The 143,389-nt window shown below is 45.1% G+C and overlaps 2 protein-coding genes across 7 annotated transcripts; both read left to right on the top strand.

Annotated features, from left to right (window-relative positions):
* The first annotated feature begins 21,962 nt into the window (after positions 1-21,962).
* On the top strand, positions 21,963-35,494 carry C4H1orf53 (chromosome 4 C1orf53 homolog). Its single transcript, XM_053247781.1, has 3 exons — positions 21,963-22,368; positions 31,445-31,546; positions 34,866-35,494. The coding sequence occupies exons 1-3, from the start codon at positions 22,051-22,053 to the stop codon at positions 34,935-34,937; spliced, it is 492 nt and encodes a 163-aa protein (XP_053103756.1). The 5' UTR covers positions 21,963-22,050; the 3' UTR covers positions 34,938-35,494.
* A 9,130-nt stretch (positions 35,495-44,624) lies between these two features.
* LHX9 (LIM homeobox 9) lies at positions 44,625-92,210 on the top strand. Of its 6 annotated transcripts, XM_053247779.1 has the most exons (7): positions 44,625-44,904; positions 45,152-45,303; positions 54,203-54,544; positions 57,670-57,872; positions 61,796-62,184; positions 81,852-82,054; positions 84,349-89,715. In XM_053247779.1, exons 3-7 carry the CDS (start codon positions 54,371-54,373, stop codon positions 84,604-84,606), a joined length of 1,227 nt encoding a protein of 408 aa, XP_053103754.1. In that variant the 5' UTR covers positions 44,625-44,904; positions 45,152-45,303; positions 54,203-54,370; the 3' UTR covers positions 84,607-89,715. The 6 variants fall into 6 exon arrangements, with proteins under 6 accessions (XP_053103754.1, XP_053103755.1, XP_053103749.1 ...); XM_053247780.1 differs by lacking the exon at positions 45,152-45,303; XM_053247774.1 differs by lacking the exons at positions 44,625-44,904; positions 45,152-45,303 and adding an exon at positions 49,836-50,539 and having other exon boundaries at positions 61,799-62,184.
* The last annotated feature ends 51,179 nt before the right edge of the window (positions 92,211-143,389 follow it).

The following is a 143,389-nucleotide window of genomic DNA, read 5'->3' as shown; positions in this document are numbered from 1 at the left end:
CGCCGCCACCTCGGCCGGCTTCCCCCGCCGCCTCCTCCCCCCGCCCGGCTTCGGCGGCGCAGCCAGGCCGCGGCCATGGCTCCGCCGCTGCCTCAGCCGCACCACGTCCTCTGGCCAAGGCGGCGGCTTCGCTGCTGCCTTGGCCAGTGTCCCCCGCTGCCACTTACCCGGCGTCTTCGGGGCGGCCGCTTATGGCTGCCCAAGATGGCCGCCGGGTCCTGTTGTTCGTGCCTCCCTTGCTCTGTTATGGGCATGTGCTCCGCGCATGCCCAGAACAGGCGAGGCACGAACTCACGCTTGGTGTCCGTCCACGGACGGACACCAAGCGTTTTATTAGAGAGGATTGCAGTCCTAGTGATTTCATTATTTCTCTCATTCTCAGTACTAACTGATGGGGGACGATCTATATTCATATATACCTAAAAGTATTAACATAAGCAAATGAGTAATGGTCTCTTCTGTTCTATCCTAAATCCACCTATATTAATCACTTAGCTCTCTTATATATTAATCATACTCTCTCTTACTATATTAGAACAACAGATGTAGGATCAAAACTCCACGTATGTACACATTCAGAAGCAGATTATTAGCCACTTGGGCTAGACACACACATAAGCTTGTCAGATGAATCTGATTACATTGCAACCTTTAGTTCAACTAAGGGCACATATCAACCCACTCAATGAGATATTTAATATGTAGCAGTTTATATTTGAATAATGGACCCCATTCACACTTGGGTTGGGTTTGCAAACATTTGGGTACTTCGTACAGAGTAGGGGTGTGCGAGCCAGTGTGCAAGTTTGAACCGGGCTTGGTTCAAACCAAACTGGTTCGGAACTCTACTGGTAAAGGGAAATCCGGTCAAAACCAAACCAGGCTGAGTCGGTTCAAATCCGATCCAGATTTGAACCGAACCAGCAAATCCAGTTTTGTGCACATCCCTAGTACTGAGTGCCTCTGAGCATATGTGAAACTTCTCTCCTTCATGAAAGCAGGGGTGTCCCTTTCATGCAGCATGGTGAGGAACTTGCCTCAGACAGCAGATTATTGGAGGGCCAGCAGGGCAGCAAGATGCCTCCCACTGTTGCCATTGGAGCAGCTCTTTGGGACCCATCTGACCCTTGCAGGATTTGCAAGGAGCTCCTCTCCTCACACTCTTTGCAAAGCTTGCAGGAAGCATGAGAAGAGGAGAGAAGGCTGCTAGCCCTCCCTTCTCCCTCCCCCCTATGCACTTTCAAAACTTGCAAGGGTCAGTTTTGAAAGGGGGGAATGCCTCCACCAGGGGCATGGGGCAAGGCAGCATATTGCGCCTCACCTCAGGTGCCACTAATATCTTGGGCCCTGTACAGGAAATGAAGGCTTCCTCATTGTCCTCACCTGAGCAGGTATTCCATGATTTACCCTCAGCCTGCTTGCTTAGAGCAGTAGCAGCCGATGAGCACTGAACTCCTTGTGATGAAAAGGAGAGGGTCTTGTACACAACTTTGGACAGGTGGCTTGACTGCTTAGCAGCTAGGAGATCCACACACATGTGATCTCACTGAATGCATCATGCAAATGCCATCTCCAGGGTCCTCTTATTAAGGAGAAGAGCTCCATGTGACTAAACAATGTGCATGTGCCAGCTTTCACAGTGCCAGCTTTTGACACATGAGCAATAAGGAGGAACACTAACAGATGAGGAGATCTGGTCTCATGGTAGCAAGCATGACTTGTCCCCTTTGCTAAGCAGGGTCTGCTCTGGTTGCATCTGAATGGGAGACTACAGGTGAATGAACACTGCAAGTAGGTACTCCCCTTAGGGGGTGGGGCCACTCTAGGAAGAGCATCTGCCTGCTTGTCTGCAGAAGGTTCCAAGTTCCCTCCCTCCCATCTCCAAGATAGGGCTGAGAGAGACTCCTGCCTGTAACCTTGGAGAAGCTGCTGAGAGTCTGTGTAGGCAATACTGAGCTAGATGGAGCAATGGTCTGACTCAGTATATGGCAGCTTTCTGTGTTCCTAATAGCCCGAACACTACTGCTGGCTGGGGTTCCTCCCCCACCCCTGGCTTTCCTCTAATTCAGTTGAATGTCCAAGAGGATAAGTTGGTTCACATGAAGAGCTACTTGGTTACTTCATATCTGGCTTAATAAACTCAGTGCATTTTCCTTCTACCGCTTTCATTGAGGATGGCCTCAGGTATTACTTCAGTGGGTTAGTTGTCACCAGGAAGCCAAACTATGTGAGCGCCTCCCTGCATGTGGTTAGCTACAGGAAACTGATAAAGTTTCCTTGGTGTGGTCAGAACCAAAATAGAGTGTGTGATCCACTGTCTCCTAGCAGCAGCCAACTACTAAGAAGTGGTCATATTTTGGTTTCTCAGAAATGACTATGCCACTGAAGCAGCATCTCCTGCAGATCTCACAGAGAAAATAAAGTGAGGATAGAAAGTGCAATTACCTGTACTGAAGAAGCAAACCCCTGTCCTTTGAAAGGAGTGTCAGCACAACCTGGCCACAACCATCAGCCAGAAAATGAAAATGTGCTAGAAGCCTGCTGCTCCATCCCTGCCTGAAAGAGCTCTGCATGGCAGAGGGCCAAACTAGGGGGCCTTCTAGAGGCAATTAACTGTACCATGTAGGAAGGCTGTATGCAAGTTCTAAGTGAGAGCTTACTCACCCTCCACACTCTCCTGCAGACGTCTGTCCTGTTTCCCAGTGGGATCTTCTCAGCTGTGCTCAGACGCCAAGAAGGGACCTCATGCAATATTCACAGTGCACTGCCATCTGCCTGCCAGCTCTTGCTTCCAAAGAATAATCTAAGTTTTTTCATTATGACTTTTCTGGTTAATGGGGGAAAGATCTACCTGAAGCTGTGGTGCTCCGTGATGTTCTGCAACTACTAGTGGAAGATCTGCTCACGGACATGTACAACAATACATGTTGCTCCAAGATTCTGCAATAAGTATTCTGCAGCTGTCTTCTGCTAGTGCAAGGATTAGTTACAAACAGATGTGCCTTTCTTTGGGAAACATCCTTACGTTGCGTCCTTTAGCTAGCACAGCATTATGCTACCACTACACTCGTTTGGAACATAAGCAGAATTCATCTGCACAATATCTTTGGAACGCACTCCCTGCTGAAATAAGAGCATCTCCTTCTACGTTTGCTTTTAGGAGGACCCTGAAGACACATCTGTTTCCCCAGGCATTCAACTGAGATTGTATTTTAAAATTTTAATGTGTTTTTAATGTGTTTTTATCTATAATTTTTATCTTTTTATGAATTTTAAATGTGTTATATTGTATGTTTTAATTCTGTAAACCACCTAGAGATTTTTATACTAGGCGGTATATAAATTCAATCAATCAATCAATCAATCATCAGTCAATCAATCAAATCTATGTGCAAGCGCAAGGTCCGTCCACAAGCACACCATTATGTAGAATGACCATACCCAAACTAGGCCCTCCTATAACTGCTTTTTCAAAATACAGGTGACAGGAAACTCTAAGCACAACATTCCTCCAAAGCATCTGGTTTGGCCCTGATAGTTGCCCTATAACTGTTGAAGCCCACCTCACTTCCCGGAAGAGCAGCCTGGCACTGCAAGGAAATGCCTGCTATCAACTCATCTCTTCTTTCTGGCTTGTTTCATACTGATCTCCCTCCTCTACCTTTCCCCTCCACAACCCTTTCTTTATGTGCTGGGTGGTTATTTTTCGTGTAAGCCTAAGGGGTAGGGCCTGTGTCTTTATTTCGATTTATGTATGACATCTAGTTTACATAAGAGTGTGTATGTGTGTGTGTCTGTGTGTAAGTAAATAAGTAAGGTTATTTATGGTCCATGACCAAATTGGAACACAGAAAAAGTTAAAATTCTAATAAAAATGTTAAATACAGAGTAACCTTATAAAACATCCTCTCTAATAAAACGCTTGGTGTCCGTCCGTGGACGGACACCAAGCGTGCGTTCGTGCCTCCCTGGCCTGTTCTGGGCATGCGCGAAGCGAAGCGCATGCCCAGAACAGAGCCAGGGAGACACGACCACCAGCACCCGGCGGCCATCTTGGGCAGCCAGAAGCGGCCGCCCCGAAGACGCCGGGTAAGCGGCGGCGGGGGACACTGGCCCAGGCAGCGTTGAAGCCGCCGCCTTGGCCAGAGGACGCGGCGCGGCTGAGGCGGCGGCGGAGCCATGGCCGAGGCCTGGCCACGCCACCAAAGCCTGGTGGGGGGAGGAGGCGGCGGGGGAAGCCACCCGAGGTGGTGGCGGAGCCGCCTCTGAGGCCTGGCGCCGCCGCCAAAGCCGGGTGGCTGAGAGACCGTAGGGCCATTGCCCGGCCAGAATGTAAGGCGGGGGCGGGGGCGGGGGTGGCCCGGACCGGACCGGACCGGCAGCGTGGCCATGGAGGCGGTGGCGAGGGGAAGACTGGGCCCGGGCCCACTTTCGTCAAGTGAGTGAAGTTGCCGGGTGGGTGGGTGGTGGGTGGAGCGCAAGAGACTTCTGGGCAGGGGGGAGGGCAAGAGGGAGTGGGGGAGGGCAAGAGGGAGTGGGGCAAGCTGGAGTGGGAGAGGGGGAGGAACAAGGAAACAACAACAACAAAAAGGTACTAGCGCCCGTTATTTTAACGGGCTTAAAAATACTAGTTATAATATAAAAGGGGGGGGGATAGGCACATAAATATACATATAAAATAAATGTTTAAAAACTAATTTGTTCATTCCTTATCTTTATAGCCGCTACACAAAATCTTGCCGTGGACCCAGTGATTGCCTTATACTGATCTGACAAAAAATAGGCAACATAATACTCATCAGAATGACCCGGATATTTTCTAAGATGAGGCTCAATCCAGTTGGAGCAAATAGATTTGTAGAAAGGACAATAGAGGAAAACATGAGCGATTGTCTCAGCCACTCCTGCGCCACAAGGGCATAGGTGATTCCTTCAGGGAATTCTCTTATATCTTCTCTCCAAAACCGCAGAGGGCAGAACATTAAACCAAGCTTGCGAAAAAGCTCTCCTCTGACTTAGGACCGACAACAACATAAGATAAGCTGCCAGCATAAGGTAATTAAAAAATTTATCACAGTTAGTTCCAAGGGAGGCCGCACTTAGGTCCCTTTGTTTCTCTAGGTCCAAAATCCTCTGTTTCGAGATCTTTTTAGTTACATCAGGACCCAGGGGACATAAAACGGATCTGAAAAGCCACAGTTGCCCAAGATGGCCTGGACATTCTTGGTCCAAGATGACTTAAATTCATCTTTTAAAACCCATGGGACAAGGCCTAAGCCATGAATATGGATTTTGAGCCAATAATTAATCGTACATAGCCAAGCCAGGGCCACAATCCTAATTAGTCCTGCTTCCAAACATAGGGCCGCATTCGAGAAACAGAGCGGGAGCAGGAAAATGTGTGTGTGTGTGTGTGTGTGTGTGTGAGAGAGAGAGAGAGAGAGAGAGAGACTGTTTCTCTGACAGATAAACAGATGCTCCAAGGCTAGCCAGAGCAGAGATCCAGACACTACAGCTTAACACATGCACATAACAAGTTGGAATCCCATTGTTACTGCATAATGTTACTCTGCAGAGCACATTTCTAGGGATTTTCAATCAGACAGCAATGTCCTGGGCAAATATGTCCAATTAACTAGAATCTGACATTGGAACCCTGAACATGAGATGACATACGTCAACTTAGTCGGGAACAAGGGCCAAATGAAGAGGCAAGAAATCTGAATTGCAGTGAGGAAAATACATGAGACCTGGGATGGGAGACAAAGCACCAAACACTAGATATGAGAAGCAAAGATACTTTTTGGATGGTATGGTGCCAGGTTACTAGACATCAGCATATACAGATAAAATCTGCTTCCTTTCAGAGTATAATAACAGGCATGTTTTGAAGGAGAGGAGAGCTGGTCTTGTGGTAGCAAGCATGACTTGTCCCCTTAGCTAAGCAGGATCTGTCCTGGTTGCATATGAATGGGAGACTTGATGTGTGAGCACTGTAAGATATTCCCCTTAGGGGATGGAGCCGCTCTGGGAAGAATTTCTGCAACCTTGGAGAAGCCACTGCCAGTCTGTCTAGACCAGGGATTCTCAACGTTGGGTCCTCAGATGTTATTGGACTTATTGTCCAATATTATTGTTATTGGGGATTATTAACTCCCATAATCCCCAACAAAAGGCCACTGGGGACAATAACATCTGGGGACCCAACGTTGAGAATCCCTAGTCTAGACAATACTGAGCTAGCTGGACCTGACTCAGTATATGGCAGCTTCCTGTGTTCCTATGAAAGACCCAGAGGCATCACTACAATTGAACAAGGGAGAACAAATGTCCTTGGGTCCCTGAGGGAAGGGGGTTGGCAGCTGGGTGACAGCTTGCTCTTTGCTTTCCCCCTTGCACATCTATGAAGAAGGTGGTGGGGGAGCAGGGGCCTCTCTTCACTTGTCTCAGGGCCCACTCCAACTTTGATATCCCTTTGGGACCCAAAAACTGCAACATGCTGAATATACACTTTTATCTCTCTGCATCTCACCAGTTTCCTCCACAGAAGTATCACTTGCAGCCTGTGCCCGCTGAGTAAATTTGCTAGGATGCATCTCTGCAACTATGTATAGATATGCAAATGTGTCCTCTTACATTTTCCGGCATAAATCATACATGAAATTTGAGTGGCACATGTAGCTGAATGCAGCATTCAATCTCCAGGTGGACAAGATAGAATCAGGATGGACAGAGCTATGGAATAATAGCTCTTTGGACTCTATGGACTTACTTTCTTATTTATTTAATCTCTATGTAAACCACTTTGGAAACTTTTGTTGAAAAGCAGTATATAAATTGTTGTTGTTGTTGTTACTTTCTCCATGACAACAATGAGGGCTACAGTACTGATTGGTCAAATGGGAGAGGCATCCAAACAGATCTTAGCAGATGCAGATTCAAGATTTACTCTCCTGTTGTAAAAATAGATACAGTTGTATATTCCCCACTGTCCCACAAGCAGTGAGACATTTCAGAGACAGTACTACTTGGGATTTGGCTTCCTTTGGAGGAGAAATCACCCGTGGCTTTAGCTATCTTTAGAATATTTGGTTTATTTACAGATATACACCTCAGCATCCGATAGAGGCAAGCAGCATCTTCACTCGTCCCCTACAAGGCAGCAACAGATCAATTCCAATCCCAGGGCCAACCCCAGTATGTGCCAAATGTCAACAAGCCCCTTGCCTAGTTCCACATGGTTCCTTTCTGCACCAAATGCCTTCCCCTTAACTAGCACAGAGAGACCAGTTTTCCTGAGGTCACGGACTGCATGCATAGAGGAGGGAACTTTTTAACCAAGGATTTCCTGGTTGAAGGCTCAGACCCTTAGTCAGTATGTGACACCAGAATTCAAATCCTTTGTGATTGAGTCCGCTGATTTCAGATGAACTTCCTAGTAATAAACTGATCTTGTGGTAGCAAGCATGATTTGTCCCTTTAGTTAAGCAGGGTCTGCCCTGGTTGTGTATGAATGGGAGACTAGAAGTGTGAGCACTGTAAGATATTCCCCTTAGGGGATGGAGCTGCTCTGGAAAGAGCAGAAGGTTTCAAGTCCCCTCCCTGGCATCTCCAAGACAGGGCTGAGAGAGATTCCTGCCTGCAACTTTGGAGAAGCCACTGCCAGTCTGTGTAGACAATACTGAGCTAGATAGACCAATGGTCTGACTCAGTATACGGCAGCTTCCTGTGTTCCTAAGAATGACAGTATTTGCAGAGAAGAAAATACTTTTGCATGAGAAAGGTATTTGTTATTAATGGAGAGTGACTCCTGTAGACCCGGATGAGCAAAAAAGAAATCCATCAGTTTCTGTCAAGTAAGTACTCCTTCATTGTAAACATATAGATGATGATCTACAGAAGAGACGTATGCAGGTGAAAGCTGTGCATGCTTGCTGTTTTGGCTTTTTGAAAAAATCACAGCATTTTACACCACCACCAAAAAAGCAAGCTACTTTTAAACTGGCAGCTTGTCTCTTCAGCAGTGGAGTGGGATCCTAGTTGTAGTATCCAATTCTGCTTTGCTGCTACCGTATCTCAGAGCAGGGACAGCCCCATAAGGACGCTACCAACTGCAAACCACGCACTCATCTCAACCAGTCCGTGGATCAGGCTGCAAATCAAATGGTTATAGAAATATTTTATATATGTATCTCGAAAATGTTTTAAAGATTAAGAAATACGAAGAGGACAAAAAGGCCATTGAATAACAAAGTCAGGAAGGTGATTAGTGATTAAGGAAGTATGCCACAAATACTGCATGACTATTTTCATTTTTAATAAAATGGGTGATACTGAAAAAAGGCAGTGGTGAAAAAGGATCTATAGGGTTGGTGGAGTTGCATGTGCTTATGGGCATATGTGCACCCAATTTCGGTTTCAGTTACAAAATGTGGTGGGAAGAACAGGAAATGAGAATGACACTTGTTCTCTGTGATGTATTGCAAGGCCCAATACTCATGCATCTTCATTAGAGGCAGATGTGCAAGCTATCCCCTGATTGGGAGAACACACCTCTTTCTCACCATGGGAGGAGGTACTCACTTCCCAATCCCGACATTACAAAAAAACACAGAGAACAGGAAGACCAAGTGACTAATGTGTCTTGTATTTCCCATAGGCTGTAATGTCTGGAACCCCCAACCAGGGTCAATGCTCTTAATTAATGCAGGTATAGGGTAGGCAGATAATCTCTCTTCAAATATATTAATAGAACTGAAACAAATTAGCAGCCCCCCTGGCAAAGATTTTTAATGAATCAATAAGTTTGCAGAGAGGGATTATCTGGCAACTGGAGAATAGAACAGTCAATATTTGTTGTTGTTAAAAAACAACAACAATGTTCTTTGCAAAGATTGCATATAGGATGTAAGTCTACATGAGCTCACTAAAATAATATTTTGATAAACTATTCAAATCTGACATCTTTCCTAGTAAAAATAGTTGTTTCAGGTCAAGACGAATACAGTAAATCTAGTCAATTTGTATTTTAGTAATATATTGCTACAATACAGATAATATGAAATTATTATTTAAATGGTTCTATTTGGATTGTGTTACGTATTCTAGGAGAGGTATAGAACTAGTTAAAGAGCAGAAGACAAGGTTTACAACCTTGATAAGGCTGCTTAAATCTCATTGACTATATTGGGATTTAAGCAGCCTAGCTGTGTACAAGTTTACAGCCAAAGCATTTTGCTAAAAGGCAAACTTTCAAACTGGCGAGAAGTAACCAATGGAGTTCCCTGGGGATCAACTATGGGCTGATTTCATTCAATATTTCATTCCTTACCAGGGGGAAGGAAATAAGAGTGTATTGATGAGGTTTTGTTTATGACATCAAGCCAGAAGGCATTGTGAATGCAGGAGAAAAATGACTTCAAGAACTGAAATAATAGGAACAGAATTAATTCTATAGTCAAAAGGGCCAGACAAACATATTTTTGTGTGCACTGAGGAACTGTAATCTGGAAATGACAGAAGAGGAAAGAGATCCGAAGAGACTAGTCTTATTTTAAGTGTATTTTATGGAAGCCGGGGATTCCATAAGAGTGCAGGAAAGTGGAAGAATGTTGTTCTGCATGTAGAATACAGCCTTATAAGAATCTCAGCAGTCATTTAAAAAAACAGCTTTCTTGTCCTTATGGTTGTGATGAAAGATTTAAAACTAATGGTTTAGTTTTAAATCTTTCATCCAATCATACGTACTAGAAAGTTGATTTTTAAAAATGAGAGTTGAGATTCTTATAAGGCTGTATTCTACATACAGAAGTCAGGGGAAATTGTCAGATCTGATTGCCAGGGGCAACCAGCAGTTGTAGAATAAAGTATGCAAAATAACACAAATTGCAAAATAAATGTGCATAGTGTGTCTCTTATTCAGCATTACAGTATGTCATTTGCAAGATTAATTTATTATTTATTTTAGTTATTTAAAATATTTACATCCCACCCCTCCAGCACACTGCTGCTCGGGCAACTTACCATAAAAGAGTAAAAACATAATATCTAGAATAAAACAATAAAAGACAATAACAACATAATAAAATGAAAGATCATGCAAGACAGCAGCAAATATAAATGCACAAGATAAAACCATCATTTAAAAACCAAAGACCCAATTACATATCGTTTTTAAAAGCTTCTTTTAAAAGATTGATACAGGTCAAAAATCTGGGTTTACATTAGGGTAAAATCTGGATTATTTATTTCCTGCCATATATACAGCCCTGACTGAGCTGCACATGTGATCTACTTGCATAGGAATCCAGGTCATTGGTCACCACTTCAAACTTGACTGCGCAACAGCCCCTCTGTTCATAGCGAGCCATTCATGTGAAGTGACTGCCACATACAGCATCAGCTGTGGGGGAGATGGGGCATATACTACATGCAGGTTCTGCATACACAAACACTTCACATCAACAGCTCACCACATGTTGGAAACAGTGGTGTAGGGCTGCAGGGACAGACAGGGATGCAATCCCAGTATTTCTCCCCACCACCACCACCACCTGGTTCCCAACAGGGCCACAAAGCCCTTTGCTTCTGAATGGAAATAATATGCAGCTCTTGCTATTCCAACACTTGGTTACACAGCTGAACATCGGTTAGGGATGTGCAATTCAATTTGCCTGCAAAACGATTCACAGTGAATTGGGGCGATTTGTGGATTTGATTTCAAATAAAATTGCCCCTTAAAAGAAGGGGCTGATTCATCCACCAATCAAATCTCCCCCAATTACTCACAAATCAATTCACGGGATTCACATTGCGGGCACCATTTTGTCTCCATGTTTTTCCAATTGCTGATTGGTTTTTTGGCACTGGCTTCTGAATGGCTTGAGATTTCTTTGCTTCATGGTTGGTTTGTTGTCTTTCAAATCAAGTGTTGACAATGGGAACTGTGTCCCATTTGCAGGGGGGAAGGGAGGGGGGAGGACAAAGGAGGGATTTTCGAGATGTATTTAAGGGGCTGCATGGAGGCAGAGAGAGCCATTGCTTCTGTGCCTCAGGAGAGGAGAGAAGGGATGAGATACACAGAGAGATTGCAGCAGTACTGTGAGGAAAGTAGAGATTGTGGTCTGGGCTTGCCTGGCCTGCCTGCCTGGCCCAGCAGTGAGTGTAGAGAGACCGAAAGTGCCTGCTCTGTCTTTCTAATTTTTTTTTAACCTTAAATGCAGTACCAACAACTGCTTTTCTTTCTTTTTTAATTGTACCAGCAGCACCAGTGGCTTAACTGGGTCCTGCTTGGAATATTTATTTTTAATTATATTAATTATTATTTATTTACACAGTCAGACAGGTGTTATTGACTGGTTTGTTTTATCCAGACATCGAGTCCTTCCCAAGGACCTGGGATCGGATGGCTGAATTTTATTGTCAATGTTGTTGCTGTTGTTATAGATATCATTGCAGAATATAGGCTGTTCCCAGTAAAGCTGCTTTTTGTAATTGGCTGATGGTGATTTCTGTGGCCCCTAAGGAGTTGAGGTGCTCTTCAAGGTCTTTTGGAACTGCACCCAGGGCGCCAATGACCACTGGGATTATTTTGGTCTTTTTCTGCCACAGCCTTTCCATTTCAATTTGTAGCTCTTTGTATTTGGTGATTTTTTCTATTTCTTTTTCTTCTATTCTGCTATCCCCTGGTATTGCTATGCCGATTATTTATTATTATTATTATTATTATTATTATTATTATTATTATTATTGCTTGTAGCCAGCCCCAGCCCCAGTGGCTTATACTGGGGTGCTGTGTGTGCTGCTTCCCAACCAGAAGCATCAGTGGCGGGCCGCAGCGGCCCCGCTCACCCTGCCCCCCGCGTCTGACATCAGACGCAGGGGGCATGGTCTGGCTCCCGAATGGAGCCCTGCAGCTGCGTTCAGGGGTGTGTGTTAGGGGCCGGCACTGCGTTCGCAGCACCGGCCATTTAACTCCCAAAGGGTCCACACGGCCCCTTTGGGAGTTAGATTTGGGCTGGCGCTGCATTCGCAGCACAACCAGGAGTGGCTCTTCCCTGCCTAAAGGTGAGTGGGTGCCTCACCTTTTAAATTTATTCATAAATTAATTATGAATAGTTATATATTATAAATTAATAAATTATTTATTCATAAATGCTTTTTAATTTTCAGATGACATTTAGGGTTGTGAAATCCAAAACAGATTGTGAGGAACTCCAAAAGGATCTCTCCAAACTGGATGAATGGCCAACAAAATGGCAAATGTGGTTCAGTTTAAGTAAGTGTAAAGTGATGCACATTGGAGCAAAAAAACCCCAATGTGCATCACTGGGCATTCGCAGCGCTGGCCATTTAACTCCCGAAGGGGCTGAGCCTGTGTGGCCCCTTCAGGAGCTAGTCTGGGGCTGGCACTGCGTTCGCAGCGCAGCCAAGAGCAGCTGTTCCCTGCCTTAAAGCAGGGAAGAACCGCTTCTGGCCGTGCCATGAATGCAGCGGCCATTTAACTACCGAATGGGGAGTTTAAATCCCGAACGGGACCATTTAACTCCTGAAATTTCACTCGGGAGCTAAACCAGCACCCCTGATGCTGATATCAGACGCAGGGGGTGGGAGGTGTCAGGGCCACGAGATGAGGCCCCTGATTGGGCGCAGCCCAGGTTCTTTGAACCCGTTGGCCCAATGGTGGCTCCACCTCTGGTCTTCTCCACACACCCCATCAGGGGTATGGCTTAAATTGTTTAAAACCCAAGATGTCTGGGAGGGTGTGAAGGACAGCCAGGAGCATATATGCACATTCAGCATATGTGCAAGTTGAGATTTTCTAAGGAAGTCTAACATGGACACTATGGACTTCAGAAGAGGAACCTTCTCAAAAATGAGGAGTTTGGGAAAAGTAACTCATCCCTACCAGAAGACTGAAAAGTAATGTTAACACCGATTTTCAAAAAGGGATCCAGGGGGGATCTAGGTAATTACAGGCCAGTTAGGTTAATGTATGTTCTGGATAAAATGATAGAAAGTGTACTGTTAAACATACAGAAGAACATGCCTTGCTGAAGGAGAATCAGCATGGATTCTGAAAAGGTTCATATGTGGATTGGTTAAAGGACAGGAAACAGAGGGTAGGAATCAGTGGACAGTTTTTAAATGAAGGGAAGTAAGAAGTAGGGTCCCCCAGGGATATGTACTAGGACCAGTGCTTTTTAATTATTCATAAATTATCTAGAAGTTGGGGTAAGCAGCAAGGTGGCCAAATTTTTCAGATGACACTAAACTCCAGCAGGGCTGTTCTTATTCTCTAATTTTAGGGAGGGAGGGAGGGAGGAAGGAAGGAGCTACTGAGATTCTCAGGAAGCTAAGCTGTGCATCTGCCACCACATTCTGCCATTTTTCTGTGCTCCCTTTAGAATCAAAATACACCCAGCCCAGAATATCTAGTCTTAAAATAACTCCAGAGCGTTACAGCCTGATCTATAACCAGGAAATCTGAAAACTTTCAGTTTGTTTTAAGGGGGAAACAAAAGCTTTCACTCCTAGAAGAGATGGGAATGGGTAGCATGCAAGCCTACAGCTCCATTAAGCTCATTCACATAGCACTAAGCCATGGTTGCAGCTGAACTGGGCTGATAACTGCAACTATCATGATACTTTAGCTGTGTGAAATGGCTATTAGAAATCAATTGTCTGGGCCAGATATTTTTATCGCATAAAAGTGTTCTGATAGTATGAAGTAAGCGTAATATGAAAGAAGCTTAGTGTCCCATGACTGCTATCTCAGCTGAGCTCCACCTGGACAGGAGAGCTGGTCTTGTGGTAGCAAGCATGACTTGTCCCCTTAGCTAAGCAGGGTCTGCCCTGGTTGCATTTGAACAGGAGAGTACATGTGAGCACTGTAAGATATTCCCTTTAGGAGATGGGGCCACTCTGGGAAGAGCATCTAGGTTCCAAGTTCCCTCCCTGGCAACTCCAAGATAGGACTGAGAGAGATTCCTGCCTGCAACCTTGGAGAAGCTGCTGCCAGTCTGTGTAGACAATACTGAGTAGATGGACCTATGGTCTGACTCGGTATATGACAGCTTCCTATGTTCCTATGATCATGAGACAATTAAAATTGAGATGATGTGAAGTGCCTCTCAGACTCATAGAAGTATTACAGTACTAAATCATTAAACCTACCATCCACAACTGCAAGCCTCCCCTTTCCCCACTTCTTCTTTACATTCCAGTCTTTGTGAAAATATACTGAATTCTGCCAATCTCCAATTACAAACACTAGAATAAACCTGGGAATAAACCTGGATGGCCCAGGGTATTGGCAGCTTGACACAGAAAAGTTTAGCTCTTGACAGTGTGGGAGATAGATAGATAGATAGATAGATAGATAGATAGATAGATAGATAGATAGATAGATAGATATGATAATTGGGCTATCCCAATTAATTGGAAGGGGTGACTGTTTACAAGATACTTGCTCTTGCGTTCTCTGCCTCCCAACCCAAATCCATTAATGATTCTGTGAAGAAAGCTTTTACAGCATAATAGATTTTTCTAACAGGAAGCATAATGGGGATACACCTATCATCAACTTGTGGGTTAGGATATAAGCTTTCCTTGGGAATTAGAAATGTAAAAGAAAGAAGGCATAGAAATGTGGTACTTGCATGCTAGAGCGGATTGGAAATAAATATGATCATTTTGAGGGTAATATCACATATATCTGACTCTAGTCAGCACACCCTGCTCACAGCTCCCCCTCTGTGATTAGCAGAATGGAGCTGCCTTTTAATGAGGTTCACAGGCTACAACAACAAATTCATAGGATCTCCCCAGGGATCATTTGCAATCTGATTAGGTTTCCAAAAACAGCTCCCATTTCTTAATCTCCTTTCTGGAGTGGGGGAAATTCATTTGGGTGCCAATGTTTCCAGCTTTTTTGTGCTTGTGATGGGAGAGGCTGTATGTCCCCATCTGTTAGTTGCGGGGGATGGGGAAGATACTTTGATTACATATCTTTCTCTGCTGGAGAATTCTAAGCATGGAAATCTAGTTGTTATTCTCAAAACTGATTTGTGTTGGTTCTACAGGACTCAGTATAGTGGACCGGGTTAGAGAGAGAGAGGCAGTGTGGTGCAGCGGAGGACCTGGACCAGGAAAACTAAGGTTCAGCCATGATGTTCATTAGATGACCTTAGGCCTCCCCCCCCCCTTACCCCAGCTTAACCTGCCTCACAGCTTAACCTGCCTCATAGGATTGAGGATCAACTGGCCTAATCCTCATATATGGCACACTGAGCTCCTTAGAGGAAGGATGTGATTGATAATGAGGAATGGGATTGCTTTGAGAAGCCAACTCATCCAGATATTTGCCAGGGCCCCAGAACCTGCAAAGAGTCCAGTGCCCCAACAGCACTGCCGTTCTTAATTTCTTCAGAACACTAAGAATGTCAAAAGAAGTATGCCCTTTTAATTGCCATGGCTTCCTCCAAAGAATCCTGAAAACAATTAGTTTTGTGGTGTGCTGAGAATTCTCCCCCAGAGCTACAATTCAAGAAAAGAGGGCATGATTAAAACTGGTGGTCTATTAACATTGGTAGTGTAGTTGGGCCCTTATATGTAGATGAACTGTTCAAATGCCACAAGTATAAATGCTGCAGCAGATTAACAAAATCTGGGCACAACAAACTAGAAGGGAAAGGCACACTTGCCAAACCTCACAAGTAGATCTATTTGGTTTTTATATAAAGCTGTAGAAGTCCATGTGATCTGTTTTATCTCTCAAAGTGCCACTAGCAAATACCAACCAAGAAGCTATTTTCATTTAGCCTCTAAGCTTTACAATTCCCAGACCTTCATGTGAATGTGCTTTGCATCTTAGAGAGCAAATTGTGACAGAGCTCATTAGAACAGCCGTTCAAGAAAGAAAAGTATTCTTCTCATTGCCAGAAAGATTAAACTTCTCACCTGCTATGGGACACGCACAGCAGGATACACAACTCCACATCATCATGCTCTCATTGATGATGGGTCTCCATTGTGAAGTGAAGCACAATTTGAAGAATAGTGATTGTATTATCTTTCATAAGAACTGGGGAAAGAATAGCTTAAATAAGAAAAGGTGCCACCTATTGTCAAACCCAGCTTTGGTAAAAATGTTCCGTCTAGAACAAACCCAATTGCTCAGACCAACAAGCAAGTCTGACCCAAAAATCAGAGGCAAGATTCCTCTAGTTGCACGGGAGCAACAGCAAGATTGAGGGCATGCCCTCACCTTTCGCCTGTGGGCTTCTCAGAGGCATCTGCTGGGCCACTGTGTGAAACAGGATGCTGGACTAGATAGGCCTTGGACCTGATCCAGCAAGGCTGTTCTTATGAAATCTTTACAGGGGTCAGGGAGTTACACCTGACCTGCTTTGGGCAATTGGTGCAAAGTGACTTTCTTGGCTCAGCTCCTGAGGTGTCTATCCTTCTTCAGTAAGAGCTGAGCAGTGGTGCATAGGCTAAATATTCTCCAGTCTGGTCACTCTGCATATTTCTTGGGACCTTCAATCTAAAGTAAACATGCTTTCTAGGCATTCTGCAGATCAAAGAGCAGAATTTTTATTTCTGGACTAAATCTATAGACTATAGACTAAATCTTTTATTTCTGGACTAAATCTTGTGGGGGCAGAGACCTCTCTGAGGGGAACAAGAATGCTTCTATGAGAAATGGAAAGGCCTACAAAGGGGAGAGATGGGATGGGGCACCAATAATAGTCATGGCAAGGGCTAACTAGGTTTCCCACTTAACCAGAGTCTGTAGTAGGGTTGCCAATGCCAACTGACCAGGAAAACAACAAGAAACCCTGCTAACTTGGCAAAGAGGCACCTTTTAACCTGGTGATTCTCTTTATTTAGCAGGGGGAGAGCAACTGGCCATATCCACCCTCAGCACAGTACCTCCAGTGACTGTTGCTGGTGTCTATCTCATGTTTCTTTTAGATTGTGAGCCCTTTGGGGACAGGGATCCATCTTATTTATTTATTATTTCTCTGTGTAAACCACCCTGAGCCATTTTTGGAAGGGCGGTATAGAAATCAAGTAAATAAATAATAAAAGAAAACACATTTGACTGTTTCATCTATTCTTGTGTTTTAACAGCTGCACATCAACTGGCGAAGATAAACATTATCTACCGATACTGCCTCAACATCAAGCTGATGGTATAGGCACAGCTACAGTGGGCTGCTGGAAGTTGGTATCCCTCATTTGAAGCTGGTTAGGAACTGTCGTTGGGCAGAAGACCTGCCTAGTGTTCTGCAACTATTGTTGGTGCAATATTTGAGCATGAACATTGTGAAGCTGCTGTATACAGAGTCAGACTATGAGCAGTGGCACACCTAGGTAGTTTGGGTGCCTGGACCGCCCCCGCCATGAGGCCCCCCCCCACCGCTGGGAGCCCCTCCCCACCACTGTCGTGAGCTGCTGCAGCGAGCCCTGTTTGCCATTGCCATGAGGTTGAATCACCAATCTTGCCAGTAATTCCAGCCACTATGTACGCGACTGAGGGGTGGGGGTGGCATCCCCCCCCGGTGGCAGCAGACAAGGCGGGAGCAGCTGCTGGGCCTGGCGATTCAGCCCAGCGGCCCTTGAGAACTGCAAGGTGCACCTGCGCAGTTTGAATAGAACTGTGCAGAAACACTGGAGCACCTCGTTCTCAAGGGCCGCTGGACCAAACAGCCAGGCTCAGTGGCCGCTCCTGCTCTGCCCACCTCCGCAGCCACAGGGAGGGATGCCTGCTTGTCTCACCCACCCACCCCTGCACACATGGCGGCTAGAATTACTGGCAAGATCGGCAGTGGTGGCAGCTACGAGGCAGCTATGAGACTGGTGGCCCCTATTCAATCTGCATTTGTTTGTTTTATTTGGTATTCATGATGTCCAAATTCAAAGAATGGCCAAAGCTATCCATATCTGACACTACCAAATTAAAAATAAATAAGGATATTGTAGACTCACTGCAACATACCCACCAGCTGTAGTTCTGTCATCTGCCAGGTTTACAGAAAAATTGCAGATCATATTAACAACTGACGGCTAAACTCTGCACATCATGATCTGTATTTTTGATGTGGCTTTTGAGGATAAACCCATTGTTCCATTCTCAATTGACATGTCAGAATCCAGAGAAATTTGTTCCAATTATTTCTGTTTTCTTCTAAAAAAACAAACCCTGCTGTATATCAGAACACAGTGGATTGTCTGTGTCTGCAAGTATCAGTTTCAAATTCAAGTGTGAATGATCCCCAATCCCAAAGGACTCAAGTTATAGACATGAACATTAGCTTTTCAGCTAGCAAAATTCACTTTTTCTCTGAAATTTAAATTTCATAACAAAAGTAGACTTTTGCAGTAGCCCAAGTTACAGCAGTATTTGAAAACCTGCAAATTGTCTACTTCCTCTTTGCAAGCTCAGCTCTAAGAGACCAACCATGCAACTTTATTTGAATAAGTTATAGAAATCTGTACAATACAAAGCACCCTTATATGGTACCATGTCAGGCCTTTCGTTCATGCAAACGAGTAAGCAGGCCCTCATGGTCCTTCAGATACACAGGTCCCATATTGCTGGGCTTTAAATGTAACAACCAGAACCGTGAACTGAGCTCAGAAATGAATAGGCAGCCAGTGCAGATCACATCATATTACATTATTAATATTTTATACAATCTATATATCACTTTACAACAAAGTTGGCAAAGCAGTTTACACAGCAAAAAGAATGAGAAGATGGTTCCCTATCTCAAAAGGGTGTACAATCCTGGCATGTAGTAGCAAGCATGAATTGTCCCTTTTGCTAAGCAGGGTCCACCCTGATTTGCATTTGAATGGGAGACTACATGCTTTAGCCTGTAAGATATTCCCCTTAGGGGATGGGGCTGCTCTGGGAAGAGCATATGCATGCTTACATGCAGAAGGGTTCCAAATTGCCTTCCTGGGTTCTCCAAGATAGGGCTGAGAAAGACTCCTGCCTGCAACCTTGGAGAAGCCGCTGCCAGTCTGTGTAGACAATACTGAGCTAGGTGGACCAATAGGAGAAGGCAACTTCCTATGTTCCTAAACTAAAAAGAATCCCAAGGCAAACACCAGCAACAGTTGCTAGGAGAGACATCATGCTGAGTTAAATAGGGACAGTTGTTCTCCCCTTATTAAATATAAGAAAGCCACCACTTCAGAAAGCAACCCTTTGCCCAGTTAGCAGTATTGCAGCATAATGCTCCCAACAGCAGTCTCAGTCAACCATCAGGCTGCCAGCTGAAGTTTCCAAACCTTTCAAGGGCAACCCCTCAGAAAGTGTGTTATAATATAATCCAGTGAGGAGGTGGCTACAGCATGGCTAACTGTGGCCAAGTCAAGCCTCAGTCAGGCCAAAGCTGGCACACCCGTGGAAGCTGATGAAAGGCATTCCTTGCCACTGTTTCAAAAAGAAGTGTTTCCAAAAGGAGCCTGATCCTTCAGGGGGAGTGCCAGACCATCCAGAAAAGGATGCAAGCTCATTTAGAGACTGGCAGAGTCCCCAACCAACAGTACCACCATCTTATCCGGATGACGTTTCAATTTCAGTCCTTTATTAATTTGTTGCCTTTGTTGTTTATATATTCCTGCATAGAGTGGCATTAATGTACACTATAGTTTACAGAGTTTCATGGGCAAGTGTGTTAGAGGTTGTTGATTTTTACCCACAATAGGTAAAACAGCAGAGCACTAAGGAATGAGCACACACTCCAGTTACAGAGTAGGTAGCAGAGGATGGTTTGGATATTGCAGCTATTTAGAGAAAACACATGGAGATCCTTGTGTGACTAAACACTAAACATTTATTGGTTAAATACACTTAGACAGGAAAGACCTATATCTAATCTAAAGGACTACATAGTGGATAGGTAAGGAGAGAGAGAGAGATGTTTCCATCTGCTCTCTAGGAGGAAAAGGAAGGATTGTGACTCAGCACAGGAAGTGCTGCAGAGTCAGTTCAGGGGTCATAGAGTAGGGACAGATAGGGAGACACTGACTCACTGTCTCTACTCCCAATGCCCCCAGTGGTCATTAGGATAGTTGGTGCAAAAGGTCGATGCACTGGAAGTTCATCTCCAACAAAGAGGACAGGCTCCAGTCTCAAAGGAATTTACAGTCCAAATTGCCAGATGATGAGAAAAATAATAATGCTATTTTTAAGAGCCCTCGCTCAAGTCCAACGCTACTGGTGAAGCTGAGGAGGAGATGGTTGACTTTCTACATTGGGGAATAGCTGTGCTGGGAGCGGGATGGGGGACAGTCCTCCTTGTCACTTGGTTTTGTTTTTTGTTGATTAAATCGTTGATCAAATTGTACATTTATTAAATCAATGTACATTAAGCCCATCTCGCGACAGTGAGCATGAATTGTTCACTTTGCTAAGCAGGGTTCACCTTGGTTTGCATTTGTATGGGTGACTCTTTGCCTGCCTGCTGCAAGATATTTACCTTAGGGGAGAGGGCCATCGTCTGAGTGCTTTGCAGGCAGAAAGTCCCAGGTTCAGTCCCTGGCATCTCTAGATAGGACTGGGTAAGGCTTCTGCCTGAAACCTTGGAGAGCTGCTGCGAGTCAGAGTAGACAATACTGAACTAGATGGAACCAGTGGCGGCGGGAGGCTGGCAGCGGCCCGGGTTCTGCTGCTGCCACAGCCCCTTGGCCCCGCCCCCACATCTGACATCAGATGTGGGGGTTGGCTAGCCATGCCCCCCACGTCTGACGTCAGATGCGGGGGCATGGTCTCCCTCCCACATCAATGAAGATGTGGGGGCGTTATTTCATTCCCATATGGGGCCATGGGGCCCTGTTTGGGAGGGATATTGGCCCCGCTGCATTGGCAGCAAGGCCAGAAGCAGCTCTCCCTACCTTTAAACGGCAGGAAGAGTCACTCTGGCCACGCTGCCAACGCAGCGCGGGCCAATTTTGGTCCCAAACGGGGCTGCGCAGCGCCATTTGGGAGCAAAATAATGCCCCCCACGTCTGACAGTGTCTGGGGCCGCAAGGTCCTTTGAACCCGTTTGCCCAATAGTGGCTCTGCCCCTGGATGGAACAATGGTCTGACTTGGGATAAGGCAGCTTCCTATGTTCCTGTATTCCAGTACTAGAAAGGGAGAGCAAAATGCACTCCCAAAAGCTAAAGGTAAAGATGTTTCACAGCCATGGGGGTCTTCACCAAGGGTTTTTTCAGTAGTTAAAAAAAGTTATATGAGTGCACTCAAAGAGTCATGCAACTGGGAGCTCTCAGCTTTGAAATGACTTGAGCCAGGAAAAAGGTTTTTTAAAATTATTAAACAGTTAAAAGAGAGTTTAAAACAGTGCAGGCACAAAGTGACAAAAATTTTACTCAGCAGTGATTCACTAGTTAGTTGACCAACAAAGTAGAAAAAAATCAATTTTTTTTAAAAAAATAATAATTTTATATTTAAATTGGGGTGTTTTTTTTTTAAAAAAAATGCAAATGTGTTCAAATTATTTCTTAAAACAGAATCCATTATTCTTTTTTCCTGAACACTGAACTGAGGCTTGCTTTTCTCTGTAAAGCAAAAAAAACACCATGGGGTGCAGTAAACATTTGACAGCTTAAGTCAAGCTTTATAAACATAATACAGTAGGTCATTAGTTGTATTCGTCTAGCCAAACAACATGGGACATTTACTTTCATATTTTTTGCTAAGAGTGGAAATCTGAGGTTTGTATCTCAGAGCTTTATTTTCAGGAGATAATACGCCGCTCAGGGTTGTTTGGAAGAACGAACAATTCTCAAAGCTGGGAGCCTTTCCTCCTAAATCCTGCTGGATCCCTGCTTGCAGCAGGAGAGAAAAAGTTGTGCACGTATTAGCCAACTAAACGACTGTCCAAACAAACGACAGCCTCAAAAGACCCTGAAGCAGCTGAGGGCACCCAGCAGCACTTCGTAGGTCGGCCCAGAGAGAGTGGGCGGGGTCTCACCCGACTCTGGTGAGGGAGGGTTGGCAGCACGCAGCCCGGAAGGGACACTTCCTCATGTTGGCAGCGTCCTTGGCGCGCTGCTGCAATGCGATACCCACCCCGACTTGGGCTTGCCTCAGCACGTGCCAGCATATGAGGAGACCTGTGAGTCACAACTCCGAGCAGGACGAAGGAAGCGGCGGCGGCGGCGGCGGCGGCGGCAGCAGCAGCAGCAGCAGCAGCAGCAGCAGCCCCGAGGTGAAAACGGCTGCAGGTAGACTCCCGGCTGCAAGTCAGCCCGGCGGCCCACAGGTTGCGAAGGAGCGTATAAGCAGTAAAGGGTTAACAGCGACCGAGAAGAGGATCGTGGAGCTCCACCAAGAGGCATGCGCAGTGAGTTGGTTTCTTTCTCCTGGCCTGGGCTGGCGTTATTGGTGCAACAGTGTTTCAGCTCCGGACAGTGTTGCAATCGTTCAAAGACGGAAGGCTTGCACGTTCTTTGCTTGGTGCACGTGAAAGGTTTTTCTGTTTTCCTTTTTCGGGCAGAAGTTCTGAGCCTAAGGCAAGTGCTCAAACCTGACAGCCAGAACAAGTGAAAGGAAGGCTTCCTTTCATTAGGGAGACGTCTGTGGTTATAAAAGATTTCTGTTATGAGACACCTCTAAAGGCACAGAAGAACCTTGTTTTATTTAATTTAGTTTTCTGTTTTTATACTGTCTTTTATAAGGCATCCCAAAGCGGTTTACAAAAGTTAAAATACAATAAAGCACCATAAAAATCACATTTAAAAACTTGAAATCAACTAAACAGTAAAAAAAAAAAAGTCTGAACAAATAAAAAGGCATTTAGTTGTTTTTTTAAAAGCAGCCACAGATGTCAAATCAAAGAGCGGACATTCACAGGGAGAGCATTCCAGAGCCTGGGGCCAACAACAGAGAAGGCCCTGCCCCGCATGTACGGCAATTTACAATTTATCATCTGTACCTTTGTATTTTAATTATGCATCTTTTAAATTCTATTGTAAACCACTTTGAGATAATTTTAATGAAAAGGTATATAAACTGAACAATAAAAATAAATTCTACCCTCTCTCAGTGTCAGTATATGGGTTACCTTGTTGGGCAGGCAGAAACCTCTGATTACCTTCTTGGGCGGGCAGAACCCTTAGGAGCAGGCAGACCTTCAGGTATCCAAGGCCAAAACCATTAAGGGCTTTAAAGGTAATAACCAGCACCTTGAATTGGACCTGGAAACAAATTGGCAGCCATTGCAGCTCTTTCAAAATAGGTGTAATATGCTCCAAGTGAGCAGTTCCAGAGAGAACCTTGGCAGCTGTATTCTGCACCAACTGAAGTTTCTGAAAATTCTTTAAGGGCAGCCCATATAAAGTGCATTGCAGTAATCCAGCCATGACATGACTAAGGCATGGGTAACCATGGCCAGATCTGCCTTCTCTAGAAAGGGTTGCAGCTGGTGCACTAGCCGAAGCTGTGCAAAGGCACTCCTGGCCACCACCTCCACCTGAGCATCCAACAGCAGAGCTAGGTCTAGCAACACCCCCAAGCTGCACACTTGCTCTTTCAAGTGCAGTACAACCTCACCCAGAGCTGGTTGAATCACCCTATCCCAACTGGCTTTTCTGCTGATGAGCAGCACTTCAATGTTGTCTGGATTTAATGTCAGTTTGCCAGCTTACACCTAGCCCATCACCACTTCCAGCCCCCATTTCAGCTCATCCACTGCTTTCCTAGGATCTGATGTCAGGGAAAGGACTGTAACCACCCCAATATATCCCCCTCCCTGATCCCTATACCTGAGAGGAAAGATACCATGATAGATGGTACCAAATGTTGCTGAATGGTCCAGCAGAACCAACAGTGACACACTCCCCCTGTCTAGTTCCTGGTGTAGGTCATCCACCAGGGTGACCAAGTCAGTTTCAGTCCCAAACCCAGTGCAAAAGCCAGATTGAAAAGTGTCTAGATAATCTGTCATCCAAGACCCTTTGCAGCTGCAGAGACACTACCTACCTGTTCCTTCCCTGGCAAATTTTACTAGCCATGAATGGCAAGCATCCAGAGCACATGATGTTGCCCGTATACTGCCAAGAAAAACCATCAGATCAGATGGTTGCAGAGGAATGTTTCCTGGAATCCAAATCGGAATGGATGCAAGCAACTTTATCTGTGAAGTGACAAACTAACTGGTCACAGCAGGCTGCTGATAGTTCTTTCCTCCATCACACTGGGGCCTGTGTGAAGCTGTTATTTTGCCACACAAAACAGCTGTGTTGGCCTACACTAGGCAGACACAATGGAGGTGGAGAGAAAAACATTTCTTTGCCACCGCCACAGAGCAGTACCTAAAATGAGCTCTAGCCTGTGTTCAGTCAGATTCATTATGGGTCTTCCTCCAGCATCGTTCTAGCCATTATCTGAGTTGTTTCATTACCCTAAGCTCCAAGGAGAACCAAGGAGTGGAATGGGCGCTGTCAAGCCGGAGATGGCACTTTGGAACTACCATGCCAATAGCCCAGGCTGTATCCACATTCCAGAGATTCACCAGGGCCTTGACAGAGCTACCAGTTCTGAACATTGGAAACTCCCCAAGAGTTGTCTGGAAACCGAGTGGATCCATAAGCCTTTGGGGTCAGAGTCCATTCTAATTGGTCCATCACCCCTGCAGAGGTTGGTCAAAGCAGTCAAACTAAACTCTACCAGATGATGATCTGTCCATGACAAAGGAGGTCTATCAAACTCCCCAACCTGCAGATTATCCTGGTTGGCAAAAAAACAAACTATAAAAACCCATATAAGCATCATTCGCTTGATAAAGGGAATGGCCAGTCCTTAATTTAAAGTCTCTTAATACTAAATACATCTCCAAAGTAAAATCAAACTAACAGAAGAGATGAAAAACTCCATGGGGTACCAATTCAATATTGAACTTAAAACATTAATATGCTCTTAAAGTGTTAGAATAGATAATGCAAAATGTGTATAATATGCATGGAATAAATATTATTTTTCTGATTTGCTTAAGCGGGGGGGGGAACTTCTGTAGAGGCATAGGACGAACCACTAACTCACTTTCTTACATGATACTTGGTGGTGGTAACCAGCAGGTACACAGACCATTCCCCTCCTTGGCTGCCTCTGAGTGGTGGCTTCGGGAGATAGCTTTGCACACACACACTGCCGGTTTGGCTAGCCTCTAGTAAAGTAAAGAGTTGGTGTCAACTCCTGGCAACCACAGGGCCTGTGATTGTCTTCGGTGGAATACAGAAGGGGTGTACCATTAGCAGAATACGAAATTGCAGTGTTGTAATTTCAATCATCTGTTGATCACCCTGATAGTGGGTTCATTGGCTGTCCTCTGGGGTTTGTACACTTGGCTTCTCAAACATCTGGTTTGAACATGTGCAGGAGTTCAGATAAGAAAAGCAATTGGAACAGCTCCCATTGTTCACAAAATGCAGTTTCTGCAAACTGCTGACAAGAAAGATGGAGGAACTGTGAGAGATGAGATAAAGAGAGAAGGAAACCATGTTAGTCCACGATTCTGAAGAATTATTTCAAGACATGAAATAATTCAAAGATGTGGAAACAAACAAAGATGTGGATGTAGGACGAAGAAACTATTAAAGAAATGGACTCACATCCTGTGCATTGAAATGTGGGTGGTACAGATCCTCCCGGACTACTGTGCATATCTAAAGCACAGCCCCGTGGTGTTGCAGGACAGAGCTAGTGCGCTACTACTTAAAAGCTGCACAATTGCAGTTGTGCAGTGCTATGGAAAAAAATGGACATTGCACCATGCCAGTGCAGTTGTGCAATTTTAAGTAGTAGTGCACCAGCCTTGTCCCACAATGCCACAGGTGTTTTACACACGTGCAGCGTGGGAGGGTCTGTACCACTTATGTTTTGCTGCACAGTATGTCAGTCAAGTTCTTTTTTTTAAAGTATGTGTCTACAGATTAGAGCTTTAACTTGAAAACAAAGTTCCAGATAGGCAGGGTACAGACCCTGGAAAGAAGCGCCCCGCTTTTAGGCTGGAAAGAAGGGGTATATAACTTGTAGTTTGGTCAGTTTGTTTCATCATCATTATCATTATTATTACATTTATATCCTGCTCTTCCTCCAAGGAGCCCAGAGTGGTGTGCTACATACTTGAGTTTCTCTTTCACAACAACCCTGTGAAGTAGGTTAGGCTGAGAGAGAAGTGACTGGCCCAGAGTCACCCAGCTAGTATCATGGCTGAATGGGGATTTGAACTCAGGTCTCCCCAGTCCTAGTCCAGCACTCTAACCACTACACCACTCTGGCTCCCATGGCATCCCATGGCATCAGTGGCAGTTTTGAACAGGTTAATGTAGCTGCCTGCGGTATTGATGGCTTATGGTCAGGGGCATTATTTCAGGTACTGTATAGGTGGAGACAAGAAGTTTCACTGGAACAAGATTTTGATTAAGGCTGAAAGGCCCACACTTGGTCGTTTCCAAATGGCAGTTTATTCCAACATGACCACAGATTCTTTGGGTGATTTTGTGGTCTGTCCAGATTCTGTAACTTCTCTCTGCAATCTCCCTGCCAGTCCAGTAAACACTACTGTCTTTGCATTACTCCACTTTTTCTAACTTAGTTACAGACAGTCCACAGCTTAACCTGAATAGGAGTGTCTGCCTGCATAGGTGGTGTAGGAGGATTGACTCCTAAGGGTATGCCCCTGAACATCCACTCGCCTCTGCATCTCAGCACACTTTTCTTCTGGTTCTCATCTTGTTCAGTCCTGTTTGTTTGTTTTTTAAACCAAGACCAGTTGACTGATATAATCTTTTTGATCCCTTTAATATGTATCTTCTTCTTTGTCTTTTTCTTGCTTTGTTTTGTAAAGGCTCTAGAGCCTTTTGGGAAAGAAGCCTTTTTTCTGTGTTTGTGTCCCTTCAAATGATTGTTGCTGTTGCTCTTGATTCCATATTGCAATTAATTTTGAACTCAAAGCCACATCAAACAAACATTGGAAACATTGTTTCCCTGTCACTCCTTCAGGATGTGCAAATTGCAGTGATTTAAATGTCCCAAAGTCAAGCCTCAGATTTTCAAAGTGTATGTTCCTAAAATCCCCAACCCTGATGTGCCTGAAATTTAGTCAGTATAATGGTCTTGCAAGGGTCTACCATGAATGTGTTTTTCATCCCATTTGGACATGAAAAAGGAGAGTAGAGCTGGTCTTGTGGTAGCAAGCATGGCTTTTCCCCTTAGCTAAGCAGGGCTTGCCCTGGTTGCATATGAATGGGAGACTTGATGTGTGAGCAGCACTGTAAGATATTCCCCCTTAGGGGATGGAGCCACTCTGGGAAGAGCAGAAAGTTTCAAGTCCCCTCCCTGGCATCTCCAAGATAGGGCTGAGAGAGATTCCTGCCTGCAACCTTGGAGAAGCTGCTGCCAGTCTGTGTAGACAATACTGAGCTAGACGGACCTATGGTCTGACTCAGTATATGGCAGCTTCCTATGACAAGAAAACAACCCCACTATACAATACAATGAATATTTATATTTTTCAACTAAAGTTTCCAAAGCGGTTTACACAGATTTAAATAAAATGTCTTCCTGTCCCCAAAGGGCTGAAAAGGAAAGGAAAAAAGAAACAAAGATAGACACCAGCAACAGCCACTGGAGGGATTCTGTGCTGGCGATGGATAGGGCCAGTTGCTCTCCCCCTGCTAAATAAAGAGAATCGCCACTTTTAAAATGTGCCTCTTTACAATAAGAATTGTAAAAGATCTCCCATTATAGACTATGGCCATTATAATATATTATAGGTGAAACTCGGAAAATTAGAATATCGTGCAAAAGTCCATTAATTTCAGTAATGCAAATTAAAAGGTGAAACTGATATATGAGACAGATGCATTACATGCAAAGCGAGATAAGTCAAGCCTTAATTTGTTATAATTGTGATGATCATGGCGTACAGCTCATGAAAACCCCAAATCCACAATCTCAGAAAATTAGAATATTACATGGAACCAAGAAGACAAGGATTGAAGAATAGAACAATATCGGACCTCTGAAAAGTATAAGCATGCATATGTATTCAGTACTTGGTTTGGGCCCCTTTTGCAGCAATTACTGCCTCAATGCGGCGTGGTATGGATGCTATCAGCCTGTGGCACTGATGAGGTGTTATGGAAGACCAGGATTCTGCATTGTTTGGTCTCATGTCTCTCATCCTTCTCTTGGCAATGCCCCATAGATTCTCTGTGGGGTCAGGTCAGGCGAGTTTGCTGGCCAATCAAGCACAGTACACTGTATACTTTTCAGAGGTCCGATATTGTTCTATTCTTCAATCCTTGTCTTATTGGTTCCATGTAATATTCTAATTTTCTGAGATTGTGGATTTGGGGTTTTCATGAGCTGTATTATGCCATGATCATCACAATTATAACAAATTAAGGCTTGACTTATCTCGCTTTGCATGTAATGCGTCTGTCTCATATATCAGTTTCACTTTTTAATTTGCATTACTGAAATTAATGGACTTTTGCACGATATTCTAATTTTCCGAGTTTCACCTGTATATACTATAATATATACACTGTATTTGTGCTGTATAACTTGTTATCCTGCACCAACATCCAGCAACATTACCCCAACATTCTGCAGTCAAGTAGAGCTTGAGTAGCACCGGAATACCAAACACTAAAAATTGAGGTCACCCCAGCAAAAGAGATCCATGCTCTGAGATGCTGTACTTCTGTATAGCATCTTCTTGTTTCTTTCATGTCTGAACGGGGCTATAGTGTGGTAGGGGAGCCCAGTCTGTTGCTAAGCAACTGAGGGCGAGGTTTGCCCTGGAGGAGGCTGCACTTGGCAGTGTATGACCTCGGGTGCAGAGCTAACATTTTCAGTTCCAGAGTCAATTGACGGCTCAGGACTGGAGCCAAGGTATTGTTAGTCAATTACATCAACTTCCAAGCATGTGCCAAGAATGGCTGCTGGCTTTGAGCACCTAGCATAATGAAGGCATACTGTGAAGGCACAAAATCTGCACATAACTTTATAATGTTCTCAGTTTAAATTATGAGCAGCAGCAGAAATCAGGGTGATGGCTTCCTCCTTGAAATACATCCAGGTATTACAGCCTGGGGAAACTTGTATGCTGGATTCATTTATTTTCTAACTTTGACAGCATCACTATATAGAATACACCTAATGCTGTCCTGTGTTTGCATCTTGCAGAGTACTATTGGAAGCAGTGGCAATCTATATTTCAAGGATTGTGGTCCACCGTTACTGATCTCACTGAGAAATCTCTAAGACGCTTCCAAGGAACTCCAGTCCAAAAACGATTGGTCTAAAGAAATAACTAAGCAGCAAGAGCTGTGAATTTGCCTAGCACCTCTCTGGTGAAGCAAAAAATTCATTTGTATCCATTACAATTGGCCATGCTCTTTCACCAAAGCAGACACATCTATACAACTTGGATGTTAGATTTTCCTCTTCCTGAGCTGAAATTCTTTGAATGCATTGTGCAGTTCCAGATGAGATAACTTTTGGTTCCCCATGCCTTACATAGACCTAGAGTTGTTGGAGTTGGGCAGTTGCCAGGACCCCAGCAGATCCCACAGCTGATGCTTTCCCTATTCCCTTCCAGGGAGGATATGACCCAGCTGCTAGTGGCTGTCATTTTCTTTCCATGTTGCCTCTGATGTTGAGTCATTCCAAGGCACTGTGGGACAAAATGGCACACAGGGAAGCACTGCTACTACCCCCTGCAGCAAAACATTTTTTTAAAGGAAACAAAAAGAACCACTGCTGCAAAGGTGAGCATTGCCCATAAGCCTGGGGGTGAGGGGTAGGGAAGAGGACCAAAACAGGAAGAGTCCTATAAGAAGGCCATTTTATTCATTCCTTCATTCCTTCATTCGATTTCTATACCACCCTTCCAAAAATGGCTCAGGGCAGTTTACACAGAGAAATAAAGAAGATGGATCCCTGTCCCCAAAGGGCTCACAATCTAAAAAGAAACAGAAGATAGACACCAGCAACAGTCACTGGAAGTACTGTGCTGGGGGTGGATAGGGTCAGTTACTCTCCCCCTGCTAAATAAAGAGAATTGCCACATTAAAAGGTGCATCTTTGCCAAGTTAGCAGGGGTTTGCCATTTGTCAAGGGTTGCCTCCTTAAACCTGGAACCATCCCTCACCTTACACAGAAACCCAGCTGTGTGTAAATCATCATCTCTCTATATAAAATTGAATGCCTCATTGTCTGTCTGCTCCCTATACATTCGCACACCCTTTGAGCTCTCGGGACCAAACTTTGCAAAGTTACTTCCTATGAACCTACGAGTAACATAGGATACCTGGGAACCCCAAAAACCACCTTGCACAGACAGGCAGATATAAAGCAGGTATATCCACAAAACCTATTGATACAATAACAAAGAGAAACTTGTACCATAAGCTCAAACAACTCTGGATACTTAAAGCTAGTTATTAAATAATGTGAGTTCAAAATTGTTAAGAGTAAAACACCAATTAAATATGAACAGCCATTTCACAAAAGTATACCCCAATTCAGAGTCAGATCATTGGTCCATCTAGCTCAGTATTGTCTACACAGGTTGGCAGTGGCTTCTTCAAGGTTGCAGGCAGGAGTCTCTGTCAGCCCTATTTTGGAGATGCCAGGGAGGGAACATGGAACCTTCTCCATGCGAACATGCAGACGCTCTTCCCAGAGCGGCCCCATATCTTACAGTACTCACACATGTAGTCTCCCATTCAAATGTAAACCAGGCTCCCTGCTTAGCAAAGGGGACAATTCATGCTTGCTACACCTATATCAGGCAGCAGCAATAGAGGAAGATGCTGAAAGGCATCATCTCACACTGCATGGGAGGAGGCAATGGTAACCCCTCCTGTATTCTACCAAAGACAACCACAGGGCTTTGTGGTCGCCTAGAGTCAACACCGACTCAACAGCACACTTTACCTTTACCATAAGACCATCTTCCTTTCCTCTCTCTTTACTTCCCCACCCTCAAGGACATCTATAGTGCTCCCCTTTATGAGTTTACTGGGAGTCTCTTGAGTGATACAATTTGCCTGCTTCTCTGTTGCTTCTAAAATTCTAGCACCTCAGATGACCACTTGGGTTGCTCTAGTATTGGGCAGGTCTTGTAAACCCATCAAAAAGAATGTAGGCTTGGAAGCTGGCTTTGCAAGACTGGGGTGAGAGGTTTAGGCATCTGATTGCTCCATGGTCCATAGCCCATTGTTCTCCTGAATTGCTCAGCTCCCTGCTTTGGGTATTAATAACTGGTGCTCTGTATGCATTTGTTAAGTAGGAATCAAAGCTGAGCAAGCCAAAAGTTAAGTACAGGTCAGGTGATGTCTATTGTTGAGATTGCAAAAAAATGTACCAAATTGTGGCTAGAGGGTTTTTTCTTTTCTTTTAAAAAGGCTGGACAGTCAAACTACCTGGATCCAGTTACTGGCTCCTTCGTGTTCACCAAATTTGCCCACTTGCAGAGGGGACAGTGCTGTGGTTCTTCCTGCAGACATGTGAGTATGAAACCTTCATTACTTAACTTCTCATGAGTAAGCAATTCAGTCAGCAAATGAGTTATGCTGAAGTGTTTGGATTTAAGTTATTTTAAAACTGTATTTATGTTGGAAAGCTGAAATGAAGTCCACCTTAAACTGGCTTTGGGGTCAGGCTGTGATTTGTGGCTGGAGACTAAATCTCACTAGTAGTATTATTTGAAAGTAAACCCGACCAATTTCAATGGAACTTACTTCCATGATTATTGCATTTGAAGTGCTTTGAAAACTTTAAAGCAAGTATTTACGATACATCCAGAAAAAGGTCAGAACAGGATAAGGTTCAATTTAATTCTCCTGGGAAAACTACAAGGAAAGTTTCACAGAGGTCGTGTGTGTGTGTGTGTGTGTGTGTGTGTGTGTGTGTGTGAGAGAGAGAGAGAGGGGGGGGGGGCGGAGAGGGGGAGAGAGAGAGGGAGTGCTAGTTTCATAGGCAAGGCCAAGATGATGATGGAAAATGCAAGCCCAGCAAAATTTATTTCATTTTCTGTTGGATAGAACCCAAACAGCTGATGAAATAAAATTAAAAGAAATATCAAACGAAAATGTAGTTATTTGATCAGGAGTCCTTTGCAAGAGCCTGCTTTCTATTCTGGCTATATGTATTCACTTAAAAGAGAGATAAAGATTCTATATATGAAAGGATATGCTTCTCTCTAGATACTAATTTGTTGCAAACTGAAATAGGTTTTTTATTTTCTACAGACAAAATTTATATTTGCATGTGTTTGTTTTGAAATACATTGCACTGTTCAATTGGGACTTTATCAAGCAAATGTGCACAGAATTGCAGCCTTATGGCCATATCCTTCCCCACTGGTATAAAAATGGTTACAGTCTAATTGGTTTAAATGTCAGCAGGTAGCTGCCCTGAAACCTTGCTGGACAGCTTCAGTGCTTTTTTTCCATCCTTTTTTTTTTTTTAGAAGTTTCCTTGATACATTAATTAGTAAGTCAATCCTGTTGATTTCAATATAGTTGAATTTAATTTCAGTAGAGCCAACATAGCGTAGTGCTTAGAGTGTTGGACTAGAACTGGGAACACTGGACTTTGAATCCCCATTCAACGATGAAACTCACTGGGTGACTCTGGGCAGTCATGTATCTCTCAGCCTAACATACCTCACAGAGGGTTGCAAGGATAAACATAACCATGTACACTACTCTGAGCTCCTCGTAGGAAAAGCGGGATATAAATGTTAAAAAAAATAAGTATATATTGTTGCCATGTAATGGTGACTTTCTCAATAGGGGCTCATGATATTTTGGTTGTGGGGGGTGGTTCCCATCATAAACTGAATAAACTATTTGGCCATAATTCCCATTGCAATCATTGGGGGACACCCACCCACCCCCGAAAGTGATAGATTCAGAATTAGCGTATTTTAAAATGTTGGAGGCAGGTGGTGTTTTCTAACTCAAATGTTCATCTTTTAATTTTTGGCTACTCCTTTAACTCTTCAGTATGAATTTCATATTGAAGAGTCTCTTCAATATAAATACAGCAAATGCCAAGGACTGATTCCATGCCCTTACCCAGTAATGTTCTGGGAGGGAAGGGGAGCTGAAAGAACCCTAAGTGGCATCTTAAATCAATGGTTCTACCCACCCTGCACCCCAGTTTCAAAATACTCATTGCCCCATGGTTTATTACATATAGCATAGGGGGTTGTTGCACAGCTGAAGAAATCTTAGTTGAGCTGTTTTATGACTTGTGATCAATTTATTGATTAAGTCTGTATATGAAGAAAACAGCCATTCTAAAGAAAAAGGCAAACTGCTTTTGTTTTAGATAATGCACATGCAGGTTGCAAGAGGCATAATCTCTTGCCTCATCTTAGATGCCACCTATGGATTTTGTAAGAAATATTTTTTTTTAAAGACAAAGCTCTGCTGCCCATTTAACAAAGAAGCAATTTTCCTTGATCAAAAGGTTTTTTACTGTTTCATATAATAGGTTAAAACACGAAAACTCTTTAGCCCTAAAAGAGCACCAATGTACATAAGACATTTTACAGAGTATGAAATGCTCAACCTCCTGCCGTCCTAACAGCAAACCCAAAGCACAAAACAAATCAGTTTAATCAGTATCCAACTAGTCATCCATTACATATTGATGATGGTTTAGCAATGTCCAACAAAAAACCTGAATGTTGTAGATTGCATTTTTTCATTCAAATCTGCATTGAATGAATGATTAAAACATACTAGGAACCTTTTGGTTCAGCTCTTCCTTAGAAGTATCACTAACAGTTCCATGATATCTGTCCACCACGTGTTGCTATATTATTCCTTTTATAATCACAGTTGACGTAGTCTTATTATTCCCTTGCTATTACATTACCCCACCAAACTGATGAATTTTACCTAACACTTCTCCTTGCAGACAAGAAATCGTCTATTACACACAAGGTTGCTAAATTTTGTGCGGCTGCTGTTAAGGTCCACCAGCAATTAATTTCTACCCTTTAGATCTTACCATAAAACATTTACTTTGTTGGTGTATTGTATGATAGATTTCTTATCTTAATGTTCTGTAATTTGTTGTGTTTATTTCTGATCTATGATCGAAATAAAGCTATTCATTCATTCATAATAGTTCCATGCACCTTCAGTTAACTGTTCAGAGAAGGGTGTGTAATTTTTCTGACCATAGTGACTCTTCACATGAAGCCTCTATGCACATCGGATTCATAGACAGATGCAGGGCAGGGCAGGGCAGGGAGGGGAGAAGGAGGTAGGGAGACAGTCACTTTTCTCTCCAAACTGCTTTGAGCTGTGAATCTGAACCTGTACTCCTATGCAAACTTACTTTGGTGCTAGCCACACTGGATACAGTTACTCCCAAGTAAACTTGCAGAACATCCAGCTGCACATGGATTTTACTTTCGTTCAGCATTTTGCAATGAGGGAAATCTATACCCTGGTGATCAATACTATTTTATGTAGGTTTACGAGGAAGTAAGTTCCCTGGACTTCAGTGAGACTTCCTTTCTTCCATGTCCATATGCTTTGGATTGCATATACTATGGACAGAGGAGAAATTGTTTCAGATCCTGTAAGTAGGAACATACTTAGCAAGGGGTCTCCTGGACAGTAATTAGGACCATTTGCTTGGGAGGGGGCAAGGAGAAGGGGAATGTATGGTTTAATTCTCCCCTCTTTTAAAGCCCTGAGGGCACTAATGATTTATAGGACATCATTAATGATTCTTCCTTTAATGATAGGCAATGCCGAGGCCTAGTCAAGAATGACTTATTTCATCTCTCTCTTTCTCCAGTGTCCATATGGTCAAATGAATGTTAAAGATCCATCCAAAAAGAAGTGGTTCAATTCCTTTTTCTATGCTTGACAATCGAAGCTGTTTGCATCCTACCATGAAGACAGGAAAAAATCAGTCATCAATCCCACCTCCTCCTTTTCAGCCCCCTGTGGTTTCCACACTTTGCATATTGGTGTTCCCTTGACCTTTGCTGTTCTGAAGCCTGAATATTTTTTCAATTTTAATTTTTCTTTCAAAAAACCCATGTGTGTGCCTGTGATATTGAGCCATTGACAAGGCTTTCCCTTTCTCTGGCATTATAAGCTGTTAGCTATAAAGAGATGACTGCTTTGCCTTCCAAAGTGTTGTCAGAGGCTGGCGGAAAAACCAGCCATTCTGGGGATAGCTTCGTTTTCCTTTAGCAGCAGGGTTTTTTCTACACTTTTTCCCCCTACTGCATAAGCAGCCACCAGCATGCCACCTATCCCCTTCCCCTGCAGTTTTTGTAACCACAAGAACGAACAGGAAAGGAGGAAAAGAAAATGAGAAAATCTTTTTTGTGTTCTGTACTGCTATGTAACAGTTGTAAAGCTATGTACACTGTTTGAGTTCAATATAAGTGTCAATAAATGTCTTTGGCAAGTCAAGTAATCAGATCCATAAATTACTATTAATATAAGTTTAAGAAGATTGAAAGGAAACAGTATTCATTGTCTTTCTCTATTTCATTTGTATTTTTATTTGTATTTTTAAGGAACAACCTAGCTCCTATTAACCTCATATGCCCAACTCCACAGAAACTTATTTCACACTGCACACATTGTTTTGACACTGGACAAAATGTGCCTAGCTGCATATTAGAAAGAACCAGGCTTAGCAGTACTGTGGTATATTTTGGAAAATATTTCAAGGCTTGCTGCACTGAATTCTAATTCAGAGGACATTCTCTTCTAGCCCTAGGTTGAAAGAAAAGGTGCAGATTGATCCATGATCAGCCATTGGATTTACACCCTCATCTCAAACACACAGGCACCCTAAATATATTTGCAACCCAATCCTATGTGTGTTTACTTAAAAGTAAGTTCAAGGGGGCTTATTCTTAAGCAAAGGTGCATGGGACTGCAGTCCTTATCAATTTATTTCATAATCTGTGAAGATTTTACATTTGAATCACTGCTGAATATGGCTCCAGATTAAAGCCTTGCAACTGAGCCAATCAAAGGTGACATGAAGGTTTGTGAGGGCCATTCACACAGTCATGCCACCACTGGGCCCTGTACTCCTCAGGTGAGAAACGTGCATGTGTGAACCAGCCCTCAATTAAGCTGGCATTCTTGGATGTAAGCCAAGGTTATTCAATTATTTTGAATTTTTACATTTAAACATATCTGTTGTGTTCTGGATTGGGTTTCCTGACTGGAAATGTACAGCAGACTTTGATGAAATTGACATTCTTCCAATTTTCTGTTTGTATGATAGGAGTATAAACTGCCTATTGGCTTAACTAAACTGGGATCAGGCTACTATAGTCATTTGGAAGGCTTGAAAAAGACCCGGGAAGAATAGAACAATGGAATAGAACAGAAGAACAAGAACAGAAGAATGGAAAGTGAACTAGTAATTTTTTTTAATGTAGTAGTAACCAGTCAAGATCCATAATTTTAATGCAGAACAGGAACAAACTCTTCAGGGCTGCACACCTTCCTCCTCCTCCAGGGCAAAGTGACACAATCGTTCAGAAGCCATTGTTGCACCCAGAATAGAGGGGATGGTTACCTCTTTTTTTCCTTTCAAAATTTAACTGAAGACACAATCCACCACACAATTACCTAAGAGCCAGTCGCATCGAACTCATGGAACTTACTTGCATGTGTAAGATCAGGCTGTTTGACTATTTCAGATATTGTGGCAGTTTACTGTACTTTGGGACCGGAGGCTTGGTCTGTAGGTGGTATAAAATAAGGTGTAATCCTGGGGCAGAAGACTGACCTGTAATGCTCAGCCAACACTGATAGCATTGAAAGCTCCGGGAAGCATATAAAGAAGAGTCTAACTGAGCCTGCTTTCTGATGTGAACTTGGTGGAGAGAGAATCAGATTCCTCATTTCCAGTCTACAGGGATGTACTCTATTCTACCATCCGCCACTCATTTCCATCTGCATATATGGTCTGGTTTGAGCGTCCAAGTTTATAAATGCCTGGGGGTGGGGGCTGAGATAATTCAAAAATATTGCAGGGGATGTTCATGAGCACCCAAGAGTTACTTAAAGGGTTTGGATGGTGGTGGCAAGACTTGTCCCTCTTTCTTCTTTTGTGTGTGTGTGAGCAACGAACAAAAAAGTCCAGCTTTTTCCTGTGCTGCAAAACATTCCTGCTCTCTGACTACATCCAACAGGAAGGGGTGTCATAGTGTCATTTAGCTGTTTAGGCAAGCGTCCTTAACCTTCGCAATGGCCATGCTTGCTCAGTGCTAACGCACGGTAGAGGCTGACGGTCTGTGAGTTGGCAATTCACGAGCACGGAGAGAGCGGCTCCCTCTGACGTCAAGAGGAGGCGGATGGACGTGAGTGGGACTTCTTCCCAGTTCGACAAGTTTACTGAGGTGGTGGATACGAGCCCCAGTGAAAGGAAAGTCCTGCGCCGTCGAGCTTTTCCGCGTATTGATTTAAGGCATGATACTTTTCGTCTTCATCAGTGGATGGTCAAGGCAGCTTCTAAAGATATACCGGTTATGATGACAAAATAAACACCGCGCTATGTCTTTACTCGGACATGAGTGACGCATGGTGAAAAACCATGCTGCTTTCTCCAGAGTAAATGCGCATCGCCCCAGAGTCTGAGGCAACATCCTCAACTTGCTAGGGTCTGCGTGCCACTGAAGCCGGTGCGAGTTATTTCTAGGAAGGTTTGGATCGTGCTACAAGCATCGCTGCCTTTATTGGGTGTGTGTGTGAAAGCATGAACCAATGAAAACCGGGACCCTAAACTCAGATGCGAGTCCCGCTTGTTTCACTGGAGGTGTCACGCCTCTGGTGCCCAGATACTACTGGAACTGCCCTATTCACACCAATCATCGGACTACACTGGAGTCACTTGGTTGTGAGTTGCGATCTGTCATGGGAGTGCGAGTAGATGTCCCCACAGCTTTTATCTTCAAGAATGGGGTAGACTGGCCGTCCCAGGCTGGGAACACCCTCCGGAATCGGTTTCCAGGGGAGACCAGGGGACTACTTGAGGACAGATAATGGTCTCCTCGCTATCCCCATACAAACTAGGGCCATGGGCATGACGTCGCAGCCCGAGTCTTTACTCGGAAATAAGTCCCACAGAGTTCAGTGGGCAAGTAAAAGTGCTACAGGAACGCAGCTTTAGATTGATTGGTTTGCCCCTGTGGTTCGCGATTCTCCAGGTCTTCAGGAAATGGGGAAACACCCATTTCGGCAGTTGACAGAGATTTATTTATTTATTTTTTATTTTGTACATTTTATATCCTGCGCTCTTCCTCCAAGGAGCCCAGAGCGGTGTACTACATACTTAAGTTTCTCCTCACAACAACCCTGTGAAGTAGGTTCGGCTGAGAGAGAAGTGACTGGCCCAGAGTCACCCAGCAAGACTCATGGCTGAATGGGGATTTGAACTCGGGTCTCCCAGTCCTAGTCCAGCACTCTAACCTGGCTCTTGGTTCTCTCGAGCATCCCAGCGGCTTTCGGTCCTGCTGGTCTCGTCCGCGGAGTCTTACAACTCCATCAGCGCCCTTTGCTTCATTTTAGCCGACGAATTTCCAGTGAAGCCGGAATTCCCTCTGTGTGTGAGAGAGAAATTGCCCCCCCCCCACACACACACACCCACACACAAGTCCGTCCACCAAAAGCTTTATGCAGAAGCACTCTCTTAGAAATAACAGGGCAGGGTGAAGAGGGAGCACTGGTTGTGGGCCGGGTGGGAAAGCGTGTCTTTTTTTACACGGAATCTCCCCTCCCGGAGGGATCCGCTTAGAGCAGTGGCGCAGCCCTGCTGGATTCATTCATTCATTCATCATTCACTTCCTTACCGAACTGCAGCCAGGCTTTTAAAAAGTACTTCACGAGTCTGCGAAATCCACGCTAACCACTTGGGCGGCTGCACACCCCAGGGTCAGTTCGATCCACACAACGCGTTTACATGGAAGCCCGCAGAATTGGACTCTCGCTCCGGAGAAAAGAGTGTGGTTAACTCAGAGGCATCTCTTGGGGGGCGGGGGGGGGGTGTTCCTTGGAGCCCGGTGGGAGTGACTCTCTCGCAGAGCGGCGCATGTTTCCTTAAAGCTCGCTACGCACAAAGCGGCTTTCTAGCACCACCGCAGCCTTCATAAGAGACACTTACTTGGGAGTAACAGCTATTGAATTCAGTGGGACTTACTTCGGAGTAAACAGACGCTGGAGCTACTAACCGCTGTGCGGGGGCGAGGTGCTCCGCTCCTTAACGTATGATTTGCGATTTCTGCAACTTATAATACAGTCCTATGGATGCATATTTGGAAACCAGTCCCGCTGTATTCAGTGGGGCTTCTTGTCCCTCCGTAAGTATGTAGAGGACTGCAGCTTAAGTGCATCCAGCGTTGGAACACCAACACCACGTAGCAGTGGCAGCAACGGAGCGCGCCACCTCCTCGGTTTCCAGCCCAGGAAGTTCTCCGGCCCTTCGTTATCTTTATCGGCAGGATCTCCTAGGCGAGCCCTCCTGATGTCATTTCCGCAGCTTTCAAGAGCAACGATATCAAACCTGCCATTATATAGGCAGAGCACAGCAGGTGGCCTATTAGGAGACAGGCAGGGTTTTCTTTCTCGCTTAGCAATTATTAATTAGAGCGGGAAAGAGGTTTGAGAAGGGGACAGTGTAGCTTTATATTATATTATTGTTAGCTCAGGACCCGTGGCGGCCAAAAGTAAGCTTTTAAAAGCTCATTTCGTGGGAAAGTTAAGTATGTGCCCAAAGCTGGTCGCGGAAATCCGTGGGATTTAAAAAGTGATTCACTTTCGGTAGGTCCGGCCCTTATTTACTTACAGCGCTGTCTTGTCTCTTGCGCTGTCTCTTTCTTCTGTCTCGCCTTATTAGGCCCATTCTGCAATTAGGAAACTGAGGCAGAGAGCGATTTGGCCGAAGTCCCCGTGGAAATGTAGAATGAAGTGGTAAGGCAGCATAAGGCAGCTCTTTTTCACACGTTTATGTGAAAGCAAGTCGAAAATGTCTAAAGGGAACTTTACAATATGATAAATAATAAATACACCCAATTAAGTGTGTTTTTAGACGGCAGTCGGAGTACTAAGCACCTTTTGGGGAGAAAGTTTCATTCGGAACACTGAGACTTCCGCGAAATTCCCAGGAGCAAGTCCCATTCAGTTCAGCTCAACAGATTCCCAGGTTTAGGGCCGTACCTTTAGGGCAGATACAGACGGCCGTTAACCCATGCGTTTTATCACATTGCATCTGATGGGTAGAGGGGGGAGTACTTATCGCGTGACAGGACGTTAAAGGGATTGATTCACACGTGCAGGTCTCATCATCACGTAATATTTCTTACTTTACACATTTAACTACCTCCACGGAAAATAGATCGTGTTTTAAATAAGGTGGAGTGATAAGAGCAGTGATCTTCACTATTTTTCAAGCCGGCTGCATTTCCCTTAAAGGAGTCTCCGGCGCTGGACAATATGCAGCCCCACAGTGAGAATGGTCATCTCACACAGGCCCAATGAACAATTTGTCAGGAAGCCGCACTGTGGGTTTAGAGTGGCCACCACTGCGGCCCCCGCCCCCTTACGTTGAAGAACATCGGGTAAGATTATTCAGTCTGTGTGGTGTCTGGGCTGTTTCATTGCTTAATGCTGCAAGCAGCATGCACGTGTGAATGCACGTTTATCGCGTTACTAAAGGGTGGCGTGGCCATCGTGGTGAGTGAAAGGCTCGGCTGAATCCATTCGAAATGGCAAGGAAAAGCATGGTGCGTGGGGGGGTGAAGAAGACCTACACTTTTTGCCTCTTTCCCTGTCAGCTGCGGTCAGATGAACCCCACTGCTGACACAGAGTAGGATCCCCCGCAGATCATGCACTTCCCACTCTCATGGATTTCAGTAGAACATAGCAAGGGCTTAACCTTAAACGCCCTTCACTTGGGCTGGATCATGCTCACAGGGCTAAGTATCATCATGAGGGCTCCTTCCTGCAGCCCTCGTTCCCTCTGCAGGCAAAAGACCTCCCCGATCCATAACGAATGGATGAGGACCACGTGAGGCAACCTGAATCCTGTCCACAGTTTGCCCAGTGGAGCGTATACCCCAGAAAGTGGGCATCGAGTTGGCAGTCTTGCAGCTGCCTCCTGTGCAGTGCCTTCGCTGAAAGGGGCAGCCTGGCAGCCCCACCCTATGCACAGCTCACTGGGTCCCACAGGATCGCAATGGGGCGATTCTAGGACACGGCATAGGGTTGCAGCCAGGGCTTTACAGCAGCCTTCAGTAGCCTAGCTGTCCCCATCTTCTTGGGATCCGAGGAGAACCCAAACACTCCTTGTCGGCACCTGTATACAACCGACCTCCTCTCTCAGCTGCTGCCTGCTGGAAAGATAGATACACCGATCTGATCAGCGCCTGCCTGCTGCCCTTTCCACCTGCCTGCCAACTTGCCTTCCAGGTGAGCTGCTGCGGGCAACTTTTGCAACACGAGCTCTTCCTCGCATTTACTGACCGTCCCATTGCTTGGGGGGCGGGCGGTGTTAACCAAGGGTGGGAAGAGCAGAAGGCGGACAGCGCAGGCCTTGGGGATTCTCCCTGCATCTCCATCCTCTAGTACCCAACAGTGCAGTGCAGATCGGAGCACGCGATCCTTCTTCGTGATTTAAAACAAAATACACGGAAAGGGCTTCAGGCAACTCATAAAGACTCTGGTGCGAGGAGAAAAGCCCCAGCAGCGGCGAGAGTCCCGCGAAGCGGGTGGGGAGACCGGCAGGTACTCCAATCCCATCGGCTAGCAGCGCAGCAGCTCGGCTTCAGGCTTCAGACTGGATTTCCTCCCCACCCCCCGCCCCACCCAACCAGATCGTGTGACTGACAGTCTGAGCCGCTCTGCACATTAGACAGACGGCAGTGGCAGAGTGAGGTGGGAGCGCTGAGGACGGCGCCTCTTCAGGCTGCAGGTCGCTTTGGGCACACCACGTTAAGCGCTCCTCCGGCATAACAGGGCGCCACGGCGAGAGAGGATCAAGCCACACACCTCTCTCCCCGATGTATGGCATTATGTATGTAGGGGAGCGGGAGGGGTCCAAAATGCAAATCCCCCCGAAGTCAGTACTGCCCAGCATTCTACGACCCCATTCTGCCCTAATGGGCAGAATGTATCTGCGTGATGGAGAGGTTTTGGTTTGGTTTCCAGGTGGTGTTTTGGGGGGGAGGGGTGTTGGCGGGAGCTGGGAGACCAAAGCCACGGTTTTCCTACTCTTCCTATCCTATGCACGTTTACCTGAGGGATAAGCTCCTTTGAACTCAGGGGAAACTGGCTTCTGAGTAAGCATGCTTGGGATTGGATTGCATGCTGTACAATGGGGTGCTTAAGAGGTTTACAGCTCAGTCCTATGCAGTGCATGCTTACTCGGAAGCAAGTCCCACTGAGTCCAATGGGACATGCTCCAAAATAAATATGTTTAGGCTGCACACCGGCTGACACCTATTTGGGAGTACGCCTCATTGGTCTCAATTGAACTCAGTTCTGAGTACGCACAGATAGGGATCAACTGTTAATGGGAAATGCAACGGGATTTCTGGCAGATAGTTTGCTATTCCTCTTTAGAGCGCAAATGCAGGCCTCAGGGGCTATTTCAACTCTAGATATTTTCGCTCAAATTTCAGGAGCAAGTAAAACACTTTGAGGGCTTTCTGAGCTACCGAAAACACCAGCATGACTTTTACACACACACTTGTTTCCATATATAGCCAGCCCTGCCTCAAGACTCCAGGAAGCTTTAAATGGTGAAGTAATTCCTTCAGTGGTAGGACCCTAGCTCCGCCATAGAGAGTCCATGATTCCTTAGGCCCAGTCCCTTCTTAGGCGCCCCAAGATATCCGTTCCATAGAGGCGAGTCACAAAGCAGGCCCCATGGCCAGTACCCGGATGGGAAACAGTCTGCATGCCGCCTCGAGTTCCAGCAAGGAAGAAAGGCGGATTATCAACGAAATTCCCAATCAGTACAACTTCAAAGAAAAGGTGGGGTATCTATGCATCTACATCTATCTATGTAGTTCACATTGGGGGAGGAACCGTAGCTCAGTGATGGAGAGCATGTTCTGCATGTAGATGATCCCAGATTCAACCTGTGGCATCTCCGGGTATTGCTGGGAAAGAGCCCCAACTGAAACCCTGGAGAGCCACTGCCAGTCAATAGCCTTAAACAGAGCGCTAGATGATGGCCCAATCCATACTTTGACTCATTATCGCTTCCTGTGCTTCTAACAATGAAACATTATTATGATTTGGTAGTTCTATTTGCACAAGTACTTGAAAGATCATTTCCTTTATAGGAAATATAATATTTTTAATTTTTTAAATTTATTGTTACATTTATACCCTGCCTTTCATTAAGAAAATCTCAAGGCGGCTCACAATAAAATATCCTTTACAAAGGGTACAAATCAGGCCACTTCCGCTATTTAATAAGTCCCCGCCAAGAAATACGCCCCTACACGGGAGTATTCTGTCTCCCCGCTCCATAATTAAATATATCTATTCTCCCGGTCGTTGTTTAACAATATTTTCGCCCAGATCTAAGAAAGTTCATCATGATATCATCAGATCCATAATGGGGCTGATCACACATACCGAACAGGCGAGAAAAGCGCACAAAAAAGCCCCCACCCCAGCTGCGATCAATGACTTGAGTTGCCCCCACCCGGTTTGCGCCTAGGCCCCGATTTCGTGAGTAACCCAACCCTTTGCTTCGGAAATCGTCTTGCTTTCCAAGCCAAGCCTTTGTACCCGAATGGAACAGAAGTTCCAAGAGAGCGTTCTTAGGCTCAGGATGCAAATAACGAACGGTAGCGGGACAGAGAGACTCTGGTCTTAGGGCACTCGGGAAATTCAGCTGCGGAAGTGGCTCAGTGTGGAAATGAACGTCAGCTTCGCAAAAGGAGGATCCTATTCATTTCAATGGGGGGCTGCGTGGAGATGTTCCCCAGTGGACTTTGCCTTTGTCCTTTAAATGCTGGGTAGCAACGAGTCTTGAATGTAGGTCTTCTGGGTAGACCTACCTAGTCTAAGCCTAGTCTAAGACTAGGGAGGTCTTCGCACTCATGTCTCGATAAAGGCGAAGGAGACCTCAAGTTTGTTTTTTAGAAAGTAATTTCCAGCCCTTGCATTTCTTCGCTATTTTGCCTCAATGGATCGCTCTAGCAGGGGCGTTACAGTCATCCTGAACAAATAACGAATCCAGTTCGTCTGCGCACCTGATCCCCGGCTGGGACTCACTTTGGGAATCATTCCAGATTTGGTTTGGTTTGGTCCCCCCCCCCAGTTGCTAAAGGAACAATCCTGTGACAGTTCCAAGTTGCCTTCTAGTTGGGCAGGAGGAGAGGTCTCTTTCACGCATCCCTGGATCAGATCTTGTCAGATCAAGTTGACTCGAAAGCGAGCGAGCGAGAGCGAGCGAGCGAGAGAGAGAGACTCCGCTTTGGTGGGAAGGCTTTAGACGCCGCATAGCAATATAGTCTTAAAACAGGAACGCACATGCACACACACACACACACACACACACTTTCAGAGAAGGAGCGCGCAGGAATTGGGGGCTGAAGCTCCCCCGTAAATAAATCCACCCAGATCTCAGTCCTGGCAAACCGAAGGAAGGTTGCAGCGAGGCGGCGTCTAGACCCGTCGGTTGGAGGAGGACTTGTCAGTTTCATTCATCCCTCGTTCCCAACCCTCCTCTTGGCTCCCACTTTTCTTTCCTCCCACTCTCCCTTAATACCTCACCTGATTATTGATGGGGCGCTAAGCCGGAAGGCATCGTCTCTCTTTCTCTCTCTGCTAATATTGGCAGGTAGGGTGTCAGCTTTCTGTTTTTGTTTTAATTTGCTGGGGTCATTTTCTTTTTTGGGTGTGTGATGGGAAGAGAAAACAGACAAAAATAAAATAAAAGCAGGGGACTGGCAGAAGGTCAGAGGTCAGAAATTCGCGTCAGCTGTATATGGAGGTGTGGTAGAAATGGGGGGGGGGAGAGAGAGAGGAGAAGGAGGAAAGAAAGAACCTACAGCCCCCCTTCTGCTTGTTTATTTTAATTAACACAGGAATCCTTTGCTAGAAACAACAAGGACCAACCTCCATCTCCTGGTTACATCACCGCGTCTCTCCCTCCACCCAAACCAAACCCATCCCCTTCATTATCCATTAAGGAGGAACCAGTTGGGGGCCCCCAAAATACCCCTTTCTTACTCCTAAGGTAAGATGCTGCCGGAGGGTTTGCTACAGCTGTTTAGATCTTTATGTGATGTTAATTATGGTTATGATTATCCTCCTTCTTATTAAATGCGGAGAATAATGGTCGTTTCCTTCGGTGTATTCCAATTTGGTGCGTGGAGATATATACACTCCCCCCCGCCCCCCATGGACAAGATTGAGTCGTTGTGGAGCGGAGAAGGAAACTGGAAGGTGGGCTAGTTTCTTCGGCAAGGGAAAGGCTCTTTTCACCAGCAGGATTTTTATTTTTCATTTTTCATTTCATTTCATTTTTTGCAACGTGGAGTTTCATTACTGGGCTCGATTCCTTTTTAAATGTTCCCCCGCCCTTCCCCAAAGAGGGTCACTTCACCTCGCCGGCAAACTCGCTGCCTCTTTGCTTGAATCGCAGCCGGGTTGTCAATACAATGCCAGGTTCTATTAGCTCATTAGCCTGCTTGCCCGGCTGAGCCGCTGCCCCTCTTGAATACCCTGGAGTGCTAGATCTTTCTTTTCTTTCTTTTCCGTGTCCCTTTTTAAAATAGTCTCTTCCCCCCTGGCTGTGTGATCGAGACGCTGGCGGTGGACGTGCGCCTGCGATCGCCCGGCAAAACAAACGACTGCTTTTGTGTACGGTTGAAATAGCCGCTTCTTAAGCTAATCGTTGCTTTGCTAGTTAACGCGGGTGGGGGAGGGAGAATACTTTGATTAAGGCTCTTCCCCCACCCCCATCCCTTTTTAAGTTGGCACCGTCGCTGGATGGCTTCTAGTGCTTCTGCCAGCGGCCCCAGAATGAAAGACGTCTACTTTGAGGAGCCCTTACTTTCTAAGCGGTGGCTCTTAAGGCAGTCAGGGGACAACCTAAGCAGGCGAGCGAGCCAGAGGGCTACGAGAAGATGAAATGGACCAGGGCTCCTTACAGATATGGAACATTGCTCTCAGGGCAAAGGGAATGGTGATCCAGAAGTCAGGAAGGGCTAGGCCGGGAAACTTTTATTCCAAATTGTGGTGTTTTGAATAATTTTCCCTGCCAAGAGAGCGGAGTGGGGGAGTGTGTGTGTGTGTGTGTGTGTGTGTGTGTGTGTGTGTGTCAAAAGCGCATTGCAATACTCGCATTGCTTAAAAATATTTTGCACTGTGTGCCTAAATATAATGACCTCCATCCAACCCAAGTAAAGCGCTTGAAAGTCCCTTGGATTGCCCTGAAGCTTAATTGCATGGGCTTAATTATCCCGTTCACAATCCATGGAACTGTATAGGCTTCCACTTGGGCTGGGTGGTGAGGTGTGTGCCTGCCTGTCTAGACCTCCTCTTCGGCACCCACCTATCTCTCTATGGAGCAGCTGGTGGCTCCCAAAGTGGTGGGTAAATAGGACAGGAGCCAAGATCTCGTAGATCACGTGGACCTGTAAACCGACTAGGACCAAACGAGGCGACTAACTTGGGAAGATGCGCCCCTGAAGAGAGGGCCTGGGGCTTTCGGTCAGCCTGGCCAGAGTCGGGCTGCTGCCGCCCTCGGAAGCTGCTTCAGCGGCAACCACCAGGCTGCACACGCACGCAGCCCGGCTTTTCCGCCCGCAGCTCTCGAGGCTCCGTCGGAACCGCGACGATCCTTTCGAAACAGAGGGCGATCTGCTTTGAGCTCCCTCTGGCAGAAAAGACCGGGATGATGCGGAGCTTGGCTTGTTTGTGGTGTGACATTTTGATTTCCCGGCAAGAACGAAGCTGCCACTGATTTGGTCTGGTTTTGTTTTTAAAGCCAAAGCGATCAGGGGCGGGGTTGAAAGGGAGTGAATCCCCTTGTTCCAAAGCAGCGAAGGTGTGGGCAGGCCCACTCCCGCACTCACACCCCTTTCCACGTCCCCACTGGGCTATTAAACCGGAGCAGGGCCACTTTCAATTAAGGGAGGGAGGGGAAGAGAGAGAAGCAAAGCGATTAGCCTCCTTCGCTTTCTGGTTTCCTCCCTGGACCCCCTCCCCTCATCCTTCCTCTGTCTAATTATTTTTTGTCAGTTATTAATCCGCACGTGGAGACTCTGTCCTGGAGCCAAAGACAAGCCCCCTTCACGCTGTAATAGGCTTTAGACCGTCGCCTGTGGCGGAAGGAGGGCTAGAGAGGGGTGACGGTCTCTGGATACCCCTCCCCTGCCCCCCCCCCCCGATAATCGCTCGGATGAAATCTGTCTTCCATCCGAGCAAGTTTCTCTTGCCTTTGCTAAAGCTCGGCTCCTTCTTCGCCGGCTCTCGGCCAATTGCTTTGTTCAGTGGCTTGGTCGCCACAGCGCCTGGCAAGCGAGAGGCACGCTTACCTGGGAGGAAGTCTCCAAGAAGACAGCCCATCCTTCTTCTCTCGCCTTGCAACGGAGCGCGCAAAACCTGGCACTTAGCCCCCTCCGCCCCCCCCCCCCCGCTCAACCGCCCAATAAAACCACTACAATCGCCCAGCGTGGACGTGTGAAAGCGACAATTGTCACCATTTGCCAGGTAATGGAGCTCCAGTGAGGCGCTTGACGCTGATGATCGGAGGCTGCGTTCTTTCCTTTAGCGCGGCCATACTACTACTACTACCACCACCACTAATAATAATAATAATGATAAACAAATTAATAATAAAATAAATGTTACTATTCCTAAGGCAGAGGGTGAACACGCAGCATGTGTAGAGCGCATTAAGATTTCCAGAGGGCTCCACATACAGGGTCTTTCGCTCCTCATGTGAGAGGACTGATTTGGGCGATATCAAAATGGGACAAATAAGTAAGAAATACGTTAATTTGCGCCCAGAAAACCTTTCCCGCTGCAGGTCAGCATAGCCAGGAGGCTTTCGACACCGACTCCAGATATTCAGAATAAATAAAACGGGTCTCGGTGAACTTAAACCACGGAACCAACCAGCCAGCAGTAGCAACAACAAAGCCCTCGACACGCTGATTTGTTTTAATTGTACATGATTTAATAGCATTTCCCCAGAGCGGCGGCTTCTCCCTCTAACCACACACCCCATCCCACCGCTCAAATGTTGCTGGTGCAGGCCCTTCTGGAAGCTGCAGTCCACTCCTTTTCTCATTTCTTCCCAAGCAGGAAAAGGGAGACCTGCTAACAAGACTGAAGCGGGCGCTTTACCTGGCTGGATGTGCTAAAGAAAGGCCGCCTTAGAATTCTCTGGGCTTGTTTGCAAGAAACTTCTGAGGAGCCTTTCTCGAGGGGAGGACCCAGGAGGGGCTGGCCAACAGAACGCCCTCCACTCCTGCGCGCTCTTTACTTGCGAGTAAGCGCGCTAGACTGGGTGGGATTCGCGCAGGATCGGGCGGCACACTTCTGTGAACTTCGCCTTTGGAAAGCAATCCTGGCCGCCCCATAAATCATTGGGAGCTGCTTCCGAGTAAAGGTGTTTGGGAGGATTGACGTTGAGATACCTATGCGAGTCTCCTCCTTGGCTGGGTGAACAGGAGCTGATGGAGGAGGGAGAGCAATGCATTCTTTATTGTGGTTGTTGTGGTTGTTGTTGTTGTTAATTCCTCTAAGAAGTTCAGAGAGGCGGTGTAGGTGGGGGTTTCCTAACTGTATCCTCACAATAACAAGGAGAATTCGGTTGTCTGCATGACCAGGCATCCGATGAAGTTGTCATCTGCCATGGGGAGGTCCATTCAGAACAGAGGCCTGAGGCTTCAGGGTGCCACAGGTCTCTGGGTTCTTTTGAATGAACTAAGTGTGTCCAGCTGTAGGAACAAGAGGCGGGGTTTGAGTCACTTCGGAGCTTCTCTTGCCTCCTTTGTCTCCTTTACTCTGTCGAAACGTAGGGCAGAATCCAGTCAAAGAGATTTAATAGAGTTTCAGTCTCTTTGAAACCAATGGATTTGATGGGGGGGTGGGGCCTTCGCTTCCTGGAAGAGCATCTGCTTTGCATGAAGAGGGCCCCAGGTTCAGTCCCGGACCTCTCCTCGCAGGGCTGGGGAAAGTCTCCTGCCTGGAAACCTTGGAGACCGGCTGCAAATCAGTGTTGACAATACTGAGGTAGATGGCCCCACAGTTTGACTTGGAAAAAGGTCTCCTCCCATGGTTCTATGATTTATTTATTTTTAAAGTACTCGGTTTTAGCTGGATCGTGGCCATATATTGTACATTCTTCGGGGCAGGCATTCACTGAGCCGTAACCAGAGACTTGGATGGCCCTGGAGCCTGTACTCTGCACCTGCAATCTTGGACCCCAGGCTAGGAGCCACCCGAACTTAAGGGTCTCTAAAAGGCAAAACGGGGGCATGGAAGGGGAACGTTCTCCCCCCTTCCCCAGAGCACGATGTTGCCCTCCTCAGTGGGCAGTTTCCGGGAAGGAAGAGGAGAGTCGCCTTCACTCTGGACGGGTCTCTCTGGCTCAGGCTCGCTTCTAGAGAGACAAGGGCGCGCTCTTCAAGCTTTGGGGAATGAACTGGGGGAAACAGACGTCCCCATTGCAGAAAGAAAGAAAGAAAGAAAAAGAAAGAAAGAAAGAAAGAAAGAAAGAAAGAAAGAAAGGAAGAAAGAAAGGAAGAAAAGGAGAGAGAGAAAAGGAGAGAGAGAAAGGAAAAGGAAGGAAGGAAGGGGGGAAAGAAAAGCAGAGAGAGGGAGAGAGAGAGGGAGAAAGCAAGCAAGAAAGAAAGAAAGAGGGGGAGAGATTTGGCAGAGAGGCTTTTTATGGCTAGTAGCAAGGGGAACTGAAACTTTAGTGGAGAATAAACAGCACATTGATGATTCAAACTGTAGCTATCCAGTGTAACCTGGATTATGTTTTCTCTGTGAAATTAGTCTTCTCCCTCTCCCTCCCTCCCTCCCTCCTCCCTCCCCCACCCACCTTCCTCTCTCCTTTCTCTTCCCTGCCTCCCTTCACCTCTTCTCACACCGTGCCGCCGCAGCAGCACTCCTAGGCGGGCTTCGCAGGCCAAAAGGGCGGGCTGATCTTTCTGTGGGTCTCCTGGTCCTTGAACCTCATCCGCAGGATCCACGCGTATCCAGGATAAAGTTACTCCCATGGGTGGCTTTTTTGCCTCTCGGGTCGCCTTTCGAAAGAGCTTCCTGTGCGTCCTACGATGACCACAGCGTCACCTAGAGGGAGAAACAGGTCGGTAGGGAGTTTCCTCGGGGCGGAGCACAGACCCAAGTGAAGAATGCTTTGCTGGGTCAGCCCAGGCCCAGCTTTAGACGAGCATTCCGTTTCCAGCGGTGGCCAGCCAGGGGTCTCCGGGTTTTCCAAGCAGGGCCTGGAGGTGAGAGACTGCCCTTGTTCTTTTGTCCCCAGCAGCTTTTCAAAATTATGCTTTTTAACGGTGCCTTCCAAAAACATTTATTATGCCAGCCATCTCGAGCACCTGGTTTTCACAGGATATCAGTTCATACTGCCTCTGAACATGGAGGTTCTCTGAATGTGGCTTTCGTGAGGACAGCACGTTGTCTTGTAGCTTTCTGATTAGCAACACCCCATACTACCTGCCCCCATTATAGCCCATGCCAATGAGCTCCACAGGAACATATTTGTTTTTAAAATCTATAGTCACCTTTCCATTGAACAATAGTGCCCATGGCGGTTTATAGAGTTAGCTAAAACCAGCTGAGGCGTATAAGTGGAACTTGCCGCGGAACTAATTTATTCAAACACTGTCGCCTTGATCTATTTAAATGTCGAATCCCCAACCCCCGCTTAAAAAAAAAAAATCCAAAGGATTAAAACACACCAACCTTTTTTTGACATGGCCTCAAAAAAGCAAAATCCAGACAGTCAAGGAACTCTGGTCTCCCCTCTCCTTCAGAGTCTATCCCTCTCTCAACACCAAATCCTAAATTTGCCTGCCTCCCCCACCCCCACGGCTTGGGCTGCATAACTTAAGAGTGCGGTATAACCAGGTAGGCCTAAAGCTGCGGTCATAAGCATACACTGGGGGGGTGGGTGGGAAGTTATCCCTATTGGTCACAGTGGGACGTGAACGCGGTGGGACTTACTTCCGACTAATGTGTAAGATTCCAGCGGCAGGCCTACAATTCGACGTCATTCACTTCAGTGACAGTTTCCTAATGGCATTCAATAGGAGCAGGATTGCACCCTCTTTTCACCGCCTTCCTTCCATTTCCACGTTTTCCGGTCATCTTTTATGGCCTGGGCATTGGTAGAAGAGGCTACCAACCAACGCAGTTTCTTGCGTGAAAAGTGCTGGATCTGTCCCCTTCTTTTCCTGTGCGGTTCTTGTGTCTGTTTCAAGGTCCCTTTTCGGCTCAAGATTTCTCTCCTAATTGCATTACTTACAGTAAATAGACAGCCCTGCTGCTCTTGGCTCAAGTGTGCCAATAGAAAGAGAAGGGGCTTTGGCTTGGTTTTTTAAACAATCACAATCCAGGCTTATTTCACTTGGTTGACTTTGTGTTTTCGGAATTGCTTTCTGGCTCTGATGCAGCGACCCATCCTGAGGAGGAGGAGAAGAGCTCGTCCTTTTCTTTCTCTTTCTCTTTCCCGCCCCCGGCCCTCGACCCGGTTGCTTTTGGATTCAGGAGGAAGGAAAGGGGACACTGGATGAACGTCCTCGCCAAAGGTGGCTTCCCTCTTCCAGCCAAGAGGAGCCCGCGTTTGGCGGGGGAAGTGGGGGAGGTGGTGGTTAGGTTTGGACAGGAGTGTGATGTCGCGAGTCACACTGGGCTCTGGGACGGGGATTTCTGGAGGCAGCGAGTGAGAGGATGATCTGCAGGACCCGACTTCAGGAGGTGTTAGGGAACAGCCGGTCCGGGATGGGAGTGGTGTGAAGAAGAGTACACAGGGAAACGAGCAAGAAAATAAAATGGGAAACTAGAGCCGAGAGAGGGATATGTATGTGATGGAAAGGGAGATGCCTTGTAATTAATCGTTGCTGATTTGGCGCCAACCTGGTGAGATCTAAAAGGAGTGCAAGATCGAATACCTCTCCTTGAAGTTGAGTTGAGAAAGTAAAATAAAGAAGCAAACTTTAGAGTTGTAGAGTCCCTTTGGTTCCTGCCTGGAAAAGGGCGCTGTGCGAATCCTAAGCTTACTACCTGAACCTTTTCAACCCAGTTAATCCAATAAAATAAATCATCTGAATCACGTGAGATCTGCTCTGTCAAGAGAGAAAAGTCCAGAGTCCTCAGAAGACTCTCCCCAAACCTGCGAATGCTCACTCCTCCAAAGAGATTCAACAAATGGCGTTAACTTTCTTTCTTACTCTCTCTCTCTTTCTCCTTCCTTCCTTCCTTCCTTCCTTCCTTCCTTCCTTCCTTCCTTCCTTCCTTCCCCTTACTGTAACAATAGGAAAGTCTCCCCTCCCCCCCTCCGTTTCCTATTACTGGCTCTAGAATGAGAGCAAATCAACACTTTCAAATAAGTAAATATAAGAAGGATTAGGGGAAAGATCTTCTCTCGGTGCTTCTTGATGCTTCGCAAACTCCTGGGGAGGAAAGGGAAATCTCAGAAAACTGGTCTCCACACTCCCCTCTCCACCGCTTCCTGAAATAATGCGATTTCTTGTACACCAAAATAATGTCCCTTCGCAGATTCAAGTAAGTCTCCTGATCCTGTGCCTTTTCCGTGAAAGTGAAAGGTGCAGTAAAACCAAATGAATGGGACTGGAGCTGGCTTGCAAGATTTAGGGCACGATCCATCCAGCCAAACTCAATCGGCAATCTTATGCACAGTTAGTTGGGAATAACTCCAATTGAGATTAATAGGACTCCTTTCTGTTGTCATCCTGTGTCATCCATTTACTTTCCTGCGAGTAAATCTTGTTGGCATTAGTGGGACTTACTTCTGATAGGCTTGAGATGTTTGAAGCCCCACTGATACCAATGCGGAAAAAGGGCAAGTGCCGCTCAAACCTATGCATGTTTACTCGGAAGTAAGCTCCAGTGAGTTCAATGAGACTCATTGAAGTGAAAGGGAGATTTGAACTGCAGCAAGCACGTGCTTAACCCAATGAGAAGTGCTTAAGTTTGACTGGATCCTCCCTCCCTCCCTCCCTCCCTTCTTTCTTTCTTTCTTTCTTTCTTTCTTTCTTTCTTTCTTTCTTTCTTTCTTTCTTTCTTTCTTTCTTTCTTTCTTTCTTTCTTTCTCCAGTACACCTTCCAAGTTCCCAGTCCCATCTGAAGCTTTCCTCAGAGGCAAGTTTCATCCAAAGAAATCCTCCTCCTTTCTCTCCCTCCCCTCCCCATTGTTAAAATGCGCGTTGAACTTGAGGACTGCACGCCGGGCAAGGATTTGGGGAGGGGAAGTGGGTTGGAGGATGGGCGTGGAGGGGGGTATTCATCATAAATCTGGGCCCACGAGCCCAGTTCCCTAAAAGATGCAGCGAGGTCCCCCACCCACTCGCTTTTTCTTCTTCACTACTGGTGGTTGAAGGGATCTGAATCTTCCCCCCCCCCGCAATATTTGTCACTGCTTGCCCATCACTGTGGGGGCTGAGAGGAGTTTGACAGCTCTTTGTTGTCTGTATAAGAAGGAGCGGGGGGGGGGACCGGTGGCAGCTCATGGACGAGGACTCCTCCTACTGCATTATCCAAACTGGGTTGGCTTTCGTCTCGAACAAATTGGACAGAGCGCCGGCGAGCAGCAGACCCAAATCCAACCTAGAGGCAACTGGGAACTTTCAAGCAACTGGGGATCGCCGCTTTTTTTGGAAGCCACCCCAAACAACAACACTCCCCCAACTCTGATTTGGCTTTTCTTTGTATCTTCGGCGGGGAGGGGGAAAAGCCCACGGCCCGCTTTCCCCACCCCTTCGCCTGCTTCTGCTGAGGTCTGGCTCTCCAGTTCAGGACGCTGCAGAACCCAGTCCCAGCCCCGGGCGCTGACCTCTCTCCCCGCCTTCCCTTCCCCTCCTTTTCCTTCCCTTCCCCCCTTTTTGGTCCTGTGTCGTTTCTCTGCCCGTCCTCTTCAGGAAGGAGCCCGGTCCTTGCGCGCAAGGCGGGGGGCACCCCCCAACAAGACCAGCCTCGCTCGCCGCCCCGCTGCCTCGCCTTCCCCCGGAGCCAAGAAGCCTGGTCTGCGGGCTCTCCGCGTCGCCAGGCGAGTCGGATGCTCTAACCCAAGACTCTGGGGCCTGTATATGGAAATAGTGGGGTGCCGAGTCGAAGGAAACGCGTGTCCCTTCCGTCCCCCAGCCATGCTTTTCCACGGCATCTCCGGAGGCCACATCCAGGGGATCATGGAGGAGATGGAGAGGAGGTCCAAGACCGAGTCCCGGCTGGCCAAAGCGGGGCAGATGAACGGCCGCGAAGCGGTAAGTCCAGCGGAGGCGGACGGGGAAGTTTGTCCCGGGAGGGATTTCAGGCATGGATGCCCAGCCTGAGGCAGAGATCGGGGCGCGGGGCGTATGTGTGTGTGTGTGTGTGTGTGTGTGTGGAGAGAGAGATCGTGTGGGGGAGGGTTGAGGGGGATAAAGGCGGTGGTGGGGAGAGAAAGGGAACCCCAGGCAATCCGAAACACCAGCCGCATCATAGAATCTGCCCTGGCGAACTAAATATAAACCGTGTGATATAGATATCCATATAGATCTATGTGTCTATAGCTAGACAGAGCTGCAGATATTGTTCAATAGCAACTCCCTCTTTCTCCAGTTTGAATTCAGGAATATTTCTTTCTATCGGCCGTGTTTAATACCATCTTAAATCAATGTATCCCGTTCCAGCAGGGCCCTAAGGATGTTTACTCAGAAGGAAGTGTGGCTAAATTCAGTGGCTCGTGGAGGTGTGAAGATGATTGATTGAGTTCATTTTAATCTGATAAGCAAACAAAAGGTGGGGTCTAGTCCCAGTTCAGGACGCCTGAGTTGGACACTTGCATGGGAAGAAGTCTCCTTGAACTCAGGGGGACTTACTTCCGAGAAGTAAATATGCTTTCAAATAAGACTGCAATCCGAAGCATCCTTTCCAGAAACTAAGTAAATCTTACTGAGCCCAGTGCGACTTCTTTCCGAGTAAACCTGATAAGCATCCGGCTGGAAATGTAACAAGGATCGCATTAGGAAAAGATCGATCTCCGGAGAGAGTGCTCAAGTTCGGAGGCTGCAATCCGCGCAACTGGTGTAATATTACCCATTTGTGCGGCTTTACTCACTCCTCGTCACCCGCATCCCAAACCTAACTTGGCCAAGAATGAATCGAAAGCGGCATTCCTGAACTATTTGTTCGGAAGTCCTAAAGACCAGACGGTTTCCCGCGATTATAAATAAAAAGAAACATAACAAATGGGGAAAGAGTTTATTAAAAATAAAAAAAAAGTGTGAATACTGGAAATGTAGGCTTCGTATATCTGAAGGGGGGGAATATATATGTGTGTGTATTTGAACAATACACACACACACACACACACACACACACACATACACACGCCATCCAAGCTTGGCTTTGCAGACCCTATTCTGAAGAGAAGGGCGCTGTAAAAAAAGAGGGCCGGGGAAGGCAGCGCTCAGAGGGAGCGGGACTGACAGCCCTGCAAGAGAAGTCAACTACTAGTCGAAGGAATATTTGTTCCGCACCCGGATGTGGTGGCATTGTTTGAAATCCTTCGCCGCAATCGTACTGATCGCGAATCAGGTATACAACGAAAGTTCTGGTGGCTTCATTTCAGACGGTTTCATTCCCCGAGAGCTGGGGCGGGGAGCGGGGGAGTGTGTGCAGAAGGACGTTTCCTTTCCTGCTCCATGGCAGGCAGAACTTCCGTCGGGCACCCACAATGAACCGACGTCCCCCGGACTGGCCTGCGGGAAGTTGAGTTTCACCTCCTTGAACTGGCCTCTCCTCCACCCTCCCCATCCCCCGTCGTAGACCAAGTTCATTAGGAAGGGCTTTATATTGGGATTTCCAGCGGGCGGGCTTCCCCCAGCTGCAAGCGTTTGTGTGCACCGGAACATCCTACAGAGGACATTAAGAGCAAAAGCGAAACTTCGGCCGCTGGTTTTATTATGATGGTTTTAATTTGCTGGATATTTGCAGGCGTTTTCCCCGCGACCCCTCTCCGATTTTCAAAAGACCCATTTTTACAAACAAACGAACAAACGTGAATTGCAATGTGAATCGGCCATGGAAGATCTTTTAAATAATAATAATAATAATAAACCTTTTCCCTCCTTCTGTGTTCATGGAATTTCGGGTGAAACATCCCGGCGATAGGAAGCTTTAGAGGGCAGGTATAAAAAGAAGGGTGCATGGGAGGAGGGCATTTTAGACAAACGACACCCCGGAAAGGGGGGGAAATGATAAGATTTTTCACTTCTCTTTTGCTTTCCGTAAACAATCTGACAGAGCTTGCAAACGTTTGGCAGCCCGACCCAAATCAGAGAATGTAGGCCCAGCGTGATGAAACGGGACTTAATTTCCAGTAAATCTGTTTTGAATCGGGCTATAAAGGGCTTCGGATTGCAGCCCGATCCTGGGCATGTTTACTCGGAAGTAGGTTTTGCTTTCCTTGGGCTGACTCCCAAGGCTGCAGTCATACGCCCCAGAATCAATTCAGCATGACTTTTTTCGGAGTAAACAAATTTAGGATACAGTGGCGTACATGTGGAAAAGATTGCGGCCTTGCCTAAAACTCATAGGGTGGATTTCGAAAAACCAGTTCTGATGGTTTCAAAGGAGGTCACTTCAATGGAGAGAACTGTTTTCCGGAACCCCGCAACCATCACTTTTCTTGAAGGTCAGTGTAACTGAAATTAGACTTGCATTCTAAAAAAAATTTTTTTTAGTGTTTAGGGTGGCCTGTTTCGAAGCCCTGGGTTTGTCTTTTGCTTTTCTGCCCCTCCTGTCTTTAAAGAACCTTCTCCGGACCTAGCAAAAAAAGGAGACTTTAAGATCCTTTCAAGGCCGTGCACAGGAAATTGAAAGGAATTGGGAATGTCTCTTTTGAGGATGCATTTGTTGTTGTTAACAGCTTCGGGGAAATGAGTGTTTCCCTCATCTTTTTCAAAATATACCTGTGACAAAATCAGCTGCTCTGCATTTAAATGTAGCCCCAGCGGAAGTCCCAATTTTGGATTTATTAGGATCACAGAGGATCTCTTTTTGAAACCAAACCAAACCAAACCAAACAAAACAAAACCGAGCCTGATCAGTTGGACCGTTACATCAATTCCGGCCATTGCAATAATGCATTAAGGCTTTTGGTGGTGGGATGAACACTGCGGAAGAAGGCAGGGAAGATCTGCTCAGATCCCGCTTCCAAAAGTTTCCTGAGACGAGCCACTTTAGTACGCTCAAAGTGGCTGGTCCCTTTGATAAGAGGATCCCTTCGCTGGGAGACCCAAGTAGCCTTGCCTGCATTGCCTCACCTTCCTCTCGTTCAGGAATCTAACAGAGTGGTTTTGATTGATTGATTGATTGATTGATTGATTGATTTCCCTCCCCCCAGAACATGCCCCCATTGAGCCCCGAGAAGCCTGCCCTGTGTGCCGGGTGTGGAGGCAAGATCTCCGACAGATATTACCTTCTGGCTGTCGACAAGCAATGGCACCTCCGGTGTCTTAAGTGCTGTGAATGTAAACTCGCTTTGGAGTCAGAACTTACCTGCTTTGCCAAGGACGGCAGCATTTACTGCAAGGAGGATTATTACAGGTACAGCACCCCGGGATAGGGTGGGGTGGGGTGGGGAGGGGAAAGGACCCCACTTTGGGAAGATCTCATGACACAAGGAAAGGCATCCGTACTCCAGTCTCACTCCTGGCGGTTGGGTTTTCTTGGAACAATGAACGCTGGTGGGAGCTTGTTCATACGTACATATATATCGCTTGATTTGTCCTCATTTGATTACTCAGCGTCTGGAGGCCAGTTCTTACGGGCAGGAGCATCAAGTTGATCACTGACTCTACACTGGATCACTGTATAGGGGTGTGCGGGGTGGGTGGGGAGGTTCCACACATGCAGGCTGGTCAGTTCACTTTTGAACATCAAGTGGGGACTTGGCGTGTGTAAATGGGATATGACAGCTCTGGGTCACTGCTGGAATTTCCATATGGTCTCAAACGCCAGTGTACTTTTCGTAGGGCGGCCATTCACACATTCAGCTGCCAGGAGTCCAATGTGCAGAAGTGTAAATAAACCAAGGGATGTACATTAATGTAGGAACCAACCAAATAACTCCCTTGAAAATCATAGCTAGAATATCGTGATATAAAAGTTCTGGCTCTGATATTCGAACTGTGATGGCCCAATCACCCTTGCAAGGCAGCTGAGATGACGGCCAAGTATGCCTGGTAAAGTGCCTATGAAAACTTGCAGCCCAGCAAACTAACTCCAGGAGGGAAACACACACACACACACAGTGAAACTATAGGAAAGTTCTAATCACGGTGTTTGGCCTGTAAGGGGTTTCATTCACACATACAAGCCGCCTCTGGACGGTGCAATCACGTACATGTGTGTGAACCAGCGCCTCGGAAGCCTTGGCTTAGTTGAAATGTCAAGAAAAGTCTAGGCTGGAGAGACGGAAGTAGATTAGGTGGATGCAAGCCCCAGAGCGCTCTGGCAAGTGATTGCTTGCGACTAGGGCCTCTGTCGCCCAAGCATGAGCCGCTGCACCTTCTGTTCCTCCGATCTGGGAGCTGTCCCCTTCCTCGGGGGTCAGGCTGACCTCTCTATCCAAGGGGGTACCCAGAAAGAGCGTGAGGAGGGCCTTTTAAAAAGTTGCCCGCCGTACATGGTTATGTTGGCCACACACACACACAAAAGAGTCGCCATAATCTCTGCTTATTTACCCTGAAATCTTCCAGTGAGTGAGATCCCGTGCACGTTTGCCGGGAAGTCAGTCTCTGACATCACTGGGGAGCTCCTCCGTCCCAAGGAGAAACGCGAAGGCGGCAGCCTTAATTGTCAGCGACATGATGAGGGCCTCCAAGGAAGCGGCTGGTGGTGCCACTTCCGGAGTGGAGGCACTCTCCTAGGCCCAGCAGAGATTGCCTGGCTGGCTTGATGCAGAATGCACCCCCCTTCTCCTCCTCCCCCGCCAGATCTTTTCTGTTGAACCAGATCAGGCCCTCCTGCTGCGAAGCCTCGCCGCTCTCTCTTGTTCGGGCTTCACTGCCATCAAACAAGCCTTGGTTTTGTTTCCACATAAAAGAGACATATCCGGATTTTGCCATGTCCCTCTCAGCCTTTCAGAGAGAGTTAAGGCCGATTTTAGCCCCAAACCATAAACTTCCCTGGATTTCCCCCTTGGCTTCAGTGGAAACTACCTTCCATGTCCAGCGTGGGTAGAATCATGCCCTGAGCATGTTTACTCAGAAACATGTTCCACTGAGTTCAATGGGGCTTACTTCCAAGTAATTGTACAAAGGATTTCTACTTTAATCTTAATCCCTCTGAAAAAGGAAAGGGTGTATTTTCTCTTTCTTTCTTTCTTTCTTTCTTTCTTTCTTTCTTTCTTTCTTTCTTTCTTTCTTTCTTTCTTTCTAAAAGTGTCCTTTGGACAGTTATTGAGAAACTAAGACAGACAGACCCTTAAGTTAAATAACCCTATAAGTAAACAATGCTATTCTTTTTTCTGTATCAATAACATGTCTTTTTAGACAATGTGTGTGTGGTGGATCTTAACTCTATGATCTTTGCCCCCCCCTCACTTTTCGGTGAAGACACAGAAAACAAACTCTAAGAGCCCAAACTGGTGTGTTTTGGGTCAAGTCTGGAGGGCGCAGAATCACACCAGTTTTCAAATTACACAAAGCCTTTCTTGGGTCAAAATAATCCACATTCGTATAAAGTGTGGTTTACACCACAAACATGCTTAGGGCCGGGGAAGCGGTAGCCTGTTTAGGAGATCCCGTTCATTCATGGGTACTTTACTCCCACTGCCTAAACGCATTGTTTCGAAAGTCCCGTGTTTTTCAATAGCTTGCCAAGTCGCGATTCCTAGCCTGCCGCCTCTTTCAGTAAAGAGGAATGGGAAGAGGGTCCGATTCCAAGAGTTAGACCTGTGTTGTGAATTGTCCTCCTGAGTCAGGCTTTGATTTGCAATGCGGGAACAGCTTTGTTAGGAGAGCTTCCAGAGACGCAAGTTTTGGGCGGTATAGAAATGTAATAAATAAAATAAATAAATAATCTATATTCAAGGCTTAGCTGGGGCATAGTTTCCATTCGAGGGTTCAGGCAGTCAGTATTCACCCGGTGGCGTATTAGCGCCTCTGTGCATGTGCAGAGCGCATTTGCTGTGATGCTGAACAGCAGCTCACTCCTAGGCACTAGAGGTTTATGTAAGGGGGTTGTCAGTTGAGGCTGTGATTTCACCGCAGACTCAGCCCTCGGGCAAACTCTTCTCCTCATCTTGCGAGTTATGCAGGGCTAGACCAGGATGCACCTTAGTCTCGGGCTAGTTCACAAACAAATGGCCTCGCCATTTAGAAGGGCAGCGGAAATTAACCAGACATAGGTGACCAGTTGCTTTATGACAGATAGATAAACTTGGTCACAGTCTTTGACCTGTACAGAATTTTATGAAGCATTAATGAATCTGATAAGCCAGGCAAGGGTGTTATATATAGAGAGAGACAATGTTTTTTGTCAGTAGTTTGTATGGAATATCTATATCTATATATCTATATCTATATTCCATACAAACTACTCACAAAAAACTCACTTTAGAAGAGTGCCCCCCCCCCGGACAGGATGAAATCTGTGTCCTAAGAAGGGTCTCCTAGGACGGGTACCTTCTAACAACAAAGGAACATTTTCCTTCAGAACTATTGGCAAATTTAATTGATTAAAAGTCAGGTACAAGTCCTATAATGGATCCCTTTGCTTCTAAAAAACAAAACTAAACAAACAAACAAACAAACAAGGGGAGCGGAGGCTGCTTTGTTAAAATTGTAATGAGGGAAGGGCTCCAGTGTAAAGAAACGGGGTGGGGGGGGGGATGTAAGAACCACTCTGGGCATGTTCAACAGTATGTGTGGTGATGATTTTGGACACGATCCGCCCAAGGACAATAGCTTTGTCAAAGACCCAAGATTTCCAAAGGAGAGTTGAGCAGGTGCTCAACTTGTTCCCGTGGAAATCAGCGGAGTGCAAATACTTTTTTCTTCGATTATCAGGGGTGTAGCCATAAATAACCCGCCCGCTCAGTTCCACCCTCCCCATTTTCTTCATTATTTCCCTCATTCCGAGGGGCCCCCTCTGCCCTAGCTATGCGCCTGGTGATCTTGTCCACTGATCCCCCCCCCCTTCCCATTCAACTCTGAATGGGAGGAATCTTCCTAGAATCAAGTCCCTCTTTCCTCTCCAAAACTGAAATGGGATCCCGAAAATCCGATCTCCTCTTTCTTCCCCCAGTCCAGAGGCCTTTCTGCTCCGGATTCACCTCTCCCCGCTCCTCTCCCCGCTCGATGCTGCTGACCGCGAGCCCAAGGCTGGGTGTGGGTGGGTGGGTGTGGGTGGGAAGCAGCTGACCACGCAGCGTCTCCCGCTCCCGCGTCCCAGGTGCCCTGGCGGGTGGGCTGGGCGGGCCCGGGCGCGGCGCCCTGGCTGACCGGCTGCGCTCTTCCCTCCAGAAGGTTCTCCGTGCAGCGCTGTGCCCGCTGCCACCTGGGCATCTCGGCCTCGGAGATGGTGATGCGGGCCCGGGACTCGGTCTACCACCTGAGCTGCTTCACCTGCACCACGTGCAACAAGACGCTGACGACGGGCGACCACTTCGGCATGAAGGACAGCGTGGTCTACTGCCGGGCGCACTTCGAGAGCCTCCTGCAGGGCGCCGCCGCCGCCGCCGCCGCCGATCCGGCCTCCTACCCGCCGCCGCAGCTGAGCTACACCGAGCTGGCGGCCAAGGGCGGCGGCCTGGCGCTGCCTTACTTCAACGGCACCGGCACGGTGCAGAAAGGGCGGCCGCGCAAGAGGAAGAGCCCGGCCCTGGGCGTCGACCTCGTCGCTTACAACTCAGGTGGGTGGCCAGCAGCGGGCAAGCGCCCCTCCTCGTCGCCGTCCCCCGACCGGCCCCCGCTCCCCTCTCCCTCAAAAGCCGCCTCGGGGGAGACAGACCACCTGAGGCGGCGTCTCGCCTGCCGGGGGCCCGGAGGCCCAGACTGCCGCCAGTCTCCTCCACAAGGGCGCTGACGCGGTTCACTTCCCGCAGTGCTGGGCTCGTTTGCAGGCAGAGGCTGGATTGCCAACTGCTGCCAGGGAGGGTGGAGGAGAGATCTCCCTGCACTCAAAGGGGGGCTGGACTAGAAGACCTCGGAGGTCCCTCCTTCCGGCTCGAACGTTCTCTAGCTCTGCCTGGGCTGTAGCTCGACGGGAGAGCCTCTGTTTTGCTCGCAGAAGGTCCCAGGTTGACTCCCTAGGCGGAAACTCCTGCCTGGAAGCTTGGAGAGACGCTGCCAGTCAGTGCCGTCAGAACTGAGCTAGAGGAACCAATGCGAGGGTCTGACTGGGTATAAGGCAACTCCCCACGTTTCTGTCTGTTATCACCTGGTGTATAGGAGCGTTCTCCTCCTTGCAACCACGTGGGTCAATTCCAGAGGGGAAGCCCTGTTAGTCTGGCAAATAAGCAACAGAACAGGGCAACCCTATTGGTCAGGCCTCCTGAGTTCATTGGGCTGGTCCTGCACTCAGTAAACCTGCATAGGATTGCGGCACAAGCTTTGGGGAGCAGAGGCGACTTCTTCTGATGTAATGCGGGCATAATGTCACCTTTCAGTTATCAAAGGACGTTTGTGATTGGTTAAACTTTCATTAGCACAAGAGAATATCTAGAGAAGTTCACTGAAGGGGGTGAATGAATGGGATATCAGATATATCGTATTCCTCCAGGAAATACTTTTTTGCCACACGTATTTCTTCCCCTGAGTTAAGGGGCCGGTTTAAGTGTCACGTTTGCCTATCCTTTAAATTCACCGAGATTTGGAAGGGAGCAGGTTGATGTAAATCAAAGGCAGCTTCCTTCCCAATGTGGTGTGAATAATAGCTCTTAGCATGTCTATACTGTACTTGGTATGCTGAAAGCACTCCACATACAGGACTTTGTCCTGATCCTTACAACAAGCTTGTAAAGTTGGCTGGTGTTAGGTTTCTGTACCCTTACCGCACATGAGGGAGAGAGGAGAGCGCCTTTCCTATATTTCTCTAGCGAGCTTGTGGCAGAGGCCAGATTCGATCTGGAGAAATTCTACAGATGTCTACTCAAAAGTAAATCCCATGAGTTCGATCGGGCTTGCTCCCTAGTAAATGTAATTGCAGCCTTAGCTACTAAGCTACATCGACTCAAAGAAGTCACTCCATTATAGGAATTGTGTGAAAAATGACTTGGAATTTGTGGGTCGATTAATTGTCATTAAAATAATATTACTGGGGAAGGGAGAACCCCTGAGGAACAGAGGAGACGCCTTGATCTCTGCAAATGAGCTGCAGAAATTTTGTCATTGATTGAATAATAATATTCCATTCCGGCCAGAATTCAGCCCAGTTTTGCCCCGTGGGCGAAGAGGTCCTTTCTGCCCGCGCTTCCCCAAGCCCCTTCCTGAGCCAGGCAGGGTAAGAGAGCAGGCGGGTCCTTCCTTCCGAGGCATCCGGGCCTGAACTCGAAGCGAGCCGGCGCTTGGCTCTGAGAGCAGACAAAATAGCTGTCAGGTTAAGTTGTACGGGAGCGTGATCCTCTACAGGGCCCAGCCGACTCCGCTGGTCCTCCAATTTACCCGTGAAATCGCCCTTTAAAAAGCGGCCCGTCAGCATGAAATTTGCGCTTTGCTCTAAGAGAGCCGCGCTGTTGTTCTTGGCTCCCCTTGTCTTGCTGGACACGCAGCTCCTTCTGCGGGGTGGATGGAAGGGAGGAGGAAAGAGCATCTGAGGAAGGGAAACTCTGGCGGCTTGTTGTCCGGGATGGTCTGTTGGCTCTGCGGGATCGGAAGCCCTCGCAGGGAATCGAAAGAAGGCTCCCCCTTTGAGTGATCCGGATTAATTAATCCGGAGTAATGGTCAAACACCTCCCCAGCCGTAGGCGCAGTCTCGAATCAGGTGTAGAATGCTCATTTTAATCGTTACAAACAAGCCCTGGAGGCCAGAAACCGACCGTGTTAACCACTAGACGGTGTAAAACGTCAGCTAAAGAGTGTCTGGTCAGAGTCTGGTGTTCTAGGAACTTCTTCCAGTTTGATCAACCCAGATCCCGCAAGCCGCGTGCCCCCAAGACCTCGCCACCCATCTCGAGGAGTTGCTGCGCGTTTGGCCTCCGAGTCCTCGTCACACTCGGGGTTCGAGTCGCTCTGTTGTCAACGTGCTGGAAAGCCTCCTTTCGTGCTGCTGAGAGGGCGGGGTGTGTGTGTGTGTGTGACGAGTTCGCATTCTGCGAGGTTTCTTCTTCTTTTTGCATGTCTACCCGCAATCCTGCTCCAGATTCCCTGCTGCCTCCGGTTCAGCCCTTTGGTCAGCCCGGAGCACAACGCGCCCCCCGCCCGCCCTTTTCTCTTCCCTGAGCCATTCCGTGCCCTCTGAGGCGGGGAGGGAGCCAGCCGAGCTTTAATTGTTCGCTGTTAATTGGAGATGACATTGGAATCTCCGGCCGCGGAGCCGCTTCTAGGCGAGCCGGGATGCAGCGAAGGGGCTGCTGCCGGGGCCAGGGCGCGCGGAGGCGCCTCTTCTCTCCAAGGGGGCTGGGCGGGGGCGGGGGCGGGGAGCAGAGACGGAAGGCCCCGTGCAGGAGTTCGGCAGCGCTCTCTCGGAGTGCCTCCAGAACCTGCTGTGTTCTGAACAACAGCGAATCATCGCAGCCACGAAGCTTAAAGACAACGCTGCCAAGCGCCATACCACTAAGAAATAACAATAAATACATAACATCATCATAATAATAAATTATTAATAATAATAATAATTAATAAATAAAATAATAAATAAAATATAAGATGTCGGGCTGCGATGCTATGCACATTTATCTAAGTGCACGTGAACAGCAATTGCGCTGTAACGCCCCGATCCTAATCTTAACCGCTGCCAAGAAGCAATTCTACCGATTTCTACGAATCTGAGGCACGATCTAGCCCAAGCAAAAGCCCCAAAGGGGGGAGTTCGTCTGGAGGCGATTTACGCACATGTCCACCTCTCGTATTGACATCCAGCGGGACCGGGAGGCGACCAGTCCACTGAACTCCCCTTGGCTTCCTCCTGGGTCAAAGGGGATGGGGTTGCACTTTTGTGCTTCGTTCTTCAGAGTACTAAGGAGAAGTGTCTCTAGGCTGATAGTCTTGGTCCGCCATGGCTGGACCGCGATCTTAAGCAAGGCAGTGCTGAGAAGAAGTCGGCTGGGGGTGCAGGGAAAACCCAGGCTTGGGAGCCAGCCTTGTCCCTCGTGCTTGAAAACAATCTGTTGCTTTCCTCTTGCGTTGCATTGGGGTCAGGCAGGCACTGGATGTCCCCGATTCCCTCACTTCACATTTTATTTCTTCCTGGGAAAAGGGGCCCTGCCTCCCCCCCCCAGCCCCTTGATTGGAGGCTTGGGAGGCTCCATTTCGTTACAATCGTTTCTTTTCGCTTCGGACCGGCTCCGTTTTTAGAAACAAAACAAGCCCCCGTGAAGATCTCGTTATTAACCCCGCGAAAGCCCCTCATTTCAAGAGGAGGAAAAGAAAAGTTTTCAGTGATACCCGGAAAGTCAAGGTAGTTTGGGGCGGGCAGGGGACAAACTTAAATAGAAGATGGCTTGGGCTAGTTGAAGGATTTCTATTTGCAAACGGCAGTCGGGGAAAAAAAAAGTCAATTCCGATTCATTTCAGGGAGGTTTGTGCGGGAGAATTTCCCGGTGGGTCGCGCCAACAAGAATTAAAGATATGAATTCGAAGGGGTGGGGAGGGGGATCCCAACTGCCACAGTCTATGTTTAGAAAGAGAGAGAAAAAGGCAAGTCATATGATAATCTGATTAAGTACGATGCGAACCCTAAATTGGTTGGAAGAGCAAAGGAACCGTAAAGCTCCCCCAATAAAACAAACCGTAACTTTGCAGTAATGAAATGGCATCGTGGAGCACACCCATTGTCTCCAGTGGATTGTAGTTTGATTTAAAACCGCCCCCCCAACTTTGCTTAACATGTTGCTGCATTAATCTTAGCGGATTCTACCTCGATCTTTTGCTTAGAAGTCAGCCCCATCGAGTTCAATGGGATTCCCCGCCAAGCCAGTTGCGGGGGCTTGACGGAGGCAACAGATTGCAGCCTCGGACGGTTTTCAATGCCTGCTTAGTCTTTCCTGATGGAGCTCAATGGAGCACAATGATCCATAGTCTGGCGGAATTGTGTCCACATTAAATGGGAGGTATCTGGTTTGGGAGGGTGTAGGACTAGGCAAGCTCTTCACTCACACAAAAATAAGGTAGCGAGGTTCCAAGTATGTGGCAAGCCAGCTTATTCGTGATCGCGGATGGTGACGCTCTGTTTATGATCAGTTACTGGGAAAGGGGAATACTTAAATATGTGTGGCACCAGGAGACCCAAAGCTGTAATTCCGGTTTTGCTATTGTCTTCGGTAGGACTAGGATGAATGGTAGCCAGACTGGTTTATTTGGCAAGAGGAACTTTCCTGGCCAGAAACGACTTCACTTGTCAATAAGATGCTGTCTATGAAGGCCAAATCAAGCAGTTAGGTCATTGTCATACAATGCCACTAAAAGCACCTCTTGCATTTCCTACATCTGTACTGCCAATGTTGGCCAAAACAGGCACTGGTTGAGAAACTGCTGCCTTCTGCTTTCCTCTTCCTCCATTAATAAGCTTCTCAAGTGCACACCAATAGGGGAAGTGGTTCCAAGGTGCTGTCAGGGCCATGAGTGGGAAGGCATCCGTTGTTTCTATTTTGCAGTAGAAACGTGAAATGTTTCTATTGTGCAATGATCAGGTTTCCCACCACCACAAATTCATGTGTGGCCTGATTCTTTGCACATTTATTTAGAAACCATCAAATTCAGTAGGAATTTCTGCCTAGTAAGACTGCAGGCTTAAGCACACTTATTTGGGAGTGTCCGCTGAAATAAGTGGCAACCATTTCTGAGTAAATGTGCATAATGTCAGTCTGTTCCTTAGGACTAAAAGACACTGAGTGCATGTAACATCCAGGGCAAGTGTGGTCCAGTTTTCTCTAGAGTGGTATGTCACTGCCATTTCCTGGGGTAGGAAGCAGGGCTTGTTTGAAAGTGCTTCTCCCAGGTTAAAGGTTTCCCTGCACAAGGCAAACCAGAATGCACTTGGTTCCACTGGACCATTTGGCAAGTAGGACCTAAATAGTGTGCTTTTCCTGCATCTGTAATGTTCAAGTAAAACCTCTATATTGGCTCAAATGTACATTTGCTTTAAAAATGGCTCCGTTCCACTTTTTTCTTTCTGCATTAATTGCATTAACAAGTGGTTTGCTGTAAACCAAAATGCATTCTTGCAGCTTAATTCTTTGCATGTTTACTTCGCAGTTTACTTCATGTTCACCCAGAAGAAAATCCCTCTTACATCCATCCTATTTACCCTCAGATCAGTTTCCAGCCCTGGTGTCACTTCTGAATGTACCCCTAGGTACACACCACAACAGAAGAGGCATTTCTTTCACATACTCAGCTAAGATCTGGTTGTGTCTGCTTTTTCTTTTGCTCCCTAGTTTCATTCTGTGTTTTGGTTTGATAAATGTACAGCATGTACAGCATGCAGGTGGGAAAATAATATTACAAGTCTTGATAAGATATAATATATTGCTAACCACCCAGAGATTATTGCTAACCACCCAGAGACAAAAGTTTGGGGTGGTGTACAAATCTGATTAAACAAACAAACAAACAAAACTGACTAGGCACCCTTTAAAGCTGCAGTCCTATAGATATAGATAGATGGATAGGCCCCAGTGAACTTGGTTTTACTTCTGAGCCATCTAATTCAGTGGCTCAGGATCTGAAATGGAAAGGCATTTATTCATGACTAGGGCACAACACACTTACATTTAGTAAAGTGTATCTACTTCCAAGATACATGTTTAATGCAAGACACATGAGGTTTCTGCATGATGAATTAGAGTTTTGGAGTAGACCAGAGGCTCTTAACCTTTTTCCAGCTACTCCTTCCCGTAATCCTCAAGTATTATCAATGACCACGCACCTCATTTGTATACTTTCATAAGGTTCTAGTAAAAATGAGAGGAAACATAAGTACTCAAGATAGTTATTTTCAAGAGCTTTATTCTAGCTCCCCAGGAAGCAAATTCAATTCAATTCAATGCAGCAAAGATTTTCCACAGACCACTTGGACACTGGACCTGTCCCATGGACCCCAGGCTTAGCACCTCTGGAGTAGACGACCCAGGATAGCCTCTCAGGACAGAAAGGAGAGCCCTTTGCAAAGCAGAGGGAATTGTGTTTTGAAAAGGCCAGAATTCATGTTGCAGTGGATCTCTGCTCTCCCCACCCATCCTCCTGTTGGGTGTTGTAGCTAAAACAGGAGCTGTAACATTTTCAACCCATAAAAGCTGCTGTCTCCAAGTCCCTTTTCTCCAAAATTTGAACTCTCAGTATGTTGGCATTGTCAAATGAGTGTAGCAGTGACCTCTGGTGGTTCCTGAAGGGAGAAGTCTTTTTCAGGAAGAGGGATACTGGAAGCCTTTTCGCATTTGAAGTTGGTGTTGCCTCCAATGTGTGTGAGTAAAGGGGAAATGACACATTTTAAAAGGGCAGTTCCCCCTCCCCCATTTGCTATGCTTCCTTATCAGAATCAGCATTCTGATTAAAAGAAGAAAAGAAAACTTGGATTTGATTTATTTGGCAAAATTTGGCATTGCTGTGTCAAGATTCTATGGGGTCCCAGTGCTTTTAAAGAGTTGTCAGGAAGGTAGAATTTTGCCAGGTGTGTTGCTGCACAGTGCTTCAATGATTGGGGAGCTTATGAAAACCCAAAGGTAGTCCCTTTTCCTTTAGTTGAACTCTAGGCTACACTTCTTCCCCCAGGGAATGTGGGCTGCTTCAGACCCAGTTTAAAAACACACAATTATACAGAGTCTCTCCAGATCAAATTGGGCCATTAGTGGCTATAGACCCTATTTTTCAGGATGAGGACAATGTGGCATCTGTGCTGCCTGCTGGTTCTAGTGTGTGGAAATTTAAAATGATTAAGAGAAAGAAAGATGGCTAACAGTATCTCTACCCCATTTTGTAGCTTTGGGAATAAATGATTTGTCTAGCCAGTTTTTGTGAACTGGGATACTGTTTGTTATATGTCCAGTGTATTTGTTATATGTCCAGTGTATTTATATGTCCAGTGTCCAATATTTGTTATATTGCCCAGTGTAATGGTTCAGTCTTAAGGGTATTTTGTCACATAGCATTGGGGGTGCTAACTACTCAGGAATAAAATGGCCTGACCTGATCCTGTGCTCTTAGCAGAAGTTTTATATATTGAAATCAGTGGGCGAAGCTTTTCAATCCATGGAGACACACATTATCCCCTGTTAATGACTGCAGAACAGCTTGGTGGAAAAGGGTGCCGATTCAACAGGTGGCAACCCTATACTCCACTCAAGTGAACGCAAAACTTGCATCAGCAAGAATGTACATTTGGATTTGAAAATGCAGGCGGGCAGAGAGAGGGAAAGCTGGAGGAACAACTCCTCATTTAAATTTGGGAGGGGGAGAGGAAATACAATTTTCGGGGGAAGAAAAATAGGTTCTGGCAATTAGAGAGATGGGCTATTGGGTTTGGTGTGAGAGAGTTCAATAAAATGAGCAGGGTAAAATGAACTCCTCGAATGTGCAGTGGGGTGGGGATCTGCTCCCCTGTAAAAATGGTTCTGTTTTTGAATCTCTACATGATTCATACGTCTGCCATAGACAAATGGCATGAGAGGTTCAAAGGTATCTTCAGCATCATGCATGGAAACATCCTAAGGCTGAAATCCAAAGCACACTTACTAGGGAGTAAGTGCCATTTAAATCAGTAAAACCTCTAAGCACGTAAACTTGCTTAAGCATCAGACTGCATGGCTGTGGTGTACCTTTTTGTGTTAGGGAACATTACAGTTTCACTTTTAAAAATTAAAATGTGTTCTCCAAGCAACTTGGAACATCAAGTTTAAAAAACCAAAACAAAATACTTAACTTTTCTTTCCTTTGCTTAACTTTTCTTTACTAAATATCAGTCATGGAGGAGGAGATTGGAACTGGGACTGTGACATGTGGGCAGGCTTAATCCTTTGTCCTCACCATGGTTTGGATGTTGATTGGGGGCCCAGCGGCTGCTCTTTGCTCTGGCTGGAAAAAGCTCTCTTTGGCACCAAAAGAGGTCACACAGAAAAGACAAGACCCAACAAGAGAAACCCCCTCCTGTTCTTTTTGTGATCTGAGGGGGTTTGGGAGGAAGCCCTGCGGAACTCAAGTGGGACTTGATTCTGCATAAACATGCCTGGGATCAGGCTACAGATGATGTACATGCAATGGCTTTTAAATTAGGAATGTCTCCATGTTCAGTTCTAGTTCTATTTTTTTAAAAAAAGGATATTTTAAGAACAAAGTTTCTTGCAATGAACGGAAAATCAGTGCCTCTCTATATGAATGTAAACTTCAGCTTAAGAAAAAATAAGCAGCAGAAACGTATTCTGACTATCACTTGGTTAGCTGCTGTTGGTGACAGAGTAGAGGCTTAGTGGATTTGTGTTCAGCTCCAGCAAGGCAATCCTAAAGTTCTTTCTCAGTACCTAGCTGTAATTTTTCCTTCTGTTCTCAAATACAGTTCAATTGGATGCATGTGTATTTAGAAGCAAGTTCCACTGAGTTCAGTGGGACTGTCCCTGGGTGAAAGTGTATAGGACTGCAGCCTTAGACTCCTGGGTACATGTGCGTAGAGACAGCAAGATAGTACCAGATATAACCAGTGGTTTAAATGGAAGAAGATGGGGCAGGAGAGTGACTGAGCTCTAGGTTCTAGTCATGATTGTTGTGGAGAAAGAACTTATCCTTTATAAGTAATGGAACAGGAAGCCAACTTTAATGGAGAAACAAGAGTTTGATATTCATTACTAACTAAATATAGACTAAGAAAACAATAGACTCTGTCTTATGCAGAGAGAGGGAGGATACATTCAAATAGAAAATGTATTCCCCATACAAATAACTGAGACAATGTCTATGGAAAAACCCCAACAGTCATGAGATTTGTAAAGTGTATTTCTGTTATCTAAAGGAACTGAGGACATTATCCACAGTCCAGTCCCTTATTAAAATATGAGAGAGGGGAAAGTGTGTGTGTCAATGAGATGGCTGAACGATATTGTCTCATACAGTCTGATCCTAAATATATTTACTGAGAGTCAGTTCCACTTCTAGAGAGCATGCTTAGGATTGCAGCATCAGGTTATATTTATTCTGTGCTTTAGGGCTGGGACAAATGAGAGCGAGCTCTCTATAAAGGTGATTTTAAATTGCTCTCTGTGGGTACCAGTCTCCATATTGCAAGGGAGAGTTTAAGTTCCACAATGTGGGGGGAGAACAGAAAACTTTTCTGCTGGCTCCTGTAGCATTGCCTTTTAACAATAATTTGATCTGCAGATATGAGCAGCTAATAAAGTTTGTCTCCATGCCATGAAAATCTTCACCTGCTGATTTTTGTAGATCACACTTTTGTTAAAAGTAGAGTTGGTCAGTTGGCAACCCTAATTGCATGTTAGGTGTGCAGGAACACAGTGAAGTCCCTCCAATACCCATGGTCAGGCTCTGTCTACACACAGACCAGTGGGCTCGTACATGCTAAACCCTGGTTGTCCATCGAAATAATTTTTTTTACTGGGCACTCATAAAGTTAACATTTTAACGGTGTACAGTGAATGCATCCCTGCTACTTGGGCAAAGAGGCACCTTTTAAGGTGGTGGTTTTCTTATACTTACTGGGGAAGAGCAACTGTATGCTTTATGTCCTTTTAAAAATGTGAGCCATTTGGGGATAGGCAACCATCCTCTTCCTATTATTCCTTTTTCTTTGTAAACTGCTTTGAGAATTTTTCTGTTGAAAAGTGGCATATGAATAGTGATATTCTGACAGTCCATTCTAATGGCACAAGAAAAGCCCCTGCCCTCCCAGATTGTGCATAAATGTAAGGCTTCTGGCATAGACTATATTCTTTGGCTTATATGTAGTTTTGTTATTTGGGGTTTGTTTGTGTCTGGATCTTGCTCAGGACTGGAGAAACACCACAAAAACAAATACCTGTACAAATGTCTCCCAAATCCCGGTAATTTGCTTTTCCAGACAATGCGTTGCCTAGGCATTGCTTTAGAACTCTGCCTGCCTTTAATTGTGAGTGAGGCATGGCACCTTTGTAGGTCAAACCTGAGGAGATCCTGCATATGTCAGAAGGGTGTATGGCGCAGAACATTGAAAATAAAAATTCTGATGCCAAGTGGCAACATGTGGCAATTAATTGCTAGGATTTCTTCCATAGCCTCCTTCTCCTTTCCAGAGGCTGCAGAATAGTATTTCTTTTTGGTCATCTTCAGAGAATGATGAAGGCAGGAGCTTGACGGGCTCCCAGTTCTTTGCAGTCCCAGGCAGCAAGAAGGTCTGGGGGTCTGCCCACATGGCTGATGAGCTCATTCCCACTCTATGGGTCACATGTTGTGCAGGTCTGCACTCGAACACCAGCGGATTGGCTTTGAACCCGTATATTCAACACTCTGACCACCTGGATTGACACCATTAGTGGAGCATACATAGGCATCGCTGGAGGACCATTTTTGGCACCTAAAATAGTTTTGGAGTCCTGTGAGCCCTATTACATTGTGTGTACAGGTGTACGTATGTTTGTGTGAATGACTTGCATGTGTTCATTTAAAAAGTGGACTTGGGTACAGGCAGAGGCGATCTTTCCCACGGGCCTTGGGGATCTGGTCCGTGGCCTCCAAATGTTCTGGGGGGCCTCCGGCATGCCTGTCCTGGCACGCCTGCGCAGTGGGAGTATCGAGCATCGCAAGCCCATGGGGGCAGCAGCAGGCTTCTGGCAGGTTTTATTTTAAAAATTTTTTAAGGGGGGGGCTCATGGAGGATGGGGGCATCCAAAGTCCTTCAGGGTCCGGGCTCCAAAATGACCTAGGTACACCACTGGGTACAGGGGCCCTTAACTTTGTTGAAAAACCTTTGTTGAAAAGTGATATATAAATATTTGTTGTTGTTGTTGTTGTTGTTAACTGCAGGGTACACATTAGTAGACTACAACATGTATTCCACATGTAATAGATCCCTCCTTCAGGAGGGTTAGCTGTGCCTGGAGGAGCTTTACTGCTCACCCATCCCTTCTAATAGCTTTAACCAGAGAGCATCTGCCGTCACCTCTGCTGCTGCTAGGGCAACTTTCCCTGTAAAGAGTGCCTCCTTGCTGCATGGCTAAACTGGGAGAAAAGCCATTCTTTGTTCCTGCTGCTCAGTGCTTCTGCATGCCCACCTTTTTTCCTATAAGAGCTCCTGCACCATTAGGCAAAAGGGTGAGCAGTGTATACATAGTGGTACTAGAGCAAAAGCTGTGCATGCACACCAGCACTGGAGTGAGCCTGCACACCATCAATATTTTAATTAACTAGATGGTAACATTGACAAGATTTCCCTCTCTTCAACTTTGCTGTGTGTCTCGCTACAATTTCAAGGAAAAGGGTGTGGAAGTGAGGCAAAATTGACAGTACGTTAGCTTCAAACAAATTATTAGTGCATCAAATTGGTCCAATAATCAGTTCTGCTGTGATGCAAGCAATATTGGGACATTTTTCACCAGAAACGATTCTGATGAAAAGTGTTCCCAATATCAAGAATAGATTTGCTGCAATGCTACATCATATCATCATTGCACTGAACTTATCGGAGGATGGGGGGCGCTGTGGCTTACCTTTCCTGAAGATCATGGCTGCCCAAAAGGCAGCCACAGCCATTCAAATCACTGCCTTTCCCACCATCATCTCACCCTAGAATGCACCAGGGCAGGAAGCAATGTCATGGCTTTGCATCTTTTCCCTGGTGCATTACTGGAGCTGGGGTGTGTGTGGCCACACCCTATAGTTACAGGGCACAGCCTCAGTAATTCATTAGGAAAAGGATAATTATTTAATTAATTAATTATTATTATTAAAATTTTTATACTGCCCTTCCAAAAGGCTCAGGGCGGTTTACATTAAAACACCATTAAAATCAATGAACAAAACAAAAATTATAAACTACATAAATAATAATTAACAATTAAAACATCATAAAATACCAATTAAATAGCCAAAACTATTTAAAAACAAGTTTTAAAACGCTGAGAAAGCTTGGTTAAAGAGATGCGATATAATGTTATGCCACTGCTTCCTGCCCTGGTGCATTCTAGGGCAAGAAGTTGGAGGGAAAGGAAGTGATCTGAATGGCTACTGTGCAGGGTCCTCTGATGATCAAATGCACAATCCAATAATTACTGGGATCGATCGGGTTGATCCTGATGGTGATAATGAGCACTGTGCACAGCCCTACTAATGATAAATGTATTTATTTAAAATACTGTTATCCTCCCAAGGAGGCTTACAAGTCACAACATTAAAACGACATTATCGTACAATTAACATTTTAAAATCAAAACCACTAGTAAAATAATACCCTCCCCCCACCTTGAAGTGTAGCAGGCCTCACTAGTTTGATCTTGGAAAAAGGGGCAGAAGGAGAGAAAGGCCGATAATGGAGAAAGGCAGGAGCCCTGTTCCGACATTTAAAGCCCTAGTCACATGTTAAGTTCAATGCTGGTACCATCTGTGTACAGTGTACACAGGCTCAGAACTGTATACAGGAACAGTTATTCATGTGTTATGCTGAATGCACTTCCTCTCTCTACCTTGTATTTGAAGGACCTGAACCCAGGCTAACTTTCATTCTCACAAAAACATATACAAGTGTACAGACATCTGAAGCCACCTAATGGTGCAGTGGGGAAATGACTTGCCTAGCAAGCATGAGATTGCTGGTTCGAATCCCCACTGGTATGTTTCCCAGACTATGGGAAACACCTATATCGGGCAGCAGCAATATAGGAGGATGCTGAAAGGCATCATCTCATACTGTGTGGGAGATGGCAATGGTAAACCCCTCCTGTCTTCTACCAAAGACAACCACAGGGCTCCGTGGTCACCAGGAGCTGACACTGACTGGATCTGAAGACAGGTCAACGTACTGTCCGAACAGGGCTTAAGTTGTACATGCATAGAGGTGTCTGTACATATGAACATGTTTTTGTGTGAATGGTGGTACATATTTTCATTTAAAAAGTCAGCCTGGCTACAGGCCCTTTGCAGTACAGGGTACAGATAGGAAGTGTTATACTCTAGGAGCCACTCTGGGAAGAGCATCTAGGTTCCAAGTTCTTTCCCTGGCATCTCCTAGATAGGGCTGAGAGAGATTCCTGCCTGCAAACTTGGAGAAGCTGCTGCCAGTCTGTGAAGACAATACTGAGCTAGATAGACCAATGGTCTGACTCAGTACATGACAGCTTCCTACGTTCCTATGATTAGAAGGCTATTTAATGCATTAATTTTGGAAAGGAGAGCTGGTCTTGTGGTAGCAAGCATGATTTGTACCCATAGCTAAGCAGGGTCTGTCCTGGTTGCATATGAATGGGAGACTTGATGTGTGAGCACTGGAAGATATTCCCCTCAGGGGATGAAGCCGCTCTGGGAAGAGCAGAAGGTTCCAAGTTCCCTCCCTGGCTTCTCCAAGATAGGGCTGAGAGAGATTCCTGTCTGCAACCTTGGAGAAGCTGCTGCCAGTCTGTGAAGACAATAATGAGCTAGATAGACCAATGGTCTGACTCAGTATATGGCAGTTTCCTATGTTCCCATGTTCCTAGGAACATTGGACATAAGGTGTGAATAAGTTTACAGGCATACAGATCTGTATGTGTGAACACTGAACACAGCTTGTATGTACATTGAAAATAGTGTGTGGAACAGAGGAAGCTGCCTTATATCGTGTCAAACCATTGGTCAATCTAGCTCAGTATTGTCTACACTGATTGTAGAGCAGGGGTGAGCAAACTTGGCCCTCCAGCTGTTGTTGAACTACAACCTCCATCATCCCCAGCCACAATTTATTGTGGCTGAGGAAGTTGGGAGTTGTCGTTCAACTCCCACAGTTTGCCCACCCCTGCTGTAGATAATGAAGCTATTCACACAACTGGGAGGCAGGGAGGATGGGCAGGGTTGGACCAACCTTCCCCCCAGATGATCCATGGTCACTGGTGGGATGTACAGATCACACTCCCACATGATCTGCACTGCTCCAAGCAGCATAGATTTCTAGAGGCTGGGACAATGTGTCCCAATCTCCAGATATCCCATAATGCACCACATGAAAAGTGCAGTGCACTGGGGGAATCCAGTCCCTGCCTTGAATCTCATTCACCATCCACCTTACCAAGGGGTTTCACAGCAATGTATAAGAGAAGACATAAGAGGACTGGATTTTGATTATAGATCCATTTTGATAGCCCCAGAAAGGCCACATTCACTGCAGCTTTAGCTGAAAAACTGAATGTTCACCTAATCTGCTGACATTATGTAGCTCCAACAAAACATCTGTGACCTAACACAATGATTCTTACAGTTTGTCATACTGAGGACCTCTATCCTGCTTTGCCTGCCCTTTGTGGGCCACCTTCTGGATGTCATGTGGGAAGGTGCATGAAAAGTCCATTGCTCAGTTGCTTCCAGCTCTAGGATCTGATTCTGTTTACTTGGCTTTTCCTTTTTAAAAGAATATTCCTATTGCACTGCTGAAGAGGCAAGCTGTTCAGTCTTTCAAACTGACACTTAAAAGTGACTTGTCTCTTCATGCCGTAGAAACGTCTGGCACTTTTTAATCTCCCCCCACCCAATCCGCCATTTTAACCATGGTCTGAGGGACCACTGAAGAACTACAATATAAGAATCACTGAACTTGTGTTTGTTGAGTTGCCTTTCACAGTGTAGTGGAGAAAACTCAATTTAAAGACCGGTCTCTCTCCACCCCCCCCCCTTTTTAGGGGAGAGGGTAAATGCAGATGTCAGATGCTTTACCTCTTTTTAGAATATATAAACTGTAAAATCTCAGTCTCCATGGACTGATGTAATGTGCAGAGTATAATGTATGCTTTTCCATCATTTTCTCAGGGGTGGGGATTGGCTAGGCTTTGTGAATAAATCCAGCCAACTGTTGGGAAGTAGTCCAAGGTGTGTGTGTGTGTGTAAATCAGATGATGCACATGAACACACATGCTTTAAATATGGACTAATTAAATTCCTTTAGAACTGATCATTTTAATTTAATTTGCATTGTTTGATCTGTGAATCAACAGGGCTTTAAAAGCCTGTGCTCTCCCTTTCCCCACATGGTTGTTCCTCATGGCTTTGTTCATCAGATTCTGTAAAGTGATCTAATTTTTCAAGCTTAATAGTTAAACCAAATCTACTTGCACATCCAATCCAAAACACATTACATTGAAACAAGTCCCATTGATCTCAACGGGGCTTACTCCCACATAATAGGATCAGGGTGTTAGAAGACTTGTCATATTTCTTTTGGTCACAGGACTGTAGAAGTGCAGTTGTAGCATCAATGGCAGCAAAAAAATCCATGAGGAGTCAATGGCTGGCAATACATTCCTTTCCCCCAAAGATAATCCTACTGAGGATACTCTTTTAAGGACTGTGATATTATTGCTAGTTTTGTACAGAATATAAAATAACTATGGGTTCCAATCTGTTGCTTCAAAGGGCTGGTTCTTGCACAGCAAGAACACCCTGGAGAGGGTCAGAAAAAAACTTTTGGTTTGTGCCTCCTTCCTGTCACATGTGGGACACAATGTGCAGGGCTGGTTAGCACATGGCCTCTGAGGGCAGTTTCCCAGGCCCATGTGCTCTGAGTGACCGACTGCTGATGCCTGTCTGCCCCGGCTTCTTGGACACAGATTGCTGATGCTGTTATTGGATGTTGCTAGGACACTGCTGTTGTCTTTACTATTGGTGACAGCCAGAAACTTCCCCCAACCACTCACCTGTTGCCAGCCAGGGGGAGAATTGATGTAGGAAGGCATCCATGCAGGGTACCTTGCTAAAAGTCCCCTAAAACTTGGAGCTGGTGTGATATGAAGTTTACGTGCATAGGCATCTCTCATCCAATCAGTTTGCCTCTATTTCCAGCATTGCTAATAGGCATAAACAACTCTGCATCACAAGCTATGCTCTAATATATGATAGTAGAGGAGACTCTCTACTGTGGGCTATGCTTAGGCCTTTGATGCTGAGGCTATGTGTAAATTCTTTGCAGGGTTAATTCCGTTCTAGAATCTTCTAAACCTTGTCCGCTTTCTAATCTTGCCTGGTAGCTGTTACATATACATATACAGCAGTTCTGTATACAGCAGTTCAGAGATATAAGTTTTGGGTGGTATAAAAATATGTTAAATAAATAAATAAATTTGGGCTAACCAAGCTGAATGAATCCCATTCGTTCTTGCAGTTTCAGGAAGGCAGCAAAAACAGGAGATACGGTATGTCAGGGCTCTGCTGGACTACCATACTTGGCTAGTGGTCTACATTCAGTTTCTGGAGTTAATAGTTATGCAGGCTCGAAGTTCAATCTTTTCGCACATTACAAAATTCCTATACCAAAGGTACTTCTGGTGTGATTTGCATGATGATCTCAGATGCAGGCTTTTTGTTTGGTGTGTGCAGAGACTTGGTGAAGCCATATACATGCTATAGGCAGCCAAAAAAAAACAACAACAACCACACAAAACAAAACAAAGCAAAAAAACAAAAAAAAAAAAAAAGGCGGGGAGCGGGGAGGGAGGAAAGGCTGAAATCCATAAGGAGGGATTTCTTGTGAAATCTGAGGTACACAATATTATTTCTTTAGACCATTGTTTCCATTAAAATCTTCATCTGCAACTCTGTTGACATAAAACATTCTGACACTGGGACTAAGAGTTGAGTGTGGGGAGCATTTTTGCTCATACAAATTGGGGAGAGGAAATTTTCAGTGATTGCTGAATATTGCCCAACTGTGCACATGTGGAAGTGCTCCCCTCGTGTTAGTCTGATCCTTAGCATCTGTGTTCTCAACAAGCTCAGTGGCAAAAAGATTCTGGACTGGGGAGGCCCTTAGAGGTTTTCCTCCTTGTTTGTTCCATGGGTCAAAACAGACACCTCTGTGATAATCAGAGTTGACTATCTACATGCAGATTGCACATTAATTGCTACATTAAGGTGTTTATAATGTGAGAAAGGCCCTTAGTTGTGGGGAGAATTCAGGGTTGGGCAGAAGGATTTTATGAGGCCAGTGCAGCGGTTAATCTTCATACACAGAAGTTATTCACACGACTGATCAAAACCGGGCTACCAGAGGCCAGCCCAGTTTTGTCCAGTTGTGAGAACCACAGGGCTTGTGGGTTGGCCCGGTGGTCCCCTGGCAGCTAGCCCGCCTAACAACACCTCCCCTTAAATGAGGGTGATGGAGTGAGCGCTCCGTTAACCTCGTTTTTGGATCATGTGTCAGCCGCGGCTGCCACACTCGGGTTGAGGTGGGGAAGAGGGGAGGGGGGACCCCAGGAAGGCACCACGCACTCACACGGTGCATTCCTGGGGTTTGGGGGGTTGGGGCACCACACGGTGGTGCTCCCCTCCCCCCAATCCTCAGGGCTCCTGACGGAGCTGTGGCCAGGCATGGCTGCGCCCAACCGGAGCAGCCGCTCATCTGGGCAGCCGATTTGGCTACCCGACAACAAGCAACTGCTCGTGTGCGAGGAGAGTGGGCTAAGCCCGCTCTCCCCGCACTGACCCTCCCGGAGCTTCACACCAATTGTGTGAAGTGCCTCACTGTTTAGGGATGAAGCCAATGCTGGATTTAGGTACAAGCTAAGTAAGCTACAGCTTGGGGTCTCGTATTGTGAGGGGCCTCTGAATACAACAAAATAACCAAATTTTAAGTTTTACACAATGTATTTTTTAATTTAAATATATTTCAAATGCAAATAGGCTTTCTGCAAGATAAGATCTGCTTTTGTTAAATTATTAGTTTTCTGTTGCATCTTTATCAAGTATAAATAAATTGTTAAATTTTCATTTTCATTGCTCTTTTGTAAGAGCAATTTTGGGGGGAGGTTAATGCTCTGGGGCCTTTTACATTTGACATAGTTTAGGGCCTCAGCATATCATAGTCGGGCCCTGGATGAAGCCAATGGCCTACCCATGAAATGGCTGCCCACACATTATATGGCCACTTGAGGTACAAACCCAGGGCTGGAATCCTGTCTGGAGGAGAAACCGCTGGGTGGCAGTTGCTGGGGGTCGGGGGGGTGGGGGGAATAGAGTTGAACTATCTCTCTCTCGCTCTTTTTTTGCCCCCTCTTCTTTGCTGCAAATCGCTGTTTCCCATCTCTGCTTTGCAAAGAACCACAACTAGCTTTCAGGGTTTTAGTACATGAGGCGACTGCAGAATATGTAGGACTGGCCACAGTGGGTTGATTTTGGTGAGTGAAGTTTCAAAAATACGATGAGCAAGATTTTAAATGATTCCTTGGGAACACACAGCAAAGTTCTTCCTTACCTCTAGGGTAAGGAAGAGGCTTGTCTTAAAAATGACGCTAAAGGAGCAAAACCTGGCAGACGTGCTCTCAAAATACTGCCTCCCTCAGCAGATGTGGAACCGAGGGACATAATAAATGTTTGAGACAGGAAAAGGCCCTCTTGACCTCTTTTGCTCTTCAGTTGAAACACTCTTTCTCTTCCCCCTTACCCTCCCCACATCCCTTTCGCTTACCAGTCAGGTCTAATGCTGAATGAGGTGGTAGAACTCTGGACTGTACCATTGCGGACTGCAGGTGGGGTATGCGTCATATTTTTGATTGCTTCTGTGTTTTTTTAAAAAAATGAATACATCAGAGAGAGGGTTATGTTAAATCATTTCCTCTGTAGAGCTAGTATATCACATGCAGGGAGGTTTTGCTTTGCATTGCTTTTGAATATGGAGGAGTTTTCAAAAAAACAACCCCCATCCCCACACCTGCAGTCCACTGGTACAGTCAAGAATTGTACCCTCCCTTTATTCCTGTGTGATGCATATGTGAGCATTTTACACATTGCTAGTATTGCTAGTAAATAAATCTTCACAGGGGTAATACTGTTTCACCCGTGCAATGCTATGTGCTGTGATATTATATACAGGCCTGGCAAACATGTCATCCCACAGTGTGGGGAAATACATTAGTCTAGTGCTGCATCCAATCACCTTAAGTGGAGCAGCGGGGAAATGCTTGACTAACAAGCAGAAGGTTGCCAGTTTGAATCCCCACTGGTACTATGTCAGGCAGCAGCGATATTGGAAGATGCTGAAAGGCATCATCTCATACTGCGTGGGAGGAGGCCATGGTAAGCCACTCCTGTATTCTGCCAAAGAAAACCATAGGGCTCTGTGGGCACCAGGAGTCGAAATCGACTTGACGACGGCATACTTTACCTTATTGCTGTGTCCAGCTTCTGTTAAAGGCTTGCTCCATATTGCTCATCTGACGGTCTCATGGATCATCTTCTCCAGTCAACTCCTTGCTGTTCTTTGTGGTTTTCCCATCAGGTTGTAATGAGAATGAGGCAGACCACCTGGACAGAGACCAGCAGCCTTACCCCCCATCTCAAAAGACCAAACGCATGCGCACTTCTTTTAAACACCACCAGCTCCGTACCATGAAGTCCTACTTTGCCATTAATCACAACCCAGATGCCAAGGACCTCAAGCAGCTTGCCCAGAAAACAGGCCTCACCAAGAGAGTTCTGCAGGTAAGAAGCCTCTATGAATGATTCCCTCTCCACCCCTTCCCACTCACTTAAAAATAGCATTTCCCTGACTTAAAGGTTTTATAGTCCTCATGCTAACTTAATACAATTGTGTCCCTCAGTGGATACATAGAGAGTTAAGGGGTAAATATTTAGATATATGAGCCAAATGCACCCAGGGCATTCAAAAAGGGGGCACAGTCCCCCCCCCCGAGGCTACAGCACTTGGGATTAAAGGAGCACCCACTGATGGGATCAGTCTTCTGCTCTGACAAGGGTGGAAGATCTGTAACCTTCATGTGGTGTCTTCCTTAATTAAAACATTAATGAGTAGGCTTCATTTAAGGTAAATGAGCTTTAATCCTTGGATTCCCAGTCAAGCTTCAAATGCAATATTTTGTTTTCCCCAGTTACATTAAACTTGGGTATTGATAACTCTTCTTTACTGAAGTTGTCCATCTGTGTTGGACAGGCCATCCCAAGGGTCTTCTCTCTTAAACTGAACTGAGGGCTACTATGATCTCAGCAATCTTATCTGACATAGTTGTTACAGGATTAGATTGCTCTAGTCTGTAGATGTGGGGCAGAATGTCTCAATGTTCCCTCAAAGATCACCCATGTTTGCACATTTTTTTTTGTTTATATGGGGAGCATTCACACGCTTGATCTGCCACATTTGCAGACTGAAGTGGAGTCTAGCAACAGGTCCAACATATGGGATTTCTGATCGTGTTTTTGCATCTGAGACTGGATTTTTGCATTTAGTCTTTATGTGTTTTCCCCCCTTTCGTGTTCACATACTGAGCATTTCTTGGGAATGCATCCCATTGGCTTTGAACAATTATCCAGGATGTGATGAAACTCAGATTGCACCATGAAGAGACACAGTCAGAATTAATAGTCGCTGTGCAAAATTATGTGCAAAAGTCACATCCTGGTGAGTTTTCCCTGTTAAAAAAAACTGAATGCAAAACTCTGGCCCCAGATATCATAGTGAATCACACATTTAACTTATTCACAGTTTCTCATTTTATAATCATTATTTTGTATATTTATATACTGCTTTTCAACAAAGAAAAATTCTTAAAGCAGTTTACATAGCAAAATAAATGAAAATATGGTTTCCTGTCCCCAAAGTGTTCACAATCTAAAAAGAAACATAAAAGAAACACCAGCAGCAGCCACTTTAAAGGACACTGTGCTGGGATGACTAGGAACAGTTTTGACCTCCCCCCCGCCTGCCTGCTGAATTGAATACAAGACAGCCAGCATTTTAAAAGATGACTTTTTGCCCAATTAGCAGGGGTGTTATATGGCAACTACAACAAAAACAAACATAAGAAGTTTAAGTGGAATTAGCTGTACTATGTGCAAAGGGAGGGGAATGACTCAAATCAAAAATATGAATAGCCCCATATTTAAAAAAAGAACACAAACTATGAAAGAGAACTGGGACATCATTAGGAAATTATATCCTCCCTGCTATATGTACTCTTTATATTTTGAATGATCATATAGTCTGGCTACTACCCCGAACACAAACACCAGTCCACCTACACTTTTAGCAAGAGAAATATTTTTTTTAAAAAGTCAGGTCACTTGCCTGTTAAAACAATGTTTTTCTAGAAGGAGTGGGGTGAACAGAATTCTGAAGCCTGTTTCTCGCAGTATTTTGCCATATGCTGCAGAAATGCATTCAGCAGCAGCTAAACATTCAGGCCTAGCATAGGAATAGAAAACAAAATAAAAAGAAACTGATTTGGATGATGGTGTAGATCAGCCCCCCCCACCCCCGCCCTGTTTTCTGGGGGAACCTGGGCTTCCTTGGAAGCTTCTTAGGAGTTCCTGAACGAGAATAGCAGGAATGGTGGACAAGCTTCACTGAAGGACAGCTTGCTTACCACTATAGGCCTTTCTTTGGAACAGACAGCTGCAGGGAGTATTGGGTGCATTCTAGGCTATATTCTGACATAACAAGGATAAGTCCTGGTATGCCTAACCAATGATCTGTGAAAACTGACTGTGCACCCTAGAACATGCCGTTGATTCTAGAATCTTATGCAATGCACAAGAGTTCCATAGCAGGTATGCACAGAAAGGGTTATCTGATGGTAGGAAATTTGAAAACCACTAGTGTGGATGATTTATGTTAGAGGCTACAAACAAACAAACAAACAAGCCCCCCTATACTCTTGAAATGCATTAAAGCACAGAGAGAGAGAAATAAAATGGGGGAAAAAAATCAGTCAAAACAAAGACAAGCATTGGTAAAGAAATCAATTGGGATTGGTTTGCAGGTTTGGTTCCAAAACGCAAGAGCCAAATTCAGAAGGAACCTTTTGCGGCAGGAGAATGGGGGTGTTGATAAAGCTGATGGCACGTCACTTCCGGCACCGCCCTCAGCAGACAGCGGCGCTCTCACTCCACCCGGCACTGCGACCACTTTAACAGACCTGACCAATCCCACTATCACTGTAGTGTCATCAGTGACCTCTAACTTGGACAGCCACGATTCCGGGAGCCCCTCACAAACTACCTTAACAAATCTTTTCTAACATTTGACTTAAAAAAAAAAGAATTTACTCTTTTCTTCTTCTTCTTTCTCCATTATTATTATTATATTATTATTATTATAATTATATTATTATTAATAATATTATTTGCAAGACTTTAAAAAAAAAACCCACAAAATATTTGGGAAAAACCAGCTTTGTGTGTAGCATCCGCAGCCACTTGGCAAATGAGTTTGCAGTAATTTAATTTTATTATAAAGCTACATACTCTGTCTATAAATTGTGTTCCGATTTTTTTAAAATAGCCTAATTAAAGGGGAAGTTTTGAATCATTATATTAAGTGCCTCTTAAAATTGTATGTTCCTTATTTCCAGAATCTGGGGTGGGGTGGTGGTTGAATTGTTACCATGGAAACTGGAGAATTGTGTTTCTAAACAAAGCCACAGGTTGTTATCCTCAAACCATTGGCACCTTAATCTTAAATATCATACATTTGCAAGCAGGTCCCACTGAGCAGGATTGGCTAAAACATTTTGGTGCCTGAGGTGGAAAATCCAATGCTGTCCACCCAGGAGGTTTAAAAAACAAGGAGACAACAGTTTGGCACCCAAAAAGTCTACTGAGGCCTCCTTCAACCACATGACAGGAATGGCCCTGCTATTGGGATCAGTGGAACTTATTTCTATGTCAATTGACGAGGCTAGCAGTCTAAAACTGGCAGTTATACCCCTGCTTTCATTTGTAGAAGTGCATTTGTGTCACTCCTGTGAGGAAAAATGTGATGCCAGAAGTACATACTCTATTTGCTTTGCAAGTCAGGATGGTATGTGTGATTGCTTGCCTTGTGTTTGTCACATTTTTTCTTTTGCCCCTGATGGCTCCTTCCTCTTGGAAAATCCATTTTGTGGCTCATTTGCTGTTGCCAGAACCTACCAGGTTTGTGGTGGTTTGCACTGGCATGATAAACTGGCCGCTGCTTCTTGAGGCGATAAGACATGTGACACATGTGCTATTTATGAGGAGCTATCACAGGTTGAAAGGAAAAGCAGCCATCACAAATTCAGGTATTCCCAATCAGGGTGGATACAGAGGACCATTGACTTGGAACTATAAGAACCAAGGGATGGCTTTTGCACTTTGAGAACATTTACATCATCATCCCAAGCAGTAAGGAGGATTTTACCATACATTTGAATCTGATGTGCAGCCAAGTGTTGTCTTTATCCATTCTCAGATATGGGAATATTGAGAATCCTGGAAATTTGACTCACAAGTAGGCATGAACCCCTTCAGATATAATAATTTACATTTTATAAATGAAGTGTGTGGGTGGTCTGTGTGAGAACATCATGCAGTCCGATGTGGCCTTACTTGGGCATAAAACAATTCTCTCCTGTGGCCGGACCCAGACTAATTTCTTTCAGGATAACAGGTTCTGGCCATTTTGAATCAATGCCAGGATTCCACTACTGAAATACTGTATAGGAGTTAAGTGATCTTCAAACTCCTAATCCTCATTTTATTGTTAGGACATTTTAACCTCCCATTTTTATTTTTATGCATACACAAAAGAGTGGTAGAATTTTTACACGTGTAAAATCAGTAGCTGATTTCAGTAGTAAATGTCAGTAGCCAATGTCCTGACTAATATTGTGCATGTGTTTCTAACAAAGCACACAGTTCCATGACACAAAAATTTCAAAAGACCCAATTCAACATTAGTAGTGACACCACACTTAAAGGTACCTCCTCACTTCCAAAGAGCAGACGCTCTTGTGCGAGAATGCAGTGATTTTCACCCCAGTTCCTTTTTGCAAGAACTGCTCTTTGACCCACAGAAACATGTCCCTGAGGACTGCATGATCCTCAGGGATGTGTTTCTGATGTCAAAGAATGCTTCTGGAGTAAAGAGTGAGTGGCAAAAATCACCACACTTTTGCACAAGAGTGCCCATGCTTCAGAAGCAGGGAGGCTAATGTTGCACACATGCTTTAGTTAGAAGTACATGTGTAGTGTACAAATGTTGACCAGTGTGTTTGACACAGTGGTTTGCCGTTATCAGGCCTAATTTGCATGGGAGAAGAGAACAGATTGTTGAAATGTTCCCTGAGTGTGTGGTCTCCATATCCAAGGGATTGGTGCAGCACTTCTTCACAGATGAACAGATTTGCTGTGTGAATTCCCACAGACTTCAGAGGACATATGTCTGTTCTAGCACAGGGATGATCAACTGGTGGCCAAAAGCTGGATTGGCCTTAGCTGGCCCTATCAAATTTTAAACCAAGCCCTCGTGGAAAGTTTCCCTTAGCAGGAAATGGCAATCTAGTTTTCAAGGGTTGTAGATGGAGAAAAAGGCCAATTATATCACTCTTTGGGATTTGTATGTAATTCACCAACTATGTTCAAACATGTTTGGTCCAGAATTTATTAAAGAAGTTGACTACTTGTAAAAAGGTCAGTTTGCTTTACTTCTGGCCTGCAATTCGGAAAACAGAGCAGCCCCAAACAATATAAAAGTTGGCCATCCCTGCTATAGGACATCAATTTTAAACCCAAACTCAAGTAAGCAAATGATGGGTTCCAGCCACAGTCATGTTACTTCACTAATCTTCAGTAGAATTAACTCAACAAGAACTGGGCATGATCCATAATAACAACAAAGTGTTGGGAATGGCTCACATAAATATAGGGATACTCTTGCAGCTCTATAATAAAATCAAGTGCTTGCATCCCATTGATTTCAGTGGGAGAGTTAAACACATACTTCTCTCTCCCCATTGAGGTAAACGGTTTCAAAGACTAGATCTTAACCAATGTGTTTAGAATTGGAGTGTTGCTGAACAGGGCTTTCATCAGTTCAGATCAGTTGGATGACAGTATTGTTCAGAACTGGGCCCCAGTACTACCGGTATGAAATGTTCCATTGAAATGAATGGGGCTACTCTGGAAGAAGCAGCTTGTGGACTGAAGCTAAAAAATTATGATCAAATTATTGAAGTCTTTCTGGTTTTGTGTTTTGTTTTTCATTAAGAGCACAACCCAGCAAGATTGAAACAGTTTAAATCCCAATGGGGCTGGCTGAGCAAACAAACAAAATTATATTCTTCTTTTAAAAACTACCAACACAATTCTGGCTTTAAAACACGAGTGTTCATGTCGACCATTACGGTAGCTCTTGAAATTTTAAATGCATTCCAGAGGAGATGGAAATAAGAAAAATATAATTTCTTAAGATGTTTAGAACCTGCTTCCCATATCTCTTATTCCTTCCTGTTTTGAGCATACATCTGCTTGGTCTGTGAAATGGTGTCGGCCATTTTAATGCATTAACTTCACAAGGCAAATCCAGCAAAACTGTTGTGATGAAGGCTGCAGCCATATGCACGCTTACTTGGGAGCAAGCCCAGTTGGCTTCCAAATAAGCATGCGTTAGACTGGGTTACCACTTCCATTAACATATAAGGGATGTTGGCTAATCCTATTAGTCCTATTCTATTGCTTTCAGTGGGATGAGAGTCATGACAAACTTTGTTGGATTGTGCCTTTTTCAAAAAAATGTAATTCTCATATATATGATTTTATGTGTGTGTGTGTGTATTTAAATAAGTACACAGACATGCTGGCTACAATCCAACACAGAGGTAAGCATGCTAAAGCCCATTGAAATAAAAGGACTTAAGCACATTTAATTCTGCATTTGATTGTGGCTGCCTCAATCTGTCTGTCTTGCTCTCTTTTTAATTGCTAAAAAGAGAAAATGAATTAGAAAAGGAAATTTTATTAAATTGGGAGTTTAAAGCTGGAAATCTTTGAAGCTGCTAAACTCGGAAGCCTTGTGGATGCATTGCTGATTGAAATACCTTTCCTAGTTTACACTTGCGAGTGTTTGATTTTTTTTTTTAATTTAAGCTAAAAGTCTGAATGGTCTGGGCAGTGGTGAATGTTCATTTGTATCCTTTCTTCTGTTAAAATACTAATTAGCTATGGGAGACCCTCCAAAACCAAAATAAGAAGGGAAAAAAAAAGGTCAAGATCTTGGTTTGGGGTGGATTGTTGAGAATAACTTTTTGCACAAATACTTTGTATTTTAGGCCCTCCCCTTCACTTCCCCTAAATCAAATCTCTCTCTCTCTCTCTCTCTCTCTCTCTCTCTCTCTCTCTCTCTCTCTCAATTTTATTTTTGGTACTCGAAGCAACTATTTGAAAGGAATTTCTTCTTTTTGTTGTTGTCTCTACTAATGTGTGGATACATAGTGACGGTTCACTGCCCACATTAAAGTGCATTATTGTAACTTTTGCTCAGGGTTTTTAGAAAATTAGCACAGAAAAGTAGCTTATTTTTAAAAAAAACATGGAAGAGATGTTAACACTGTAACAGAGGAAAATGTGTCTTTGTCATTATATATTTAGCAAGTGTGGTCATCATCTTCTAGAGTGCTTAAGGCTGCTGACCTTAAAGCACATTTAGATGGAAGTAAGTTCAATTGATGTGAATGGAATTTACTTCCAAGTTGATACATTTAGGATTGAGGTGCCAACCTTGGATGTTTCCTGCTTCTATTACCTTATGGGCATTTACCACTAACCAGACCAAACAACCTTGGAAAGGCTGAGCTCTTTATTAATACACTTTTACAGGTACAAAAATATTGATACTTATAAATTTTGTTCTTTGACAGAACAACTATATGGTACTATAGATCTACTTTATTAAGTAGACTAATTATAACTCAGTTCTACAATGTGCCTTATGCTATAACTTGGGAGTAAGCTTGTGGAAAAAAATCAGGATACATATGTGTTGTTTGTTAAATTAACTGTTTTAAGCCCTTTTGACACCTCACTAGTTTTGTACTGTTTTACCTCTTATTTCTGAAACTCTTTTTATGGTGTATCCTGGTAGAGGGGGACAGACATGTCATAGAAAGCAGTTGTGCACTCTTTCGGATATAGTTGATAAATTCAATAATCTTATATATTGAGCTTCGTGTTTATAGTACAGTTAAGTGGTCTAGCAAACTTGTCCATGTTTCTTTGTTTTATTGAGAAATGCATTGTATAGAAACTATTTCCCCTAAATATTTATGGACCAAACAATTGTGATATATCCTATTAAATTTGTGTGAATAAACCATTTTGAATTGAAGGAGTTTTATTTACCATACATTTTCTTTTTCTTTTTCAATGGAAGTATTATTTGTGGCAGTGTGTTGAGTTGATTTTACTCTGTGTGTGTGTGTGTGTGTGTGTGTGTGTGTGATGGTGAACATTGTAATGGGAGTCTTACTGCTGCTTGAAAATAGAATTTCTTTCTAGGTTTTGCTTCATAGAACATATACATGATGCAGTTTAAGACTTGGTTTTTTTTTTTAAATGAAAGTAATGCCCCACTGATTTGATATTACAACCCTGTCTTAGGTTGCAATTCTAAACACAATGGCTCTGATCCAACATAGTTGGGCTTAAGTCCCATTGAAATGAATGAGATGACTTAGTTGTGATTAACTTAAGTCCTATTGCTTTCAATGGGACTTGAGTGCAACTAACTTTAGCTGAATTGGAGCCAATTACTTGGAAGTCTTGTTTCACTGAAAATCAGTGGGATCTCCTTCCAAGTTGTATGGGACATCATCTAAACGTTAGTCAAAACTGCCATGGAAATTAATGGGACTTTAGTTAGTCATGACTCAGTCCTGTTCCATTGCTTTATGTGGGATTTAGTCACAACTAACTCTTGCTGGATTGTGCCCTTCTGTGTTTAGGATCAGGATGCCAGGTTTCTTTTAAAAACAAAAGACAAACCCACCCCCAGACCATATAGGAGTAGAAGTAATTGCATGAAAAACAGAACAAATAATTATGGTGAAATGCATCAAGATTTAGTTGCTAGGTATACTGAACACAAACTAAAAGTACAGACCCCTAAAAGCCAGGTTGCTCTGTAGTTTAATAAATTGTCACTATGATTTCTTTCAGGGAGAACAAATCTTGGGGCATTACAGCCAAACATCCCGACGTTTGAAAATTCCCTAAAGTATTAAAAGAAGGGGAAAGTTTGATCGGAAATCCACTGCAGTGAAGACAAAGACAATATTAGGTTATGATAAACCATACATTTAAAATCTATTGAGCCAAAAATAATTTTTTAAAAATAGACTCAATGTCATTTCCTGAATGTTAACACAACATATGTTATTTGACGGTGTCTAACTAAAAACCTGAAGGCTGTGTATGACATCAGAGCAACCTGGCAGTACTACCCAATCCAATTTGAGAAGATTCTTCCTAAAAACAAAACAAGCAAAAAAAGAACTCACATTTGTCAAGCAAACGTACCTGTAAAATAAGATCCAAAAATTGAATTCATTCATCCTGCTTGCCAATGTGTATTAGTCATATATGTTCAATGGCATTTTTGTAAATTCAGAAAAGAAGAACATTCTCTCATTCAAGATAATAGGGATCAAGATTAGTATTATTTGTTTTTGACTTAAAAATAAAATAAAATAAAAGCAATCTGCATGCACTTTTCATCTGTCACCTAGAGTGTACTTTTTCTGTATGATGCATTTCGCTTTGATGTTTCTTGTACAGTAGTTTCATTAATAAACATTTTCCTTGATGCAAACCTAGTTAAAACATACATAACTGTTGATATTAATTTAATTTTTTTTAACAAAAAAGATGCAACAAATGCATTCCCCCACCCCAAATGTTTTATATAGCAAATGAAAAGAAAGAGGTTGTTGCACATTGTAATATGACTTCCTTGGTACCCCGCTCCTACCCACTCCTCTTTTCTTTCCCTTTCCTTCTTATGCACAATTGGCATACATAGAGAATCTCAATAAAGAATCAAGGGCACAGTCTAGCCAACCTTCAGCTACTGTTTCTTCTATTGAAATCAATGAGACTTTAAAATGAGTAATTTTGTCTCATTTGTGCCCCTCCCCCTTTTAAATCCAAAACACAAGAGTGCATTTTGTTGGTGTTGCTAAATTTAGGAACCAGTGAGATTTTCTAGGAGTCAATAAGGAGGCAAGACCTGTTTCTTGACTGCTGCAGCAACCCTGGTGCCCATGGCCAGGCCCAGTATTTGAAGTGCCAGTGGCTACTGGGCACCTGGATTTTTGCATTCTTGCTAAAATATCTTATCCATCATTGTAGGAAGGCTTAAGCAGTACAGTTTAATACTATTAATGGTGTTAACTTGACGATCCCTGATGAGTTTACATGTTCACTATGCAATGAGCAAAATCACTTAAAAGGTTGTGTTTTTTTAAAAACAAAAAACTCAGAAGACCTGATCTGTGCATCATCCAGTTCACAGCTGAATTTTGAAGGGTCCCCTATGAAGGGTAAAGTGTCATTCCTTCTTCAGAAATGAAACCTTGTAATAGTTAAAAGGCATCCTTACTTGCAGACAATTTTGAAGAATTCTATTCCTCTCTCAAGCTGTACATCCAAAGCATATGCTAATTTGTTTAACAGGCTTGCCAAAAAAAAAAAAAAAAAAGAGGAAAAAAAAATCCCTTTTTCATTTAAGATGAAATTTTATTATATACAAATGAACCCTATGTAAACGCTGTAACTTTTATGAATAAGGATGAACATTAAAATATTTCGCTTATGTGTGTATAACTGAGCATTTTGAATGTTTTCTTAAATTCCTTTAGTTTTTTGTACAGTGGGGTGGGGGTGGGAGAAGAAAAGAAAACCATTCATAATAACCGCACCAAATGCACACATTGCGTACTTCTGTACTGGTCTCGATAACCAGGATTGGGGTCGTACCTGTTTGTAATAAAATTTCTCAATTACTGGTGGTCATCATGGACCAAATTGTTTGAGGTGGTCAGAACCTGTCTTCTGCTTCTTGCTTATGTCCCTCTATAAAGCACTATGTACATTGATGGCACAATATATGTAATAATGCAGCAGTCTCATAATTCATTGCCACATAATGGAGTGGGAGGGCTAGCTCAATTCATCTTCCTGCTTTGGGGGGGGGGATCTGGTGAAATTTGCTGGTAGGAGAGCAGGAGCATCATTAGGGGGTGGCCCATGGCACACAGACCCCCAGTGAATTGCCGAGAGTCCTGAATCTCATCAGCCACCCCCTCCTTCATGGCTTCTTCCACAAAGGAAGTGCAGCAGTGGAGGCATTTGCAGATCATGGGAGAGAACTCCTAGCCTATGAAGGTCCTGCTTCCACCTTCATAGGGACTGTGTTATAATATTAGGGACTAGAAAATAACATATGTAATTATTCTTTTGAGAGTATGATTGCATTTAATTATCAAAGTAGGGGCTGTGGTGCCAGGGCCTGGATCTTCTAAGCACCTAGCAACACCTCTGGGGTAAGGGGCATTAAAAGGGATGAGAGCAAAATGGGTGCTACAAAGGAAAGACAAAATCTGGCATTTGGTTCACTTTGCCTTTTTTTTTAAAAAAAAAGGGTGAATGAAAGCTCCTGTGGTTTTCCTTAAAAGCAGTGGTTTTCACACATTGTTCTTAGGAATACTGGAATCATGCTCATCATGGAGTTCCCAATGAAAAGAGGAGTAATAGAGAAACTTCCCAGAAAAATATTGTGTGCATCACTTCCAATCTTCTCTTGCAACATGTATCTGAATTTGGCCAATGCTGAGTATGGTGCACTTTCAGTTTACACCAGGCAACAGTGAAACAGTGAAAGAGCTGGCTTGTATGAGCTGTGTCCACTTGATGCCTCCAGAAGCTATTGAAACACACATTCAGTCCTCTTGCAGATGTTGGACAACAACTCCCATAATCCCTGACTGCTGACTGTTGTGCCTGGGGATGATAGAAGTTGTAGTCCAAAAGCCGTGGAGGGGGGCAAAGTTGTGCAGCCCTGTGCTAATGGTTGCCTCAAAGCCAGAAACTTGAAAATTATTGCCCAAAACAACTGAAATGAAATACAGTGTTTTTAAAATTTGCAAAATGGCATCAGGAAGCGGAGGGAAATTGTGTCTTGATCAGTCGGAATCCTTGACATTTGTGCAATAACGTAAGGATTAACTAGCTGGTGCATGGGAAGAGAGGGAAATAGTGCAGCTGCTAGGAGACAGAATGTTACAACTTGAGAAGATATTCTTTCAACAGAAAAACTACTTGAAGGAGAGACACCTGGATTCCCCCAGAACATATGAATGTCAATTGGCATTTTGCTGTTGTTGTTGTTCTAAACTGAAAATCTGGAACAGCAAAGGCATGTGAAAGATCAGCCTATATGCATAATAGGCTCTGTTGGCTGCTTCCTGGGCACTCTGCGGGAGATTGCAAGCCCTGGAGAAAGTGACTTTAGCATACCAGACAAGAGTAGGAATATGTATCCATGCATAGCAACATTTAATAAAAGGTGTATTTCATACCCTGTGGACAATCACTTCACTTCATTAAAAAAAAGAGTAGGTCACTTGAAACTGAGGTTAGAAAGTAGACTAGCAGTCAGTGGCCACGTTCACACGTAACGTGAAGCCGGAGGTTGCTGAACCCACAGTTAACTTTTCAAACCGTGAATCACATTGCAGATGTTTGTCCAATGTCTGGCAACATTTGGAGGCCTGGCAACCACCTCTGTGTTCATGACGGGGAGCCCTTCCCTCTTCCTGGTCTGCCAAGGCCGCATCCCCGCAAGCTCCATAGCTCTCGCATTGCCAGACTGTAGGCAAAGTGTCAGCACGTCTCCAGGGCAGTCGCCATTGTCCACGATCTTCAAGGGGGTGTGCCGAGTGCAACTGTGCCTTTTCAGAATGGTCTGCCCGCCCTCAGCAGGGAAAGGGCATTTAAATCCCTTTAAATGCCATGCCATTCAAACCCTTCTTCTGACAGTGATTGCACCACCACCCTCATAAGAGCCAGATACAAAAAAGTCTCACACAAACACAATTTCTGGTGGGGGGGGGTGCTGGGAGGCATTATTTGTTACTCAGAAAAGGGAAGGGGACATGATGACTTCATAGGAGGGGATATGTATATGATGGAGAGCAAAGATCCTGGGGTCTGGTCTGCTGTGACCAAGGATGCTCTTCTAATGGCTCACCCCAGCAAAGCAGACCATGGAGACCAAACTACACTACTGCCCCATGGTGGCCCTCATAAGAGGGCCAGTTTACTGGGGAGGACCTTAGGCTCAACAAACTTCAGTCTTCCATCAGACTGTGTGCTCATGAGTTGAGCTAATCCCCCAAAGGGGCCCACTTGTGTGGGGCCCCTGTTCTCTCTGGTTAATGATAGAACTTTTGCACCTCAACCCCCTCCTCTCCAGGGAAGCCTCATGAACCCAAAGATTTTAAGGCTCCATGTGTCTGGGGGTTGCTGGTGGGCAGACTGGGAAAACATTGGGACTGAGTGCAGATCTTTATTCTCATTCAAATTTCCTGGGTTTGGATTGGCACTGTGCTGAATGCAGATCTGCTGCCATGGGGAATTGTGGGATAGGGGAGCCCCAATTTCCAGCAACTCCAGGAGAGTGGAGTCACTGTTATGGGCAAAAATGAAGATGAACATATTTGAATGGGTGGATAGGCTGGCAGAGGGTACACTTTGACAGCTTCTTTGCGGCAGTCAGCAAGACAGGGAGAGCTATTGCCAGGGTACCCACAGCTTGCTTGTATAGAGCAACCTGGCTGGGTGGCATCTGCCATCTGGCCCTCATGTTTGTGTCTCCATGACCTGACACTCTCATGAGAGCGCGATCCATGGGAGAAGGGATGTCATCGTACATTGTTAGTGATTCAGCCTGACACCCCATCCTTACAGGCAGTTCTTCTCATGAGTTGTGAAGGGGTATATGGCCTTACACTCTCATGAGTGAGCAGGCCACTCAGGTACAGCATCCATCCTAATCACAGATGAGGAATCACTCCTTTCACTGGGGGCAATGCTGATCCTGCTTCCTGGCCCTTCCCATGAGTGGACATGTTCCTCTAAGCGGAAGGGGCTGGGCCCGCCTTCCCCAACATCCTTGTGTAAACAATAGAGCAGAGCCATTCAAGAATTATTGGTTGGGGCTACCTTTTAAACTTGACCCTGAGTATTGCCGCCATGCCTTATGTTGCTGCCCCAGTGCTCTAATGGGGCTGCCCTGCTTGTGTTGCCACCTTGAGTTCATGTGCTTGTGAACATACATCTTTATTGTTTCATTTTCAGAGAGCAAAGCATGTAGTGCCTGCCTTGCCATCCTATCCCTTCCCCTTTCTCTCCTGATTGCCAGGAGGAGGGAACAAAGGAGAGAGTTGGAAGAGGGCACGCCCCTGTGTGACTTTGCTGTTTTACAGGCTGACAAGCTTGGGATGGGATGTGGCAGCTCCCTGTTGCTGGGCAACTGCTTTGTTGGAATGGAGATGGGGGATGGGGCAAGTGCTCAGAGAGCCGGCCAGTGAGAAGCGCTGTGCGGGTGTGATCCTGGGTGGTTCTGCATTGCCCTCTCTATGATTACAGTTCCAGAAGCTGCACAAAACCATGGTTATGGCAGCATCCACATCCGGACGTAATGCTGCTGCCGAAAAACCTCAGGTTATGGTGGCAAAATTCACTATAAACTGAAGGTTCAAACTGGAGTTTGGCGAGGCAAACTTCAGGTTGCTTTTGCTGCAAAAACGTGGTTGGATGCTTTCGGATGTTCACAAATTCAAACCTCTGCTCCGTTTAACTGCAGTTTTGCGTTACATTTGAATGCAGCCAGTATCTGATTTCATTTCTATTTAATTGATAATTGGCTCAAAGACAGGTGATTGATCAAATAAATTCTTCAATCAGTTAACAACCCTGCTGTGCATCTGGAGCATCTGAATGAGGTAAGCAACCCTGTCTGAATCCCTGGATAACTGCCACCAGTCAGTATTGACAAAATTGAGCTAGGTGGACCAATGGTCTGATTCATGTTTGTATATACCAGGGATTCTCAATGTTGGGTCCCCAGATGTTATTGGACTTCAACTCCCATAATCCCCAACCAAAGGCCACTGGGGCTGGGGATTATGGGAGTTGAAGTCCAATAACATCTGGAGACCCAACATTGAGAATCCCTGGTATATAGTGTATAAGAATGCCTAGCATCAGGCAGACTTAGCATCCTAGGAATCCAGCATCTTCTGGGAACTCTAGCTTTCACTGAACAAACAAAGCAATTGAAGTTATGAGATATCATGATTGCAGAGATAAATTTAAGAAGGTAATGGCAAGATACACCATTTTCTTACATTTGCATTTTCTAGGATCTGCTGCAGAGTTTAACCTTCTTTGCAATAATCTCAGAAGGAGCACATTGGAGCATAACTGTATTTTGCTTGCCAAACATTGTTTGGAATTCACATTATTTTTAAAAGCTTATTAGTTGCCCATTTCTGCAATAGCAGCATCCAAGGCTTCATAAAACAAACAAAAAGGCACAATATTAACTTAGGGAAATGGTATGAACATTACATGAAACTAGAAGTGGCCATCAGGTTCATGACAGATTGCTGAAATGCTACACAGGTAAAGGTCTTACAAAGTTCAAATTTGTAACCCCATATTTCCTTATCTGCCAAGATAACTTTTTACATGTTACTTTCTCCTGCATAAATGTTTATTGACAAATTATTGGGAAACCACACTGTTGCATCAGGATTTGTTCTGACATGTTGGTTTCACCTGGTTTAGGGAAATGACTAGTTCAAAGACAAATTAGGAGTATGTGTTCGGTACAGTTGTGAGATACTTGTGTTAAAATCTCCCTGGATGTGGACTCACTTGAAGAGGTCACTGCCTTGCAGCTTCCCTTCCCCCTATAAAAACAGAAAGCACCACCACCATCTATTTTAATGATAGTGGATTTGGAAGTCCTCTTGGCACACAGATGGCATTGCATGGGATCTGCTTTCTCACAGTGCAATCTCCAGTGGCTGCAATGTCATATGCTCCAGCTGAATCAATTTACCTGTTTTCTGGTACTTGTCCCTCCTGGGAACTGGCAGTATCCTTATTTTGCCTTTTAGGTAGAAGACAAAGATGCCTTTAAAAATAACTGTTCAAACATATATTCGATGGGTCAAATTCCAGGGTCAAATTGGACGATGCTCCTCTTGTGTGTTGAGGCTTGTCTGCTTGCTTTCCCTAATGTAAATAGCATTGCAGCAGGGCTCTCCACACTGGGCTGAGAAAGCAGCGGAGGAAGGCGACTTTAAATCTTTGCCCCTACTATGGTCTTGGTCCAGAATGGGCCATGCTGCAGCTGCTATTTGGCCCAGGAGAAAAGCTTTTATGAGTGCCAATGGAAGCTTTGCTTTGGGGTCAAATAGCAGTCTTGGAGGCAGGGGCGTAACAAGGCTGGAGTGGGCCCAGAGACACTATTTTAAAATGGGCCCCTCACTGATACACACACACACACACACACACACACCAATATATAGTCATGTGACTTGCCTCTGGGGGGCCCCTCGAGGCGTGGGGGCCCCCAGGCAGCCGCCTCCCCTTGCCTAATGGTAGTTACGCCCCTGCTTGGAGGGGTACAGCTGGATCAGACACATAATGGAGGCGACGGGTTACATCTGCCACTCCCATTGTGTTCTCAATCCATATAGCTCCCCACTTGTGTTATTTTTGTTAGCGCACAGGCCCCAATCACGTGACACATGTATAATCTGGTTCTCCTTAAATGATGCTCCCAAATTCTGTGAACGTGCACACATGCATGCATGTGGATGCAGGGAGGAGGTGCAGTTTTCCTGTAGTGCACATGCAAATGGACACAAAAAAACCTGTGCCTTGTTTTCCTTCCAAATCCCAATAGCTGCTTTCCCAGATATGGAAAAATTTCTAAATGTGTTTGAATTGCTTTAAAATAACCAGAACAGCTTTTAAAAAAATCAGAACATGTTTAAATGTTTAGAAATAGAACCTGGTCTTTTAGTGAACATACTTGCACTAATGCAGGGCAAGCTAGTGCGCCCTGCATTATAACTAATGCAGGGCAAGCTAGTGCGCCCTGCATTATAACTAATGCAGGGCAAGCTAGTAACTAATAACTAATGCAGGGCAAGCTAGTGCGCCATAACGGAAGTCATCCCTTGCCAACCATGGTTTTACCAACCGCGGTTTTGAGTATATACGAATAGGAAATTGTGACAGGTCTTGCCAACCACAAGCCGAGTATCCACAGTTGGTGAGGTATGTATGTATGTATGTATGTATGATTTTTCCGATTTATATACCGCCCTTCCAAAATGGCTCAGGGCAGTTTACGACAAGGTAAAAACAATAAAAACAAGTTAACAGTTAAAATCAAACTATAAAAACAGAATAAAACCAATTAAACCAAACCTTTATGTTATTTTGGTGGGTTTCAGCAATTTTGGGGGGTTCAGAGGTTCAATCTGCTCATTCCTCTTGCTGGTCTTGCTGTCCCTTGCCAATTTAATATGCTTTTGAGTGATTTGGAGGGGTTCAAAAAAATTTCCAGAGGTGCAATCTGCTCATTCTTATTGGTGACTCTTGGTTCTCTTACAGGATTCTCTTACAGGAATTTTTGTGATTTTTTTTAGCATTTTGAGGGGTATTTTTTCCCTTTATTTTTAGGTCTTTTTTGCAGCCGTGGTTCCCCTAACCCCTTGTTTCCCATAGACTTTAATGCCCCACCAACTGCAAATTTGCCAACGGCGAGTTTTTGCCAGAATGGAACCCTAGCGGTTGGCAAGGGATATACAGTCTTCCCTTGACAATCGCAAGGGTTCTGTTCCGGGAAAACCTCACAGTTGGCAAATCTGCAGTTGGCAAGCCTTTAAAATAAATGGCAAACAGGAAGTTAGGGGAATCGCGGTCACGAAAGGACAAAAAAATACAGTTAAAAATAGAGGGGAAAAATCCCTTCAAATCCCTTCAAATTGCCATGAGTCAGTGAAAATTCCTGAGTGAATTTTCAGGAACACTGAAAATCAACTGACTCCCACCCCCCAAATCACTCCCAAATCCTTGAAAATCCCCCTGACCCCCCAAAATAACCCCTGAGCCCTGAAAATCACCTGAGCCCCCCAAATCACCCCTGACCCCCCAAAATTGTGAAAAACCCCCAAATTGCCAACAAATATCTCCAAATTCTTGGTGTATGGCAGGTATCTTGCATACCATACTCAGGTTGCAGTTGGTGTGACCTGCCACAATTTCCCAGTCGCAGATTCTTAAAACTGCGATTGAGAAGCCTGTGGTTGGTGAGGTAGGACTGCACATTGCGAGAGATGTGCATGAAGTGAGGAAATGATGCTTAGGGTGTGGTTCATGGCAGGAAAATAGAGAAGGACACAAGAGTATTACTATGAAATCCATCTGAGCAATATTGGAGGGTTTGTAATAAATTTGTGGTAAGATAGGATGAAGCAAAGGTGGTTGCCGGCTTGAGAAACATGACACACGATGAAAGGCAGAAGGGGCATCTGAGGAGTTTCTAAAAAGAAAGACTTCTTTTTAGAAGAGCAGACTATTCAGACTTCATCTGAAGACTTCCAACTTCAAGGACTATTTACTCGGCCCTCAAAGTTGCTGGCATTAAAATGACAATATAGCACAGTTTGGTTATCAGAGAATACATCTTAGCTTAGCTGTAGCTTTTTCAAGTATGGTGTACCGATTATGAGGGGAAAATGGGAGCATGTGTGTAAGCTTTGCTGCTGCAATAAAAAGCTTTATTAGCCACACTCCTGGGTGTCCCTACCTTTAGTTGTCTGTACAGGCAAGCTCTGAATCTGGGGGACACCTAGGGGCATAGCTAAGGGTCCATCAGGATGGGGGAGGGGATAGAGCCCACCAACAAACTCACATTTTATCTCACCATGGATACACTGTGCTGATTTACAACTTCTCAATAGGGCTTGTAAGAACAGCTGGGCAATAGATGTTTTAAAAAAATCCATTGTATGTTTTGGAAAATCCTTTCTTTGAGGTTTCTAGCAGCATGGGATGTTCACTAAGCAGAGGAAACAGGAAGTGTGAATAAACCTGAGCCCCATTTTTATGCTTCCATGTAAGGTCCCAAGTGAGTGGAGACCACACTGGAGTTTACACAGAAGCAATAACAACAGGAAGCACACAAGGTAATTCTCATTTTTCTGTTTTACTTCCTTATATCCTGAAGTTGCTCTTCAAAGTGGTTCACACATACATGTACATCACACTTGATAACTTATCATTGGGTGACTCATAGCTGAATGTATCAGGGGTGCAGATGGAGGAAAAGTGTGAGGAACAACTTCTCACTTAATTCTTTTCGGGGGGGGGGTGGGAATTATACTTTTGTGCGGAGGAAAAAATATTTTGGAGATTGAAGATATTAGGTTTGGTAAAGAGGAATTCATCAGCCACCTAATGTCGCAGTGGGGAAATGACTTGCCTAGCGAGCATGAGGTGGCTGGTTTTAATCCCCGCTGGAATGTTTCCCAGACTATGGGAAACACCTATGTCAGGTGGCAGCAATATAGGAAGATGCTGAAAGGCACCATCTCACACCGCGTGGGAGATGGCAATGGTCAACCTCTCCTGTATTCTACCAGAGACAACCACAGGGCTCTGTGGTTGCCAGGAGTCGACACCGACTCGACGGCACACTTTACTTTTAAAGTGGAATTCAGTAAAATGGGGAAGGGGACTCTTCAAATGCTTTGGGGGAAGGGGACCTGCAGCCCTAGAAGCTATGAATTGACTGAGTTGAAAAGGTATGAATTGACTATTGCATTTGGGTGATTTGAATGTTGCATTTGTGCTGTTTGCTCTGAGATATCATCTCATTTACACCTGCAAGTTAACACTTGAAATTGCAGTCATCCAGTAATGAATGTGCATAAGTGAATCACCATAGCCCTCTAGGATCAAATGTGGCAATCTGGATGCAATAAGACAAATTGGACTAGACAACCAGTCAGGTGCCTTTTGGCCTTACAGTGCTGTGAAAATTAAGGTTGCCACATTTTTTATTGGCTTGCTCCTGTGCTTTTAAAGATATTTATCACACAGCTATTTATCACACAGAGAATTAGCATGTGAACCTTATCCTGGCAAGATAAGCAGCAGGAAAGCTTTTAGGTTAATGTAGGGCAGAAAGTGCTGTGATTCAAGTTAGTGCTTTTGGGACCTAGTGGACTCTGTAGTTCTTTCTACATTAGCTGAGGAGAGTAACTTCCCCCCCAAACCTGTTTCCTATATAGCAATAAAGTAGCATTGTGCCTCCTTCTACCAGCATTCCAGTGCTCTCCCACTGCCAGGTTATTAGAGCCCTCCCTCCCTCCCTCCTCCACCACCACCACCACCACTAACACCACCTCCTCTCTCCTCCTCCTCCTCCACCTCCTCTCTCCTCCTCCTGCTCCTCATTTCTCACTGGGAGTGTTTCCTTGGCTCTCCCTGTGCAACTGTGATTGTACTAAAATTGCCAACTATCACATTTTACATTGTCTGTTTTATACAAAATAAACTTTATTTCTTGTTTTCAAAAGCCTTGCCTCTGAGTCTGCTTGCTCCTCTGGGTTACCCTAATGTAGTCTTGCCTCTGTCTGGACCACAGTGTATTTGTTATGCAAGTTTGTTATGCAAGTCAGTTTCCCCAGTTCAGCCTAAAAGCATCTATAGATGCATCACAACCCATCAGGAACGAGGAATTTCTGGCTGTACTGTTACTGTATAGTTATAATTCTGGGGAAGCACTGTGCCTTGTAGAGATGTATCAGGCAGAAATTCATCAGGGGCATTTTTAGCAAGTGATTGGGGAAGCTGCAACTGTTGAATTTCTGCCTGGATGCATCCCTCTCCACCTTAATGTTGAGCTGAAAGACTGAGGATGCTGGAGTGGGTGCTGGAGCCTAATTTGGAAAGCCAGCATTATATACAAGATTGTACAAAGTATTTATAGTTTATATAGCATGGAAATTAAGACTGGCACCTTAACTTTAAAATTTAAATTAAAAGCATCTCAACTCTCACATTAAACAGAAGGTTTTTTGTTTACTGAATATGATTGGATTGATCCAATGGTATAAATACTAGGAGATGGACTGTTTTTTGTGTGAGTTGGTTGGTTTTTTGGGGGGGGGGGCATGTGTCTGGTTAACAGAGTATTAACCTAGGCATGCTGCAATGCAGGATCCAGCTCTTGACCCTGACACATATAGAAACTTCCCTCTCTCCGGTGAAGCAAGTGAGCTCAAGTGGAGCTTCTGCTCCAGGGTGCTTTCCAGATTACCCACTCAACAGCAGCAAAATGCTTTGGTCAGACAAATCACATTCACAGCATAAATAGCAGAGCTACCAGCAGGGGAAGCAATCTTGCAAAAATACATCAACCTTTTTATGCTGGACATACAATGTTATAGCAATAAATTGCAGTGATTAAATCCGAAACAAGGCATCCGAAATGTGAACAGTACCCTGCTGACAGTGTAGGGACTGCGGTGTCACAACACAGGAAGTGCGGAAGCACACTTAGCAGACCCATCGTGACCCCGTTGCAAGGTCTAATCTGGACAGTGCCCAGATTACACTCAATCAATCCTTTATTATGGTCAGAGACCAGCATAAAACTGATACAGGTTAAAAATTACATGTTATGTGATGTTGTTATGATGATATGATGGTACATAACTTGACAAATCTAAAATTCAGGATGATTGCAATTTAAAGAGGCAAGTTAAAATACATATTAGTACGTATCATCAAAAGGCTAAAACTAAGAATGATTGCAGTTTAAAAAGTAAAATAGATAGAATATACTCATTAAAACTGAATAAGCTAAGAACCTAAATTAGTAAAGTTAAAAGAGATAAAATGATGATAATATAATGATGCAAGTTTCTATTATAGAAATGCCCAGAAAAAATAAAAAGGGGAGTAAAAATTGTAAAAGTCCAGATTTAAAATTATAAAAAGCAATAAAAAGAGGGAGGGAGAGAGAGAGAAAAGAAAAACAATGAAATGTAGTAAAATGCAATAAAATGCAGTACAATGCAATAAAACAATAGGTATGGAGGCATGGGCAAGTGCAAGGTCAATCCAGAGTCATCAAGAATCGGATTAAGGGGGCTCACAGCCTATCATCCTTCGACGGATGCCGATCGTAGCTGCACAGAACTTGGCAACGCTATGTGTAATGTCAGGGTTAGAGTCAGAAAGCAACACAAAACTGTAGAATTATCTCAGACGTCCCAGAAACTTGCTAAGCAATGGGAGAATAAGGGTGACACGAATGTCTCCATAAAACAGGCAGTATAGAAGGACATGCTCAATAGTTTCAATCTGTTCTGAGCCACAGGGACATAATCACTCTGCAAGTGGGATCTTTCTGTAACGGCCCTCTAGCACTGCTGAGGGGAGATCATGGCAGCGAACCAAAGTGAACACCCTTCTGTGGTTTGGGACCTCCAAATGAGTGAGATATGCTGCAGGAGAGGCAGTATATCTAAGCTCCTCACTGATCTAAAATTCTGAGACACTACTGAGGTCCGTTTGGCACTCAATGTCTGTAATGTGCTGCTTAATGGTTGCTTTTGCCTGATCGTAGCCCATGTTGAGCAGGGACAGTGGGGAGGGGCCCAGGGAAGCTAATTTTGCCTCAGTTGCCTGAGCCCAACTAGATTGATAATCATCATGCAGGGTTAGAGGGGCAAGACCAATTGGGCAAAATGGTAGTCTAAGCCAATAGGAGAGAGTGGCCATCCACACCCTAGCCTCAATCTTGATCTGGCCTGTCTCCAGGCCTAGGGTGGCATTGGAGACACATCTTGGTACACGGAGCACTGCCTTCAAGAACTTGGATTCCAGGGTCATTGGGAAAAGGACCCAGCTGAGTGCCATAGAGTAGTTGAGCCAATGACTTGGCTTGAAACAGTTTGAGAGCTGTGGAAAAGTAGTGGCCTCCTCTTGTACGCATAAATTGAAGGATGGCGGAGGAGCTTCTCTGTGCATTTAAGGCCACATGTTCTCCATGGGCTTTTCTAGAGCCACCAGAATGAAAGACTACGCCCAGGTACTTAAAATGAGCCACTTGTTTGAGGCCCAAGAGTGGATCTTGGATCTCCTAGCAAAGGCCATGATTTTAGTTTTGTGATAATTGATTACCAGACAATCTTCCTTACAGTGCAGCATCAGGCCCTTCAATGCTCTTCTGAGGCCAATGGGAGTCCTTGAGAGGATGGCTGCGTCATCTGCATATAGTAGGGTGGCTATATGTCTCTCCGCAAGCTTTGGAGGGTGAAAATCAGTATTGCTGAGCTGGGCCACCATTGAGTTGATATAGAAATTGAATAGGAGCGGGGCCAAGATGCATCCTTGCTTGATGCCCTTCTGTATTAGAACAGCACTTGTAAGGTGACCGTGTGGACTACATCTCACCTTGAGTAAGTGTCTAGGTGCAGAGTTCGAATGAGATATAGCAGGCGCTGGTCAATGGTGGAGGCCTCCAGCTTCTCCCATAATTTGACACGTGAGATGGAGTCAAATGCTGCTGAGATCAATAAAGGCAGCATATAGAGAAGTCGCTCTGCAGGAGGAGTATTTCCCAATGAGGTGCTGTAGAACTAGGCATTGATCGATGGTGGAGCGCCCCTCCCTAAAGCCTGCTTGTTCCTCGGCAAGGAGCGTTTCCTGTCCCAGTCAATCCCTAAGTTTCCCATAAAGATGTCTTGCATAAAGTTTACTAATGGTATTGAGTAGACTGATAGGTCTATAATTGGCAGGATCATCCCTCTTGCCCTTTTTAAAGATGGGGACAATAATTACTATCCCCATACCTTGGGGATTAGGCCATTCGTGTTGATGAAGATAAAGAGCGATGCCAAGATAGGGGCATTTTGCACAGCAATATGCTTCCTCTGCTGAAGATATGGAGGAATTATAATGATTCTCAAGGTGTGACTAATGGATGAGTGGTCTGAAAAGTAGCAAGATAGGGAGATGGTCACTATCAAATTTAAGAACAACCTCCAATCCCTCCTCTAGAGGAAGCAGGTTCCCTGATGTAAGGAAATAGTCAGTCAGGCTCATTCTAGTGCTGGTGAGATAAGTAAACTCGGCAGGGTGGTCTTTTTCAAATGAGCCATTCGGAATGGAAAGGTCAAGTCTTGGCCATTTAGTTCAAGCGCAGACCCGCATAATTTGACTTTTGATCCTTAGCGAGACGGATAAGAGGGAGCCCATCTGCCTCGGGGCTGGGTAGATAGGCCCTTTGTTGGGAGTTTAAGGTGTGGTCATCTGGGCCCATCCTAGCATGGAAATCACCACATATGCGTTGGGATTGGAGTGGATGAGATCTGCTACATAATTTTCAAGTTCAGTCCACAATGTTCTGACCTGTAATTTCCTACGTTGGTGAGGGAGGTAAATGTTGATTATCAGCAGTGAAATGCTTTGGCTTGGCAGGATCATTTTGAAAATGTTAACAGCGTGTGCAACCCTCCTACATTGGGAAAATACAGCTATTTATTCGCGATGCACATGCAATGTTGTAGGACTAGAACGGAAGGATAAAACCTGAAAGAAGGCATCGGAGATGTGAACAGCACCTTGCTGACAGTGCAGGGACTGTGATGCCGAAACACAGGCAGTAGGGAAGCACACTTAACAGACAGAAGTGACACTGTTGTAGTGTGTAATCTGGAAAGCACTCAGGAGAAACCCAACTCCATATTTAGAGTTCAGTATGTCCAACCTTGGCCTCATCCTGACTGCGAAAGAGGACACAGGCATACCAGATGGTAAACTGTAAAGAAAATTTCCTTTCTCAGTATGACCAACCCAGTACCTTCCACAAGCATTCAAAATGACTTCAATATCGAGCAGGAATTATGTGATTGCTACTTTTCGGTACAGCTACAGTGTCAGAGAACATAGTTATAGAGCACTGATGAGCAATTATAGGCTTTTTACCTGACACAGACTTCTCTGAACACACAACCATATACATATTTTCCAGGTTTGCCTTCAGTTACTCAGAACACATTCATAATAATTTAAGTCATTCAAACCAAAATAAAACTTCCCTACGCAGTGTAATAGAAGTTGTAATTTTAATGTTAGACATTTTCTGTTTGCTTTACAATGCAGCACTGCTAAAAAGCTTAGATGTTTTCAACAAAACACTTTCATTAGTATAGGTTTCTGTTGTACATTTTTGACAACAAAAGAAGAAGCATTCACACTGAGACTTTTTGCTCGCTTTTTCTTCCTTTGTGCCTCACACACCAGACTTATTGCAGTCATTTGAGCTGAAGCTTATTGTGGGAAGGGAATATTCATCACTACTACTTACCACTAAACTGATTGAAAAAATTGAGTCAACGTGCATCTTGAAATTTCCTGAATCAAATTAAACAGTTCCCTCCCCCATTTTGGCCATCAGCTCTTCCTTGATTTGTGGCATATTCTAGTACCTTCCCATCAAGCACAATCTTTGGTATGGGAGCTTTCTCTGTCCATGGACATCGTGTGAAATACACAAAGTTGCTCGCCTTGAGCTTAAGGATTGTAATGAGACTTCCTAGTCATCATGTTCAAGCAGAAGACCTTGAAAAAATATGCTCCATATTAGGCTGCTTTAATTTGATCTTAAAGTTGCCAAAGCTCTCCACACCTGGAATGATTTTCAATTCCACCCCCCTCCACCCCATTCAGAAAAGGCTTTGATGTGTTTTGTTGCTTATAGCATTCTTTGCTATGCTAACATTTTCTTTGTTGGCTTCTCAAAGCATGTTTTCGCTCAAAGACAAATGACATGTTGTTTTCTAAATGTCAAGCCAGCCATAAGCTAGCTGAGCCACGGAGTATGTTAGAAGCATTTTAAAAGAAATGGTATTGCTAAGGCTCTCATCTTAAGGGATAAAAGGAATAAGGCAGAGGACCAACTTTCTGCTTTATTATGATGATTATCCTTATTAAGAATATTCATATATTGCTTTTCAACAAAGAAGTTCTCAACAGAGTTTACACAGCAAAAGGAACAAAGTTCCCTGTCCTAAAAGGCCTCACAATCGAAAACGAAACATGAAGAAGGCAATAGCAAAGGGTCACTGGAAGGGATGTGATGTTGGGCTGAAGGGGGCAGTTACTCTCCCCCTACTAAATATAGGACAGACAGCCATCACTTTAAAAGGCACCTCGTTTCCCGTTAGCAGGAGTTACGGAGATTTATTAAATGTTGCTGAAGAGAGTGTCATAGGAATTTATGCAAATGAAAGAAATCACATTATGAGTAGCCAGGAGCTTCTGAGATGTAGAGGCCAGTCATAGTTTATGATACTTTGCTCTGTTCTTGTAGTCTGGCTTAAGCAACCCACCCCCCCGCCCCGGCCAAATTTGTAACCTAAGTACAAGGATGATACTGAGCTTATCAAGTGCTACCTAACACACATCTGCTACGGCAGGATGGATGTCAACAGTGCAGCAGCTACTGCTAAGTAACAGCATGATCAGCGAGGAATCCCAAAAGTAGGAGCACATGAGGTCATCCTGAGGTATGCGCTTCTAAAAAGACTGTGGCACACAATGCTGTATACTTAACTCATTTAAATGTCCATTGTATGCTAACATGGGAAGTTCATTGGTCTTTTCTCAAGGTGGGACAGTCAGGAGAAACACCATGGAGCTAATCTATACTCAATTGCAAAAATCTCTCACTTTCTTATAGTTAATCTAAGCCAATTCACAGTGATCTTTTACATGAAGATTTGCACTTTTTAAAATCACTGCAATTAAAAATGCATTACAGTATTAAGATTTAAAAAATTTTGAGCTGTCTTTACTCAGACTTGGGAAAGTATCTCTCAGATATTTGAAACAACTTCTTCTTCTTCTTCTTCTTCTTCTTCTTCTTCTTCTTCTTCTTCTTCTTCTTCTTCTTCTTCTTCTTCTTCTTCTTCTTCTTCTTCTTCTTCTTCTTCTTCTTCACCACCACCACCACCACCATATGGACACTTGTATGTCCTTTGGGTTTTGATGTAGTTTGCTGTTATAATCCTGGGCAACTTGTATGCTTAAACAAGACTTGTGGATTGTTCATTTCTTTGGGGAAATTACACAGAAGAGAGGGAACATCTTTCCATGGGAAACACTTCCTTACATGCAACTGACAGCTGCTTGCTTTGCTGCAGGTACGTTGATATTATACTGATATTTCCAGCATGTAACATAAAACACCAGTATGTCAAGCTGGTCATTCACCAGCTTTAGTGAGGTCATTCACACAATCAAAACCTGTGTTCTACCTGAGTTTGGGAGCTGTGTGTACTCCCAGTGTTTGGTTGTGTGGAAGCAAGGCAGGAGGAAAACCTGGGTGGCTTTTCCTCCTACCTTGCTTCCACACAATCACTTCTACCCAGGTTTTCTTCCTGCCTTGCTTCCACACAACCAAAAACCGGGAGCACACACAGCTCTCAAACCCGAGTAGAACACAGTTTTGGGTTGGGTGAATGACTTCAGTATATACATATTTGTAGTAGTAGTTTCCCATTCCCACAGCAAATGTGCAAAGTTTGAAGTGCCCATTAAACATCTGCAATGCAGGCTTGCACTTCTTTTGTCCTACAAAGCTGAATGCAGCCCTCCAGCCGTTTATGGAGGCCCACCAAAAGCTTGATAAACTTCTGTTTTTGCTGTTTGCCTGAGATAGCAAAAACAGGAAGGTTGTGGAGCATCAGACAGCCTGGGGGCTGCTTGGTAGGGCACTAGTTGTACAGACCTGCTGTATAATACTTGCCTGTATATTCATTTATTTATAATATTAATGCCATAATGACGTGACTGGTGATATAATTTTATGTCTAAATGGGTTTCCCCCAAAAAATAATTTGGAGGTTAAACTTCCTGCTATAAACTCAGTCATGGTTCTTGTTGGTTAAAATGATGTCTTAGGGATGTTCTTGCAGGATGATGGTCAATTAGGAGTACAGTATTTGCACTGATCCCATCCGGGAGGCAGAGAAATTTAGAAAAACACGATTGTGTAGGCCAGCTAGGGGAAGAGGCAGTGCAGAGTTCACTGTCTCTGGTAAAAGGTATACTAGGGGAGGGATTTCAGTGATCCCAGTTATAACAGAGCAAGTGTGTGAGAGAAGAACCAAACCCATTAAGAGCATCTTGAGACAGATCTTTATGGTCCAAATATGTGTAAAGGCTTATTAAGGAAGCTACAAGCTTGGATAGAAATCCTGTGTCCCTGAGCTTTCTACGTCTTCATAGTGTGAGAGCGGAATGAAGAAGAAGGAAGAATAAAATGCAAGAAGCAGGTCTGAAGAGGAGGGGGAGACCTGAGAGTATCTGTCTACCAATCAGAAGGCAGAGAAGAGGGAGACAAAAAGAATGGGGGAACAAAGAGGAAGACCCATGCTGCTTATATCTATTCCCAATGCCCCTAGTGGTCAATAGGACAAAAGGTGTAAAGAGTCAATGCTGTGGGGAGTTATTCCCATAGCATGGCTTCATGCTATGGGTAAATGTTGAATGAAGCCACTTCAAATCATGTCCACGGCATTGAGGGAAGCAGCCCCACCCCTCTGCTCTTGGGTTTTGTTTTGGTGCAAGTTCACCTCATATGCCTCAGTGTTTTCCTTCTAGCCAATGTGGGGGGGGGGGAGATTTCTAAAGAGCGATAGCTGCATTTCTAAAAAGAGTATCCCTCTTATCGTGCTAATGATTCTACGTCAGTGCCTCTCACTATTCTGGCATTTTCAGAAAAAGTAGCTTAAAACCAGCATTTTAAAAACCTGAAAATACACAGAGTCAATCTAGAATTCACAAGACAACACCCGACTTATGTGTCGAGTGGGTCCAAGGATCTTGAAGGGACCTGGAGGTAAGTTTGGCTGGTGTGTGAATGCACACACTCTCTTCCAAAGGAGATTCGGGGTAGAAGCCCTGTCTGTAAAGCCTCCTGGAGCTATAGCTCCAGCAGAAAGCTGGCAAGAGAACTACATATGTATTGTGACTGGCTGCTGCTAAGCACTGGGGTGCTGGAGCCAGAGCTCTAGGGGCGAGCACCTGTTCTCCCTTTGTCACCATGGCTGCTGGTCAGAAAAGGGAACTGTAGCCAGTTCTTCTTAGGACACTAACGTCACAAACCACCATTTCCCTAGTCTTGGGAATGAGATGGTCCCAGGGGGCCAATCCTGTGTCACTGCACTACATAGCTCCATGAACAGCTACATTCTGTCAGTCTGACTGACTTGCCAATGGCTCTTCCCTTGACTTCAGGTACATACTGCCTCTCCAGTTGCGGACCATGAACTTCTCAGCACTTACACTTGAATCCCCGATGGAGGAGCTGGCAAAATAGCTCGGTAGTTCAGAAAGCCTTTATCCCAGAACGCAAGTGCAAAACTCTTCTTTACGGCTCGGAAACAGAGATTCCTGTCAAAATCAAAAAAATTCTCAAATGCAAAGCCAGGATGGGGAACAAATGGGATTGTGCCCTCTGATATCATACCAATCCATGTTTTCTTTTGAAGCTGTGAACGGAGCCTATATATGTATATGTTGTATGGCTCATATGAAAAGTTGTGCTAACTGAACTGCCCTCAGTTCAGAACTGGGCTAGCAGTGAGTCGCATGAAGCTTCTGGCTATTGTAAAGAGGATTTCCCACAGGACAATGTGCTTATTGAGAATATAAGAACTAAACAAAAGTATTCTGAAGTGCATGACTCTCATTCTGCTAACCCCTGCTCACTTGGCAAAGAGGCACCTTTTAACGTGGTGATTCTCTTTATTTAGTAGGGGGAGAGTAACTGGCCCTGTCCACCCCCAGCACAGTACCTCCAGTGACTGTTGCTGGTGTCTATCTTGTGTTTCTTTTTAGATTGTGAGCCCCTTGGGGACAGGGATCCATCTTATTTATTTATTATTTCTCTGTGTAAACCGCCCTGATCCATTTTTGGATGGGCAGTATAGAAATCAAATAAATAAATTCATTCATTCATTCATTCATTCATTCATTCATTCATTCATTCATTCATTCATTCTTGTAGCATATGTGACCATATGAATTTGAGCAATCAACTTGGTATTGGACAATAAATATATCACTGCTACAAGGTAGTCATTTCACAATATGCACAGCTTATTTATGCATCACTTGCTTATTCTGTTTTATGAAAGTATTAAAAAACTATATTTTGCATGAAAAGCACAACACTAAAACCAAATATAGAAATTAAAATATTACCCCAAATAGTAAAAAAATGCAGCAGGATGGTACTAAAACCAGCAGAAACCAGGGGTTGGTAGGTGGGGTGGGACTCAATATAGCAGGCAGGGAACATTAATTTCCATACTCCAAATATCTGCTGAAACAGCACAGTCTCCATTTTGTGTTGGAAAAGGTGAGTCAGATTCAGCAGGCAGCCACAGCCGCAGCAGTAACAGCACCACATATAGGGGCACAGCGAGCTTCCTGGTGGCCAGGGGATAAAGTGCAGCCAGGGGGCTTCCATTGCATACACAAAGTGTGCGCACATCCCAGGCCACGCCCCCTGCATCTGATGTCAAATGCAAGGGGGTGGGGCAACCTAACCCCTCCAAGCCTTCCCCTCCATTTCTCACCATGGGGCCGGTTTGTTGCTCAGGGCTGATCCTGTTCTTACAGCCTCTGCCACCGTGGTGGCTGCTGCCCGCCGCTGAGCCATTGCCAGGGGGCCTGCCAAGGCACAGTGAAGAGCAGGATTTGTATGGTGGCCACCACCATGGCCAGCAGCAGTGTTGGCTCGGTGGCGCAGAGCAGGGCATGGGACCGCCAGTAGTCATGGAGGATTTAGGTCAGGCAGCCCCTCCTCTGGTGGCTCCTGCATGGCTGCAGTGGCCGGGGAGAGGAGCGGAGTTGAGGGTGGCAAGGGGCAGACCGCCATGGCCATCATCCTGGTAGGAGGAAGCGCAGGGGGAGTAGAAAGAAAGGAAGCCCCAGCATGCTGCTTCCCATCATGCATGTCCCAGCTGCAGGGCACAAGTTCCCAGTGTGGATAGGGCGGCAGTGGCAGGGTGCACCCTAAGCCTTCTGGGCCCCCTGACCCTCTGGGCCTGGGGAAAAATGTCCCCTCTGCCCAATAGACACTACACTCATGAGCACAAACTTGTTTCAAGAATGATAGAAGAAATGAAATCTTTATCAACTGCCACTCGTTAGTATAAAGGAAGAGCTCAAAAGAGAGAAATTGTCATTCTTCTCTGCCCCCGCCCCCTGGCTCAAAACTTCTGCCAGAATGTATGTTGTAGAATGGCTTTTAAAGACTCAAATAAAAGCACAGGGCAGAGGAGGCAAGTTTCCCCTTACCTTCCTCGAACCATTTTAATTTTAAATGCAGGGCTCGCAACTTAAAGAGAGAAATCTTTCTTCTCTGTTGCCCCCCCACCTTTGCTGAAAACTTCCCCTCCCGCCGCCTTTCCCCCATCACCTGTCAGACTTGATATGACTCCTCGGCTCCCAGTTGTTTCCCTCCCCCAGCTCTACCTTTCCCCTGCCACTGGGGCTCTTGTGCGACAAGATGGGGGGATTGGCTCTGAGTCTTGTTGCTTGTTCGCTGCCACCGCAAGCACAACACGGGCTCTTGCCAGGCAAGGTTGATCAGAGCCCTGTGGTGGGGGCAGCAGCAGTGAACAGACGATGGGACTCGGAGCTGATTCCCCCATCTTGCCGCAAAAGAGCCCAAGCAGTGGGGGAAAGGTGGAGCAGGGGCGAGGACACAACCAGGAGCTGAGGAGGCATACCGAGTCTGACAGGCAATGGGGAAAGGTGGTGATGGGGTGGAGGGAGCCACAGCAGCAGAGAAAGTGGCACTTTCTGGAGGACCAGGGGAGCAGTAGCCAGTGGCGGCAAGAGGGTGAGTGAGCAGCTCTTTCGGATTGCTGTATGGGGGGCTTGAAGTGTGTGTGCACGTGCTCAGCTGTGGAACTTAGAGGGAATGGTGCTCCCTCACTCCCCTTACTCTACCACTCTTGTGAGAGAGGGTTCTGTGGAGCGATGGGATAGGACTCCAGCATGATGATGTCTGAGATGGGACATCACAGGTGGCCCTTCTCATGAGCAACACTTAGGGGGCAGATCTCTCCACCTGGGGAACAGGCTGGCCTCCCCTTCCTCAACCTATATGTGTAAAAACGTGTTCTTCTTTGGAACATGCCCCCCCCCCATTCATTCAGCCTCCTCCTTGGTGGCTTTCAAGGCCCTTCTCAAGACCTACCTTTTCCACCAGGCTTTTGCCTTTAATTTTTTTTTAAAAAATGATTGCTATTATTATTCTTATTGTTCACTGCCTAGAGTCTTTGGAGGAGGTGGTATACAATAAATTTCTAACACACACACACACACACACACACACACACACACACACACACACACAAACTTTGCTGCTCTGGCATTTATACTCAACCCTGGGATCCCTCCCCTCCAGCATTTGCTCCCCTTCCGGTGCCATGATGGGGTGCCATGCTCATATTTCCACTTGTGTTTGTGCTTGTGAGCATCCATGACTGCCGCTCCCTTCTTGGGGAGCAAAGTACTTAGTGCACATCCTGTCATCCCACCCCCTATCCCCCTGCTTGCCAGAGGGACAGAGTGGGAGTGGGACAGAGGAGAGCAAGGGACAGAGTGGGAACTGGGGTTGCCCCCAAGTGACTACGCAGCTTGACAAGCTGACCAGTCTGGGATGGGGTGTGGTTGCATCCCTGTAGCCTTGCAGCTCCATAGCCACATGACAGCAGAGGTGTGGCTGATTTTCCTGGAGGCTTCCAGAAAGAAGCGTCAAAAGCATGGAGCAGCCAAGTTCCTGGGCGGGTCTGTGCTGCTGCCTCTATGACTGGGATCTGGAAATCAGTGCCAGTGAATCAGTGGTTGGATGTAAGGTCTTGGCAGCAAAAACTCAGTTGTCAGTGGCAAACCTTAGGGATAACTCAAGGTTCTCATTGGAGTTTGGTGAGGCAAACCAGAGGTAGCTTTTGGGCCGTAACCACTGTTTCGCACATTTAGGCATAATGGAGTTACAACCTTGGCCACGTTTAACTGCGGTTAGCTGTTACATTTGAATGTGGCCACTGTGACCATAAAATATGATTAACTGTAATTCTATGCAGTCTTATCTATGCACACTGAGTGAACTTCACTGTACCAAATCCTCAGGGAAGAACTGTAGCTCAGCAGCAGAGCATCTGCTTTGCATGCAGAATGTCCCAATTTCAATCCCTGGCATCTCCCATTAGGGCAGGGAGATACCCACCTGAAACCCCGGAGAGCTACTGATGTCAGTGTAGACAACACTAGGCTAGATGGACCATGGGTTTAAGGGAGCTTCCTGTGTAATATAGGATTATTTCTGTGCAAATGGAATGGTTTTACGTTATAACCAGTATTTCTTTTAATATGTAGGCAGTGGTGTTTTCCAGTAACACTGATAAGTACTTTAAATGAAGTGGGGGGGGGAGTTGCATTATTGGGGGCCTCACCCACCAAGAGGCTCTCCTGCACAAGCTCCACTTCCATTAAAATGTCTTACCTTGTGACTTTACTGTATTAATAAATGCTGTGCAGTATTTACTTAAAATTTATACCCTGCCGTTCTGCCCCATTAAGTGAAACCTCTAAGATGACCTAAAACAATAGCTAACACACAAGATTAAAACAACAACTTACGTATTTTTTTAAAGCCACCTGAAAACATCAGCAGAAAAAGCAATGCACATGACCGATTTTAGATTATAGAAGAAGGGGAAAACAACACTGCATAATCTGTACACCCAAAGCATGGAAAAATAACACAATTTTGACTAGATGTTTAAAAATCAACAGACAGAGGGTGGAAATGAGTTCCTCGGTCAAGGCGTTCCACAGTCCAAATGTGACAACTGAGAAAGCACTGCCTTTGCATACCCACCAACTGCCCCTCTGATAGTGATGGGGCAAGGAGCAAGATCTCTCTAGGGCAGGGGTTTCCAATCTTGGATCCCCAAATGGTGCTGGACTGCAACTCCCATCATCTAAAGGCCATTGTGGCTAGGTAGGGATGTGCACGAATAGAGGTCCGTGCAATGCACCAAACCAGTGCGGTGCCTAACCAGTCAAACCAGGGCACAAACCTCAGTTCAATGCTGAACCAGTTCACACACCTCGGTTCATGCCCATCCCTGTGGTAAGGGGTGATGAGAGTTGTAGCCAACAACATCTGGGGATCCAACCCCTGTTTTAGAAGACCTCAAAGAATGGGAAGAATTATAATAATATTCTCAGCATAAGAAATAATCTTGAATTATTTTGGTGAGTCATCTATCCCTGAATGTCCAAATCTTCTTTAATTGAAACTTTAAGGGATTCTATGTATAGAGCAAATGGAGGAGAAGGATCATTCATGAGTGCCTGTTTGAACAGTACAAAATTCATAATAATTATTACTAATCATAATTTGGGTTTAAACAACAGTGCTTGTTATAAAACAAAAGTTAAATCTCCAAAGGTTTTTTTTTTAAAAAAAATGTTACTGTTATTTCTTGGGGCAGTCTGAGACTGCCTTTCTGTCAAAATATTCTGACAATGACTTGTACTTCATTTTTGCACCAACATTTTAGCAGTCAGATGAGGGTATTAATGATCGCCTTTACAAGGCTATATGGATTCATATAAGGATTGTTAAAAAAAAGTGGTGCACTGAAAATAATGCTATCAAAATAATTAACAACCATAACATTCGGGAAAAGGGCATGGATTTCATAATTAGTGTCATATAGGCTGCTTCTATCCTGCAATACAATAAATGTGATTGAATCAAATCTTTAAATGTGTTGACAGGCCTTGCCTGTCTTTCTCTCCCTTGCTTGTCTTTGAGCTTTGCTTTTCTAGATGTTAGCTTCTGCTCTTTCTGATGTCCCCTCTGATTTCTTAGACACTTCTTAGCTGCTGGTTAGATGTTAGTGCCATGTGACATATACAGCCTTAAAAACAAATAATTTATTGTGAAGGCTAGCCACAATATAGTGGGTTGTGAGAATACTGAATTTGAACTGTTCATTTTGTGACATCTGCATGGTTCTTGAAAAAGCCCCTGTGTTCTCCGAATGCCTTGAGAATGGTAACAAAATGGTTCTTAACTTCTTCTGAAAGTCTCTCTCCCCACTCCCACCCCACTAGACAAAAACTTTTGTTGTTCATAGTTTGCGTACTCATGATCTGGGGTGGTGTTTGCAGTTATTAATGGCACTTTCATCCTTCTTCTGACAGCCACATCTGAAGTGAACAAGAGATCTAGCTGGTCTCCTGCTAGCTGCCATTCTCACTCATGTTTCTGTGGAAAGAGATGTCAGCCTGGTTAAAGCTGGCTACCTAGCCATGCAGGGGGAGACGGGAAGAAGTCCATAAAAAGGGCAAGAAAGAGACACAACCCAAATGTCACAGCTGGCGGACAAATGTCGTCTTTTTTTTTTCCAAGGGAGAGGGAGGAAAAAGCCTTGTGGATATTTTGATTATGAAAGGCACATGCTATTCTGGGAAGATGAGCTGATTTCAAGCAACAACACAAGCAAGACAAGCAGCAAATGGGTAATCTTGTTTTCATGTTCTTTGGTGGGAATAGATTTCCTGAGTGAGTCTTTGACAGTGCTGGGAATTATGGGATTATGCCCAGCCACTTCCTATATGTGAAAGGCCCTGTTCTCCCATCCTCTTTCTGAGCTAAATAGGTCAGATCCACCTTTGTCCTTTACTTTATGTGGCTCTCAGATCATCAGGTAGGCCTCCTTGGGGGCTGGAAAAGCGTAAAGACATATTGAAAGTGGGGCACAAAATTACAGGAAGGGAAATTATCCGGCAGCAGGCAGAGCTGGAGAGACAATTTTCTTCAGAATGCAGAAGTTTAGTGATGTCACTAGGCACCCAGGTTATTACACTAACTCTGGAAGATGGAGGGGAGATGGGCACATCTGGCTGTGGCCACTTCTCCCTTTCTTGCCTCCTCCTGTGACTGGCTGAGTTTAGGAGAGATCCTGAGAGATCATAAATGCTCAAGTGGGCCATCTAACAAAAGTACTTGGCAGTAGATTCATGGAAGACCAAAGTACTTCTTCATACAGTGCATAGGAGTTGCTGCTGGCTTGTTTGGTGGCAACTCGGGACTGGCCCTTCTCTGTGGCTGCCCCAGGGCTCTGGAATACGCTCTCTGCTGAAATAAGAGCATCTTCTTTGCTTTTTGGTTTTTAGGAAGAACCTCAAGATGTACCTGTTTTCTCAGGCTTTTAGCTGAAACTGAAACTTAATGTTAATATATTTTTACTTACTGAGACTGTTTTTATCTGTATTATGAATTTTAAACTGTTTTATATTGTTTTTATATTATGTTTTAACTTGTACACTGCCTAGAGATTTCTGTATTGGACAACATAGAAAAATTAATAATAAAACAATAAAATAATTAATTTACTGTCACTGTCACAACATATGGTGCTAGCCACTGACTCAGATGGCTTTCAAATGGGATTAGACACATACGAATACGACAAATATTTATATACCGACACCAGCAACAGTCACTGGAGGGATGCTGTGCCGGGGATGGATAGGGCCAGTTGCGCTCCCCCTGCTAAATACAAGAGAATCACTACTTTAAAAAGGTGTCACTTTGCTCAATTAGCAGGGGAAGACATGTCTATCTATGGCTATTAGAAATGGCCTTCAGTTTTGGAGGCCCTGTCACCAAATCTCACTTGCTGGGCCACAGTGGGGGAAGGCTATTGCCTTCATGCCCTGCTGGTGAGTTTCCTGCAGGCATCTGGCTGACTACTATGGGAAGTAGGATGTTGGACTAGATGGGTATTTGATTTAGCAGAGCTCTTTTCATGTTCTTTTCTCATGCATGTTGTAGTCCTCTTCTAATGCCAGTGGTCTTCCTTCGGCACAGTAGTAAAGGTGGGCAGAAGAAGGGAACCATACCTTCTTCCGTATGGTTAACCATACCTTGCGCAGGGAACTATACCTGCCAACTTGTCCCTATTTTCCCATTCACCTGAATGGGAAAATAGGGACATGTTGGCAGGTATGGGGAGCCTTTAGTGTACCTGCAGGGCCTCTCCTGCTGCCAAGCATGCACTGAGGGGGAGCAATTTTGCTTCTTTCCCCTCACTGCAAAATACTTTCCCATTCACAGGAATATGTCCCTGAGGGTTGTACAGTGCTAACGGAGATATTTCTCAAGTGGAAAGTTCTTTTGAAGCAAGGGGAGAGAAGCAAAACCCACTCCTTATTCTACATGTGTACTCAGCTTCATTGCAGGATAGGGGTGTGCACGGAACCAGTTTTGCCGGTTTGGTTCTAATCCAGACCAGATTTGAACCGGCCCGGTCTGGTTTGGGGTCCAGCCGAATCAGGTCCAGCCCAGTCTGGCCACCAAACTGGGCCAAACCAGTTTGTGGGCCAGTTCAGGGGTCTACTGGTGAAGGGGGATCCAGTGAGGATTACCAGAAAAGGGGGCTTCCCTAGGACTAGAGGGAAAGGCAGGGGAGTCAGGCATACTTACAAAAAGGGATGATGTTGGCTTCCCCCCATGTTTCGAATCAAGCCAGTTTTCACATCCCTGCTGCAGGTGCACTGAAGTCTACCTGCAAGAATGCAGGTTCTGCTCACCGTTTGCTGTGCAGCATGTGGGCCAGTGTTTGAATTAGTGCCTCAATCCATAGATGCTTACACATGGAGCTGTGAGGAAAGATCCTATACACTCACTTGCCAAAGACATGGCTGCTGTCTACCCGTATGTAGTAGGGCTTGAAAAGTAGAGTAAATTAAGGAAAAGCCCCAAGTTCAAAAAAATCAAAACCTGTTTGAAGCTCAGTTCTACTCTCTGAATCTCACGGCCTCTGAAAGTTGGGTGCCATCAACTTTAAATGCTACACTTAACACCCGCAGTGTAAAATGGGAAAACAATCACTAGCAGTATCTGTTGTTTTTGTATTCTTTAGCCACAACCATTTAGCATGGCTCCTCTCTTCTTTGGCTATGCTTTTCTCTTCAAAAGACTACTTAATGCCACTATAACCTATTCTACAAATAGAATTTTCAACCGGAAAGGAAATGTCCGCATGAAACAGAAAAAATGGTGTCTAGCATGAGAGAATGGGCTTCCCCACATGCTGGTTTATTCCACATCTTTTCAAGCTCTCGCCATATTTAACTGTGGGCTGCCTCACATAATCCAAATCCCTGTGTTAGGTTCTGAAGAAAAGTGTCCTTCCTCGCTGTGAATCTTCTCCATTTGCTCCACTCCCGCCAGCTGCCGAGCTCTTTTCTAGCACAACTATTGTTACTGCACCGCCTAGCAGCCAGCACTTATTCTTCCATCTCTTTTCATAATCACTTTAAAGTGGTCATGAAAGGAGATTGGAAAGTAAGCTCTGGCCAGTGGGCAGGAAGGTGCTCCATGCTTGGCTTGGAGTACCGAAACCTGCCAGGAGAGACAATGAGTTTCTTCAGAACCTGATGCAGGCATCTGGAGCCGGAAGGAGAGTCCATCCTACGTATGGTGGGAGCATGAAAAATAGGAAATAGCCCACTACCCATTGACAGTGGCCCACTAAAAGCAATAGTGCGCTCAACAGACTTCTTTTTAATTGCTGTTTTTTGAACTGCAATAACAGCAGGGCTTTAGCTACTGACAGGCCACAATGTGTGCCTGGTAGGTTGTGTATAGCTTGCTGGTGTAAAAGTGAAGCCTGTAAAAGCCACCATGATACCGGAGGAGCTGTGCAGGTGACAAATTATCACTCACTCTTGTGAGTGATTAGTGCTTAAAGTGAAATGCACATAAGTCTGATTTGCAAGCTCTAGTCTCATTATTTTCAATTATTAGGCACTGTTGGAGCTTAATCAACAACTAGGATAAATAATCTATTTTTTATCTGGCACAGAAGAAACAGTCCCTGCCCTAAGGATGTTGTGCTCTGAGTTAATTAAGGCTGCAATCATGCTTGCTTGGGTATAAGCCTTGTTGTACTCAATGGGACTTACTTCTGAGTAAACATTCATAGGATTGTGCTGCACAAGTGAAGGGCATTGTTATGTTCATTGAAGGTCAAATCACACATGATGCTAAATGTCGGGATTTTTCCATAGACATCGTCTCTGTTCTGGTCTATGTGTCTGTATTCAGGCTTGGGGGTGGAGTCTACATTTCAGTTTAGCCTTCTTATTTGCTGTCTTGAATTTCAAACTAAGAGGTTCTCCCTCTCTCTACCTAAGAAATGGTTAGCCTGTTTATTGGATTTTTTTAGCCAATTTTTTTAGTCAGTAATAAATATAAAACTCTGGTTTCTCAGTTAAAGTCGGCTTCCTGTTCAATTATTTACAGTAGATAAGTAATTCATATGCCACATTGGGTTATGGAAGTTGTGAAGCAATACACTGTGAAATAACTAAGGGTTTGTAGGCAAGAAAACTTGACAAGATGACTACTTTTGCAACCCACTGTTGAACTACTCAATGAAACAAACTACAGGAAATGGCCCTTCAGAGGGAAGATGTTGCTGAATACACTTGGACTATGTTCTGGAATAACAAAGACCAACAGAGAATGAAGAGAAACAGCGAGAATGGGATTCTGCAAACAAGCAAGCCATGGGACACATATCTCTGACTGCAAGTGATCAATTTATGATATAGAAGATAAAAATACAGCAAAACACTAAATGTATTATTAGGGCTGCCATCTTTAAAATGACTAAGATAGCAGCTGTGGGGACCCAGTTAGGACTAGGAGCATAGGCACAGCATCTGGGGAGATGTTTAACTCCTTCCCTCTGCAGTGTGGTCTTGACCAAAACTGCATTACCCAAAGCCGCTCTTGTTCTGGGTAGGGCTGGCCTTTCTTGAGATGCAGTGAAGTGGTTGCTTCAGGCAACACATTACTGCAACAACAGCAAGACAGCAAGCTTTGCAAGGAGCATTTGGAGAAGAGAGAAGGCTGCCCTCTGCTCTTCATACCCCTTGCAAAGCTTACAAGAAGCACAAGACAAGGCTGCTGGCACCCCCCCCCCCATTTTTGCCCCTTGCACCACTTTCAAGCTTGCAAGGGTCTGTTCTGAAAGGAAGATGGCCCCCGCCAGTCAGGGATCTGTGGAGAGGCAGCATTTGGTGCCTCACCTCAGCTACAGCAGTATCTTGGGATGCCCTGACCCTGGGAAGGAAGTTCCCGTAAGTAGCTCAGACACAATTCATTACTTATATTTTATAAGTAATGGAACAGGAAGCCAATTTGAACTGATAAATATGTGTTTGATATCTATTACTTACTAAATATAGGCTAAGAAAACAATATACAGATTCTTATTCACATAGAGAGAGAACCTCTCAGTTTGAATTCAGGACAGCAAGTGAGGAGCAGAGAAACAAACTGTGACTCCACCCCCAAACAGCCAGTACATAGGCACATCCAAAGATAGTCAAGCATGCCCCATACAAAGAACTGAGAGAATGTCTATTGCAAAATCCTAACAATTGGTGGCATGACAAGATCCAAAATACATTCAGAATGATGTATTATGGGTTAAAGTATTTCCAATAGGGAAATAATTTGGGGTTGATTTTTAAAATCTAGTTCCACATCTGACTGGGAGGAGTTTGCCAATCACTAATTATGTTATTTGAGCAGTGGAGGGGTTGTGTGAACTGCTTGTCCACAATGGAGCGGGGATCATGGGTATAAGGTGTGTGCATGTGCATGCGCTCTCACAGATTTTTAAATGTCCGCTCAGTTAGTTTTAGATCCCACTCAAGTTTAATCAGGAAGGTCCCACTCTGAATGCATATGTGCACACACTGCCTTGATACTGCAGTTCTGATACTGCTGCCCAGAACAAAACTCATTCCGCACAGAGATGAAAAAATTTAGAGAGAACACTGGTCTGGGTAAGCATGTGAATCAGCTTTATGGTGGATCCATTCTATGAAGTACTACTAAGCAGTTTGTCTGTATCACATGAGTGTCCAAGGCATTAAAATCCCCAGTCTGTGTGAACCTTTTTAAGCACAGAGCCACCGAGTCTGTTATTTCCAGTACTAGTACAGAGAGACTCAACACTGTGCTAACTTTTCAGTTTTTAAAAATCATTTTAAAAATCCCAGCTGGATAGAGAGAACAATTATTTTATGTCTTCCTTTTACCCTTTTAAAAATCTGAAAATTGTCAACATGGTATCTTTTAATCTTCTCTTCTCCAGGCCAAACATCTCTAGTGCCTTCCGATTTCCTCACATAGTGTCTCTTCTCTTTGTTCATCCTTAAGCCTCCTAGTTTCTCCCCCAGTTCAGCCTTGATAGCTTTTGTGAAAGGAATGAGAGGCAAAACTGTTGGGTACTCCATAGGCTTAGCTGGCAGATTGCAAAGACTTCCTGTGGTCTTTTCTACCATCCGCTTTATAGGCAGGAATGTTTATTGTTCCATGTAGAGCTGATCCAAGATTAGATAAAATATCTTTTTTTAGTAGGCGGATTGAGCATTTTTAGCTCTAAGAAAATGCTCAGTGTTTTTTTCAATTCAAGATCTGAAACCAGTTTCATACCCTCCTCCAACATTTCACCAATGAAAAAAAGGACATGCCTATAAAAGTGTAGGATGCGTCGCCAAGTAGCCTGGGAGCTGTGGTGGGCAACATGCAGGGGTGTGGCTAAGCCACCTGGGAGGCATGGCATGCAGTTCTGACTACAAGCATGCCACAAACAGAAAGCAGCCAGGCAATAAAGTGAATGCAGAGCACATTCCTCCAGATTACGCCAACGTTCTGCAGATGAAAACAAGTCAACACTTGTAACAATCCCATCCTATTCCAAGGATTCCTGTCCAAGACCCCTACCGACAATTACAAACTGCTGAAGACTGGATCTCACCCACTATATGCTGTGCCTGCTTAGTGCCTTAGTAATGAACTATTGACAATAAACGCAGAAAAAAATTAATTCCGGTCGGAATCACAAGCAGAGTGTTTGCCAGTAAGAAGCGTCATTTCTGGCAAATAGTCCATGTGAGACATTCATTGGAACTTATTGCTCTTTATGTCTGTTGTCAACCTTCAGCTGTCATGTCGACAGTGCATGTTGGGTACTATATGTTGGAGACGGAGTTCCAGTGCATCGACCTTTTGCACAAACTATCCTAATGTCAACTAGGGGCATTGGGAACAGAGATGGTGAGTAGGTGTCTCCTTACCTGTCCCTGCTTTATCTCTGCTCTATGAACCTTGATAGGACTCCTCAAGCATTTCCTGTGAGAGTCAGATAGATCTTTCCTATCTCAAATGTACTTCATCAATAAATCAATGTAGTTTAGACTCTACAGCAATTTCCATGTGTGCTACTTAAATAGCTGCAGCAACAAAACTCTGTAACTGGAGTGGTAGCTTCCTTGGCGCTTTGCTAAATAATCACAAACCCCAACACTATGAGGCGATTCTCACGATTGCCAAAAAGCGGGCGAAGGGAGCCTAATCTGCTTTTTTTGGTGGCCGTGTGCTGCCACGGGAGCCCCACGGCTCCTGGCAGCGAACGTGCCTAATTCTCCCTCCCCTTAGCCGAGGTTAACGGAGTGAGTGCTCCGTTAACCTCATCTTTGGGATCGTGTGTTGCTGTGGCGCGACTCCATGCTGCGGCAACACACAAGGAGACCCCCAGTGGGAGGCTGAAACTTCCGGGGGCCGTGCAGTCCCCGATCCCCACAGCCCCCACCAGCTCTGCTCTCCCCGCAAACCCGCTCTTGGTGAGTCTCGCCGACCGTGAGACTCACCTTTATATGTATGTAAGATAACTTTTGTGTAAATTTGTGATTTTCTTTTATTATTTTTAAATATTTCCAGACTAGTGGTTGAATAAATAACATTGATCATCTATTATATTATTTTGTCCTGAGTTTAAGTCTTTCACCTGTTGTACTGGGCCAGGTTTTTGTCAGTTCCTCACTCAGCCATGACGTTCATTAGCTGCTCTTGGGCCAGTTTCACCTTCTCCCAGCGTAAACGACCTGACAGGGCTGCTGTGGGCCTAAAAGCATCGTGTTTCTTGGAGGAAGGGCAGGATTAAAAATAATTGACTAACATACAGCAGTGGCACATATACTGGTAACCTCTAGACATGACTATTGCAATGCACTCTATGGGGGCTGCCTTTGTACATAGTCTGGAAACTGTAGTTGGTACAGAATGTGGCAGCTAGGTTGGTTTCTGGGTCATCTCAGAGAGAACCTGTTGCTCCTATACTAAAACAACTACACTGGCTACCAATAAGTTTCTGGGCAAAATACAAGGTGCTGGTTATAACCTATAAAGCCCTAAACAGTTTAGGCCCAGAGTATTTAAGAGAACCCCGTCTTCACTATGAGTTCCATCACCCACTGAGATAATCCAGAGAGGTTTGTCTGCAGTTGCCACCAGCTCCTCTGGTGGCCACACAGGGATGGGCCTTCTCTGCTTCTGCCCTGAGACTCTGGAATGCGCTCCCTGCTGAAATTAGTGCGCCCATCTCTGACAACATTTTAAAAGTCCCTAAAGACTCATTTTTTTTCACTCAAGCTTCTTAACTTGACTGTGTTTTAAGGTTTTAATTTTTGTTTTAATTTGCTTTGTGTTGTAAACCTCCCAGAGATGGAAATTGGGATCTGTATACAAATTTGATAGATAGATAGATAGATAGATAGATAGATAGATAGATAGATAGATAGATAGATAGATAGATAGAGTGCAGCGTGCCACCCATGGAAGAGGGACACTCATGGCTTCTGGTTTTTGCCCCAGCTGGGAAGCTGTCCTAGCGATCTGAATGGTGGCGGCGGCGCAGTAGTGATTATGCACATCTTAATGTACATTGAGCATCCCCCGCCACACGGTCTCAGCAAGGACAGGCTTTTGGCAGGGGCAGAAGCCACACACATGCCCCATTTCAATGGATGGTGTGCTGCATTGTATGTCAACCACTATCAGGTTACAGAGTTAAATTGACTGTGGACTGTAGTCACTATCAAGTCTACAAATGCATTGTTGAATGGAAATGTCATATCCTCTATGATTAACAGGTTTGAAAATGGGTTACAAAAAGCAAACCGTCAATGATGTGTTAGGGCAGGTAAATTTTTTCAGCAGAAGAGAAATAGGTAAAGCAGGATTAGAGGCTGGGAAACAAATTAAGAGGCAATAAAAGAAACCTAGGAAAGTCTGAGCAGAGGTGCTGTTTAACAGAGGGGTACTGAGAAATCACCTAGGGGGTTGCTACATGTCTTGGAATCCTTTTTGGGAGGTGTAGACAGAGAGGTCATGGAAGTCAACTGCATGGAAGAAAATGGGAAGAATCGTAGTGGAGTAGTCACCACTTTTAACTGCTGGAAGGTGTGCCCTGAATCTGTCAGCAAGATTTCAGTCTGTGTTTTTCAGATGAAACAGTACAGCAAAACAGATCAAACTTAACTTATTTTTGTCTGATTCCCCATCATTCCCTGGAGGAAATGACAAGCTCATTTTACATGATTTCTGAAATTACCATTCCCCACCCCATATAATTCTGTTTTCCCTATTAATTGCAGTTTGCATACTTTTAAAAAAGATTTTCTGCTCTTAAATAGGATTAGCACTTTTTCATTCCAATATTCTCTCCCAAGTTGCCTATGCTTATTGCTGTCTTCTTTGAAATAAGATTTTGATCCAGTTGAGGATGTGAGATATCCCCCCCCCAACTTAACAGTTCTGTAATCATGTTTCCTTATGAAGCCATTCTTAAGGAGCTAGAGAAACAAGGAGTGGACGAGGCTAGAGCTTACTGCTCTCATGTGCCAATTTCTCCCCCCTGCTTTAATTTGTCTGGTGAGAATTTAAAACGTAACCTCCCACCTGGGACCTGAAATGGCTGCAGTCAATTCTACCACCTCATCCTGTAGCATGCTGCATCGATCAGGCCTGAGGTCACAAGAAATGGAAAGGCAGAAGTACTGCAAGAGTATATTTATGCTACCTGTCTATTTTGTATCAATAACTGTCATGGCTGCTCCAAAAGAATCCTGAAAATTGGAGTTTGGGTACCAGGACAGGGTCTAAGGGCACACGATACAGCCACTTTGCTGAAGTTAAGCAGGCCTTGGCATGGTCAGTGCCTGGATGGGAGATCCATATATTTCATCTTTGGAGATGAGACCATTGCTCAGTAGGGATGTGCGAATGGGTTCGGTATTGGGTTCAATATTGAACAGGGCCGGTTTGGTGGTTTGATACAGAATCACCCCGTACCATAATAAAGATATTATAAGTACCATAATAAAGATATTGATTGATTGACCGAACCACCCCCTGTACTGAACCGGCCCCTGTTCAGCCCAATCATGGACCGAACAACCCCTGGTTTGGGTTCAGGGGTTCGTTATTTTTGTAAATTTTTTAAAACTTAGAAATAAAAGAAATATAACTCACCACTGCTGCTCCGGGGGCTTGTCTGTGACTGCAGGGGTATGTATCTCCAGATTTTCTCCCCACCTCCCACGGCCTCCATTAAGTTCCAAAAAGCCAAGTTTGGAACAGTGGTGAGTTATATTTCTTTATTTTTAGAAGTTTTTAAAAAAGCTTTTAAAATTGCAAACCCCCTGAACCGAACCGGGGGGGGGGTCTTTGGGGGTGCACAAAACCAAACATGCCTAGTCCGGCAGCCAGGAAGGCAAGTCATCTGCATGTTGCTGAAAGCATCCGTGGTCTGCCTCTTCATCTTTGTACATTGAAGAGCCGTTCCCAGGCTTCAGGTGAGATGAAGCTGTCCAGGTGTGTCAGACCATTGCTAGGGTTATCAGCAGTGATGCACCAGCATAGGGCCAATTCTTTGGTTCTGACTGCTTGAATAAAGTGTGACCAAGTGGCTTTCATGGCATCTCTTTTCTTGTGTTTGAGTAGTTGTTTGTATTGCCTCTTTTGCTTGAGGAGGTCCTGTGCTGTCACTAGATTTATGATGGCCTTGTAGGTTAGGTCAGTGTAGGTTGTAGTTAGTGATGATCTGTTGTTGGTTTTTTTGCTTCAATGTATTCAGAGTCAAACCATGGTTTGGAGAAATGCAGATGTGGCTTGTGGCGGCCATTGTTTCTGCGGGTTAGGTGCTTTTGTCGTTTCGGCACTAAGTTGCTATAGCTTTCAAGGATTAAATTAGAGGAATTTGCGGAGAGCTGGAAGAGGCAAATGGATTGAAAGTATTCTGAGGAGAGTTGTTCTGTTATTGCGTTGTCCAGTTGGGTGGATCATTTGATGTGGCAGGCTCTTCCCACTGCTAGGATGTGAGGTTGGTAAAGAGTCTCTGCGTAGAGTAGCTGGGCAAAACATTTGAGGCATAGGGTGACTGGAAAGTGGTCAGATTGAGGTATGTCAAATTGAGGTATGATCTCAAAGTGGTCTGCAATGTGGAGTAGGTTCCAATAGACAATTAAAAGGCAATGACACTCATTTTAGTCCCAGCCCAGGAGGTAAATTCATCTCAGTGGTTGTTTTCAATGGCGCCATTAAGAATGTGAAGACTGAGCCTGCTAGAGATTTGGGCTAGACAAAAACCAGCATAATTTGACTTCTTGTCCTTCAAACAATGTGCTAGGGAGAGTAGGTCTGCTTTGGGATTGGGTGGGCAGCAGTGTGGTGTGTACAGAGTGTCATCGTTAGGATCTAGCCTGGCATTAAAGTCACCTCCTACCATAACATAGGCATTGGTGAGAGAGAAGGTCAGTCAGATAGTGTTCCAGTTCATAGAAGAGACGCTGCCACCACCGCTGCTGGTAAGGTGTCCTCTTGCCACCACCCCCATCAGCCACCCTTAGAAGCCTTTTAAAGGCAAGATTCCCCTTTGCTAGTAAAAGGGAATCCTCAATGAATCCCCCTTTACAAGCATAGCCCATTGAACCAGGTCAAAATGATCTGTAATGGATTGGGCCCAGTTCGGTTCAAACTTGGTCTGACCATCTTTTTTTTTTAGGCCAGTCCAGTTTGGGTTTGAACCAGTCAAACTGGGACAGTTTGAATCAAACATGGTTTGTTTCGAACTGGTTCTGCACACCCCTGCTTGGGTCTGTCCTTGCCCATGCTGGTCTCTGCTCCCAGTGAGTGTGAGCTGTAGACATTAAGTGCTAGGTTTGCAGATGTCCATGTTTCCTGCACCATTATGCTGTAATACATGGAGAGGTAATTTATGAAGGAGGTATCCCTACAGCTGGAGTTCCAGCCAGCCACATTCCAGGTTAGGAGGGAGACCTTATGCTGGTCTTTCAGATGTCATTCTTGTTGCCAGTACCACTCTATTTTTGGAGTAGTGCTGCAATATATCCCTCTATTTGATGTCTCAGCAGTACTGCATTGTGGGATCATGATGGATAAACAGTGAACTTTTCACCCTGCCTAAGCTAAAAAGTCAGTATTGCATTCACAAGCGGTCTCTTGCATGAGCAATTGTGGGGCAATGTGCCTCAGGTCAAACTAGAAATCTGACTGAATATGAAACTCCCCACCCCTTTCTCTTACAGAGAGGTATCGGCCTGTGAACAGACTCTGTTTCAAAAAAATAAAACAACCGAGGAGCAATTTCCTCGCCTAGTCAAACAACAGTTTGAAACATTCCTTCTAGCAGTAGCAAAGATATGATACATTTCCCAACTCATTATGAATAACAAATTGTCTGGTGAGGATTTAGTAGGGAAGTGGCCCATAGAAACTATCAACTTGTAATTTTTTACAAATGAAGACATCCCAGTCTTGGCATATGCAACTAAGCTAAGCTCCATTCACTAAATGCAGCACATCTGCATAGTTCTTCCTTTGCCTTTTGTGGGGCAAAATCTGTTGGAGCTAGGACCTTGGCAATATCAGCTCTCAGCTGCAATGTCTCATAGTGAGCAGGGCGGGGTGCGGGGTTGGGATCATGGATAAAAGTGCTGGACTCCTTCCAGTGTTAGTCTCCATTTTGTCTCTCCAGAGATGGCTGTTTGTTTTGATCCCTCTCTTCAGCCATGGGCTACAGCTGAAATTAAGCTGCAGGGTTTTTTACATTGGTTTGTAACCTTTTCTTTGAATAAATCCTTCAGTACTGAAGAACTGTCTTAAGACCTGTTGCTTTGCTGCTTTCTCTGGTTTTGCTTTGCTATTTGGGGACTGAACTGCCATTCTTCCCCTACAAAATCCACTCAATGTGACTCAGTCCAGCTAGCAATTGACGTCTTTGTTTTGTGCAAACATCCTTGCCCTACAGGGAAGGAGAAGCCCCCTTGATTGATTCAATTCAGGCCTCAGGGTAGGATTTTCAGTATATCTGCCCTGGCCTCACCACATGTTTTCTGAGTCATCACAGTACATAGAGTGTCTCCACATCATGTAGGAGAGTCTCCTTGGATTATACTATCTGGCAGTCTCTCAGAGATGTGGGTTGCAGTCCTTTGCTGCTCATTTCTTTCTTGCTTCCCCCCGCCTGTCTGCTGGTGAAGAGGCCAACCAACGTGCAATGAAAGCGTCAACAACCGAAGGAAGGATAAGCTATAACTAACATTTTGCCCTTCTAAGCCTCCTCACCACTTTTCTCTCTTTGCCTCCCTCTGTGTCACCGACACTCTTTAATAAAGCCATCAGCCAGGCTCTGGTTTAGAACTTTCACCAAACTGATTGACTATCCCTTAGGATTTCAGCTGAATTGTTTCCAGCAAGTTGTATACAGCCCAGAGCCTCTGGATGTGGCAGTTTATAAATGTAATAAATGTAATAAGTAAGTAAGTAAGTAAGTAAGTAAGTAAGTAAGTAAGTAAGTAAGTAAATAAATAAGAAAGACAGACTCTCAGTTAGAATATTAGCTAAGTTTTATTCCATTTGCCTAACCTGACTTTTACCTTCTGTGCCCCATTTCATCCTTAACAAATCGTTAAACTGTATATCTGCCTCCTCATCTTTTCTAATACACCAAGACTTGCTTGCATTAATACTGGAACCAAACTGCTCCCCAAGCCAAGCTAATTTCCCCACCTTAAGTCAAAAGCATAGTAGGAGTTTCTAGCCAGCACTCCAGAGCTGTTCTGGCAACAGTCTGTATTGATAATGGCAAGGGCTAGTGTAGGATTCCCAGTGGGGTAGTGATGGATTGGGTGCAGGGAGCCACACAGTCATGGCAAGTAGTCTCTTGGGTAGATTCTGCTGCAGCTTGTTTCAGCTGTACTTCTGGTGATGCATCAGACAGAGACTGGAGATCGATATCATCATTATTCTGGCATGAAGACGGTGGAGACACGGAATCGTGAACTCTCAGCTCAGGGGCTGCCAAAGTATGGGTATTTGAAGGAAACAGGCAGTTCCCGCATCCCAGGCAAACGAACTGGGGCGATTAAAGCACTGATGCTTTAATGAAGGTCATTGGCAAACAGCATTCCAGGCCCATGGCAGACAAGGCAGTGTCCCTGGGGGTTGCATGTGGCAATTGCTGCTTTTAAGGTGATGGGTATGATGTAAAGGCCTTTTCTGCTGGGGTAGCAGTGTCTGTGTGTAGGGTCTAGACTTCCTCAGTGGCAGTGGGAGGTATGCATAATGATGTTATGAGCTGGGGCTGGGTTAGCTCCAGGGCCCCTTCCTTTGGGGTTTCTGTGTCTATGAGGAGTGTTTGAGGCTCTTCATCATTGGGAGGGAAAATAGATAGGACTCCCTTGGGTTGCGACTGGGCAAGCTCTGGGGTATCCCTGCTCCTTGGATTAGCTGACATTGACAGCGGGGAGGGGCTTCAGCAATATCCAAGTCGCTGTCTTCGATCTCTGAGTCTGTGTCAAAATTGGAGAAATGAACTGATAGTTTCCTCCTTGGTCTTGGTGTGGTTATAGCCTTACTTGGGTAGGTGCCTGCCAAGAAGGCCATATGGTCATGCTCCAGGCGGATTATTGAGGCTCTGGCAGTTTCACTAATGTGGCCCTCAGGTGAGGACTGATGGTGGAGGGTGTCCACGTTACTATCACTGTCACTGTGGGCTCAGACTCTGAGTGGGGGAAGAGGAGTGTCAGTGGCCGCACCTGTTATTTAACATCTATGAGTAAATTCCTCAAAAAAAAAAAAAAAGATTTTTGCTTTCACTATGGAAGAACTAGGTTGTGCATTATTGTTGGGCCTATACTTTACCTTGGGGGTATTTCTAAACTTCGTTGCCCTTGTAGGCTTCATTCAAACTTTTAGTGATTTCTCCTAGGCTCATTTGGTGAAGATTATAGTAATAGACATTGTTCTGATTTCTTGCTGGTTCCCTGCAATTTTTCATTAAAAATGATGGGCTTGCTATACTTCCAGTGAAAAATGCTTAAGTCACAGAAAATGGTTCAGAAGCCTACAGCAAATCCTTGCAAATGCTAGTGTGGCAGTATATGTTTGCAAAGCTTGCTGATCCAATGTAAGCACAATGGGGGTCAGAGGGAATATTTCATGTGGCTTTTCAAAACAAGAGATTCCGGCGCAGTTTTTCAAAGAGTAAATTAAAGCTTTGCAGAAGAGGGATAAGGCTCAAATACCTGGTCAAGGCCCTTAATTCTTCACATCTGTTTGATCGCACTGCGGGGCCTGATAAGATGCTGATGCTCCTGTCTCCACAATGAAAAATGCAATGTTAAATTGCCTTGTCTAATCAAGGAGGAGGCTTGGTCTTGCATGTATATTTAATGACAAACAATCCCACTGAAGCTAAGGTGGATTATTTCCATAGACATAGCCTTGCAGAAGGGCCAGCACTGAGTTATGTTATCCTTTGCTGCCTCAGGCATCCACAGCTCTGATCTCTCCAGATACCTTAAGAAGGAAAGTTGAATAATAATTACCCCAACCATTAACAAAACAGCAGTTTCCTGTGAAATCTTAGTCTGGGGTTTCAAGGCTTGTCACACCATATCTAGTTCAGCAACCGAACAAGGAGGACAAAACTTCCACTCAGAATTATGACCCACCCGAGATGCTCGATGCCAACAATAAGGTGATACTGCGCATATATTATGGTGTCAGTGCTGCTCCTAGCAGCCTGTCGATGAATTGAAAGTCTTCCTTGACAACCAAGTTGCATCTGGATTGCTACAGTAGTAAAACTGTATTTTCTAGATGCATTGGTCAAAGGAAGAAGATCCAATTCAATTTCTGTAAATATTGTTCTTAATGCTGTCATGTACATACCGGTCCTACAAAGATAGGACTGTGTGAAATACCCCCAAGGCAAAGATAGGAGTGTGTGTGTGTGTAGGAACATAGGAAGCTGCCATATACTGAGTCAGGCCATAGGTTCATCTTGCTCAGTATTGTCTACACAAACTGGCAGTGGCTTCGCCAAGGTTGCAGGCAGGAGTCTCTCTCAGCCCTATCTTGGAGATGCCAGGTAGGGAACTTGGAACCTTCTGCTCTTCCCAAAGCAGCTCCATCCCCTCAGGGGAATGTCTTACAGTGCTCACACATCAAGTCTCCCATTCATATGCAACCAGGGTGGACCCTGTTTAGCTAAGGGGACAAGTCATGCTTGCTACCACAAGACCAGCTCTCCTCTGGTCAAGACCCTTAATTTTTTACATCTGTTTGATTGCACTGTGGGGTGTAAATACCCCCTCAATGGTCAAGGCCAGAACCCCCGTACAATCTCCACATCCAAGCAAGCAATATGGATATGACTTGGTCAACAGCTTGTCTGAGGGTTGTAATAAGGCGCCAGGGATCTCAAACGAGGGACTCTAGCAGCACAGCCATGTGCCTGATTCTATAGCCATCTCCTCACATAATCTGTGATCATTATGGAGAGGAGAGCTGGACTTGTGGTAGCAAGCATGACTTGTCCCCATAGCTAAGCAGGGTCTGCCCTGGTTGCATATGAATGGGAGACTTGATGTGTGAGCACTGCAAGATATTCCCCTCAGGGGATGAAGCCGCTCTGGGAAGAGCAGAAGGTTTCAAGTTCCTTGGCTTCTCCAAGATAGGGCTGAGAGTGATTCCTGCCTGCAACCTTGGAGAAGCCGCTGCCAGTCTGTGAAGACAATACTGAGCTAGATAGACCAATGGTCTGACTCAGTATATGGCAGTTTCCTATGTTCCTATGTTCCTGTTCACTGAATGAGGCAGGGAGTGGGACTATGCCTTCTGGCTCTGCTCCTGATCTCAGTGCCCCTGCTGGCCACACCCTTGGCAGCTGCACATTCCACTTTCATGAGAAAAAAAGGACCCTACTGGCATACTCCATGGGATCATGTCCCATGACAGTCTGCCTGAATTGTCTTCACTAAAACCTCTTAGGAATGACAGGAGGTGAGAGAGGAAGCAGGAATGACTAGCACTTCCTCTCTCCATACTACCAGATCTTGTCCAAAAAGAGAGAGATGTGCATTCTCTTGGAGCAGTAACAAAATACATATCTCCCTACAGGGGAAATTCACATCTCTCCTGTACATTTCCCTGTGGAGATATCTCATGCACTTCCTGTGGGGAAAGGAAATGCAAAGCAAGTCATGTTTCCTCTCTTGGCTTTCTGGAATATGAAAAGCAGATCTTTGTATTTTTTAAGAATATATCTTTAATCATTAAAAGCAGAACATAATATAATATAATAACACAGATCATAGAATGCATAGTAACTCATACACTTTAGCTTCCTAGAGATCTCAGGTCTCAATTATTATTATTATTATAGATTTTACCAATCCAAAATGTTACCCCAAACAAATCTGAGCATTTTATGAAGAACACACACCTTTCCATATCTGAATGTAACAAGCAGGCAATACTTTACCATACATATTTTTTAATAATAAAAATATAATCTTGCCAAGTTGCAAAGAAAGAATATGGGTTTGATTGTCCTGTTAAAAGATGCAAAAAATGGATTAATTTCTCCATCGTGGCTATAAACCAAAGCTTGTTGTACCATTCACCTAAAGATAATATTGCATGCTTCCAGTTTTTAGTTCTCACCATTCTGGTTGCTATCTACTAGAGGTGTGTGAGTGGACCGTTTGGCCGGCTCGGTTCTAATCCAGACTGGATTCGAACCGACCCAGTCTGGTCCAGGTCCAGGCTAGGGGTTGGCCAAATCAGATCTGGTCTGGTTTGGCCACTGGGCCAGGCCAAGCCGGCTCGGGGGTTGGCTCGGGGGTAATGCTTGTAAAGGGTTATCTGGCTAGGATTCCCCTTTAGAAGTAAAGAGGGATTCCCTAGCCTAAATGGGGTGTGTGTGTGTGACGAATAGGGAATCTTTGCCATTAGTTTCCCACAGCGGGGGTGGTGGAGGCAGCAGTAGTGACATTGGAAGTGGGGGCAGGGACTCTTCCACTCTCCTGCCTCCCAAATGACAGGACAGGTTGGCTGCAGCCCGGTTCAGGCCTCTATGCATGCGCGGAGGCCTGAACTGGGCCACAGCCAGACCAGCCTGTCATTTGGGAAGTGGTGGTGGAGGAACCCCTGCTGCCGCCTCTGATGCTGCTGCCACACCCACACCTTGGGATATTGATTCCTTTTTTTGCTGCCTCCCATTATTTATTTGTTTGTTTGTTTGTTTGTTTGTTTGTTTGTTTGTTTATTTCATTTATATACCTTCCAAATGGCTCTGGGTGGTGCACAACAATAAAAACAAAACCCACAAATCAATCCTTTTAAAAACAATATTACAGAACAATTTAAAAATAGCACAAAACCTGTTTAAAAACCATCATTACGGAACAATTTAAAAACAGCATAAAACCATTAACAATTAAAACATTTTAAACAGTTTAAAAACCCTGGAAGGCCAGGCCAAACAGATAGGTTTTAAGGGCTCTCCAAAAAGCCAACAATGAACTCAAGCTGTGGATTTCTGCTGGGAGTGCATTCCACAGCCCAGGAGCAGCTACAGAGAAGGCCCTCCTCTGAGTTGCCGCCAGACATACTGGTGGTACCTGTAGATGGACCTCCTCAGATGACCTTAACATGAGGTGGGGATCATGTAGAAGAAGGCACTCTCTAAGGTAACCTGGACCTAAGCCGTTCATGGTGTTAAAGGTAATAACCAGTACTTTGTATTTTGCCCAGAAACATATCGGAAGCCAGTGCAACTGTTTCAAAACAGGCATAATATGGTCTCTGTGGGTTAGCCCAGAGACCAGTCTGGCTGCCTCATTTTGAACTAACTGAAGTTTCTGAATTATGTACAAAGGCAGCCCCATGTAGAGCGCATTGCAATAGTCAAGCCTGGAGGTTACCAGCTGTTGCAGCACTGTTTTGAGGTTGTCCTCTTCAAGGAATGGACGCAGCTGTCGAATCATCCGAAGCTGGTAGAAAGCACTCCTGGCCATAGCCTCCACCTGAGATACTAGGGTGAGGCCTAGGTCCAGGAGTACCCCCAAGCTGCGTACCTGTTCCTTCTGGGGGAGTGACCAGCTCAGGAAGATCTAACGCATCCCTCAAATTCTGTGGCCCTACAATAAGCACCTCCACCTTGCTTGGATTCAGTTTCAATTTGTTATCCCTCATTCAGCCCATTACTGCCTGTAGACAGGCATTTAGAGAATGAATGCCATTTTCTGATAATGAGGATGACAAGTAAATTTGGGTGTCATCAGCATACTGATAACACCCAGCACCAAATCTCCTGATTATCTCACCCAGCAGTTTCATGAAGAAATTAAAAAGTATTGGTGACAGAACAGAGCCCTGAGGGAATCCATAAAACAGCTGCTGTTTTGAGGAGCAACTGTGACCAAGCTCCACCATCTGGAATCTACCCGAGAGATAGGAACGGAACCACTACAAAGCAGTGCCCCCTATCTCCAATTCCCCCAGGTGATGCAGAATGATACCATGGTCGATGGTATCGAACACTGCTGAGAGATCCAAAAGAGCACACTCCCTCTGTCGATTCCCCGGTAAAGGTAATCCATCAGGCCAACCAAGGCTGTCTCAACCCCATATCCAGCTCTAAAGCAATAATCCGTTTCCTCCATAACTGCCTGGAGCTGGTTGGCCACCACCCTCTCAATCACGTTGCCCAAACAAGGGAGATTAGAAACTGGCCTATAACTATTCATAGCAGGGATCTAGGGAAGGCTTGTTGAGAAGTGGTCTAACCATTGCCTCCTTCCAACAAGGAGGCATCCTACCCTCCCTCAGAGATGCATTTATGATAATAACTAGGCCACCTCCAACAATCTCCCTGCTAGACAGAAGCAGCCAAGTCGGGCAAGGGTCCAGAGAGCAAGTGGTAGGCCGCACAGCCCCAAGCAGCTTGTCCACATCCTCAGGAATCACAGATTGAAACTGATCCAATCTAACACTACAAGAGGGATTGCTGGACACCCTCTTCATAGACTTGGCAGAAATAGTGGAGTCCAAGGCAGCCCAAATACAAGAGATTTTGTCTGCAAAGAACCCATTAAAAGCATCACAGCAGAACAACGTTTCTGGGGACTGATTTAAGACAGAAGGAGCATTAGGGAACCCCCCTTCACATGTTATTGCCCCTGAGCTGGCCTGCAAGACAGTTCTTTGAACTGGGGATGGTCCAGTTTGAACTTGGACCGCCTGAACCAGGTTCGCTCGATGTTGAGCCCGGCTCGAAGCGACTGGCACATCCCTACTGGCACATCTCGGCTGGCACATCCCTACTATCTACATATAATTCACTAGCTCTTTAGATTTCATTACTTTAATATCTTCAGGAAATATTTCCATCAATGCTAGCTGAGGAAGTAGATCTTAGTATTGAAGTTCTTGAGAGGATCTACTTTTGAAGGGTAGAAGATTGAGGACATGAGGCAAAGGATTTTTTGTTGGGGTTTTTTACCCCTCCAGTTCATTAAATTTGTACAGAATATGGACCGATTGAAGGTGCTACCATAAATAATAACTCAAAATAATGTTTGCAGGCATTGAAGGTTGAAGGCATTTGGGAAAATAAAGCAAGTGCCCTCCAGCCTTTATGTATTAGATCTGAAAAAGATAATCCTCTTACTGTTCTGCTTGCTTCATTAGGAGAGATTTTTAAATATGAAATCTGAATCCTCCTTTAGCCACAGGAAAAGTGCTTTGCCTACCGACAGCTAGCAGTTAATTGAGGCAACAGGGATCAAAGGATAGTGGTTTAATGATTTTTTTCCCCTTTGAAAGTGGCCACAATGGAGTTTGAACAGAGATTATACATTTATTTTTAAGTTAGCTTTTTTTTTTGTATAGTATAACCAAGTTTAATGTTTTCTGACACATCACAAGAAACAAAAGTGATGAGAAGAGTATTGAGGACACAATTCCTACGGAGCCATTTACAAAAATTGGCAGCATTACCCAGTCCTTTTCTCTGCCAGATGCTGGCTGGAATCTATAGAGAAAATAACGTATCTTTGTGGACTATGAGGTAGTAAGCCATTTTCCAGTTGTAAAATGAATGCGTTCTCCCTTACTTTTTTTTGTATCTGTCACTCCATTATTGTTATTTATATACCTTCTACAACTGGGTGTCTTAAAGTTAGAGAAGAAAAAACCCACAAAGGCCCTGCCTGAAAGCTTATACTCTAAGGGCTGGTTCACATAATCAAAGATAATGTCAGGTAACTGGGAATCTGAGATTATGGGGTGTGTGTGTGTGCTCCCACTGAGTGTGTCATGTGGCAAGCAAAAAAGCCACCACATTTCGGGTTGGTAGCATACCAACCCAACATTTAAGCAACATCTATAATCTAGGATTTAAACTCAGATAGTAGAAGTCAGTTTGATATTGGTTAGTGCACTGCCAGCCTGAGATTGGGAGGGTTGTGTTTTTTTTGCTTCTTGCATGACTAGCTCTGTGAGAGTGCACGCCCACTGGTAAATTCAGATCCTTGGTTACTAGACATTACTTTTGATTCTGTGAACTAGCCATAAGACTGCAGACCATGCACATTCATTTGGAAGTAAGTCCAAATACAGGGGGCCCCAGTAGGCTTACATAGGGTTGGATTACACAGGCAGATATAAAGTAGGAGGGAACTATTGACGGGGCACTCTAGGAACATAGGAAGCTGCCTTATACCAAGACAGACCATTGGTTTATCTAGTTCAGTATTGTTTACACTCACTGACAACTGCTCTCCAAGGTAGGAGTCTCTCTCAGCCCTACCTGAGATTATGTCAGGCAGTGAACCTGTGACCTTCTACATGCAAACATGCAGATGCTCTTCCACTGAGCCATGACCTCATCCCCTAAAGTCTAAAGCTTTGGCAATCAGGAATTTTGTATAGCATTCACATGTAGTCTCCCATCCAAATGCAAACTAAGGTAGATGTTGCTCAGCAAAGCAGATAATTTGTGCTCACTGCCACAAGACCAGCTCGCTTCCCCTCTTTTCTTAATTGAGAAGTTGCTAATTGTCTATGACAGTGAACTTTTTGAAAAACTTGGCTGTATTGCACACAACAGGCCTGTAATGTGTGTGTGTGTGTGTGTCGGGGGTGGGGGGGCTGGCTCAGACGTGATGGCTAACCCAGAGGCATATCTAGGGAAAATAGCACCTAGGGCAAGCACTGAAATTGCACCCTCTGTCCAAACATCTGACACCCATCTTTCAGATAACTTTACCATAATATCAGCTGGAAAATACAAGTCAAGCTCGTTAATCTTTTAATATTTCAAAAACTATTTAGCAGTGGACGTAGCCAGACCAAGAAATGCTCGAAAACTACACATTTCAGTATGCTGGGGCTCATGAAATACCCAAATACTATGTGGAGGTTTACTTGGAAAACTAAACAGAAGTGCCTGTCTAATTCTCTACTATGCATTGTAGCATCACCATTACATAAGTTTTAAAAATAAATGGAGAATTTGACTTTTCCCAGATATTCTGAAAATAATTAAAGGATATGCAGTGTAAATTGTGTCACTGCTTGAAATATATTCTAGTATTTCAGAAAGACAGTTAAAATGAGAGAAAGAGAGCAAGAAACTCCCAGTGGGCCTTAATACTAAGGATTTCACACTGATTCAAAGACAAACTCACCATTAATAGCCATATTATTAAGACATCACATTTAACTCACTTATCACAAGAAGAAAAGCAAGAGCATATGAATACAATCCTAGCTCATAAGCTTCAGCTCAGTATTCACAAGCCCTGATTATCTGTACATAGTGCCAAACTGAATATGTGTACAGTGACATATTATATTAATTTTTTATTTTTTTAACCTGTAGCCCCTTGGCAGGGGCTTCCTAAAGGCCGTGGGGGGCTGCAAAGGTTTTCCCTCCCCCCGCTGGCCTTTAGGGCCTCGCAGGGACCATTTTAGCATATGCAGAGGCCATTTTTTTTAAAAAAAAAATTTTAATGGCCACCAAAACCAAAATGGCCACCGTGCATGCTCAAATGGCCTCTGCGAGGCCTGGCATGGCCTAGGGCCTCACAGAGGCCATTTGAGCATGCACTGTGGCCATTTTGTTTTTGGTGGCCATTTTTTAAATGGCGCCCCCTTCAAGTGGTGCCCAGGGCACATGCCCTACCTGCTGCACCATAGATACGCTCCTGGGCTAACCACAATTAAAGTTGGCAGAATTTCCAGTTCAAATCACGCCACAGACATTCACCAAACCACAGCCAGCCAAGCTCCAGTTGCAGGAGAGGAGAACCCCTCCCTGTTGTTCGGCCTCCAAGGCCAATCCCAGCCAGCCCCACTGCCAGACTGTTGGCAAAGTATCAGCGGGTCAGCCATGATTGGCCATGATCTTGGAGAGGGTGTGCCAAGTGCAATCGCACATTTTCGGAGCGCTCCATCCGCCCTCGGCAGGGAAAGGGCACTGAAAGCCCTTTAAATGCCTTGCAATGCCAGCACTTCTTCTGCCAGCGATGGCACCTCCCCCCCACCCACCGCAAGTAGCCCCATACTGTGAAAGCACCACAGAAACACGAATTCTCTGGTCGTTTGGGGGTGGAATTCCGCTTTCATTACAGGAGGGGCAGGGAAAATCCACATTTGCTAGAATGAGGTAAGCAGATGGGGGAGGGCAAAGGATACTGTGGGGTCTGTCCCACCATGACCCGGGAAGATGTCACAAGGGGTGACTCTGGCAAAGTCTGCTGCTTGGCAGCTTGCTGCCCAGGGGGCTCACACTCTCATGAGAGGGCCAGTCTCATGAGGGCCAGTTTCATTGGGTATATGGCTGTGCTGTGCCTGCCCATTAAAGGATGTTCCCCACCCACAGACAGTGAAATGAGTTGAGCCCCCCACTTAACCATGAATGAAACCAAGGGGGCCTCGCTTTAGTGAGGCCCTCAACTTTCTATGTTAAAAAATAGAAAAGATCCTCCACTACCTCCCTCTCCCTGAATCCCTCTGAAGCCTTGCACACACCCCAGAGGAGAATCTGACACCCCATGTGCTCTTGCCTGGCTGCATGCGCGGCCATGGAGCGTGCCAACCGGATGTACATTTACACAGGTCTACTATGCTTGTGCGCCGTATGCAGATAAGCAGGTGCAGGGAATTGCAGGAGGGGGCACTTTCCTCTTCTCCCCCAACCTCAGGGCAGCGGGGGTGACTGCAAGGGCTGCAGGCAAGGGTGCACCTGTGCATGGGGGTAGATTGCCAGGCAGGGGGCTTGTTTCCCCAGCAGCTTGCTTGCTGTCCTCTGGGATACCCCTGCCCTGTGTGCTTTCCAACACCCAGCAGCACAGCACAGCCCTACTTAGAGCACTCGTGGCAGGGGCGTTACAAGGTTGGCTTGGGCCCAGAGACAAGATTTTAAAATGCCCCCCCCCCATCACCACTTTCCTCTCCTTCTCCTGGCCCAACGTAGACTCTTCTAACTATCCCAGCTAGTCAAAAGGTGTAAATAACAGCACAGCATAACCAACTAATACAACAGGAGAACTTTACTCATTGCACATAGTAACACAGAAAGCTGGCTTGTACTGAATCAGGATGAGAAGTAAAGCATCCTGGGATCTGAGAGATCAAACCAACAAGAAATAATAAGATCCCCCATCAAACTATGCACAGCCACATGATAAAAAGCAAGCGACAACTTAATCAAGTAGATCTATAATTGAAAATATATACAATCTTAAGACAAGACCAATTGGAAATGATATCAATGAAACAAACATATAGCATGATAGTGTAGAGATCAATGTAATACACAAATAAATGAGTCCACGCATAAGATAAACACCAGAAACAGCCACAATGCTGTACAGGGGATGGATAGGGCCAGTTATTCTCCCCCTGCTTAATATAGAGCTTTATTATTTCCATTTTCATTGACTTTTGATGGGGGGGAGGGGGGAGCTTAAAGCCCTCCCTCACCCTGCCTTCTTTTCCCAAGCTCGAGTCTCGGCTGCTGCTCTGCTGCACTTGGGGAAGGCTGGCCAAGCCCTGCTCCAGCACCCGCCCGGCCTGCTCCAGCACCCGCCCGGCTGAAGCTGCGGGAGGAGAGCAGAAGCAACACCTGCTGCTAAGGGCCATCGGAGGAGAGCAGGGCGGGCGCCAGTAGACCTCCTGCTTCCTTTGCAGCCAGCCTGCCTGACCCAGCCAGCCTGCACGCCTCCGGGAGTCTGGGCGCACATGATCTCTCATTCCCAGCCGGGAAAGGTTTCAAAAGGGAAGGGAAGGGAACTCTCCTCCCCCGCCCCCCCCCATCTCCCACCCACATAAGTAAGAGGGCTCTCCATCTCCTGCCTTATGCTCTGGACAATTGATCTAACTTACGGGCTGAATCTCCAGGGAAATGGGAAAGGGCAAAAATGCTGCAGCAGCACTCACCACTGGGCAGCTTCTTGGAAGCAGAGAGAACAAGCGGTGCTTGTGCGCCTCGGCCCTCCTTTCTGCCTTGGAAGGTGTGGGGGAGCAACTGCTGCCGCCACCGCCAATATCGGGGAGCATGTTGTGGTGCCGCACAGCGTTTGTGCAACTTAGGGGTTTTTTTGAGGGGTGGGGGGGGGAGAAGTGGGGTGGGGGCCATCCATGCCCGTTGCCCAGCCATATGATGCAGGCGGCGGCGGTTGTCCGGCTGGGACTCAGGTGGGGAGAAGTGGGACATGCCCAAGCCAGTGGGCAGAGAAGCAGCCAGGCCACCATGCGGGTGGGGGGGGGGGCGCGGGGGGAAGGTGGGAGAGTCAGGCATGCCCAGCGACATGCCCATGCGGGTGGGTGGAAAACCGGGCCACTATGCAGTCAACGGGAGAGACATGCCCAGCCAGTGACATGCCGATGCCGGCGGGGCGGGCAGAGAAGCGTGGGACAAGGAGCATGCCCAGCGACATCATGCCCATGCAGGTGGTTGGAGAAGCAGGGAGGGTGGAGAGGGGCAGGGGGAAGTTGGGAGAAGCAGTCCATGCCCAGAACACAGTGTCAGTCAGCTAACTAACCTGAGGGTTCCTGAGCCTCTTGCCGCTCCATGTTGTGTTAGTGTTAAGTAAGTAGTACTAGGTGAGTGAGTCTCCTAGTCCTTGCTTGCTTGCTTGCTAGATAGATTGGCGGTAGGGCACTACGGATACCTCTTCCTTCCTTGCACGTGTTAGGCGGCAGCAGCTGAGCTGATCATGCGCCTTTCTGGGTCACGTGCTGCGCAACCAGCAGCCAATGGGTGGGGAAGGAGGAGGAGCCCATGGCCACAACTAGGCAAAAGGGTGGAGGGCGGACGGAGGCAGCAGGCGGGAAATACGGCGCTCCCTGGAGCTGGAACAAAGGTGGACTTAAAAATAAAATAAAATAATACACTCATTCAAGGAAGCTGGGTCCAGCGCTGGGTGGGGGAGGCATGTTACATGTCTCTAGGGGGCCCCCTAAGCTGGGGGCCCCCAAGACAACTGTCTCCCCTTGCCCGATCATAGTTACGCGCCTGACTCATGGCCTGATGTTCTTGTGAGCAGGGGTAGTCT

This window comes from Hemicordylus capensis, chromosome 4 (genome assembly GCF_027244095.1).
Source record: "Hemicordylus capensis ecotype Gifberg chromosome 4, rHemCap1.1.pri, whole genome shotgun sequence".
Classification (NCBI taxonomy): domain Eukaryota; kingdom Metazoa; phylum Chordata; class Lepidosauria; order Squamata; family Cordylidae; genus Hemicordylus; species Hemicordylus capensis.
The sequence above is the reverse complement of the archived record's forward strand: the minus strand, read 5'-3'. Positions and strand labels throughout refer to the sequence as shown.

Coding starts and splice junctions, on each gene's coding strand:
- C4H1orf53 (XM_053247781.1), top strand. CDS start 22,051: ATGTTGGCAGCGTCCTTGGCGCGCTGCTGCAATGCGATACCCACCCCG. Junction 22,369..31,444: donor TCCACCAAGAGGCATGCGCA/GTGAGTTGGTTT, acceptor TCTTTTAAAAAG/GCTGGACAGTCAAACTACCT. Junction 31,547..34,865: donor GTGGTTCTTCCTGCAGACAT/GTGAGTATGAAA, acceptor CTCTTTCTCCAG/TGTCCATATGGTCAAATGAA.
- LHX9 (XM_053247774.1), top strand. CDS start 50,441: ATGCTTTGCTGGGTCAGCCCAGGCCCAGCTTTAGACGAGCATTCCGTT. Junction 50,540..54,202: donor TTTCCAAGCAGGGCCTGGAG/GTGAGAGACTGC, acceptor CGTCCTCTTCAG/GAAGGAGCCCGGTCCTTGCG. Junction 62,185..81,851: donor CCTCGTCGCTTACAACTCAG/GTGGGTGGCCAG, acceptor TTTTCCCATCAG/GTTGTAATGAGAATGAGGCA.